We start from the raw sequence: 124,804 nt of genomic DNA on the forward strand, positions 1-124,804 counted from the left end.
TCCCTGCCCTGAATAATTTAGTTTCAATGCACTTTCCAGCCACATAGAGAAAACTATTTTTTAAAACTAAAGGTTTTTCCATTACCATGTAAAAGGTCATTTCTATTCCTTTTTGGGTTTAGCTATTTGACAGTGTCTGTTTAAGCCATAGAATTATAGAATCATAGGACTGGAAGGGACCTCGAGAGGTCACCTAATCCAGTCCCCTGCACTCATGGCAGGACTAAGTACTATCTAGACCATTCCTGACAGGTGTTTGTCTAACTGCTCTTAAAAATCTCCAGTGACGGAGATTCCACAACCGTCCTAGGCAATTTATTCCAGTGCTTAACCACCTGACAGTTAGGAAGTTTTTCCTAATGTCCGACCTAAACCACCCTTGCTGCAATTTAATCCCATTGCTTCTTATCCCAACCTCAGAAGTTAACGAGAACAATTCTTCTCCCTCCTCCTTGTATCAACCTTTTACGTACCTGAAAACTGTTATCATGTCCCCTCCCAGTCTTCTCTGCTCCAAACTAAACAAACCCAGTTTTTTCAATCTTCCCTCATAGGTCATGTTTTCTAGACCTTCAATCATTTTTGTTGCTTTTCTCTGGACTCTCTCCAACTCATCCACATCTTTCCTGAAATATGGCACCAAGAACTGGACACAATACTCCAGTTGAGGGCTAATCAGTACGGAATACAGTGCAAGAATTACTTTCTGCGTCTCACTTACAACACTCCTGCTAGTAAATCCCAGAACGATGTTTGCTTTTTTGGCAAGTGTTACACTGTTGACTCATCTTTACCCCCAGATCCCTTTCCGCAATACTCCTTCCTATGGAGTCATTTCCCATTTTGTATGGGTGCAGCTGATTGTTCCTTCCTGAGTGGAGTACTTTGCATTTGTCCTTATTGAATTTCATCGTATTTATTTCAGACCATTTCTCCAGATCATTTTGAATTTTAATATAGTATAAATATAATATAATTTCTCTGAAAACATCCACTCAGTGTGCAGCGGCAGTCCAAAAAGCAAACAGAATGTTAGGAATCATTAGGAAGGGATCGATAATAGGACAGAAAATATCATGTTGCCTCTATATAAATCCATGGGAGGCCCACATCTTGAACACTGTGTGCAGATGTGGTCGTCCCCATCTCAAAAAAGATCTATTGCAATTGGAAAAGGTTCAGAAAAGGCCAACAAAAATGATGAGGGGGATGGAACAGCTTCCGTATGAGGAGAGATGAATAAGACTGGGACTTTTCAGCTTGGAAAAGAGACGACTAACGGGGGACATGATAGAGGTCTATAAAATCATGACTGGGGTGGAGAAAGTAAATGTGGAAGTGTTGTTCACTCCTTCTCATAACACAAAAATTAGGGGTCACCAAATGAAAACCAATAGGCAGCAGGTTTAAAACAAATAAAAGGAAGTATTTCTTCACATAATGTACAGTCAACCTGTGGAACTCCTTGACAGAGGATGTTGTGAAGGACAAGACTATAACAGGGTTCAAAAAAATAACTAGATAAATTCATGGAGGACAGGTCCATCAATGGCCATTAGCCAGCATGGGCAGGGATGGTGTCCCTAGCCTCTCTTTGCTAGAAGCTGGGAATGGGTGACAGGGGATGGATCACTTGATGATTCCCTGTTCTGTTCATTCCCTCTGGGGCACCTGGCCTTGGCCACTGTCAGAAGACAAGACACTGGGCTAGATGGACCTTTGGTCTGACCCATGTTCTTATAATATTCAACACTGTGTTCTCCTTCTTCTGGGTCCTAAACACGGGATTAGGAATTCTCTGCAGATTGTGCGTGGCAAAAAGCTTTCCCCCGAACTCCAAACAGCTTCAGTAACTAGCATAAATAGCAAAGAGAATGCAGATTGTTACAGGGAAGGAGCGTGATCTAGTGGTTAGCTCAGCAGGCTGGGGTCAGGAGATCTGGGCCAACATTTTTTAAAAAGTCACTAGTGTTTCTGGGTGCCTCAGTTCTGGAGTCCTTAAAGAGGCCTGGTTTTCAGGCAACACTGAGCGCCTGGCCTCTCAACATCAGACCCCTCTGAGGCCTCTAACTTTGTGCAATTAAAAAAAAAAATCACCAAAAATCACTAGCCACTTTTTAAAACATCCTCCCTGGGCTCTGTTGCCTAGAGCTGTTGCTGACTTGCCATGTGACCTTGCGAATACACTTCCTCGCGGTGTGCCTCAGTTTCCCCATCTGTAAAACATCCCAATTAAATGGTGAGCATTCTGGTTACGCTTTGGCCTTCCCTGGATAATCTTCTGGCCTCTCTTCACTTATACACTTGGCTCCAAGCGGCTCGGTCTCTTTGATCTATATTTATTTTGTGGAGTTGCTCCTGGTAGAAAGGGCAGGCTCTGATAAGAGCAGCTTTCCTCTCTCCCATCTCTTCTAATGATTGATCGGCTGTCTCCATGCAATCCCCAGCTGTCAGTCAAGCTCTAATCCTCAGACCTGATGCATTCTCTTAGGTGACAAGAAACTGACACAGTTTTCATTGCACTTAATCAGCTCTTTAGATTTAATACCCCAACCCACAGCAGCCGCCGTAGCTGTTCGGCGCGCACTCGGTGGATGGCTGCCTGACCCACCGAGGTGGGAGCAGGGCTGGGAAATGAACAGCCTCAGCACCATTTCAAAGGCCAGTTTAACAGAGGTGGTGAAGCAGCCTCTCGCCTCAAGAAATCCTGGCCCAGGGCCTGATCCAAAGACCAATGCGGTCATTGCGCGTCTTCCCATTGACTGCAATGGTTTGGGCCCTTAATACTCAAGCTGCATTTCTCTCTTCCTCATCCACACGGAGAGTGAGCAGTTCAGGAATAGGGGGCGGAATTATGGGGTGAAAAGAGACGATGCTGGGCATTTGACCTCTCCCGCCCCGAATTCCCCAGCAGGCATCCCACAATGCACTGCAAACATTTCCCATAAGCCTGCGAGCAGTATGGGGGACATTGGCATATTGGCCCAGGGCATGCCATGCTTTCCTCAGTGCAGCTGGCAGGAGTACAGCAAGGTGCCCTGGTGTGAGCGACACAGCATGAAGGCTCTCCACCAAAACAGCGGCAGCAGGGTTGTCAGCCTGGTAATATTTAAAAATCAGACACTGCAGCAGGAGTGTCGGAACCTCTCCTGCCCCGCCTCTTCCCCCGAGGCCCCGCCCCTTCCCCCGAGGCCCCGCCCCCATCCATTACTCTTCCCTACTCCCCGCACCCTCCCCCCCTCGCTCGCTGCTTTCCCCCTCCCACCCCTCCACCCAGGTCAGGAGGGACTCACCTGCTTTGTGGGGACTGGGAGCTGCAGCCGCCCGATGCAGGTAGGAGGCAGCCCCGGCTGAGTAGGGGCTGGCGCAGGTGATGACCCAGCGCCTCCCTGCCTCCCCCGCCCACAGTAACCGGACTTTGGGTGTCCAGTCAGTAAAGCTGACTGGACACTGTCAGGTCCCCTTTTAGACCAGACTTTCTGGTTGAAAACCAGGCACCTGGCCACCCTAAGCAGCAATCGTTTCACTGACTCCTCCATACAGGGGGCCCAGCCTGGTCTCCACTTGCTCATGTTAAAAATCTCCCCAGAGTGGCTTGCTCTTGCAAGAGATCCATATCCGTCCTTGCTGTGAGCTGGTGCAATGCAGCTCAGAGCCTGGCCATGTGAGGTGCTGAGCATCTTCTAGTTCTCCCGGCGTCCTTGGAAAGTAAGGGCAGGATCAGACCCGTTGTTTGTTGGCAATCTTTGCCCTCCAGAGCCTGCTGAGTGTTTTACAGAGCCACTGGCATCTGACACTCTGCAGCTGGACAACAGATTGGACTGGCCTCGTAGCTCACTCCTGAGAAACAAGGGGAACTGCTGCGAGCAATCACGGTCCGTGGAATTACTGCTTGTAGTGCCTGGTTTCAGGCCCAGGCACCAGATCTCCAACAGCAACCCCCTGCCGGGGCAAAGATGTGCACCAGGCCTCTGCCAAAAACAGGTTAACAACGCAGACGCACTGCTCCTAGCTCACAGGTTGGAGCTTCCGGAGGCAATGGGCTTGTCTACACAGGAAAGTTTTATTAGTACCAATATAATTATACCAGGATAACGCCCCTTGTGGATACTCTTACTCCAGAATAGCAGGTGTAAATTCACACCATAAAATATACTGGAGGGACAAGCCCTTAACTCAGGGTTTGCAGTTAACTCTACAGCAGTCCCTTTTTCCCCCATCATTGCAGGGGATATTCACCCATCTGCAGAGGGGCCAGTTCAAGACTTATGTGCTACTTAAATTCCATAGGACGCAAGGGGTGCTAAGGTTTTGCTCTGGACTGGTGTGCAGGGGTGAATTTCACCCAGAAAAAAATACAACAATCTGCCCTTCTGTAGTGTCTTCCATCCAAGCAGAGATGTGCAACAACATGAAATCATAAGCAGTCGCAACACCCCTCATCATGAGGGATGTCGGTCTCATTATCCCCATTTTACAGCTGGAGAAACTGAGGCACAGAGAGGGGACGCAACTTCCCAGAGTCACCTAGCGAGTTAGAAACAGGACTCAGGCATCCCGACTCCTTGTGCTTTGGCGACAAGCCTGTCTTTCTCCTCTTCTGTTGGGCAGCATCCGTGTCGGTTTAAACATGACATTCCTGGCAGTTCTATTTTCAAACCAACGATGTGAAAATCAGCCCTGCCTTGAGTCTGCAGTTCGAGAGTCCCCTGCAATGGAGGATGAAATCCACACATGCAACACTATTGGATCCATGGGTCATGCAGTGGGTTGTTGGGGTTTTTTTGTTTTTTTGTTGTTGTTGTTTTTTTTTGGGGGGGGGGGGGGTTGCATTATTTGGCACACACGGCTGTTTCCCAGCACATGATCAGCCAGTAAGTCATTGCAGAAAGAAGATTTGAGAGTGGATAGGGGGAGTAGGCAGGCAAAGCTACAGGGAAGCTGGTTTAATAAAGCAGGTGTGTTTTGAAGCCACTTTTTAATAATACTGAGCACTGATGGAGCATTTTGCCCCTTCAGGCATGAGCTAATGCATCTCACAGCCCCCGCCAGGTGGGGAAGATCCCTCTGCATTATGCGGATGGGGAAACCAAGGCACAGAAAGTTGCCCAAGGCTGCACAGCAAGTGTATGGCACAGCTCGGATTATAAACCGCGAGCTCCTGGGGCTAAAGCCGCCGTGAACTAAACACAGTTGCCTCTCATCAGGGGCCAATCCTGTGAGGTGCTGAGCTCCCACAGCTGCCAGTGGCTTTGGAGCCTAGCAAAGGAGCTCAGCGGTTCATGCAACTTTAAGGCAGCAGCCTGGTAACCCCCAGCAATGAGAGCCAATTAACCCACTGTCATGGCTCCCTCTGAGGGCTGCATCTGGCCCAGCCATGATAAGGACCTGCCACCTCCCACTGCTGGGCATCCCTGCTTGCTCTGTCTCCTGTTGGCGATCCTGCTACAAACAGCCTAGGCACTTTGACAGCCGGCATGTGCCCCCAAAACAACTCATCAGCTAAGCAGCCGAGGCAGGTTAATTAATTAATTAGCTCAGCCCAAGATGCCTGAAGTAGCTCCAGGTCCGAGGACCCGCTGAGGCTGCTGCACTCCCGCCTGGCCTCTGTTCCCCTGGGATCCCCTGCACAATGTGCTCTGAGGCTTCACACCCTCAGCACCGTCTCCGCCGCATCCTGCTCCATCACTGCCCATTCGAAGGAGCCGGAAAGTAAGCCGACTCGATGCCGTGCCACTGGAGGGAAGTGGCATCGTATCGGGGAGAGACGAGACAGACAGACAGCAGCAGGGCTGGCTGCCAAGTGCCTCGCGGTGCGGATGGGACCCAGCGGTAGCCCCTAGTTTGCAAACTGCCCAATTATCTTTGGTTGGTTGCATACAGCAGCCTGGGCAGGGGGGGCATCTAAACACCAATCAAATCCTCATGGGATGTGAGCATCTGGCTACCTCTGACTCCACAGGGTTAATTGTACAGGGATCCCAGTGGGTCTGAGGACTCAGGGTGACCCCACCAGGGGCACAATGCACCCCTTGGCCTAAGTCCCTGTGCAGTGTCTACAGGCTCAGTGTCTACAGGGCCAAACAGGCAGGATTAAAGCAGGATCATTGGGATAAGGGTCCCAGGGCAGCTGAAGGGGTCTGGGTGGGATGGTGTGGAGGGGAGAGCAGTGCCAGACACAGTTGATTGCTGGAGAGCGGTGAGCTGCCTAGGAGGCAGCCCAAGGACTCAGCAGGAGGGAGAGAATGGTCCATCTGGGGCCTGCAAAGAGTCAGGCAAGTATCAGTCCGAGATGGGGACTGTCTTGCCTGAATCCTCCCCTCCCCCAGCTCCAAACGCTAACGGGTCCTTCTCCACTGGCGCAGGGGACACTTCCAGCTAGGATGGGACAGAGCCACACAACTCAGATCAGGGCTAGTTTCAAAGCCCCGCCCCCACATTGCATTTAGGGAGTTTCACTTCAGCTCTTTAGAGAGAGACACTCTCATCGTGCAATCCAGGTTTAGGTCCAGATTCCCCTCCCCCTATTGAAGCGGAGGCTGCTCAGGGAGGGGGGATCCAACAGGAATCCAGTTCTGGTGTCTGTGTGGGAAGGGAGAGGGTAGTCGTGTAGACAGGCCACTTCCTGCAGAACCCCTACCGTTATTCAACCCTCTCACCAAGCTCGGCATTCTGCAGGAAAGGCCCCTATATTCCTCGGCCAGCTGGGGCTGTTCAGTCCCATGCCAGAGACAACAAGCCCTGCCGGGATCGCCCTCCCCACAGCTGCAGAGGACACATGCCGTGGTTCCCTCTCCCCCATCCAACTTAAAAAAAACAAACAAACCCTGGTCTTTACATGGCAGTAGACCTGAGCTGTGGGCCCAATCCTCATCCTAGGTGCCATGGGAGTTGCAGGATTCAAGCGCCTGCTGAACAAAGAACACCAAGTTGGCAGCTCCTCCAGCCTCCCCGCTCCACCAGCTGGACTCGTTCCTTGCTTCAGAGACCAGGGGAATTAGGGAACAGGAGCAATTTTTCTCCCTCACCTTTCTTTGTACTTTTATGCTAATGGAGATAAGAAGAATTTACCTTCCCTTGCAGCAGAACAAAGGCCTCTATTGAGAGGAGATGACTGTGACCACTGCTGTTGGCCACACTGCCAAGTACAGAGGAGCCGGATAAAGAGCTTTCAACCGCTGGATCAGAAGAGCAGAGCATGTTGTAGAGAGAGCTCCAGCTCCAGGCACCCAGAAAGTCCCGCATTAGCATGAGAATGGCTTAGATTTTGCGTGTCGGGGGAACGTTTGCTCAGCGAAGCAGCAAGAGGCTCACCACCGCAGGCCTGATGCAAAGCCTGTTGAAACTGATGGCAAACCTCGGATCAACTTTGATGGGCTTTGGATTGGGTCCCACGGGCATTTCGGCAGCAGCTGGGAAATAAGGCAACACACGTGTGCATGGACGCACGAACACGCACGTGGGTGCCTGGATGCACACACATGCACCCTCTCGCGCGCACAGCTGGACGCATGTGTGCAAAACCACCCAGCCTCCTGGCTTACACTGCGAGCAAGACGGCTGATGGGAGACGGTTGGCCTTTGACCCCACATTCTGGTAGCACGAGCGCACACGCAATCCAACAGGGGGAAAGCATCTCCACAGGGAATCCAGCACGCTCCATCCCTGCGCGGCACGGAGAGAAGAAAGCTATGAACGTTCAATTGCCTGTAACGCTTAAGCATGCCCTACGTTCCTCCTAAATATAGCATCCCCGGCGCTGCATTTCACCAGCCAGAGAGAACTCCAAATCAAAAGAAGCTGGTAAGCGGGGCTGTGTTATAACCATGCCCCTGCCCCGGGGTTCCCACGGCTTCTCCCAAGAGCTGCTGTACACCCAACTGAGCAAGAGGGAGCCGGGAGAGAAGGGATGAGAAATAAACCCAGTGATAACAGCCACAAAGGATGAAAGCTAGTCCGCTGTGCCGCTGACAGGTGCAGTCAGAGCCAACAGGGAAGGGAGGGGAAAATAAAAGGCAGAGCGAGGTGAATGCAAGTGGAGCAATTTCACCTTCTGCTTTCCAAACTGCCAAGGAAAACATTGAAGCGCTGCCCAGCTGGAGAAATGCGGGTGGAGGGAAGGCTCCGTTGGTTTTCTTTGCACTTCCCCAGGTGCCGCTTGTCATCGGCACTTTGAGACGTTGGAACAGAAATAAAATTTTAAAAAGAGAGAAAAGAGACAAGAGCCTGAATGAGCCCAGCTGAAGAAATACAATCCCCAGCCTTCCCGGAAGCCCTTGGCCCGTATGAAGTACTTGTCATTAGTCACTTAGCAGTTGGCACCGGTTTGATCCTCCTCCCATTTACAAGCAGCCAGGCTCGCTGGATGGGAGTAGGCCTGACACACGCAACCTGAGTTCATTTATTCCTTCGGTGAGCTCGTTTTGGCCGGGGACTCTCCACTATTCTGGTGCCTGCCAGTGCCGCTGTAGCTAAGGGTCTGTCAGCATTTGAAATATTAACCTCCCCTTTCATGGATGTATGGGGGGGCGTTTTTAGAACTCCCTCCTCCCTTGCACCAGAAAGACGCAGCCTGAAAGTAACTAACGTCTTGGCTTTTTTAAACTAATCTCCACCATCAGTTTGTTTCCAGAAGCTAGGGACGCATAAAAAGAAAATGGCTTTCTCAGCCCCTCTCGAGTGCTTGGCTTTTACCTCTTCTCCAGCACTCCCGCAAGGAGTGGAGAAGTGTTTCTAACCACGAAAATGTTGCCACTGTGTTTCTTTCTGTTACATGAAAGGATGCTGTGTCACGTTCCTGGCTGAGGGTGGTTGTTGCAGCAAGGAGCAATCAGAACTCCTAGGTTCTAATTCCCAGCGATGCCACTGACTCGCCCTGTGACCTTGGGCAAGGCACTTCACCTCGCAGGTTTTGCTTCGTATTGCCTGTCAGCTCAGGGCAGATCTATCATTACTATTATGGGTATCACAGCAGCACCTGGAGGCCCCAGCTGAGATCAGGGCCCCATTGTGACAGGTTGTCACGGAGTGTGGGGGAGTCCAGGCCCTGCGCCCCTCTTTCTGGGATTCACTGAGACTCTCAGCCAGCCAGTAAAACAGAAGGTTTATTGGACAACAGGGACACAGTCTCAAACAGAGCTTGTGGGTACAACCAGGACCCCTCAGTCAAGTCCTTCTGGGGGAGCAGGGAGATTAGACCCCAGCCCTGGGGTTCCCTGCGTTCCACCACCCAGCACCAAACTGAAACCAAACCCCCCACCCCCCGCTTAGTAGGCTCCCTCCTGCAGCTCTGTTCACATCCCTGGGCAGAGGTGTTACCTCCCCCTCCCCCTCCCTCTTCTGGCTCAGGTGACAGGCTCTCAGGTCTCCCATTGAAACTCCCCTGCCACATTCCCAGGTCAGCACTCCCCCCTCCCTGCTGCGTCACACAGGTGCTAGACACACCCTTTATTATCTGTATTACCAAGGTGCCTAGGAGTCTCAGTCACGGACTGAGGTCTGGGACCCCTTTGGGCAGCGTGCTGCATACCCCCAGAACAGAGAGCTGACAGTTTAAACAGACAAAGCCTCATTCTCCTCATTGGACGGATGGAGTTAGTCCTGCAGGTTACATAGTTAAAGGTTCCACCCTTCCATCCTCCACCGTCCTCACCCTCCTATCACCAGTGCCAGCCCTCAAAGCAATCAACCTCTTGTTCCCAAAGTGGAGCTACCTCCCGGCAGCCCCATGCAGACTCTCTCTTCCATTGATGTTTGGGGCTTCGCTCTTGCGCCCCAGGATTTCCGACAGAATGAAAGAAGCTCTTTCAGATCTCCAAGGCCTGAATTCCTCTCAGATAAAGTTCCTTTAATGGCCCCCTTTTTAACATAGCCAGTGGCCACCTCTCTCACTTGCCAGATTCGCAGTACAGAGAGAGAGGGGCCTTGGATTCATCTCTGCCGTGGTGCCTTTAATTAAACTTCTGTGCCCCGAGCCTCTCTTGTCCCTTGCTTCCTGGGGTTTGCTGGAGGCATCAACCTGAATCCCCCAGGTCCTAGAGCCTTCTCCAGCTGCAGGAGGACACCCTCTCGCAACACTGCCCCAGAAACCACGCTCCACCCATCTCTTCGTCGCCCAGCTGCAGAGAACACGGAGAGGGGTGGTTGCTCTAACAGAGTCCAGGGTTGTCCTGCTGCAAGGATTTCAAGTCTCAGTCAGAGGAGCTCTTTAGACCTGAGCCAAATTACTCTGCTTCCCATGCCCCTCTGCTCATCCCCCACCGCACCTTGAAAACGTGGAGCGAAAACTTCCCCATCTCTGCGGACGCTGGGATTCCCCCCCGCCCCACTCTGTTTCTCTTGATCTATTTATTCTTCCCTTTTCATCATCCCAAGTGTTTAAAGCCCACAGCAACAAAGCAGTTAACATGGAAAAACCAGAGGACAGAATCAAACTATCATCATCATCTTCTTCTCTTTATCCCCCTGCCCACAACCAAAATCCTCCCAAGGAGTTCCAGAACATTTGTGTTTCCCAGGTTCCGAGGAACTTTAAGAGCCGGAACAGACTGATGGCCCATCTTCTCCTCCTATGCAGAGGATGGGGGTATAAACCCCATCCGTCAACTCTTTGTGCAAGCCACCTGGATGCTTCCTGCTTGGCACTCTGTGGATCTTACCCTGGAGGCAGCGAGGCCTAGATAGAGGATAGGGTACTTGAGCTGTAGTCCGTTTAGCTGGGTTTTGTTCCTGCCTCTGCCATTCAACTGCTGTGTTATCCTGGGCATGTCACTTCCCCTCTCTGTGTGGCTCTCTCTCCCCTCCACCCTTGTAAGCTTAGATTGTAATCTCTTTGGGCAAGTGTTGTCCTTCACTACTGTGTCTGTATAAATAGTAGCACAAAAGGGCCCTGCTCTCAGCGGAGGCCTCTAAGCGTCAACCGTGATACAAACAATGTTCTTCACAAAGCTCCTGAAAGCTTCAGCGACTGCACAAGGCAGCAGCTCCCCTTGATAGAAGCCACCTCCTGAAGAATCATAGAATATCAGGGTTGGAAGGGACCTCAGGAGGTCATCTAGTCCAACCCCCTGCTCAAAGCAGGACCAATTCCCAATCAAATCATCCCAGCCAGGGCTTTGTCAAGCCTGACCTTAAAAACTTCTAAGGAAGGAGATTCTACCACCTCCCTAGGTAAGAGCGGAGACACAATCGCTACAGAGCTCGGCGTTGGCCCCGGCGCGGAGTCGTGGACAAACACGCCAAGTTTGGTTGGCGAGGAGCCCTGGGGCCGGGTCGTCCCTGGGCCACCAGGATTCAGCGGAGGCAATAAGGGAAGACGTTCATAAGTCACCAGAGCATCGAGATTTTTCTCACAAGTGTCCATTGGTGCAAAGAGTCACCCCACTAAGTGCCCTGCCCACCGTTCTTCTGGAAGAGTTCCAGCCACTCAATGAGGAGAAGAAGCAGTATCACATGACTGAGGTGCCAGCCACACCCCGGCACAAGGCACCCCGGTGCCGAGCGCCTGTACAAAGCCTGGATACCACTTGCACCATCAGCACGGGCCTTTGTGGGAGCCAACAGGCAGCGAGAGCTCAGGGCTGGCTCCTTCACACAGTGCTGAATTCAATGAACGTCACCCCCCCAGGAATGGTGGTAGTGAGCCGCCTGCAGACAACCCCACGGTCTGAGAATTGCCCACCTAAACCATTCAGGGAATATGTATGAACACCGAGAGCATTAGAATGGGTTTGCAAATGATTCACTAGCCAGAAAAGAGGCTCTGATGAATCCCAGATGTTGCTCCATTCAGGAGCCAGATCCCATTGGATCCTCCCCTGTCCCCGCATCTCCCCAAACCTATGGGCCTCAGCTGATGGCTGGGTCTGGGAAGGCCAAATAAAGCAGTCTGGTCTACCTCCAGGATTTTCCCTCACTACCATGCAGCCTGGAGATGCTCTGAGAAAGCAGCTGGACTTTGCAGGTTCCAGGTGTCTAGGGGAGGATCTGATAAACCTCTGAGCTTCTGAGTGCTAAATAAACCCTTCTGCGGTTCCCACATCATTAGCGGAGCTGTGAAGAACTCCTCACGCGTCATACCCACGAGCACCCCTACATATCTATTTCCTCCTGGGTAACCCCCTTGGCACACAAGCTCCTCAAATTCAGGTTAGACATTCACTGTCCAGCTCAAACATTGGCTCTGAGCAAGAGCATGGCTCAGGTGGTGGACAAGTGCACGGCTCTAACCAATGATAACAGCAGCCACCGTCCCAGGGTAGGTTGTAAATTTTGTACAGCACCTGGCGCAATAAGGCCCCGATCCTGACTGGAATGCAGATAGTAGATGAAGATAATAATAATAATAATCTTTGACGGGGCAAGCAACTGAGCCTTTGGTAGATCCAGGCAACAGAGGGACAGGAGAGAGAGAAAGAGACAGAAGCAGAGAAAGACAATAGGGCTGGGGGAGGAGAGAGAGCGCACAAGCAGATATTAAACTGTCTCTTCCATGACTCCCTCCCTCCCCGGGGCTCCTCTCCATGGCTGTGTACGGACAGGCAGCCCACCCCCTCCATGCCGGTACCTATTTTAGGGAATGCCTTTCCAACCTTCCCTTCCCCCGTGAGATCCTCAAATTACAGCCTTGGGCTCTCTGGCACCTGCACGGAGCGCCCAGCCTGGCAGCGCCCAGCATGCGGATGCTCGCGCCGCCTGGCAATTAACTGCTGTTGCTAATGCAGCCTGACACAGTCGCAGCGCCAAGCCTAATTACAGCCGTGTTACACCATGGCAGGGTTAAATTAACCTCTTTGGGATTTTTTTCCTCACCGCCTCCGTTCTCTGAATTATGCAGAAGGGATACTTTCCCATCCTTTAGGTAACTGGTTATTACATGACATAGGCAGAGTGGCCCTGCATTTAGCACTCAGCACGGCGTTCGCTGCCATGTATATTTCATCAGCAATTTGCACATCAGAGATTTTAACTTGCAGCAGCCCGGCAAGGACTTTTCATCTGCAGCCTTCCTGCCTCTGAGCGATTGCCTCTCTCTTCCTCGAGAAACTCACCAGGTTTCCTCCTAGCCCCCCGGGCCGGTGGACCAGACCAGAGCCACATGCAGTGCCTTGCGTTTACATGGCACCTTTCCTCCAAGAGCATGGCAGTACCTCGTGCTTTCAAGATGGGCTCTTTGAACTTTATGGCTAGTCTCTAAACTCTCTGGGTTACAGGGTCAGGCATAGATCAAGCTGAGCAGCTACCTTAATCCTGCCCGTTCTACATGCAGGGAAACTGAGGCCCGGAAGGATTCGGTGACTTCCCCAAAGTCACACAGAGAGGCAGTGGCAGCCCTGGAGCCAGAACCCAGGTGTCCTGACTCTCGCTCCCCTTCTCCAACAAAAGCACCCTTGCTGTAGCGTGGGGCCCACCCCATCTACAAGCAGCTGGAGATGCACGTGGAAACGGTAGGGCTGCCTTGCAGAAGGCCTCCCACTGTGCTCTGACCCCAGGAGCTATGGATGGGCAGAGCCAGCTCAGGGGAACATGGGTGGCACTGCCCTGGCGGACGTTCCCATGCCAAGCTCTAACGAGAGCCCAGAGGAAGGAGGATGACGCAGGCACGGGAATAGGAGTCAGGAGACCTGGGCTCATTTCCCAGCCCTGACGCACTGCAGTAATAACTCCTCCCCAGCTCCCCTTCTCTCCCCCCATATTCCCAGCCCTCCCACAGAGACCCTGTGGCAAATGGAGAGTCTCACTCCAAGGGGACATCAGCACCACCTAGTAGAAAAGTCAAGTCACCAGCTGGCCTGCGCCTCACGGCTGGGTGCCGCATCACACGCTCTCCTCACCTAACAACCCCTGCCCACAGTCACTCCGCTCCAGCCGTGGTTTGCATCTTCTCACGACTCAGCCCTCCAGCCAGGTCCTTTGTAGTCACCCGCTCTCTGGGGTAACACAGAGTCCAACCCCAATTAGTCCAAAGCTCGTACATCAGGTCTTCACCCCGCACGGTCCTGACACCCGCATTTCAGGGCTTCCCAATGTCCCTATATTGGGGGCTTCACACCGCCTTCCCTGGTGGCTGGTAGGGGAACCTGGCCCTCCATCCTTTGGGTTCCAGCCCAGGGACCCTGGAGTGAGCAAGGTCTGGCTATTCAGACCCACCCCCCCAGGCTTCTTCCCACAGCCCCTTCCTGGGCCCTCTGTGCACCTGCATCCCTCTCCGGCTCCACAGCTCTCTAGATTCGGGGCTGGGGCCCACAGGATCCCCCCTGGAGTCCTCCAACTCCAGCTGAAGACACAAATTACACCGATGTCTTGTCTTCCTCAGGCTCAACCTTTCATCCCTTTCAGCTCTCTCCTCCTCTGTTCTTCAGCTGAACACCTCCGAGGTCCCTCTCCCTGGAAATCCTGGTCCTGCCCCAGTGCTGCTTACTCCACCCTGGTTGCTTCATATCACTCCTGACCGTTCACCCCAGAGCTCTCTCCTCAGGAGAGAATCCCACGTCCTACTACCCCCAGACCGCCTTTTCAACCCCATAGGTCTCACTACTGCCCAAAGAGGGACTGCAAAGCTCTTCCCCTCAGCCACACTGGGCCTGCTCTCTTTTAATCCCCAGCCAGCTCCTCCCGCAGCTGGGACGCATCTTTCATTGGGCCTGGCCTCTGGGTGCAACCAGGTGTCCTAATTGGGCTCTCCAGCTCCACCGAACTCATTCAGAACCAGAACTAATTCAAGACCAGTACGGGGAATGCACATCTCTTTTTCTCTCACCTACACGCACATCCCTGAAAAATACCCACCCCAAACTACATTTTGCTCCTTGATTTTCTTGCACTGACAACTGCCTTTCCACACGGCCTGGCGTTTTCTGCACCCACAGAGCTGCCCGCGTCCTTTATCGCAATATCAGGTTCTCATCCCCTGTCCCGATCTCTGGGTAATGCAGCTCCGAGGGCTCGTTTGGGTTTCGCTATCGGCCCGAGTTCAGCCGGCGTCAGCAGCGTGGCTCGTAGCCATCACATAGGCAGCTTTCCCCCATCAGCTCACATGCGAAGCCTGCATTGGAAATGTCACTCCTTCAACCTGTTTGATAGGCCTGGGATCAATGGGAGAGTGTCTGGAAACAAACAAAGAGATGAAGGGGGCGGGGGGGGGGGGAAACAGCTTCTGATCAAAGCGCAGTTACTGTACAGAGACACAACAAATAGAGTGATCATTTTTCCCCATTAGGAGAACAAGGAAAAGAGAAGGGGGGAAGCTCAGGGGGGAAGCCAGGAAGGAAAAGCAAAGGTGCTAGGGGAAGTCAATGTGCCAAAGCCCACATCGGCTGTCAAGTCTTCAGGTTTAGAAGGGAGGTGGACAGCTTGGACTCAGCTGTAGCAGCAGCATGTGACGGTTGCCACCAGGGGGTGGCAGGATCTGTTGGCAAATGACCGCAATCATTCATGCTCTAATCACGGGGAAATGCAGGAAGCACACATCAGAGGCAAAACAATATCATTTCCCATTAAAGAGAGAGAGCAGCAAGGCTGGGGGACTCCGGCAAGGGCTGCTGATGGATTGCGAAGGTGAGACAAAGTTCTAAGGTACACCTGGGGGCGAAGGGGGCCAGAAAAGACCTCCAAGGGGACTTTCCCTTTGGCTGCCTACATGCTGTACTTGAGATGAGAAGAAGCTCTCGAGCAGGAGCCCCTCAGTATTAGAGGTGGGCACTGCTAGCAGGACATTCTCCAGCTGCGGCTCCCACCCCCAAAGCTGGCACGACCGCTACTGATTTGTGTGGCCGCCTGAGATCACATGCCGTGCACAAGAGACAGTGCCTGCCCCAGAGAACTTCCATTCTAACAGACCGGGAAGGCTCCTCATCACCGCTACAGCCCAGATGTCTCCAGGTGGAATGGACTCTTGAGGCCAAATTCACTCACTTCTTAGAATTACGCCAAGGGCAAATTCGGCCCTCAGAACCGCCACGTGGGAAACTAAATGCACATGCCTATAAAACCCGCAAAATGGATCCGATTCACTCAGAATTGCCTAGTGGCAAATGCTCCCTCCTGGCACAGTGCAATGGATGAGAGCTCAGAATGCATCTGCTTGCTCTGGAGGACAGAATGTATCAACCTGTTGAGTTCTCACCATGGTGGTATCTGTACAAGGAAATGCAGCTCAGGAGCGAGGTTCTTGGAGCGTAAGAGCCTGACATGACTTTCCGGGATGCTCATTTCTGGTGCATTATGCAGAGGCTGGAGCTAACATTCCCACCGAAGGGGGTCCATTATAGATATTTTCTCTTTGTCCGCCTTCCTCCATTTTAATGACTTGACATTTCAAGCGTGACAAGACGCTAAAGCTTTTTAACAGGAAGTAATTCATAAATCCAAAGATTCCGGATAACAATTGCCTTTTTCGAAACCGGACGGGCTCATAAATATGCATTTTCCCCTTTGCTTTCTACAAATCTATTATTGTTTTTAACGACATTGGGAGACTGTGGTTTGCATTAGCAGAGCATGATGTACCATTAAAATGTAATTTATAACATATAGAGTGGAGTATAATAAAGTCTGGATCCAATGATAGATGGCAGAGAAGCATGTGTTTAAAGGGTATCTTGTTTACATTCTTGTAGGTCTGTACAGAAAGGCTAATGCAATTGTTTAAAAATAATTACTTCTGTGTTCTCAATTACCTTTTTGTTCTCACACTCTCCTCCACCTCCTCGGCTCAGTGCTGCCCCTGAGCCACTTTGGAAAATACCAAGAGGAATAACCTATTAAGCCTATTTCCTAATGTCTTTGTGGTGAAGACAGACCTGCAGTTCACATTACAGCAGATTTATAAGCCAATAGATGCTGTGACCTAATTAGCTAAGGGTGACCTCTACGCATGCACAAGGAATATCTGTGGTTCCTTTCATATGCAAAATCACAGGGAAAAGCACCATGGGTAAAGCTAAGCAACCTGAGTGCTGCCATAAGCATTAAGGCTGAGTTAGCAATACCAGAAGGTGGCAGCTATGAATTCCGCTCCTTTGGCCATATGGCAATTTGCATAACATTACCCATCATTCTCTACAGTGAGGTTTCAAGCTTGCCTCTTACAGTCGTCCTAATCTGCGAGATCTGGGACAGAAAGGCACATAGGCACCCTGGGTGAAGCTCCGGTATGGGCTGATGGATAGACTAGATTAGATAGAATTTGGCTGCTGGCTTCCACTCATTCCCTGTGATGTATCATTATTATTCTTTCAGGCCATTTCCCCCAAACAGTGTGCAGAAGAAGCTGGACACAGGGTCCAAGACAGGGAAGCCAATAAGATACCTGTAACTTGTGTTCCCCATGCTCCCATCACCTCTGTGCTCCATACTGGCTATTACCTACTTCCCGGGCCATCTGGCACCCATCCCCCACCCCCTCTATCCCATGTCTCTTCTTCTCTACACTCCATGTCCCCCCGCCTCCCATCCTCCCTGTTCCCATGTCATCCCCTGTGTACCTATGTGTCCATTTTCCATCTACTCTCCCTCATGTCCTCACATTTCCCATTTCCTGTCCCCACCCATCTCCCACCCCCTCCATCCACCATGTTACTCCATCTCCCATCCCCTCTGCCTCATCTCCCATAACCTCTGTCCCCATATCCCCCACCCTCTATACCCCATGTCCCATCCCCTCCCTCCCCATTTCCCAGTCCCTCACTATCTATAGCCCCTTGTCTACATCTCCTCTCCACTATACCCATGTCCCCCATCTCCCACCCCCTCTACCGTCATCTCCCACCTCCTCTATCCTCCATGTTCCATCATCTCCCACTCCCTCTATCCCTATCTCCCACCCCTTATCCTCCATGTCCCCCCATCTTCCACTCCCTCTATCCTCCATATCCCCCCATCTCCCACCCCCCTATTGTCCATGTCCCTCCATCTCCCACACACTCTACCCCATGCTCCCCCATCCCCTCTGCCTCCCATATCCCCATTTCCTACCCCCTCTACTCCCATGTCCTCCCATCTCCCACACCACCTATGCTGTGTCCCTCTATCTCCCACTCCTTGTCCCCGTCCCACATACGCTCTATGCCCATGTCCTCCTCCCGCACCCTCTCTACCCCATGTCCCCATCTCCCACCCGCTCCATTCGCTCCCCTCCCCCTTGGAAGCCTTCCTCGGGGAAGGGTAATTCCTTGTAGCTGCCTTGCTCCCAGACCTGCCAAGCACTATGAGAAGCGCACTCAGAGCACAGGCCGCAGCCGGGCGCTGGCGAGCGGCCCCTCCGTAATGGCGTCGCCTCGGCAGCCACCGTGCACAAGCAGCACGTGGCTTGTCGCATGAACTGCCGGGAGGCGAGGCCACCAACAAGCGGCAGCTGCAGGGCGGCGTGGCTCCTGCCAGGGATGCAGACTGTGTTCCTCAAGCTGTTTACATGCAGGAGAAATAATTTTCCGCCTATTTTCATTTCTGCCCTGGAGAGAGGCAGACAGGTGCCTCCCACACATGCCTGTAACAAGGAAAACCTCCCTGCAGGAGGAGGCTGCTGCTGAGTGAGGTGGGGGCGTGATTCCCTTCCCTCCGCCGGGAGTTCCTGAGGCACTGGGCACCCCCGGCCCCAAGCTATATCCATCCCCTGCGTAACCGCCACCGAGGACGTGTTACGGAGGACGTGAGCCCTGGTTCTTCAGCTCCAGCTTTTTAGCTTCATCATGGGGGCGTCAGCCAAGATGGCAACCATCTCACTCTGGGCACCTGCCTGCCTCTCCACTGAGTCGGCCGCTGTCGGCACCTTGGGTCTCGTCAGGAAGGTTTCTGACTACAGCACATGCTCAGATGGGCTCCTGGAGATGCCCAGCCCCGCGGTGTCGAGCACTCCTTGCCCCCATCGACCCTGGGGGGTGCCCAGGGCGCCCGGCAGCAGGCCAGAGGCACGCAGCACCTCGGGCAGACAAGCCAGGGTTGAAGTAACCATGGTAAATAGCGACATCATTTGCCCAGCCTGGAGCAGCTGCACCTCGAGCAGCAGTTTCACAACTTGAACCAGGGATTCCCCATCCTCTAACTCAGCACCCCCCCGCACACGCACATTTCTGAGGGAAAGGGGCATAGATCTGAATCTGCCCCTGTGGCTCTGGGTTAGACCCATAGCCAGAAGGGGACTGGTTTCCCACATCCTGTAATCTCCTTGGGGCAGGGACCCTCTCTGTGTACAGCACCTAACACAATGGGGTCTTGGTCTGCGTGACTGAGGCTCCTACGTGCTACCGCCAAACAAAGAAACAGTAACCCAGTTCCGGTGCCCTCCCAGAGGTGGCCGAGAGCTCCCGGTGAAGCCAGGTTCTCAGGGGTGTGCTCGTTTTGAACTGAAATCTCAACCTTGGGAGGAGTTGGGCACAGAGGGGCCCGGTTCCTGTTCCCCAGCGCTGAACCCCTGGTCCCAGTCCAAATGCCACCACCCAGCCCAGCTCGGCTAGTCTCCTGGGCCCCACTCGGGATGTTGGATGCAGAAGCTGTGGGAGCATTATAGGATAAGGCCCCTGTATCCCACTTTATTACCCACGCACCTGACCTTGGCACCTATGTAGAAGGAAGGCACTGGGATGGCTGTCAGGCCTGGAGGCCCTCTCCACGCCCCCATTTGCAGTTACTCTGAAGAAGAGCTGGCCCCTTCTACCCCTACCCCAATGCTCACCCTTGACGCAAGGGCCCCGCTGACCTAGCATGAGCAGGTCCAACGGTGGGTGCTGCAAAGAGGTCGCTGGGCAGTTCCCGAAGCGACCTCACGTCTTGCCCCCTGCCCTGCTGCAGGACCTCACCAAGCACGCAGCTGGCAAGCTGCAGCGGGCAAGGAGCCTGAGGGGCCAAGATACCTGAGCCTGGCAGCGGAGCTAGTGATCCTTCTCCACAGGCAATCAGCCACTTGCGTTTGCAGCCTGTTACGTTAATCGACATATCCTAAAGCACTTTACACACAGCCCTTAACTACCCCCGGCAGCAGGGGCTCTAACCCAGCACAGACACTGCCAGCTGCTCCCGCTGCTGCTGCAGCTTTCCACGCTCTGCGCCCAGAACCTACCAGAGGCAGGTCAAGCACAGGGGCCAGAGGAAGTGGGGAGGACACAGGACACCGCTGGGCTTTAGAGGAGGAAGGATGACCCAGTGGTTAGAAGCATAGAATCATAGACTCTAAGCTCAGAAGGGACCATTATGATCGTCTAGTCCGACCTCCTGCACGACGCAGGCCAAAGAATCTCACCCACCCACTCCTGTAACAAACCCCTGACCTTTGTCTGAGCTACTGAAGTCCTCAAATCGTGGTTTAAAGACTTCGAGGCGCAAAGAATCCTCCAGCAAGTGACCCGTGCCCCACGCTGCAGAGGAAGGCGAAAAACCCCCGCGGCCTCTGCCAATCTGCCCTGGAGGAAAATTCCTTCCCGACCCCAAATATGGCGATCAGCTACACCCTGAACATGTGGGCAAGACTCACGAGCCAGACACCTAGGAAAGAATTTTCTGTAGTAACTCAGACCCCACCCCATCTAACATCCCATCACAGGCCACTGGGCATATTTAAAGCTAATAGCCAAAGATCAATTAATTGCCAAAATTAGGCTAGCCCATCATACCATCCCCTCCATAAACTTATCAAACTTAGTCTTGAAGCCAGATATGTCTTTTGCCCCCACTGCTCCCCTTGGAAGGCTGTTCCAGAACTTCACTCCTCTGATGGTTAGGCTGGGTTCAATTCCTTGCTCCACCACAGATACCCCGTATAACCTTGGGCAACTCACTTAGTCGCTCTGAGCCTCAGGTCCCCATATGTGAAACGGGAGGGCATTGCCCTACCTCACAGGTGCCCAGAGACCATGGTAAGTGGTGGCCATATAAGCACCACAGATTGATAAGGGAGGTGGCCGGTGTACAAGGGAGGCTGGATGGGAGTTGGGCAGGACCCCGAAAGATGGATACGCCATGGTCCTTGAAAGAGGTGTAGGAGAATGCGAAGGGCCCAGAGGAGATGGGTAAACCAGGGTGCTTAGAGGCAGCGAGCCAGGCACAGGTGTTAGAGGAGATGAGCAGTGACAGGCTCTGACAAAGCAGCTGGGGACATGCCTCTGTTCTGGAGCAAGGCTGGGTCAACTACAATTTGACACTGAAACCGTTGGCTTCATGAGGTTTCCCCACAGCACCAAGAAAAGTCGGGGTCTTGGCCAACATTCATGTTGAATCTGGGGCTTGGCCAAGGAGGGAGAAACACCCCTTTCCCCGGATCGGAGCTGGAAATGGTCTCATGTGGGACCCAGTATTCGAAGCTGCGGGGGATCGGCACCTTTGCACTCAGGTGCTTAATTTCTGGCATTCAAATGTGAACATTTTGGCTTGTGTGACTTGACCAACACCACCAGTGGGAGACCTGGGATTAGCCCCTTGCTTAGTCCATTAGACCATGCTGCTCTAAGGCTACTGAGCCGCCCCCTCCTTGTGACCAGGGACCACACCGGCCACTCAGCAGAGAAGCCAGCTCAGTCATGGGCAACTGGCTGGTAAGGAGCTTGCTAAGACCCTAGTGCCATCCGTGGTATCCCAGGCAGCATGGCTTCCTACCACTGGGATTTGATCTGGGGGCCTTTCCAAAATTCCAGGATCCTACAGCTTGGGTTTTGCTTGGCCAGCCCTGGGAGACTGCGAGAGGCTCTGAATAACCTGTGGTTTTTAGTGCCTCGAGCCCTAGAACTTGGTTTGCAAGAGTTCCATTTTTCAAGGCTCTTTGCAAGCTGAAATTCTCCTTGATTTCTCTAGGTCTCACACATTAGAGGAGGCCACCGGCCACCAGCTTCGTGGATCGGCAAGGGCTGGCTCTCCTCCCACACTCCTCAAAGCTCTGTGCCACCCCGGCACCATCCCTAGATTCCTCCAGCAGCTGTGTCATGGGATTGAAAGCAGGGTGGACGAAGGATGCAAGGCTCCAGCAAGGCCTGCTGGATTTCAATATTCAGGGAGGGTTTTGTTCTCGTCTGATTTATTGTAATTCAAGCAGAGATGAACCAGTCAAGACTTCCAGTTTCCAGGTAGCAGAGGAGAGAACACATATATTTATAGGCGGTATAAAATCTGAGCTGTCACACGGCTGATAGCATCAAAACACCATGCTCTGAAAAACCAAGTAGCACAAGGCGCTGGGAGGACGGCGAGACAGTGACAGAACTTCCCTTCTAGGGACTCTTATGTGGCGGTGGGTGCAGAGCCGCATCTGAGCGGAAAAGGGTAATTGATGCTTCCCGAGTGATTTATTTGCAGCCAAGGAAATTCCCCTGAGACGTTATTAGCTCCCTGCTTCTAGTCAGCCAGGAACAACCCACTCGGTGGTGGTAGTTTTCACCCTTCCCTCTCTGTATTCTTCTATGCCTTGCATTACTCTTTGCGAAATATTCTTGGTATGGAACCATTCTCATGAGACATCAGGCTGAGCAGCGGGTAGAGCACATCCACTCTGTACTCTGGGCCAGGACTTTGGACCAGCCAAAGAAGTGATCTGCTTCAGAAAACCCATCCCAGATTTAACATGGAGCCCAGTGCCTGGAATTGGGGAGGTCAGGGAGCCTTGTGGAGCAACCCCTGCGGTGCAGAGCAATGATAAGGCTCAGAATTGTGTCCCTCACTGCTTTGATCTAAGGGGCTCTCTCGGGACTTGGGATAAGCGGAGCACGGCTCTCATTTGCCCTCGGGGATGCACCTTTCCCCCTGCAGTCAGGTGAGATGAAAAGGGTGCAGGATCCATGTGCCTCCGCGCTCAGATCCAGCACTGGCCAATGCAAAATACCTTCGTGGCCTGGGCTAAAAGTGAAACCTCACTGGGACTGGGGTGGGGTCGGGGAGTGCTTTGGAGGTCTACAGGGCAGGGCAGCTGACAGGTGTGCTTGGGACAATAAAGAGGAGGGGCCCCAGGAAACTGGAGATTGGCTCTGTGGGAAGGACCGTGGGAGGAACTGGGGTCCCCGGGCACTACCGTAATACATCTAACGATGATGATGATGGAGTCAGTTCCTCATGGAGCCTACCAGAGATCCCAAATGAATCAGGGAGACGTGTCCGCAGGAGGGAGGGCCTCAATCAGAGCTATCCATTGCAACAAGGCCTTGCTTGTTCAGTGCAGTACGAGCCCAGGCCCTGCTGGGTTCTAACTCCCTCTGCAACCTTGGGTGTGTCCCTTAACCTCTCTGAGCTTCCCTAACGCCATCTGCAAATGCGGGGGGGGGGGTGTGAGGGGGAAGAAGAGGACGTTCCCCCACAAGTGTTGATTCATTGACGCTCACAGCATTCCTTGAAGACTAAGATCGCTGGGTATTTATAATGATTCAGCGATTTGAACCCAAGACCCTCAAGAGTACAGTACAGATCTCTACCACGTGAGCTAAAGGAACAACTCCGTTAGCTGGTAGCAGTTGTAGTCTATTATCCTCCAGTGGACGTACCATTAGAGGGGGAGGAGATGCACACTCTTCCAATGCTTCAGCCAGTCATGCACATCTCTCTCACCAGAGCTTCTATTCAGTCTCTTCCCTTCTCCTGCAGGTTCCTCAATCCATCCTCTCCCTCCCCCTCCATGCCCTTTGGCCACTAACAGGATGCTTGCTTGGTCTCTCGGTCACCGGAGAAGCCTGCCATCACATCTCCACAGGACACGGACGGCATGCTGAGGAGAGCTGAGGCGCAGAGGTTTCACCGGGTAGCAGTGAGCACTGACACACTCTGATTGCAAATTAGACTCTGCCTAGCAATGCGTTGATACGCCGGCCGAGTTCCAGCGGCTACCGTGCCTGTCACATCAAGCATTGGTGCCTTCTGGATTTTAATTAACCAGGCTCTGTCTCAGCCCTGCTTCCTAGAAGGAGCCGAAAGGGTGCTCATCAGAAGACCTGAAAAGGAGGGTCGAGTCAAGGACAAAAGCTTTTCCTTTTAAATACAGCGTCAGAATGTAAAACAACAACGTGGTGCTACCCAGCTACCTCCCTGCATTACAATAAGAATGGATACTTGATACAGGGTTCATACTCTTTCACCAGCGCTTGCCCTGATGCTACACCCCAAGCCACCTCTTAAATTCAGTGTTAAAGGAAGGGGCCCGCAGTTTTGTTGAAGGCACTGAGTCCGCAGCGAAATGTCCACTTGCTCCCAAGAACAGGTCTTGTGTCAACCACAGGACGGATTTGTCGGGGGAGTCTTTACTTTGCTTGTTCTGGAACCCAGAGGTTCCGTCTACACTGCGTTTCCAGCCCCGCAGCAGCCAGTCTCAGAGCCCGGCTCTAGAATAGTCTCAGGCTCGCAGGGTTGGTGCTACGGCACTGAAAACAGCTGTGTAGACATTCAAGCTCCAAGCCGAAGCATGACTACACTGCAGTTTTTAGTCCGCGTCTGTAGACGCAGGCTCTGAGACTGGCTGCTGTGGGTTTTTAAAATGCAGTGTAGACACATACCCTCGGACTCAAGTCAGTAAGCGCTCAGGACCCTGCTGGGTGGGCCAGAGCCTCAGTCTGTGACTCAGGCCCCACCCCTGGCATTTTGCCATATGGATGCAGCACAAGCCGCTGACCTGAGTCAGAAAGGCTGCGTAGTGCAGTATGGACCCAGCAGCACGGCTGAGAGACCCCGGTCCAGCAATAGTAACCTAGGTTTACAGCACAGCGTGGAGGCTCAAGCGTGGGCTTCGAACCACCGAGGCCACATGCCTGGATCCCACAGACCTGGGTTTACAATGCAGTGTAGACATACTCTAAACCCACCCCTTGCCTTTCCTTTCTCACCCTCTCCCATTCATATCCCTCCCACAACGACATCATCATCCCACCGCCCAGCCAGACAAGGCAAACGGGCCTGATGCTAGTCCAGTTTGTCGCCATAACACCCATGGAGAATCGGGCTCACTCACTCACCAGCGCTGGGCAAAGCTTTCAACTAAAAAGTTGGGGCCATCTCTGTGCCTGTCACAAAGACGGGTGCCGTGCGAAATTTCCCTTGGTCACTCACTTGCTTTGGTTTTTAAACCCATGCGGTCATTTTCCAAAATGCATTCTGGTGGATGTCAAAGCTCCTGTTTCAATCGTGCATCGTTTCCACCGTCCCGTGTGCAAAAGCCGCTGGCCCATGGGAACAAGCTCTTTCAATAGCGATTTGCTTAGTAAGCAGAAGTCAACAGTACGGCCCCAATCCTGCTAGTGCATCCCACGCACACAGTGGGTGTTCCATACATGGGTGAGTGGCTGCAGGATTTGGGCTCTGTATGCACCATTAAAAGTTGTTTGGCCTCCCCTGTGCTTTCAGATTTCTTCTGCTTAATTAAGAGTTCATCTTGGCTTACCCAGGGGTGCCCGGGTGCTGGAGAGGGCAGGGAACTCCGAGGATCTCCCAGAGGGGGATGAGTCCCAGCACTGGAATTGAGGAAGTAAAACAGGTGAGGCTAGATCTCGTTCTCCACTCCGGCACCGTGCAGGGGTTGTTAAAACACGACAGTTGGCCCGGGGCAGAATTCCTCTTGCACAGGCCCCAACGTAGGGCCACTGTAAGCTCAAGCCCCAGGATAAGAGGTGTGCCAGACACAAGCCTACAGGGATTCTAGGCTCAGCCGCTGGGGAGGGTGCTCTGATGTAAGCTGAGGGCTGTTTCAGCCCAGAGCAGCCTGAGATCCAAGAGATGCAAGGGAGGAATGAAGATGCATTTTCTCCCCGTCCTGTGCAGTGCTTCCCAGCACAGAATGGGACGCTCAGACTCAGCGGAGAACTCCAGCATAATAATGTTTATCGACTAGTTATGTACATCCCACCCTGCCCTGAACAAACAGCAGTGGGTTTTTTTTTTACAAACACTTCAGATGTTTAACAGTTTTAACCAGCCTGTGCAGGCTAAAACTGGGGGAAACGCTCTGAAATTCTGGCTTATGAAGCACTCAGAAAAAGGGCTCCGTGGGGCTGATTCTGCTCCCAGTTACACCAGTGGGAATCAGGAGTAACGCCACTGCAGTCCATTCGGGTGGGGGGTGGGGAGTTGTTGATGTAAATCAGAGCCAGGCTCAGTATGTCCCTGAGCACACAGAAGGGCTGGCAAACATCTGGATGTGGAGACCAGGCTTCCTGCACGCTTTACATTTTAAAAATCTACCAGGCCTGATTCTGTTGTACTTTGGCCAGGGTATATCCAGAGCAGCAACACTGGATCCAGTGCAGTAACTGGGGCTTCAGACTCATGTCACTGAGAGCAGAATCTGGTCATTGTTTTCAATTTGTCTGCTTTCAAATGGTTCCTAAATAACACAGTTTATCTCTGGCTGAGTGAGTCTAGGAATTTTGCAATTACAGACATTCAGTCCCACATTTTGTTTGCATTTTTAAGGACTATGAATTTTTGTTAATGATGTTTCAGTCAGCGGCTGAGACGTGTTATTAAATCTCACTCCTCCGCAAAGGGGCTGGATTGATTCTCTGCCACCTGGGATCATTTTTAGGGACTGTTTATTCTTCTCGTGACTATTATTATTTGTTTGCATTGTGGTAGCTCCCAGGGGCGCCAGCCAAACGCTGCACAGATGCATAGGAAGACACAATCTCTGTCCCAAGCACCACATAGTCCAAGGGCAACCTAAAGAGGAGGCAGTGTGATCCAGTGGCTAGAGCGGTGAACTGGGAGTCAGAGGGCAGCCGGGTGCTAGTTATAGATTCATAGACTCCAAGGCCAGAAGGAACCACTGTGATCATCCAGTCTGGTCTCCTGTATAATGCAGGCCATACAGCTTCCTGAGCTGCTGTGTGACACTGAGTGAGTCATGCCCCCCAGTCTGTACCTTACTTGGCTGTTTCGACTGTAAGCGCTTTGGGGCAGGAGCTGTTTGTACAGTGCCTAGCACAGTGGGGCACAATCTTGGTTTGAGTGACTAGGTGCAGCTGTGATAACAATTCTGCCGCTCTCATTCACACCGAGGAGTGCTTTCCCCGAGGATCGACACTGGAATCAAACCAGGGCATCAGGGGTGCCTTGCCCTTGTTCGTGCACACACCAGTAAATTCCAGCTGCGCTTAGCACAGCTGTCAATGGCTCCCCGGGGCATAAGGAAATGAAGAATGAGGCCCTAAACTCATAACCAGCATTATGGGGCCAGATAGCTGGAATGATCTACTCAGGATATATCAAGCTGCAGCAGCAGCTGCGTGGAATAATAGGCCATGATCCTGGTGCGCCCCTCAGCGTGGCCACAGAGCCATTTCTGCACCCTCCCAAGAGTTTGATCTTCTAGCGCAACTCTCACCCAAGAAAGTTCTACGGCCTGGGATCTGATTAGCATTTTAAAGCAGACTGGTAGCAAGACAGCCCTTTGGTTGGAATTATCCATGCAGAACTCCCTCCTTCCTCATCTCTGCTCCCAGCCCAGGTCCCCGAGACCAGCAGGTAACAGCTTTAATCAGCTGAAGCAGCCAGCATTCCTGACAGCAGTGTCTCTGCAGTAAATCATATGCCCGTACAGGTCTCTAGGCAAAAAGGGGCCCGCTTGAATGGGGCAACCTCTGAAGTCCACTCCCTTTCTCAGCCTGATGCCGTGTGTACGTGGATGAAAAGCCAACGTTCCATGCCAGGTCAACAGTGAGATGGCACCAACTTGATTTCGCAGGTGCCCACAGGGTGCTGCTTGCCATACTGCACTGTCGCCAGGTGGCATTGCCTGCCAGGGCTGGCCTCACAGTTTGCAGTGACCAAGGCTCGGGGAGGTAGGGTTGGGCCTGAGCTCTCAAAAGGGAGTGCTTCTCTCCAGACCCAGTGTGGAGCTGGGAAGAGGGAGGGGTGTAAAGACCTGCTGCTAAAAGAGGAGAAGATAACTCACAAATTCCCTTCCCCCGCCGGTCTTTATGCTCAAGTGGGCCATCTGCTTAGCCCGTGAGTGGCTGAGCCGGTATGGGGCCTAGAAAGTCGGCATTGTCGATGATCAAGGCAGGGCCTCATGCTCGCGCTGCCTCGCGGACGGCACTCTGCATTCACCCACCAGCCCAGGAGCTGGGCTCCCCCAGCATTAACAAGAACAACCCGAGGGCTGCTGTAAATTACACCAGCTGGCAATGGCCCCAAGCGGCTGACAGATCAAGCAGGGACATGGGGGCACAGGGAAGCTGTGTGCGCGCCCCCTTCACCCCAGCCACAAGGGAAGTGGCGTAGGAGCTGCTACCTCAGCTCTGTGCCCTGACCGCATCTGCCGTGAAGAGGCAACCATCTTCTCCTGGCCGGGTGTGCTAGTTTGAGGGCCTCTTTGGGATGGCAGAAGGGTGCCTGGTGACCCAAGCAGAGAGGAGAACCCAGCTGCACATTGGGTTGGCAGGCGGGTAGAAACAAGGAGCGTGGGTGCCAAAGCGGAACCAAAAGGGCGGGCGCCACCCAAAAGAACGAACACAAAGGAGAGGGCCCACTTTAGCAGGCCTCTGAATTATGCATGGAGGCAGCTCTGAACTCACAGTTTGAAAGAACCAGGGTGAGCCTGAGAGTTCAGAGTCTCCTCTCCACAAGGGATTTTTCTCACTCTCTCTTTTCCCCAGCATCAGATGCTGGCCGAGACCTGCCCGCTGCAACCCGCCAGGCCTGGTATTCCATTAGCCAGGGCTCGTCTCTCGGCCCCTTTTTTCTGCTCTAATTACTTAAGCATGGCTCTCTTCCCCTGCAGGCCTCATTGATCAGCTTGTCAAAAGTTTGCTTGCCGCTGGCTCAGGAGTGATTTCTTTTTATTTTTTTGGCATCCAGGGTTGCGGGGTGGGTGGGGTGGGAGGCGGGGGAGAAAGAGCCAGGAACGTTGGGCTGCAGCACTGCAGTGAAATGGAAAAGAGAGAGAGGTGTAATTATTCCCTATAAACAATGCCAGGGTTCCCAGAGCTGGATGAATGATTAATCACAGCCAGGCCGGGTGGAGAAGCCGGAGCTAATGGACTGAGTTGTCTCCCTGCTTTCACTTAGGCTCAGCCCTGCAGGGAAATTGAGCCATGGGAAGACTTCATGGGCAAAGCCTGAAGCACCTGGGTGACTTGCAATTAGGGTGAAGTGTCCCGTCAGCAGCCACGCAGGGTGGACAGCACCCAGGTTCCAGTGCTACCCGTGTACGCTCTGTGGGTGAGCTAACGAGCCCCCCCTTGAACACGGAAACATGCCTGGCTCCCTTAAAGAGTCCCCTTCCCCCCGACCTAGCAGCTCTGTGGATGCATGAGCCGGCTCGTCATTCAGCAGAGCCCGTGTCAGGATCTCAGAGTGACACTGGAAGCAGCATTTAGGGGTCTGGGCTGGATGGGTATTTGGGGAGTAGGAGAGCCTGGGATGTGCTCGTCTTCCATAGGGTAGGGTAGGGGGAATGAAATTTGGCCCAGTTCTCCAGGCATGTGGATGCATTTCCTAAGCCAACTCCTCACCCCAAAGCGTAGGAGCAGTCCCACTGAGTCAGTGGAATCTCTTGGGCACAATACATCTTCAGGGCATATACAGGGCAGCGGCCTTCGTATGAAGCATCACAAAATGCATTACAAGGGAAGGGAGAAGGGTGAGCTAAGGAGACCTTGGCTTCATAGAGGGGGTACAGCAAATCTCCCTCTGAGAAATGCACATTAGGTGGTTCACAGAACAAGCGGAAAGGCCTGGTCCCTGCTGCGATGAGCTTCCCTCTACTCAGGGAAACATCAAAGAAAGAAAGAACAAAAGTCAAGTCTCCCGAAGGAAGAGCACAGTGTGCACGTCCCTTCTGCAACATGCTGCAGCAACTTCACCACGCCAAAGGGCAGCTGCTGCTGCACAGGCTGGCCTCCTAGAAATGTAAAGGAGAAAATAAAGTCACCACCGTAGCGTAGAGCGACACCTGCCATCAGTGCAAGCCCACATGTCTGCAGAGAGGCTGCAGTGAAGGGATGGTAGGAGGAGTTGCTGGTAGAGGAAAGGAAGGCAGAGGCTGTACAAGGCTACCTGGGGAATTCCTGAGGTCGCTAGCCCATGCTGCCGCGGCTTCACTGCTCCAGCGCCCAAGCCGCCTAGATCAAAGCTAGCTCAGGTCGGCCTACATGACTGCAGTGTAGACGCACCATTCGTCTCTTTGTGCGTCACTTCCCCCGCCTGTAACACGGGGTTAATGATCTTTCCTTTCCACCTTGTCTATTTGGATAGCGAGCTCTGCAAGGCAGGAACGACCTCTGACCATGGGCATGCACAGCGCCTGGCACAACGGGCCACAGGTCGCAGCCGGGGCCTTTAGTTGCTACAGTAATATAAATTAGGGCTGTCGATTAATCGCCATTAACTCACGCGATTAATTCAAAAAAATTAACTGTGGTTAAAAAACCTAATCGCGATTAATCGCGCTGGTAAACAACTGAACACCAACTGAAATGTATTAAATATTTATGGATGTTTTTCTACATTTTCAAATATCTTGATTTCTGTTACAACACAGAATACAAAGTGTATTCTCACTTTATATTATTTGTGATTACAAATATTTGCACTGTAAAAATGATAAAAGAAATAGTCGTTTTCAATTCACCTCATGCAAGTACTGCAGTGCAATCTCTATCGTGAAAGTGTAACTTACAAATGTCGATTTTTTTTTTGGTACATAACTGCACTCAGAAACAAAACAATGTCAAACTTTAGAGCCTACAAGTCCATTCAGTCCTACTTCTTGTTCAGCCAATTGCTCAGACAAACAAGTTTGTTTCCATTTACAGGAGATAATGCTGCCCTCTTATTTACAATGTCACCAGAAAGTGAGAACAGGCGTTCGCATGGGGCTTTTGTAGCCCGCATTGCAAAGTATTTACGTGCCAGATATGCAAAACATTCGTCTGCCCCTTCATGTTTCAGCCATCATTCCAGAGGACATGCTTCCATGCTGATGATGTTTGTTAACAAAATAGAAAAGGAGGACTTGTGGCACCTTAGAGACTAACAAATTTATTTGAGCATAAGCTTTCGTGAGCTACAGCTCACTTCATGCTCAAATAGGTTAGTCTCTAAGGTGCCACAAGTACTCCTTTTCTTTTTGCGAATACGAACTAACACGGCTGCTACTCTGAAACCTGTTAACAAAATAGTGTGTTAATGAAATTTGTGACTGAACTCCTTGGGGGAGAATTATATGTCCCCTGCTCTGTTTTACACGCATTCTGCCATATATTTCATGTTATTGCAGTCTCGGATGATGACCTAGCACATGTCGTTTGATTTACGAACACTGTCACTGCAGATTTGACAAAACACAAAGAAGGTACCAACGTGAGATTTCTAAAAATGGCTACAGCACTCGACCTAAGGTTTAAGAATCTGAAGTGCCATCCAAAATCTGAGAGGGACGAGGCGTGGAGCATGTTTTCAGAAGTCTTAAAAGAGCAACACTCCAATGTGGAAACTACAGAACCTGAACCACCAAAAAAAAAAAAAAAAAAAATCAAACTTCTACTGGTGGCATCTGACTCAGATGATGAAAATGAACATCGCTTGGTCCGTTCTGCTTTGGATCGTTATCGAGCAGAACCCATCAGCATGGTCGCACGTCCTCTGGAATGGTGGTTGAAGCATGAAGGGGCATATGAATCTTTAGCGCACCCGGCACGTAAATATCTTGCGACGCCGGTTACAACAGTATCATGCGAACGCCTGTTCTCACTTTCAGGTGACATTGTAGACAAGAAACGGGCACTATTATCTCCTGTAAATGTAACCAAACTCGTTTGTCTTAGCGATTGGCTGAAATAGGACTGAGTGGACTTGCAGGCTTTAAAGTTTTACATTGTTTTATTTTTGATTGCAGTTATTTTTTGTACATCATTTGACATTTGTAAGTTCAACTTTCATGATAACGAGATTGCGCTACAGTACTTGTATTAGGTGAATTGAAATACACCATTTCTTCTGTTTTTTTACAGTGCAAATATTTGTTTTAAAAAATAAATAGAAAGTGAGCACTGTACACTTTGTTGTAATTGAAATCAATACAGTTAAAAATGTAGAAAACATCCAAAAATATTTAAATAAATGGTATTCTCTTATTGTTTAACAGTGCGATTAATCGTGATTAATTTTTTGAATTGCACTATTAATCGTGATTAATTTTTTTAATCGTTTGACAGCCCTAATCTAAATAATAACAAGAAGTCAGTGTATTTATTTTAATACTCTCTTTCAAAGAACACTTGACCGACTGCCTTCTGCAGGGAAACGCCTCCTGTCCTGGGGATTTGCAGAGTTCTTGGCGGGGCAAAGCCAGAGCAGTGTTTAACGTTCCCCCTTCCATGCGATCCAGACATTTTAATTGAAATGAAACAGACAAAGCTCCCCTCGGCTCTCCACAGCAGGAGCACTGGCATAGACATGGCTATCTTTTCTTTTCTGTTTTGTTTTTTTTTTTACTTTAAAGCAGAGGTGAAAGTTTAAAAATCAATTTTGAGGTCCAGGCAAAGTAATTAAAGACGGGACACAATTCTGGGTAATTAAACTGTTTTAAATCATATCTATTGATCACGAGGTCATCAGAGCCCAGCGCTGAGTTAAGAACTTGCTCTCTCGACGGTCCGCTAATAAAGCTCGCTGGCATGGCAGGTAGAGGGCGAGCGATGCAGGTGGAGTCTCCTGCTGAAATGATGGGGAGGGTCAGACACCTTCCTTCTCCCTCTCTCTCCCCCCATTGCTAATTTCCTCTGGATATTTTTAACCTGTTTCTTTTTCTTTTTTTCCTCCTTAATATCAGGCACAAATCCCTACAGCTGAGGAGGCAGCATGGGCTCAACTCTTTAGGGCACTGACCTTCTTTCTGGTCTTTGTTTGTACAGCACCTAGCACCCTGGGGTCCTGATCCAAGAGTAGCAGATAGGGCAGGAGCATGGAAGTCAGCAGACCAGGGTTCTATTCTTGGCTCTACCATGAACTTGCTCTGTGGCCCCTGATAAATTGCTTCCCCCCGTTTCCTCTGTCCCTGAATTGGTGCAAACCTCTTGCGTAGACAAGGCCTAGGGTACAAGGGGAAAGGTGAAAAGCCACCTGCTCTTTGTTTTTCTATCCTAGAGGCTGTGTTGTCCAGTAGCTAGAGCACCAAGCTGGGAGATGGGACACCCAGGTTCCATTCCCAGCTCTGCTACAGATTCACTCGGTGACCTTAGAGAAGTCACTTAGGCCCAGATCCTCAATGTTTCAATGGGACTTAGGTGCCTAAATATCTTTGAGGATCTGGGATTTAGGGCCAAATTATCAGAGAGCAGCATCCCTTTTGAGGGCACAGCTTATGAGCACAACAATGGCAACTGCAGCTCCAGGCCTCGGTTTCCCCCTCCATTGCAAAATGCTGTGAGATCCTACTGGGATAATAAACCGCAGCTCTTATGATGATCATCCCCCGGGGCATATGTCCTCCCTCGGTGCTACTTATACCGTTGACATTTGCAAACCACACCGGACCGGCCTGCGAAGGAGGCACCACCTTATGAAACCCATCCGGCGTCTCTGCTATTTAGAACACGGTGCAACACAGAGCCCCATGCATGGAAATCTGAACACAGAGCAGCGCATAAAACCGACTCAGGAAAGCACCCACGCTTTCCAGGTCGCTGTTCAGACACAGGCGAGCATGCGCGATGGCTTTTAACTGACCCCTAACAAATGTGGGGAAGATGTTTTTCCATGCGGGGAACAAAACACTGTCCATTTCACTTCTCAAGTCCCTGGAGTCCCCAGGTTTCTCTTTCCTGCCGTAGCAGCAGCTGCCAGATCCCTGGCCTTTTAGACAGAACGCTTGAGATAATAAGCTGGGCAGCTGGAAGACAAGATGAGTCACTGGGGTTTTCAGGACTCCCACTCAGAGAAGCTTTGATATCTCCTATGAACACACCACCGGGGTCGAGTTGTTACCGGCTGAACTCGGCAGCCAGGAGTAACTGCTCTGTTCTACACATGATCCCAGCCACTCACTCCCTCGCTGCCGCCGCTCAAGGGTGCTCGGGTTCACTAGGCCAGGCTGGCTGGATCAGGCATTTTCCGATATCCTTCACAGCACGGGGGAAGCCAAAGGGGTATGATTCAGAAAGCGGGGTGCAATCAATTGATGAACTGTGATGAATGGGGTCCTATTGTCATGCAACAAAAGCCACAGCCACCCACTTCGCTGTGCTCCAAAGAACACATCCTCCTGCTCCTAAACCCACAGCCCCCAGTAGCTGAATTCAAGGAGAATCTTTTAACTCTTAGCAGGATAGGGCCTATGACACACACCAGAGCAGTTCTGATTCCATCCTTGAGAGGGCCGTGCTGTGCACCCCTGCCCTACTGTCTAGCATGTGCGATATTGTTAGAGAAGGGGACACAAGAACAAAGGGGCAGCCAGTGAAATGGAAAGATGGCAAAATTCAAAACCAAGTCCATACTATGTGTGGTGAGACTGTGGAACTCACTGCCACAGGAAGTCCTTGAGGCCAAGAATTTAGCAAGATTCAAGAAAAGATTGGCTGTTTCCATGGATAATATGGATCTCCAGAGTGATAATAGCCAACGCAAAGAAGAGTTTTGAAAGGGATGTTAAACCTTCTGCTTCAGATTTTAAATTGATCGCTTTCAGAGATCGGGGTGAGACCTCATGAGGGGGCAGATTATCCCACCTCTGGCTACTGTGGGTTCGTTACACCTTCCTCTGAGGTGTCTGGCATTGGTGCTGTCAGAGACAGGATGCTGGGCCGGGTGGCCCTTAGGTCGGATCCAGTCTGGCCACCCCGATGTTCCTCTGTGCCTGATTCACAGAGGAGGTGGATCTGTTAGGGTTTGTCTCCCCTGATTCTGGGAACGAGCCTCCCAGCCGGAGCAGACAGACCTGAGCGAGCGTGCCGACAGCAGTGTGGATGCTGCAGCTGACTGGCTTGAGTCTCAGCTGGAGCTGCAACCGCCTCATCAAAGCTATTTTTAGCACACTAGCTCGGTCCAAGCTAGTGCCGATCTGTCTAGCCGGGCTACACCCCACCGGCCATGTAGCCAAAGCTGGCGTCCCTGGCTCTTTGATGACTCTGGCTGGAAGCTCTAGAAGTCCCTGGCTTGATCCCTCGTACGCTGCAATATTAAGTGCCTTGCACAATGGGGGCCTGGGCCAAGACTGGGGCTCCTAGGGGCTACAAATAACGATATCTCGCGGGGGATCGCTGAGCCGTCAGCCAGCCCCTTGGGGAGGCGAGTGCTATCACTCCCCATTATTCGGGGGTAATTCAAGTCTTCAGTTAATTCCTGTCACTACACAGTCCCATGGAGGAGAGGCGGGAGGACTGGCTGCGCCAGAGGAAGCTGCCGGCTGGCTCTCGTTCACAGATTTGCCAGTGCCTGGCTTGGACGCTCCGCACGAAAGAAAGCTGGATGAAGCTGTGGTCAGAGCTGGTCGGGGCGCAGGGTGGGACCCAGCTGGAAGGAGCAGGGGGCTGGTGCGAGGCATCGCCTGGTTCTCAGTGAATCTCACCAGGGACAGAGAGGACGACCCCAGCCTCCCAGAGGCAGGTCAAGGGGCATGCGCAGAGCATGTGTGGGGGAAGCCAGGGCTGGAATAGGAGGTGCCGGTGGGTGAGCGTGGCTGGACAGAGCTGTATGTGGGGCACCCGGGGGGGCTGTGGATCACCTTGGCTGAGCACCGTGGAGGGCAGAACCTTGCTTGCACAGCCCCTTCCTAGCCAAGAACTGGACGGTTCCTCTGTAGAGCAGCCCCACTGTACGGATCCAGCGCAGATAGCTGGCAATTAAGGGCTGCTAATGCTGCAGCCCTGGAATCTGGCTGATAATAAGGGAACAACCGGAGAATGACAAGGCAGGGGAGTTTACCATCCTAAAGAGGCATTTCGGGAAGACCTAACAAGGCAATTATTGATGTCGTTAGCTATCAGCTATTACCAACCACCACCTTGCCCCCAACACAAAGGGAGGCTGTGGGCCATTATCTGAATGAATCACGGGGCTCTGAGGCAGAGGGGGAGGTCAGAGTAGACAACTGAGAGACAACTGAAAATACAGGGACTGGCTGCCTTAATAAAGGAGACACTGATTTGGAACAGAAGCTCATTTATCTCACTTTTAATAAAGTGGAAAGATCCAGTCGGGGTACAAAACTGCTCGTAAAGGGATCTTCACCAGCTGGGACTTTGGAACTCCGCCGCCCCCCATAACAAAACCAGTTGTCCACGGCCCTGAGGGGGTGCTGCTTTCACTGAGCGAGGGAGCCGGGACGGCACGGGGCCTTGTTTCCATTACACACCCCCAGTGCAGCTGGGGCTAGCGCCCGCTCTTGGGGCGCAGGGAGAACATGCTTGTTAACAGGGCTCTGAGCCCAGCCCCCAAATGGAAGCATGCCCTGCTTTGGTGAAGTTGGCGGCTGGCTCAGGGCCACCCCCAGCAGCCGGGTACAGACCGTGTCCCACATTCACCACGGCACCGTGCCCTGGCAGAGCACAGCTTGCCACAGTGCCGTGATAGGCAGCCCATTGCTGCTCCCCAGCAGGCCCTAGACTGAGGAAGGCACCTGTCCTCTTGAGGCTGCTTGCACGGGAGGGGGGTGGGGCTCTCTTGCACGCACACAGATTCTCGCACAAGTCCACAGGCTCTCAGGCGCGGTTCAGTAAGGCCCGAGCGGCGTGACAAGCTACACGAGCGTTCCCAGAGTGTAAAGAAGAGACTCACACGTGCACACGCGCTCTCCGTCCTTGGCTCCCCCTCTGCATGCCGACTGGCACCTCTTCGCTAAGCCCCCCAGAAGAGAGGAGCTGTGGCAATCTCTAGCGGGCCTCTAGCCTCACTCAAAGCATCTATTTACTCTCCCAGCTTCAATTCTCCCCGAGATTGATTTTGGGCAGAGCGAGGTCATTCGGGAGAAATAAGAGGAGCACGCTGACACAGCTGGGACACTGCAGCGACGAGCGCTCTTCATCCATCCACAGCTCTCCCCCCTGCCAACTCCAGAGAGGGCAAATCCCAGCAGAGGGACGCTCTCCGCCCCCGGCTCACCAATGCCCTTTAGCTTGGAGCCGAATAGAAAGCAACAGGCTTGTCACACAAACAGCTCTGGGCACTCGGGGAGCAGGAGGATGGAGGCCGGCTTGACGGAACCCTCCAGCCACCTACTTGGGAAAGGTTAAAAGCCCATCTCAGCAATGCAGATGGGGACAGGACAACCAGCCACAGGTAGCTGGGGTGTCAGAAAGGGCGAAGAACGAATTGGGGGGAGCATTTCTAAAGGGAGATCTTGGGCTGACGGTCGGGACGCTGTCTCCGAGGTTATAGCAGTTGTTTTAAAAAGCTCCCTACGAATGAACTCAGACAGACAGCAAGGCTCTGGACACCCGGTGTGACCTCCAGCAAGTCACTTCATTCCTCTCTGCCTCCATTGCACTAGCTGTGAAATGGGGATATTACTACCCAGCCCTGCATTTTACTCTCCCACTGACGCACATCTAAAGTAACTCCGTTGGCCACCCCCTGATCTCATGTCCACTGGCACAAATCTGAATTGGGCCCTTTGCTTTTGCATAGCACTTTGCACATCCAAAGCGCTGCCCCCTCGTAAGAACCGCCGCCCCACCCACCATCAGTCCATACATCATCCTCCCATTTGCCCTGCAGCATAGGCGGGGGAAACCGAGGCACAGAAGGGGGCCGTGACATTGCTCAGGGCCACACAACGAGTCACTGGCAGAGACCCCAGTTCTGATGACTCCAGTCTGGTGCTCTCTCTACTTGACCAGACTGCTCTGGCACAAAGAACTCTTGTGGAGTTCAGTCTCCAAAGCCATCAGTGTGGAAGGGGCTCAGACGCGACACGCGTGGGTGAGAACACAGGAAGAAGGGTGCTGTAGTGGGTAGGGGGCTATCCTGGGACTTGGCAAACCTACGGTTAAGTCTCTACCCTTCCACCAACTTCCCCTGCGACCTACAGCAAGTCCCTAAGGGTCTGTCTGCACTGGGATTGCAAAAGCTAACTTTCGTCTAGCAAGTGTGAGCCCCAACAGCAACCAGGTCGCAGCAACCAAGCCTTCTGCATGGCCAGCTGCCGAAGTACGTACCCAGGGCGCCAGGCAGGCTTGGACATGGTCTGCCGTGGCTTCGCTCTCTCGGTACCCAAGCCAGCGAGATGGAAGCTAGGTCCAGTATGTCTCCAGATGCTGCAATCACACCTCCAATTGCAGAGGAGACCTACCCCTCGCTTCTGTGGCCCGGAGCCTCAAAGGTATTTAGGCTCCTAACTCCCATTGATTTCAATGGGCGTTAGGAGCCCAAAGCGCTCTGGGGATCTGGGTGTCAGTTCCCCAGCTGGAAGATGGGGACAGCAGCATTCCCCTGCCTCGGAGTAAGTGGGGTGAGGATCAGTTTGTTAAAGAGTGTGATGCACCGAGATACTATGGTAACGGAGGCCCAACAAGTCCCTAAGACTGACAGACCCACCACTCAGCTGCCTTGTTTCTTTACCAGTTCAGATCCAAGGGAAGTTGCCGTCTCTGCCAGGAACAATGTCACCCTCTTGATACGCTCCTGTTGGTCACTTTACTGAGCCCCCTGGGGGTCGTGCCCTAGAGCTGGCGGGGAGGCAACATACACATGAGCTCCCCCTCCCTGCTCCGTCTGGGGCACCCGCATACCCATGGGACCTGTAGGGCCGGCCTGCCTGCATATTAAACACCTCCATCACCATCAGGCCTAGCACCATGAATATCTAATGAATCGCTAATGACAAGGTCGTTAAATCAAAGCCTTAGCTCATCTTTCTTCCCTTTTTTTATTTTTTTAAATTTTATTAGGTTGTTTACGTTGCTAAACGAGATTAATTCCCCATTCCAAGGCTGCAGAGAATGGGAAGGGAGAGAAATCAGGTAGCGAGGGGCCTTAAACTCAATTACCACCACAGCCGGGGTTCGGTTCAGGCCCCTGTGCGCAATGAGACCCCTGCCTCCTAATCCTGCTGAGCCGGGGCAGGAAGGTTAATGTCAGCTCCTGCTGATCTGGGGTGCATACTGCTTTTGGGGGGCCACCCCCAACACACAGACCGTCCCCATGACTGATGCTAAGAACCCAATTAACTGTACAGCAACGCCAGCCAGAATCGGACCCATCCATCACGTTCCAAAGACGCAGCATCGTAACTCATTAACCCAGCGGAGCAGAGCGGCGGGGCGCGCCTGTCCGGATCTATTAGACGGGAAGCTGGCTGGCCCATCTGGGAGGATGCCTGCAAGGGATGCACCTAGAATATGTTCCTTAGCCACACAGACGGGCCCCATCCTGGCCTTCGCCCATCGCCGGGTGCAGCAAATCTGCGGGGTACTCAAACCCAGGCGAGAGGCAGCGGGCTTGAGCCCTGGGCTACTGGGAGCTCCTTAGAGCAGAGCCATGAGACTGGGGAGCAAGTACAGAACCAAGCTTCACTGAACCACACAGCACCCCCTTAGCCCCCCAAGTCCCATCTCAGCATGGGCTGGGCCCAACCTCGACCCGGCTCCTCTCTAGCTGGTGGATCTCAAAGCAAGAGGGTGGTGGCGATATGACCCGCTGAGCTGCCGTGTGCGTAGCTATCAAAGGGGACCCTCCGCAGGCAGGCCGAATCAATCGGAGATCCATCGCCTCCCTACACAGGGGGAAGGGCCCAGTCAGCAGCACTGGAGAAAAACGTGCAGAAATCAGCATGGCTCAGAGGGTTCAGGCAGCGAGGGGAGCCCACCTGGTCTCAGAAGCTGAGCAGTGAGAGCTGGTGGAGATCTGTTAGACTCCCATGCACTGCTCAGTCTGTGGTAGCTAGGACCCCCGCTGTGCCTGCCCCATGCACACTGGGCACTAGCAGAGTATAGCCGGCTCTTACTGCATTCTTCACTCCTTTATGCATCCGATGAAGTGAGCTGTAGCTCACGAAAGCTTATGCTCAAATAAATTGGTTAGTCTCTAAGGTGCCACAAGTCCTCCTGTTCTCCACTCCTTTGTAGCTAGGACTTAAGCAAAACAAATTCCCTCCCAGCAGTGCCCAATCTATGCCAGCTCAAATTCCCGCAGAGTTCCCTCCCTCCCATAAGGGCCTGGGGTATGCCAGGATTCCCGCATTGCCTTGCCAAAGCAAGCTGGGACTCCGGAGAGAAGACCTCCCTAGGGCCCCATGCTCCAGGCGCTGTTCCTGGCCTTGCCTCTCAATGCCGAGACTCTAATGGGCTCCTAAAAGCTCTGATGAAGTGCCACTTTGGTGCCTTAATAACTTGGTGCTAATTTTAGTTCTCAGCGCCTGCCATAATGAACAGCTCATGGAGGTTCACAGTCATATGCTTTCATGTTGTTATGGAAGAAGGACCTAATTAAAAAGGGAAATGAGGATGACATCGTAAAATGTTCAATTAAGTTTATCGCCTTACAGTTAATATTAGAAAGGAACTTTGGGCTTTTCATATTTTATTCCAAAATTCTTGGCTTGCATTTAAAGAGCAGCGGTTAATTGCACCCTATTCCTGAGGAGAGGAGCAGGGAAAAAAGATATTTAGTTAAACATGCACCTTATTAATGTTCACGGCTGCTAGCCTGACTAACATGAAATTTCAGCGATGTTAGCACAGCATGCATCTTCTCCGCAAGTCCCTAATGGTACAAGCAAAGCAACCGTATTTGATGTCTTTCTAAGTATCATCTGCCTCTTCTCCCCGGCTCACACACAGCTGGCTTCTTCAGGTGAGGTGCTGACGCCAGGGCCTGGGGAAGCCACAGATCAATTAACCCTAAAATAAACATCTAGCGCGGCTAGACATCGGCCAGATGTTCCCCCGACAGCTGGCTCTGCAGCACTGTTAGATGGGCGCAACACTTGAAGGGTTAACAAAAATCTAGCCTCTGTTATTTTTCTGCTCATCGGGCTTTATGGTGAACTGCAGCAAAGAAACACAAAGACACAGCGATGTTTTGATCTAATTAACAGTAATTTATTTGCTGCTCATCAGCCGTTCGCAGTTGTCTGTTGGGGGACTTTGTTATTTTCTTATATGCTAAGGCATAAGCACGTGTGTCTGTGTTAGCTATGGTTCACGTTACAGTGGCTCTGTCTATCTACAATAGAGATAGTGCAGTTGTGGTTTACACACCTGTATGACTTGCATAGTTACAGATCACTTTTCTTCCAGTTGGTAAAATGTGCCCATGTAACGGATCCAGGTACCTATACAACAATTAACCTTCCAATCGAAGAATCAACAGCAAATTAACACAGTGCAATTAGCCATCTCTACATTTCAAAGAAACACTGTCACTAATTCCATTCGAACCGTCAGACATTCCTCCCATGCCTTCAAACCAGCTTCTCCTTGAATGCTCGGGGAGGGGGAATTATAATTTTATTAAGATGAAGTAAAAATAAAATAAAATAAAATAAATAATTTTATTAAGATGAAGTAAAAAGAAAACGGTACAGAGTTTAAGCATAGAAGTTTCTGGTTATCAGGGAATAAGGTACAGATTATCAAGGGGTGCGAAATTCGGTTTTGGAACGGGTGGCGTAAGGAATACATAATCTGCAATCTACCCGATTGGGGGTAAAAGTTTAACGGGTCAAAGTACAGACATTGTTTTACACACTCATGCTACCTTTCAGGCAAGGATTTCAGAGCCCTTGCAGGCAGTGATGTGAACTCTGTGTAGCGATGGCCCTGGGTGAACCCTCCCATTAGTCTGGGACCAGGGCAGGCGAGGCAGGGCTGTGGATTCTCTGCACGGGCCAGGTGTGATGCCCCCATGCCCAGTGCAGCACCACCTGCATTTCCAGGAGCTCAGAATCACGAACAGCCAGCAGGTTTAAAACAAACAAAAGGAGGTATTTCTTCACACAACACACAGTCAACCTGTGGAACTCCTTGCCAGAGGATGTTATGTAGGCCAAAAGTTTTGGGCTCAAAAAAGAATTAGAGAAGTTCATGGAGGATAGGTCTATTTGCCAGGATGGGCAGGGACACAACCCCATGCCCTGGGTGTTCCTAAACCTCCGACTGCAGAAGCTGGGGCTGAATGACGGGAGGGATCACACAATAATTGCCCTGTTCTGTTCATTCCCTCTGAAGCAGATGGCACCGGCCACTGTCAGAGACAGGATACTGGCCATTGGTCTGATCCAATGTGACCCTTCCAGCTGCTGAAGGAGATTCTGGCACCTACCTGGACACAGTCCCCACCACCCCACTGACAGGCAGGAGAATGGAGGCTCAGAGGGGCTCAGTGGCCTACCCAAAGTCACTCAGCAAGGCACTGAACAGAGCCCAGCAGACCCGCTGCAACCACTAGACCACACTCCCTTCCATGAGCTGTGAGTAGAAGCCAGGAGTCCTGATTCCCAGGCCCATGCTCTAACCACTAGACACACCGACTTCGGTGGTGTTGCGCACTCTAAAATTCCAGACCAGTTCTACTGCAGACCCCTTTATGCCAAATCTAAGCTCCTCCTGTGAGGAACTCCACAGCATCCATCCAGCTGTGGCATGCTCTCCCCTTAATTTCACTGCAAGATTCAGCTTCAAACCACCCATGCACCCAGAACAGGCGTTGGTTTACGTATTTCCCTGGGGGGGGGGCAGGGGGGAGCCTTCTCAGGCCTTTCCATTTAGGGACACAGGCCTGGAAGGGACTTTCTGGGACATAGTCCAGCCCCCTGCTATGCAATCATAAACTGATCAGCCCATGTCTTGTCTCCAGGGCATCCCCTCCTCACCTTCCCCCTCCCTCGCGGGTACTGCATTTTGAGGTGCGGGGGGAAGTCTCTCTCTGTTCATTGGCTGGGGTCTCCACCAGTGGTTGTGGGTGACAGGAAGAGGTTGGGGATTCTTCGTTCGCTGTGCCTGGTTATCGGTTGTGTTGAAAAATAAAAAAGAAATCCCCAAAGCAATTGTGCTTTTATTACTTGTAAAACGTGGGATATAAAATCTAAATACCTTGGGGGGGAAGAAAAGGCGACTTTACTGACGGGATAAAAATTTATGAGGATCCACCCTAACAAAACCTGATGTAAGTCGCCACCGCAAAGGCTGAGAGATTTGTGTGCCTCCCTCGGATGCTAATTATTACCAATATCTCCCCTCCATGCCCCTCCTGCCCCCCAAGCTGTCACTTTAGCCAAATTAACTGCGAAAAAAGGTTTTCAGACAAGCAGAAAAGGTCACAATGGAGCAACCTCCCCTCCAAGAGCCCATCAAAGGACAGGAGAGGAAGGATGATATGGGACTCGGGAGAGCTGGGTTTGATTTTTGGCTCTATCCCAGAATCCCTGGTAAGCCACTTCCTCCCTCAGTTTCCCATCTGTGAAACGGGAATGATATTCCTACTTCCTGCCACCCTTTGTCTGTCTTCTCTTGTTCACACTGCAAAGGTACTTCAGCACCTAACTCCCTTAGGACTATTGCCTGCTCTCTGGCAGTTCCTAGCACCATTGGGGCCCTGATCTCAGCTGGGGCCCTCCAGGTGCTACTGCTAGGGTTGCCAACCCTCCAGGATTGTCCCGGAATCTCCAGGAATTAAAGATTAATCTTTAATTAAAGATTATGTCGTGTGATGACACCTCCAGGACTACGTCCAATTACAAATGGCAACCCTAGCTACTGTAATAATAATAAATAGTGAAGGAGGTAGGCGCTCTGGGAGCTGAGTAGTGAGGGTCAGCCAGTTAGCAGAGTTGCACAAGCCTCTTGTGTTGAGGCCCAGAAGTGGGCTCTTCTTGGGGGTGGCCGGAATGATGCCGCACATCAGAGACTGAAGGTGCTGCATATAGGAACTGGGCAGCACCCCTTCGAATCGTTTTGGAGACTGCTAATGGGGCCTGCCTCTCTCCTATTGCAGAGGCCACCAGAATCCAACCCAGCAGCAATGTAAAACTGTGGCCATCCCATTGTTCCCCCAGCCTGTGTCTGTCTTGTCTATTTAGATCAGAAACCGTCCACTCTTCCGTACAGTGCCCAGTGCGATGGACCCCCGATCTTGACTAGCCATCAGGCCGTATCATCGTAAATATGATCCTTAATAAATAACAATGAATTGTAAGTTCTTTGCGTCAGGGATTGTCTTTTGTTCTGTGTTCGTACAGCCCCTGGCACAATGGGATCCGGATGCGTGACTGAGGGTCCTAGGAGTTACACGCATACACCAGGCAGAATGGCACCAGGTAGTAAGAATTGGGCAAGGATCCTGGAGTTAACACCCATCCACGGGTGGGACGTGAACAATCACAAGAGCTGTCAATCATTCCCGTGCCCCTGCCACACAGCACCCTGCTGAGTCACCCCCACCGCTCCCTGCAGCACGGCTCCTCCTAGCACCGTGCCAAGGAGATTTACCCCAGACCAAGTCACTGACTCTCCACCCCAGGTTTCCCTTAAAGGCCTCCCACCCCAGGTGCTGACACAGCCCACGTTTGCTCAGCATGGGTGACCTGAAGAGCAACTGAGGAGCTCCTTGCCCCTCTGGTCTCGGGAGAAGGTAAACAGGGCCTTGCGCAGGTGAGTTCTCAGTTCCCTGGATGGGCCCGGGGTCTGAGCCACAGCCCGACCCTTCATGTGGAGCACAGACCCCCCCATCACAGCCTGTCGAGGGCTCAGCGCTGATTCGGTTCCCTTGTAAGATCAAACTAGAAGCTGCAGCCCCTGATTACAGGGGCCACTAACAAGTTTTGTTGCCTAGGAAGTAATTAAGGTGTTATTGTTTGTACTCCACCTGATAGGGCACCGGAGAGGCAGCAATTACTCTGCGCGCGATTACAGTTCATTTGAAAACATGTAAATAAGCAGGAGGTGTTTAGAAATGTCAGCAAAAAACAGCACCCTGCATTAACACCCAGATTGGCAATTTCAAGTGGAAATAAAGGGTGTAATTGCATGTCCTTCGGCATCAATGCTTATTTCTTCTCTATCACCAGTACTAATTACATTTCATTTATTCCCTCTCACAAGCCAGCACGGCTCTGCACTAGAAACCTGAACTGCTCCTACCACGGCCTATGATGTTTCAGGTAACGCTGGAACAAGAGTGGCCCGTTCACTGGCCCCGGCTCACAAGGGAGGCCCCAATCCCCCTTCCCCCAGTGATTCCTAGGCATGTGTATTAGCCCCTGATTTGTGCGCACTCGGGTGGTCCTTCCTTAGCCCACGGCTCTCACAGGCAACGGCCATGACTGTTGCAGATTCCTCCCTGATGTAATGGAGTCACAGCTGGGGACTCAGGGGAGTCCCAGGAATCCAGGGGAGAGAGAAAAGTAACAACTGAGTTTAGATAAGGCCTGAACTCCACTGCACATGATGGCATGAACATTTTACAGAGCTCTCCCCACTAACCATTCCGCAGAGCTCTACCCACCACACCTTCCACAGGAGATCAAGAGCCCGTGTAGCGAGGAAGCCTTTCTCCTCTTGGGCACTAGTGCAAATCCAGCCCAGGGCGGGAGTGACGGAGGAGGCTGTTACCAGCCATTTGCTGAGCAGCACCTGGACGATGGATGGCCCTGCGCCCTCAGCGAACGGTGATGCCACTGTCAGCATTTTCCTCATTGTGGTAACAAGGAGTGTGGCTTTAAGGGCTGAGCTTCCCAGGCAGAGAGGCTGGGCAGGGCACTGGGAAGCTCTTGTTAGGCACAGCCAGCTGGACTCGGACACAGAATAAAGCAGAGCTCTAGCAAGCACCTTCAGCGCTGTGTGATCACTGAAGACCAGGTATATGTCATCCTTGTCTGAATTTCATCCCGTTTCCCCTCATTCTCCTTTACCGCCCTCAACACGTCCTCCCCCTTCCTTGGGGTGAAATCTAGGTCCCATGACAGCCAATGGCAAAACTCCCACTGACTTCAGTGGGGCCAGGGTTTCACCCTGAGCGTTTAAACCTTTCATGCAGTCACAGGCTGTGACCGCGTCCTGCCCTTTGCCCAGTTAGACGTACTGGGCCCGATCTTCCATCGCTCCACACCTTGCACGGTTTTTTACACTGGTGCAAAGTGGGTGTGAAATGTCACCAGATCATCATGGCCATGCAGTCCCCCCTCCCCTTGGACCGGTGTAAAAACAGCATGGTGAAGGGCAACAGAGAAAAGAGAATCGGGCCCGTTTTGTTCTTTGTTTCTTTCCCTTCAACCAACCCCGCCAGCTGTCTGACCACTTTTGTTTCCTTTCTGCTGCTTGTCAATATCTTGCTGATAATACGCTGTCCAGAACGGAACACGGTGCCCCAGGTGTGGTCGGACCTCACCCAACCGGGAAAGGACTGTCCGCTCGCTGTCCTGCAATGGGCGGCCTCGAGGGCCGAAGCCCAAAACTTGCGCTGGCCTTTTTAGCTCTCATCCCACATTACAAGCTCCTGTCTAATTCACTATCCATCCCCAGTGCGAGGTCTCTCAGCATGACGGCCCCCCGCAGTCCTCCCTCCCAGTGAAGATCCATAATTTCCCTGTGATTTTCGTTTTGGCCAGATGACATTTTTCCATATTTACAAAAAGAAAAGGAGTACTTGTGGCACCTTAGAGACTAACCAATTTATTTGAGCATGAGCTTTTGTGAGCTACAGCTCACTTCATCGGATGCATACTGTGGAAAGCGTAGAAGATCTTTTTATACACACAAAGCATTAAAAAATACCTCCCCCACCCCACTCTCCTGCTGGTAATAGCTTATCTAAAGTGATTACTCTCCTTACAATGTGTATGATAATCAAGTTGGGCCATTTCCAGCACAAATCCAGGTTTTCTCTCCCCCACCATCCCGCCCCCCCTCCCCCCACACACAAATACCTCCCCCACCCCACTCTCCTGTTGGTAATAGCTTATCTAAAGTGACCACTCTCCTTACAGTGTGTATGATAATCAAGGTGGGCCATTTCCAGCACAAATCCAAGGTTTAACAAGAAGGTTGGGGGCGGGGGAGGAAAAAACAAGGGGAAATAGGTTACCTTGCATATTGTTAACCTATCCAACTACACTCTTAGCCCAGCAGAAGCAGCTGTCCTATCTCGGGGCCTCTCCTTCTGCCCCTCCACCCCCACGAACATGATACAGTTCTGTGGTTACCTAGAATCCTATTTTCGACGTCTCCGACTCAAGGAATATTTCCAACATACCTCTGAACAACATACTAATCCACAGAGACCTCCCTACCAACACTACAAAAAGAAGGATTCTAGGTGGACTCCTCCTGAAGGTCGAGACAGCAGACTGGACTTCTACATAGAGTGCTTCCGCCGACGTGCACGGGCTGAAATTGTGGAAAAGCAGCATCACTTGCCCCATAACCTCAGCCGTGCGGAACACAATGCCATCCACAGCCTCAGAAACAACTCTGACATCATAATCAAAAAGGCTGACAAAGGAGGTGCTGTTGTCGTCATGAATAGGTCGGAATATGAACAAGAGGCTGCTCGGCAGCTCTCCAACACCACTTTCTACAAGCCATTACCCTCTGATCCCACTGAGAGTTACCAAAAGCAACTACAGCATTTGCTCAAGAAACTCCCTGAAAAAGCACAAGATCAAATCCGCACAGACACACCCCTGGAACCCCGACCTGGGGTATTCTATCTGCTACCCAAGATCCATAAACCTGGAAATCCTGGGCGTCCTATCATCTCAGGCATTGGCACCCTGACAGCAGGATTGTCTGGCTATGTAGACTCCCTCCTCAGGCCCTACGCTACCAGCACTCCCAGCTACCTTCGAGACACCACTAACTTCCTGAGGAAACTACAATCCATCGGTGATCTTCCTGATAACACCATCCTGGCCACTATGGATGTAGAAGCCCACTACACCAACGTTCAACACAAAGATGGACTACAAGCCGTCAAGAACACTATCCCCGATAATGTCACAGCTAACCTGGTGGCTGAACTTTGTGACTTTGTCCTTACCCATAACTATTTTACATTTGGGGACAATGTATACCTTCAGATCAGCGGCACTGCTATGGGTACCCGCATGGCCCCACAGTATGCCAACATTTTTATGGCTGATTTAGAACAACGCTTCCTCAGCTCTCGTCCCCTAACGCCCCTACTCTACTTGCGCTATATTGATGACATCTTCATCATCTGGACCCATGGAAAAGAAGCCCTTGAGGAATTCCACCATGATTTCAACAATTTCCATCCCACCATCAACCTCAGCCTGGTCCAGTCCACACAAGAGATCCACTTCCTGGACACTACAGTGCTAATAAACAATGGTCACATAAACACCACCCTATACCGGAAACCTACTGACCGCTATTCCTACCTACATGCCTCCAGCTTTCACCCTGACCACACCACACGATCCATCGTCTACAGCCAAGCTCTGCGATACAACCGCATTTGCTCCAACCCCTCAGACAGAGACAAACACCTACAAGATCTCTATCAAGCATTCTTACAACTACAATACCCACCTGCGGAAATGAAGAAACAGATTGATAGAGCCAGAAGAGTTCCCAGAAGTCACCTACTACAGGACAGGCCTAACAAAGAAAATAACAGAACGCCACTAGCCGTCACCTTCAGCCCCCAACTAAAACCCCTCCAACGCATTATTAAGGATCTACAACCTATCCTGAAGGACGACCCATCACTCTCACAAATCTTGGGAGACAGGCCAGTCCTTGCCTACAGACAGCCCCCCAACCTGAAGCAAATACTCACCAGCAACCACATACCACACAACAGAACCACTAACCCAGGAACCTATCCTTGCAACAAAGCCCGTTGCCAACTGTGCCCACATATCTATTCAGGGGACACCATCACAGGGCCTAATAACATCAGCCACACTATCAGAGGCTCGTTCACCTGCACATCCACCAATGTGATATATGCCATCATGTGCCAGCAATGCCCCTCTGCCATGTACATTGGTCAAACTGGACATTCTCTACGTAAAAGAATAAATGGACACAAATCAGATGTCAAGAATTATAACATTCATAAACCAGTCGGAGAACACTTCAATCTCTCTGGTCACGCGATTACAGACAAGAAAGTTGCGATATTACAACAAAAAAACTTCAAATCCAGACTCCAGCGAGAAACTGCTGAATTGGAATTCATTTGCAAATTGGATACAATTAACTTAGGCTTGAATAGAGACTGGGAGCGGCTAAGTCATTATGCAAGGTAACCTATTTCCCCTTGTTTTTTCCTACCCCACCCCCCCGACCTTCTTGTTAAACCCTGGATTTGTGCTGGAAATGGCCCAACTTGATTATCATACACATTGTAAGGAGAGTGATCACTTTAGATAAGCTATTACCAGCAGGAGAGTGGGGTGGGGGGAGGTATTTTTTCATGCTTTGTGTGTATAAAAAGATCTTCTACACTTTCCACAGTATGCATCCAATGAAGTGAGCTGTAGCTCCCGAAAGCTTATGCTCAAATAAATTGGTTAGTCTCTAAGGTGCCACAAGTCCTCCTTTTCTTTTTGCGAATACAGACTAACACGGCTGTTACTCTGAAACCTTTCCATATTTAGTTTCCCACTGGTATTTTCCGCCTGTCCCTCTATTTTTCGCTCACTTTTTCCCTGTCCTTTGCAAGTCCTCTGCATTAGAGTCAGAGGCGAACACCATGGACATGCTGCTCCCTCCCTTCCAGATAATTCATCAAAAGGCCAAATACAACCAAACTCTCCCGATCCCTGGGCCGCCCCACTCGCCACCTCCCCACAACCTGCTCGCCGTTTAGTGGTACCCTTTGTTTACAGTCTTGCCGCCAATTTATAATCCATACGACTCTTCGCCAAGGCCATCTGACTGCCATTTCCATCTAAGCGTTCATGAGGGACAGCAGCAAATGCCTGAGCAAAATCCAAATAGGTTCTATCTACCATCAGCCCTCCATCCACTCGGGCCCCAAACCTGCACTCACGTACTCACTTACGTAATTTTAAAGACACAGGAAATCTTGGTGCAGTCAACGGGACTGTTCACAAGTGTTAAAGCTATTTTCACACATCAACATTTGGGAGGGAAGAACCTCATTTTGCCGTCATCACCAGTATTCTCATAGCGCCTCGGAGCCCCCTTGTGCCAGGTGTGGTATAGACACATAGTGAGAGAAAGCCTCTGCTCCAAAGATTCTCATAATCTTAGTAAACAAGACAGATGATGGGGAAGTGATTTGCCCAAGGTATAACAGCAGATCAGCGAAGAGCCAGAAACTGAATCCCCATATCCTGGCTCCCAGTTTAGTACCCTGTCCCCTAGACCACGCTGCCTAACAAGCAGCCTGCTGTCATAAGGTTTATTCTCTCTTGCCCCGTGGTGATTCCGTTATCCTCCAGATGTTTGATGATATTTTTTCCCCTTTTAGTGAATGTTGCATTATTTTAGCAGAAGGTAGACTCACAGAACCATAATTATCAGGATCACACTGCCTACCCTTTTTGGAAAGCCAGTATTCCCTTTGCTTTCCTCCTTCCCTGGGGCTTCTCCCTGGCTGTCCACAGTTTTTCAGCAGAAGTGGGTTTAGCCCATGAAAGCTTATGCCCAAATGAATTTGTTAGTCTCTAAGGTGCCACAAGTACTCCTCCATCTTTAAATAGCAATCATACTTCCCTAGCCCCTAGCTAGGAGACTTGTGAGGTTTAACGGATCGCTATGGTAAGGCATTCTAAGCACTCGGCACAGCACTGCAATGAAAGGGGCTGCAGAAATACATGATGCTAATGCCCAGGATCACCAGGGAAGCGGGCAGCTCAGTTATGCCCCAATGCCCTCTTTGACATCGCATCTAACTGCTAGACCACACAGCTTCTCGTGGAGAGAGATGAAGGAAGTGGGGACCGTGAACCCAGAGAGGAATGGTTCAATGCACATCACACACACACCCCACATACAGCAAAGCAGAGAACAGGACGAGTGGTGGGGCACATTGTAGCGTGAGCGCCCACGAAATCCGTGCCAGGGATTTTTGAAGTTCCATTCTGGCTCTCCATTTGCCGAGCAGACATGGAGATCAGGATTTCAATGAATGTTTGATGTATCGTGTGTGAAATAAATACCCTTGATCCAGGAAAAGCTACAAAAGCAAATTACATCCATAAAATCGTATTAACAAAGCAAATAATCCGCCTTCTCCTCCACTCTGGAGGCTCCGCTCCATCCCTCTCATCATGTTTAAAGCATCCCCACTGCTTCCCTCTTCCCTCCCCATAGATCTCCCCAGCCTCACAGTCCCCAGCCTGCTGAGAACACCAGATTCCCAATGCATCTGCAGCTTCACATACTGTTCCCTTCTCCCTTGACTAGTCTGGTAGCATCTCCTGCCTCTGCTGGTTCCTGGATTTCGCACACATCTCTGCTCCACAGCTGTTCAACATCTGGAAATTCTCCTCTCAAACAACAGCCTGTAAAGTATGCCCCGCTCCCCATACACCCACCTGGCCTCGCTCCTGTTTTCAGAAAGGCGGGGGGGGGGGGGGTTGAGGTAAGATCTTTTATTGGAGGAGAGAAGCTTTCGAGCTTACACGTTGCTCTTCTTCAGGGCCCGGGTGAGCTCATAAGTTTCACCAACAGAATTCGCTCCAGTAAAAGCTATTGCCTCACCCATCTTGTCTCTCTACTATCCTGGGACCGACATGGCTACCACAACACTTAAAATCTGAGGGACGTTTCGAGAGCGCCTGACAGCTAAAGAACCCGAGGGCCCAGCATGCTTTGCAAGCTAATCGCATGCTCTGGGCTCTATCACATCCTTAAGGCATTGACTTGTGATGGCGTCAAGCCAACAGGAGACACCGCGACCCTTCCCACCCTCTTTAGGATGGATAGCACAACTCACAGCAACAGCCCGCCTCATGCAGTGCCCAGGCACAATCGAGACCTGTCTACGCAGGGCCTCAACGAGAGGCGAAATGAAACGCAGCCACCTCTGGGGCGAGACGCTACAGCAGCTCAGTGCAAAGTATACAAGAGTTTAGGACAGGAAGTAATGGATATCAATCGGCTGTAGAAATTGCAGAGAGGATTCGGAGACAGAATATAATCACCTTGGCCGGGGCAAATTAATGCCCCAACTCTTACACAAATTGCCAGGACAGCTTTCAGGGCCTGAAGTGATCGGGGTGCCAGTTTTACATCTCACCCGACAGACCGTGCTTTCCTTCAGCACAGCGCCCCCTAGCGCCACACTGGGGCATTGGAATCAAGACTGCCCCAGAGGGCAGAATGCCCCTTATGGAATCACTCACTCACACTCCCTGCATCATAGCGCCCTCTAGCATCGCCTTGCAGCATTGACTGCAAGGGCAGAGTGCCCCTCCTGAGTCACCCACATGGCTCTGGGGCAGCCCGGCACCCCCCGCGCCCCATACACCATGCTAGGGCATCAGTTCCCCACCAACTTCAAGAGGAAAGCATCATGAGTTAAAAAAAACCTCCAAGCCCAGGCTCTGGAAAGGAGCCCGGGCCAAGTATTTTTGACTGAAATCCCCCCTGGTGGTTTGCGTGCAGCTCCCCGCAGAGGCCCCTAGCAGGAGGCTGCCATGGGGGTTTCTGCACTCCAGCCCTGCACCAATGTGAGTGGGTGGCAAAGCCTGCCAGCCCACGGATGACTGGCTGCTCCTGATGTCTCTCCGCTTCCCAGCGGGGGAGGGAGAGGAGGGGGGTCGATCCTTCCTTTTTATCTTTCCCTCAGTTGAACTTTTCTTTCTTACAATCAGGGCTGATATTAATGATGCATAAAATTACCCCTGATTAAAGAACCTGCCGAGCCTCAGTGCAAGGGAGGTCAGTCTGCATTAGATCACGACAACAAGCAGCAGCATAAACTCTCTCGCTCACATTCTCCCCTTTAATTGGGGCCCCCCCCTTCCTGCCGCCCCGTCCCCTTCGTTAACGTTGCCTGGGTCCCGGCCCTGTCACAGAGGCCGCCGGTAAGGAGCGAGACTAATGAAGATGCTTCTAGGTTCAGCTGCAATTTTATTTAGGAAATGGCAGCTCCATTCTGCAAATCCACTGGCTTCATTTGGGGGGTTAATTAAAACGACAATGGACTCAGGAAGGGGATCGCGGGCCTCCGGAGAGGACCCTGGCATGTGGCACCTGCTCCCCGTCACTCGTCTCCTCTCTCATCCCCCAGCTTTCCTGGGTTGCTGGGACAGGGGGAGGCAGCAGAGAGGGGGAATCTCTGCTCGCAGCAGGAGACAGGGCGTGAATCGCAGTTGGTGTTGGCAAAGCTAAGGAAGGTCAGCCCTGCCGCGAGGCAGAGGAGGGAAGGCAGATTAGGGTGAGCAGCCCAGAGCTGGGCGTTGAGGCCCAAGGAGAGACATAAGAATGGCCACCCGGGGTCAGATCAATGGTCCATCTAGCCCAGTATCCTGTCTCTGAGAGTGGCCAGTCCCAGAGCTTCAGGGGGAGTGTGCAGAACAGGGCAGTTGTGGGAGTGAGCCACCCTCTCTTCAGCTTCTGGCAGTCCGAGGTTTAGGGTCGCCCGAACATCTTGGCTACTAGCCGTTGATGGATCTATCCTCCATGAACACATCTAGCTCTCTTTTGTACCCAGTTATACTTTTGGCCATCACAACACGCCCCCCCACCCCCAGCAATGCGTTCCGCAGGTTAATTGTGTGTTGTGTGAAAATGTTCTTCTTCTTGTTTGTGTTAAACCTGCTGCCTTTTAGTTCCACAGGGTGACCCTTTGTTTCTGCACCATGGAAAGTGGTAACTAACACCTCCCTATTCACTTTGTCCACGCCACCAGGGAGGTCATTACAGGGTCTGCAAACAGAAAGGGGTTTAGTTAGGTCCAGAATGATTCCCACGGGAAAGGAGAGGGAAATCTGAGGGAAGACACTGATATCCTGCAAAGGGGGGCATTGGGCCCGGTCAAACACAGATCTGAACAGCCCCAAACTCAGAGATGGACAGACAGAGCCTCAACCGCAATCTCCCCAACCCTGGCCCAAGCTTTGCTCCCACTCGCTTCCCTCACGGGGCAGGGAGAGACTTGAACAGAAAACTGCTCAGTACCCAACACTGCCCAGCTAGGCGGCTTGCCAGCAGCCTGAGGAACACCAGCTGGGCCCTTCCAAGGAGCCGTTCCTCTTTAGTACAGCTGAGCAGCCTGTGGAGACTACAGATCCCAGGGTGCAACTTGAGCCAAGCCGCCTCCTGCCCCAGTCAAGGAGGAGTGCAGTGCATGCTGGGAGTTGTAGTCTCTGTATTAAAGACAGGGCAACCATGGGCTGGATTGTAGCGCTCTTTAGGAAGGTGGCGTAGTCCATTGGCAAGGGCACCAGGCTGGGCATCTTGAAACCTGCGTCCTAGTCTCTGTTCTGCCACAGGCCCGCCGCACGACTACGGGCAAGTCCATCTCTGCTTCTTCCATCGCTACGTTCTCTGCACATGCAGCACCTAGCACCATGTGGCCCTGATCTCATTTGTGCCCTCCGGGCATTAATGTAACACAAACAACGACGACACAGGCTTTCTCCCGCCCAGGCTTTGCTCTCACGCTCCCTGTGGTCTTAAAGATAAAGTTCAACCAATCACTGGAGAAGCTGTCACAAGTTCTGATCTGTCCACCCTCATCAGCCATAGTCTCATCCCACCACTGGGGGCACATCCCATTCTGCCTCTTCCTCTTATTCCTAAGCTTATGGGAACAAACGTAGCAGGGCAGCAGAGCGAGGCATGAAGGGGGTATCTCTCCCCCACAGCAGGGTACAGTGGAACGAGCCATGTCGAACCATTGCTGTCCCTTTAAGAAAACAGTATGTCTGGGGCGAGGGGGTTGTAAGATTTTAAGTTAATGATGTGGAATTGCAGCAAAAAACCCAATCAAAGCCCCTGTGATCTCCATGGCAGCATCAAAGGAGTCATTATTATCATAAGAATACCACAAGGATTGAAAAGAGTTTTGTCTGCTCCCTGAAAAACTGCCTGTCCTTTGTTGGGACGACAACTACTGGCCCAGGCTGGACAATGGAATATTTTGCTTCAATTGAGCTTGTCTGGCCTCGGTCACTGCAGTATCTGAGTGCCTCACAATCTGTACCGTATTTACCCTCACAGTGCCCCCGTGAGACAGGGCAGAGCTATGATCCCCATTGTACAGATGGGGAACCGAGGCACAGAGAGGCTAAGGGATTTGCTCAAGGCCACACAGGAAGCCTGTGGCAGAGCGGGGACTTGAACCCCAAGTGCCAGACTAGTGGCTGTGCTTGCTCCCTAAGCTTGCACAGACTGTTGAGCGTGACCTTGTGCCACCAGGGTTAATGACCCAAGAGCTCTTTCCCATCTCTCACTCCACAATTCAGTGACAGTCCTGTGCCAGGCCCTAGGTAGGTGGCTTTGCATATCACTGCTCCTGGCCTGTAGCACAGCCTGGGCAAAGGTTGTCCCATGCTCCCAGGCATGCCTGCCTTCCAACTGCATTGCAGGGGACATTTTAATCCTTCTTCAGAGCCGAGGTGGCGAAAGAACACATTTGCATCATGGAGTCTTCAAATATTTTCTTTACTCGCAGACGCTCCTGCTTCTGCGGGGGATGGATCCTGCCTTGCATCAGCCCTGAAATGTTAAGCTGCCAGCCCTTGTTACGAAAGAGGCACGGGGCCATGAATAGAGGTAACGTCTGCGGACCGCTGAGATGGGCCTCTTCCCAAATCCCAGCTGACCGGAAATGTTTACTTTTGAAAGTCCATCCATAATTCAACGGCTTCATTAATTCGCTCGCCGAGATCCTGAGCCACTGACTTTCCACAAGGCTGGGCTCTCGCTAATCACCTTCTGTCTCGCTCCCTTTGTGAAAGAGCTGGGGATTTAAAGGGCACCTCCGTCAAGCTCTCGGGCTGCGGAAGACTGGGAGGGTGAGTCAAATGTGCTAACCTCCACCCCACACACGCGTCCTCTTAAAAAACCCCACTGCAAATCGGCAGCAGCCGAAGGGATTGAGTCGGAGGGGAGACCTCTGAGTGGACTAGAAGATTTGACCCAAATCCACTGGTGTCAGTGGAAAGACTCCCATTCATTTCAGTGGGCTTTAGCTCAAGCCTGGCAAAGGAGACAAACCGCTCCTTCTTTGCACAGAAGGAACACACTGTCGTCTGGAGTTCGGCGGCACTGCCAGGAGCTCAGATGGGTGCAGGGTGGGTGGATGGACAGCCTGATCCCTCACCCATGGCATGCGACGGCCTCTGATCAGATCTCTCAGTCCTGCTACCATTTAGCATTTCCGCATCATCACAGATGCACGTGGCCCTTTGCGGACTCCTCGCCATCTGATTTAATCCTGTCACCTGTGGCAACATGTCCCATGAGACTGATCTAGCATGGGACGGGGAGTCAGGACTCCGGGGTTCTCTTCGCCGCTCAGCCACCAACTCGCTGTGTGATAAGTCGCATCTCTTCTCTGTCCCTCAGTTTCCTCCATCGGGAAAACAGGACCAGTGACACTGACCTGCCTCGCAGGGGCACCATGCGGCTGATGGAATGTCTGGAAGGCAACATTGTCCAGTGGGGAAAGCACCAGCCTGGGGCTCAAAAGACCGGGGGTTTATGCTTGGCTCATTACTGGAACTCGGGTAAACCCTGTCCTCTCTCTGTGCCTCCACTCCCCTGTCTGTAAACTGGGGATAACGGCAGTAAGCTCTTCGGGATCGATGGATGAAGAACTGCTGAGCAGGAGCTGGAGATTATGATTCACAATGCTTAGCACAGGGATTCAGGCAGTGACGCTCACAGGGGCTTTTCCCTTGTTACTCGGGTTAAATTTGGGCATTTGATTGATTTTCCATTTTCCGTCCCACGGAGCTGTGAACAGGACCACTCCGGCTCCTGCAGCCTACTGCAAAGTCATCCAGGGACATAGTGACTGGGCGCCAGGGGGCAAGCACCCACGTTTGTACGCTCTGACCTGGGCAGCACTTTTGTGCAGAGTCCTTATTTAAATTTTTCATTCAAATCTCTTTTCTCTGGCCTCGAACAGAAGGCTGCCCGATCAGTTCTGGTTTTCCCCCTCTCCTCCCCATTCTCTGATCGCAGCCCTGTTCATTGGAGGTGAATAGCTCTGCTCAGAGAGCGGCAAGAGAGATTTGTTGAAAGGATCACCTGTCGAGACACCTCAGGAGCGAGGGCAGAGCTGGCTCTCGCTGCCCTGGTCTCTGTGAAGTGAGACAGGGAGAGGAGGATCCTGCCACAGAGTGAAAGTGACAAAACCCTTATTTCACGTAAATTACTCCAGGGCTCTCTGCATTGCTTTTAAATAGCCATTTCTTTGTCCCCTGGGCTTAGACTGACAGAGCGAGATTAGCTCTGCAGAAGAGATGCGAGGGAATTAGCAACTCCGCAGAGGGAAGGATCCACTGCTCTAACACAGGCCGTTCCCAGTGGAACGGACACCCGGCTGCCGGTCCAGGCGGGGAAGGATTTGCTCCTCTGGGAGACCGTCCGCAAATGTGGCCAGAACATTAAAGCTGCTAGATGGAATCCACCAACCTCTTTAGCACGGAGACCTGCACCCCGCCCCCGGGACCACCCAGCGATGGACACCAGGACCGCCCAGCGACGGACACCGGGACGGCCCAGCGACGGCCCAGCGACAGACACCGGGACGGCCCAGCGACGGCCCAGCGACAGACACCGGGACGGCCCAGCGACGGACACCCAGCTGCCGGGACGGCCCAGTGACAGACACCGGGACGGCCCAGCAACGGATACCGGGACGGCCCAGCAACGGCCCAGCGACGGACACCCAGCCGCCGGGACCGCCCAGCGACGGACACCCAGCTGCAGGTTCATTGATGAGCAGGGTTATCCATGAACAGTGATTTTTCTCCACCATCGTCCCTAGAATAAGTCACTTGAAGGATCATTACAGGAGAGTTGACTGGAATCCGTGTTTTCCCCATGGGGGTCGATACCTTGAATCCAGTGCAGCTGAACAGGGGACTCCATGTTGAAATAGACCTGTGGGGTATCTGGTACAACAAAGTCTACTGTAGTGTCAGAGGGGCAGGGGACTCTGTCAGGCTTGGAAGAGGGCAAAGAATATCCTGAACTGGAGTTCGGTGCCCAGCTGAAATGGACTCTGGGTGCAGCCTCTGGGAGGAGAATAACTGCAGCTGGATTTCCTGCGTGCAGACGGACCAGAGCGTCAGTCTGGGTACCTGATGGCGGTATGAGAAAAACAAGGGACTGCCAAATTGCAACAAAGCAACTAGCCATCTTGGCTGCTACCTTGTCTCCAGCGGTGGCCAATACCATTTGCTTCAGAGGAAGGCATGATCTCTCTCAGACACCCCAACCCACCTCATTGTGCAATATTATCTATCCCATGAGGAAAGTCACCTCCAGAATATGGCGTTGGGGACCGCTGGGGTTGAGCTGGGGCATGGAACAGCTGCTACTGCTCCCATGATTAATCCAAGTGTTTGTGGTTCTGGCTTTCTATTTAGAGCCCTGGAAGGAGAGCGTGAAATGAAGGGGTTTCCCAGGGTGCTTGGGGTTATGGGGAACAGGGCAGGAGGCACCGGCCCTTAAGATTTTATTGCAATACCCAAGAAAAGCTGCTTGCACAGCTTTTGTGTGGAGCAACATCCCCATCTGGTGGGTGCTTCGCTTACTCGCACGCATGTCCTTTGGGGAGACACCGCGCAGCAGGTGGCCCGCCCAGCCCAGGGACGGGTACGCACAAGGACTAACAGAGGGTGCTTCTCACGGGACAGGGCAGGGCTTGCACCTGAGCCTCGGGCTTTAAACCGCTGCAAAATGGGATCTGGCCTCTAAGCAGAGGCAGGCGAGGGAGCTGACCCCATGGCATCCCCAATTCCCACTGACAGGCCCCAGAGCTCTTCTCTGGCTCTCCATGGGTTTTGTAGGAAGAGCACACGGACAGCAGGAGACAAAGCACCCGAAGAGACACGGAACTTGCCGTGGAGTCAGCCATCCATGCCACCATGCCCAGGCCACGGCAGAGCCAGGCAGCACAGGTGATCAGCGGCTCTAGGAGCTACAGGGTATGTCTGCGTCCAGCAGCCTCAGTAGCGAATCCCCTTTACAATCATGATAACCAAGGACCCAGAGTAAGCGGATGGATAGATGAGAGTCTCGTCTCCGCTCTTTCACCAAGGCTGCGCCAGGGCCAATTTTCTCCCTAGTGCTACTCCAGTGGAGTCACACAGAGGATGGATTTGGCCCGGAGTGGCCGGCAGCACCAGCCACTGCCACAGGAAGCACTGCCCTGTGTCTCTGGCCTGCAGCAAAAGGGCCTGATCCTGAGAGTGGCAGCGCTCCAACGATTCCCGTGGACGTCAACGGGCCCGATTCTGAGATCCCTTTTCCGTTTTTACGTGGACGTCAGCGGGAGCTTTGCCTACATAAGACTGACAAGGGTTAGCTCAGTGGAGCATGGGCTGGAGGGCGAGGGGGAGAGAAGGCCAGGCCTGCACCTCCGCCCTCAACTTGCACTACAGCTGGGCCTCTCTCTCGTGATCTTGCACGTTGCATCTACCCCTCTTCCTCTGTATCGACACCCGAATTTGCAGGAGGACTTTGGGCACCGGGGCTATTCCAAAGGTCGAAGCACTTCAGTGGCTACTCACACGAGCAGCACTGGCTGCATGCTGGGCGTTGAGGGAGCCAGGGTACGAGGTGAGGTGCTGCTGTCGGGTTGCCCGGCCGCGTCCCCGCTGGCTCTGGAACAGCTTCCATTCCTCCAGCGTGTTGGCATGCCAAGCCTCTCTCCACGCTTTGCAGGGATTCAGTCATACGCTCTGGCCTGCCGGCGCCGGTGCCACCCCAGAATACAAAGGTGGGGGACGCAGGAGGCCTCAGTGGTGGGCGACAGAGCGACGCCGTCCCTATCTGCGGGCACAGCTCCTGGCAGGAGAACCCACGCGCACAGAGCTCTCTGCCCAGGTGCACTCCTGGGGGGCGCTGCGGAGAAGCGCTGCGATCACAGCTCAGATTGCTGGACTATGAATCGCTGAGTGCCGAGGCGCTAGGTGCTGCAGAAACGCAGCCTCTACTCTGAAGTGCTTACAGTCTGCACAGGCCAGACAGACAGAGGATTATTATCCTGGGTTTACAGATGAGGAGCGGAGACAGAGAGATCACACAATTTACCAGGGAGTCTGTGGCAGAGCAAGGGATAGAATCCAGATCTCTCAAGGCCCAGCGCATTAGCCACAAGGCCACCTTTCCTTTCATCCCTCTCTCTACTGCTCTTCATCACAAAGCCCTTCGCAAACTGTACAGACTGGAGAAGTTTTGCAGGCTGAAATGCAGCCACCTCTGGGGAGCGGCGGGGCAGCTGTTTACCACCACGCAGCAGCGACAGGCAGCAGTTTAGACCAGGGGGTGAAGAAGAATTTCGTGTCCAGCTCAAATTGCAGAGGTGAATTTTAAACAGGGAGAATTGAGGCAGGCCACCAGGCCTTGCAAAAGTTGCTCTGGGTTATTAATGACCACAAGGGGTCAGGAAACCTCAGTGCCCTTCAACACCACGGTAAACGCAACCCTTATCAGATGGGAGCATGTCACCAGAGCCATGGCTTTCCCCACCATGGTTTGCCCTTGGAGCATCTTCCACCCAAAGACAGATCAGGCCCAACCCGGCTGAGCATGAGAGAGTTGCTGATAGATTACAGGTTCTGGAAGAAGCTGCTTTTGAAATCTGACACCCTCCTATGAGTGCCCATATCCCCAGAGAGAGATGCGCTCCAAGCAAGCCCACGAGCCATCAGCATTTGGTCTGGAAGAAGTTAAGCAAGATCAGATTTTCTAGCTCCCCTCAGTACGTTAGCTTCACTTCCAATTTCTCATTTGATTTTACTGAGGCTTTTCTGGCCCTGGCAAACCTGGTATCTGGTTTGCCCATTTGCTGCTTTGCTCACTAAGTAGCTTTCCCGACTCCCTCATCCCCTCGCCGGGAAAAGCAGGTGGTCCCCAGAATCTTGACTTCCAAACCAAATACGAAGTCACCAGACCCTGGCCCCATTCCAGGGGGCGAGGAAAACAGCTCAGCACAGGGAAGCTCTGCAGCGAAGTGGAGCGCCGTTCTTTAAGCGACAGACAACACAAGTCTGTTGCCTCGGATGCCTGACTCAGCACTCCTGAGGCGGGTAATCTGCAAGCGCAGCGAGGGATAGAACAGCTGGTTTGTGTGGGCCCCGGAGCTGGGAGGAGCTGTGGGTCCGGAAGGAGGCTGAGGGACATACATGGGTCACTTGGTCTTTCCCAGTCATGAGGGTGAAGGCCTGGTTAATGGGTAACAAAGAACCCTAGATGTTTGGGGCCTCCCAGAAAATAATCAGGGGGATGACTCTCCCTCCTACCCTGGACCAAAACCCGGGAACGGCGCCTGCTCCCTGGCACAGGCAATGGACCCACTCATTGCCTCGTGGTCCGACCTGAGCCCCGTTGACACAGAAACCGCAGCTCCCCACTTGCTCCATTTTCAGCTGCTCTCCGCCACACCCCAGCTCCTCCCTGCTGGGTGGGGGGAATGCCGAGAAGCCATGCAAGCCACAGCCCCCCTCCGTCCCTCAAACTAATCTATGAACCTACAGAGAGCAGGACACACACAAGCTTTGGGGAGTGGAGCAGCCTGGGAAGGGATCCAACACCCACCCCCGAGCAAGGTCGAGTCATGCCCTGTTACCCCAGTGCCCCTCCCCGTCTTGCTTCGCCATCCCAGGAGACGAAGGGCCAAGCCGAAGGCGACCCAAACGCAGATGGCAGCGGGGATGCCTCCCAAAGGGGACGCAGGATGTGCCCCAGCCATCAGGGGAGCCTGGCAGGTTACAGCGTCCTTCTGCACAGCCAGCCGCTGCCCGCCCTCCCGGCTATAAATCCCCTGAGCTCTCTAACAAATAACAGGCCTTTAAGCCTCTGTCAAGGAAATTCATTGAGGAAACGGCCGAGATTTCAGGCTCCATTAACTTCATATTTACAACGCTCTTTTATAGGATCCGGGGCCCGGCTTTGCCTCCTGTCAGTCTGTCATATTACCCGCTGATGAAGAGCCCTCTCCCTCCTGTGCCAGCCCTGAAGGCTGCCAAGCAAAGGGCCGCCAAGCCGCTCTGGTGTTTCTTCGCAGGCCTCAGACCATCTGTCTGAGCCGCTCGGTGGCCCCAGGGTGGGGAGCTGGAGCTGCTGCAGAGAGCATGGAAATTCCCCATTCCCGCGTTCTCGCCCATTAATAAATATGAGCATCGGCCCCGAGACGAGGGAGAGAGCAGAGCAAATGCCTGCATTCCCGTCAGCAGAGCCATGCCTGCAAGCCTTATTCACGGCCGCAGGGCCGGACGGAGGCAGGGGGACATAGGGAGAAGGGAAGGGGCTGTGCTAAGCTGCTCAGGGGCCCTTCATCAGAGGGGGCACCAGATGTCCCTCTGTGGGTGGGGAGCTGCCATCCTAAAAAACGGAGCCCTGCAGAGCCACGTGCCACCTTGCCAGCAGCATCCCCGAAACGCCACGTATTGCAGCTTGACAGCCTCCCGCTCCAGCTGCCGGTCTGCGCTCAGGCCTGGAAGAGCAAGACCACGGGGCAGGCTGGAGGGGAACTGGAAGAGCAGCATGTCGGATCCCCGCAAGACTGGAATAGTGGGCGGGCTGCAGGTCAGGATTGGGGCATCAGCAGAGCTGTGAGTCAGATCCCAATATTGGAATGCGGGGGCAGGGGCTGCGGGTCGAGATTACGGGGCAGTGGCAGAACTGTGTATCGGGAGGCCAGAGCTGGAGCAACATAGTGGGCCGTGGGTCTGGACTGAGGGGCATTGGCAGAGCTAGGGCCAGGAGCGGGGGAGAGGGGGATGCTTTAGATCAAGATGGAAGTGCATTGTCAAAGCAGTTTGTATGGGGGGAGGGTCTCCTCTCATGTGCACCCCTCTGCATTACACTCAGCTGTAGCTCGTGTCAGTGCTCCCGCCCCATCACAAGCATGACCCTCTCCCGGTTCCCAGAGACTCCCGCTGCACCAGGCAGCGATGAGTCAATCAGATGGCCGACTGCTGCCCACAAGTGCCCACAGCCCCCGCTGGAGCATCGTGGCAGGGGCTGTTTCACTGCTCGGCAAGCCCATGCGCCCTCCTCGCCAGCCCGTAATCATGCAGGAGCAGCACAGAGCTGTCTCATTTACACCCTGAAGACCTTGTCAGAGAGCCGCCCTGACAGGGCTGTCGCTTCGTTCGGAGCACACCTGAGACATTCGCTTTGCCTTGCACAGCGCAGACACTTGCCGTCTGCAAACAAGGAGCTCCCCAGATTCCGTGCAGGCCAGGAACTGAAGCCGAGTGGCGGCAGATTTAGCAAAGCAAGGCCGGTTCGGCACGGATCCCTCTCCCCCAACCGCGGCCCTTCGCCACCAGGGCCTACACTAGCGCAGTTGGCGAGGCGAGGCTCTCTGGCTATACCCAGTGCTGCTGCTGCTGCCCTTTCGATGCCTTGGAGCTGCCCTCGCAAGTCTGAGGCTTTCACAGCCCATGACACATAACAAAACGCCTCCAAAGTTTGCCAGAGAAAGGCGGGGAGCGGTTGTGTAAGCGTTTATATATTAATCCCCCGGTGCAAGGCTGCAAGAGTAATTCAAGCCAATGGCACGGAACTGACAGACCGGCTCTGGCTCGGGGAGAAGGAATCGGGGCTGTGCTCGCTACAGAAAGGAGACATGGCTGCCTAGCTGTTAGAGCAGGAGGTCGCGGGGAAGGGGTATTCCTGACTCTGCTGCAACCCGTCACGTCATCGCCCTGTTCCTCACCTATCTGTTAAGGGGCTGTGATTGGAGGTACCGTGGGAAGAGTCATTGTCACATTGCAACACACCAGCATCCATCCAGCCGGTATCCTCTGATACCGCATCCAGCACCAGCTGCTAGGGAGGCCTTCCCAACCATGCGCTGGTGCCCAGCTGAGCAGTGACTAGCCAAGGTAGCCAGCTCCCAAGGCGGGGAGATCCCCTGCTAACGCTTCGGTGCAGATGTCAGGGTCGGCTCACCACAGACACACCGGACAGCTCAGCCCTGCCGGTGCGCAGGCAGGCGTGGGGCCAACCCAAAAGAGGGTTCCGCGCCCAGGAGGTCACTGCAAGGAGCGCTCGGCCGTCTGCCCCATCTCGACGCCCTGGATCCTGAGAGCAGAAGGCCCTCACCAGCCCCAAATCCAGAGAGTGCTTGGGGCAGGGCTTCCTCCTGCTCCATGCTGCCCTCCCTCCAGACCCCAAGGCCAGCTGGATCCAAAGTCCCAGGCTGTTTCAACCCACAGAGCCCCTGCTATGTAGGCATACAGGGAAATCCTGCCAAGCTTGTGCCAATCCCCCTCGCCCCTGCTGCTTTCTCCCTCCCCCTCCCCTTGTTGCTGCCCAAAAGGCCACTCCCGAAAGGTGCTGGGAAGCAAGGGGGGGTGGGGGGAGAAAATGTTCTCCTGCCTTCTCTGCCCCTGGGCAGCTGCACTCAGCAATTCCATTGACTCCTGAACGAATCCATTACAATGCTGAGTCTGGCGCTCACGGCTCCCTCGGGAGGCCGAGAAGCAGCGAAAAAAGCATTCGTTCTTGTCCAGCCATCATCCCCAGGCCCGCTCCACTCCCGTCATGTTCTCCACCGCCTTCGGGGCTACCCAAGGTGACTGCAGATCCCGTCCCCCGCCGCTCCATCCTGCCAGGGAAGACGGTTTTTGGGCCTCGGTGAACAGGTGACAGTCCGGTTCCACCGAGAAGCCACTGACCAGCTGGGCCTGGCCCGCGATGCTTCAGCCCATCCATCCGCTCTGCCGTGGCACGGCAGGAATGCAGGGAATGCAGCAGAGCCGGGTGCGCCGACGCCCAGGCCAGCACCAGCCACAGCTGCCAAAGGCAGTAGAGCTGATTGCTGAAGCCCCGCTCAGGCTAACAAGAGAACGCAGCAAGGGAGGGGTGGCTCAGAGTGGGTGATCGGCCTTAGGAGAAGAGTGAATCCCGGCTGCGGAGAGCCCCAGAGCAGGTGCAGGCCCCAGGAATTTATTCTTGGGTTCACAATGCTGGATTCAGAGCCAGGGCCAAGATGCAAACTACAGAGCTCCGTCTGGGCCCAGATCCCAGCCTCCCCAGAGCTGGGTCGGAACCGGGCTTGGGGGCTCTCTTGGATTGTAACCACATCCTGGTTTTTTCAAGGCAAAATAAGAAACCCCGATCCTCCAGGTAAAGCAGAAAATAGGCAACTTGGCCAAATAGATTGGGCTGGGAACCAGGAGAGCTGGTTCTACCCCCGAGCTTGCGTGAGTCACCTTCCCTCACCACCCTGCCTGTGCCTTCATACCACTAAGCCCAGGGCTGACCCTCACCACTTCTCTCTGCAGCACCTGGCACAACGGGGCCCAGTTGTGGTTGGGGCCACAGGTGCTACGGTCATCCAAAAACTTAGCAACAGCATCAGCAAGAGGGTCGCGATGAAGGTCACATCAGAGTCAAGAAAATCTGTACAGAAGACGTTTTGCATTCTTTGCGCAGGGAGGTTAAGTCAGGTGCCTGCAGCCTGCCCTCACACACCAAGTCAGTGGCAAAGCCAGACTGGCATCCACGTCTCCTCTCTAGCAGCACCTATGCTGGCCGTGTCACCAGTGTATATTAGCACCATATCAGTTCCACCAAGCATACACATTAAGGGAGGTGCTGAGTGCCCCCAATTCCCACTGACCCACTGGACTTCCGGGTGCTCACCTCTGAGAACCAGGTCCAAATCTCCCTACTGTTAGCCCCACCCGCCGTAACCACTGTACTCTGTGGCGGACTGGGAGAGTCAAATTCAAATCCTCTGCTCCACAGAACTAAATAAATGTATCAGAGACAAGAAAGGTGTTGCAGGGTCCCCTCTGGATGTTGGTATCAGGCCATCAGATACCATCAGGGGGAGGGCTAGCTCAGTGGTTTGAGCATTGGCCTGCTAAACCCAGGGTTGTGAGTTCCCCCCTTGAGGCGGCCATTTAGGGATCTGGGGCAAAAATTGGGGATTGGTCATGCTTTGAGCAGGGGGTTGGACTAGATGACCTCCTGAGGTCCCTTCCAACCCTGATATTCTGTGATTCTGTGGTATAAAACTATCTAGACTGACACACAGATGGACGGGTACGTACACTGAAGACAGACAGAGAGGAGTTGTATGTATGTGGAGATGGATGGATGGATAATTCATCCAACCAAATTGGGAATATCTATATTGGTTAATAACTTATATTTCCTTCCCCACTCCCCTTTCCTGAGCCCCCTCCTCTGAAGGTCTCCACTGCCTGTCCAAGGATTTAACATAATCCAGAGAGAAAAATGAAAGTCCCGGCCCTGCAGAATGGAATATGCTGTCTCGTGTAGAACTAATAGTTATTATCTACATTAAGCACCCTGGCTGTCAGGTCAGAATTAATTTCTGAGCATCGAGAGATGAAAGTTCCCCATTTTTCAGGGAAATCTACACTACGCAAGCTGGCTGAAGAAAAATAACTTAAATGTGATTAAAAATGATCTCCATTTTATTAAAAATAATTCTAATTTATCTCTCCCTCCGGCTTCCTGTTCCATTGGAATAAATCCTGGTAACGGGAGAAGAGACAACTGGTGGGTATCAGAGTGTGTCCGACTTCTGCCAATATAGTCCATCATGTTAATACCTGGATTATGCCAGTTCATGGCCAAGAGGAAGCTGGGGCACCCTTAGAGCAATGCTGAAATTACACCAGATTAGAGAGAGAATAAGGATAGAAGTGTCTTGGATCCCTCGAGAACCTTCCATTCTAGGCTTTGACAACATGCACTCATTCTCCAGGCACCCAGTGAGGCAGCAAGGCACTGCCACCCCTCGGCTGAGCGGCTGCAGGTGTTGGGGCTCTACAGGTCGGCTGCCTGTTAGTGGAGAATTCAGTGACGCAGTCTGAGTATTCGCTCTGTGTAACTCGTTTATTGCCACACCGTACAGCAGTCCTTGGACAGAGGTGGACACAAACAACATGCAAGCAACTTCCTCTTTCAGGAATCCCAGAATACCATCAAAATATCAGTGTAAACATTTCCACTCAGACTTGAACCTGGGCTCAGAGACCCAGTGTGGAGTGGGGCTCTCGGGCTGGATCCCAAGCTCTGAGACCCCTGCCCCTCACCGGGCCTCTGAGCCCGAGTGTGAATGTCTAGACTGCTCCCTTTAGCCCTGTAGTGTGAGCCCGAGTCAGGTGACCCGAGCTCTGAGACTCGTTGCTGCAGGGTGTTTTTTGCAGCATTGACGTACCGTAACAGACATCTTGGAACCAGGGTGAGTGGCATAAAGAACAGTAAACTCTCCTAAACCAGTCTCCTCCTGGCCCTCAACACTCCAGGAAAGCACATGGGATACGGCCCGAGATCAGCACTGCTGGACTGGGATGTCAGCATGTTGGCTTCAGGGGGAAAAGTAGAAAACTTCAGTGAAACTCCAATAGCTTATCTAAGGCTGACTTTGGACTTCCATGACTAGCACAGCTAGACCAAGCCATGTTTGGGCCTTGGTGAACCTGAGAGAGATCCTCTGTGTGTGTGTGATACCACAGAAGCTGTGATCTTCCCCTAAATCTGGCTCTGCTGCTGACTCACTGCAAGACCTTGGGCAAGTCCCTTCCCCTCCATGTGCCTTAGGTTCCCCATCTTTTTTAAAGGGCACGATCCCTAAACCCCTTGGCCATGTGCGCAGAGGTCCTTGCACAAATTGGGCTCTGTATAAATTCAAATGATTAAGGATTGTTCTGAGAACCTTCCAACCAATGCAGGGGAGTCAGAGAGCCCATTTAGACAGAGCACCACGAAACCCTTGTGTTTATGGCCTGGGGCCGGGAGACCCATCACAGCATTATGCACATCAAAAGAGGAGAGAGAACATTAAATCCTTGGGTGCGGACAGCGGGCTAACCTCGTTACGTGGGGGCAGAACCACTGAAAATCAATGGAGTGACACCAGCAATCAATCTGGCCCAGCGACTTTAAAGATCTAAAGACCAATCCAAGATTTTCCTCTCTCTTCCCCCCCACCTTCATTTTTTCTTCTTTTTTTTTTTAGGTTAATGCAGCAAGACAAAAATCCATTTCTCTCTCTCTCTCTCGGCTTTATTTATTTATTTAACACGCAGAAAAACCCACCGCCGGAGGGAATACAGCTTCTAACGAACCAGCTGCCACCAGCTCCCCAATTTAAAAGCATGTCACGTCCTCTGCTCGGTGACGGTGCACAGCCACACATACCCCGCGCCGTCCACCCCCCAAACCAAACAGAGAGCAGGCTGCCAGCTGGGGGAAGTCCCAGGGCAAGGGACCATGCGTAGAGAGGGATGGAGAGCTTTGTTATGTATCCACAGGCACAGTCCAGAGCTAGGGAGGTGGTGGAATCTCCTTCCTTTGAAGTTTTTAAGGTCAGGCTTGACAAAGCCCTGGCTGGGATGATTTAGTTGGGGACTGGTCCTGCTTCGAGCAGGGGTTGGACTAGACCTCCTGAGGTCCCTTCCAACCCTGATATTCTATGAAATTCTAGTAGACCCTGAGTTGAGCGACTCAGCAGGGTCCTTCTAGGGGGACTTCGTGGCTAAGGGAGAGTACGGTCCCCTGGTGCCATTTCCAATTCACTGAGCCATCGACAGAGGGCAGGGGGCTCAGCCAGACATCACTGCAAAGCCAGGGGCACTAGATCTCCTGCAGCTACACCAGATCCTCCAGTCCATCCACATCCCGGTGGGACCGATCCCACAACATGCTGAGCCCCCGTGATCCCCCTGAGGATGCTCAGCACCCAGCTAGTGACGGAGCGGGAAAGGATGCGAGGACGGGAAGGAGAAGCAGCGGGCGAGAGAGTTGATCTGGAGCAGTTTGAACTCTGCCTGCCTGCCTGCCTCCCCCGCTCTTCATTCGGTCATCTCAGGACTTTTCGGAACGCTGCTGGCAGGCCAGATGAGAAGCGATGGTGGTGATGGGCCCTCTGGGGAGGACCCTTCCCCCGGCGCCTGCCCTGCTCCCGTGGATCCCATCTGCAGGCGCCCACAATTGATAGTGTTTATAAACTAAACTGGCAATGAAGAAGCAAGCTTGTCTCCCCCAATTAGCGATGCAGGGCTGAGATTCCACGGGCGCAAACTCCAGGGGACAGTCGGATCAATACTGACATGCAGGAGTCTCCGGGCATCCTCCACTTTCTCTCCTTCCTTAACCCCTCTGTGCTCAGCCCGCCCATGGGCAGGGAGCAGAGCGTGGGGCGCTCCATCCAGGCCTGGCCAGGGGGCTGCAGCTGGGGCCCAGAGCAAGCGTGTCAGGGACACACAGGAGATGGTTTCCATTGCACTGCACCCAGAACTTTCCTTCCTTCCTGGGGACCTGGCTTTTCATCCCAGGGAGCTCAGACGCCTCAAGGGCTTGGGGAATGGGAGCTGCAGCCTTTTGGGCCCAGGTTGCTGCCTCTGCTCCAGCCCAAGATGGTAGCGGCTGAACTCAAAGGCTACCAGTGAGCGTCAAGGTGGCTTGGCGAGTTTCAGCCTAGTTCCCCTGCCTGGCACGAGCTGCCACCGCCACTGGCAGTCTCAGCAGCGGTGATCAGGCTCAAATGGGCCACGGAGACTGAACACCCCTAGAAGGGAGTCCAAGGGGGGTGAGACATGTGGGCATGGTGCCGAGAGGAAACCTGTCCAGCTTCTATGCTTCTTCGGGGGGAGAAATGGAGGCCCCTCGGCACCAAAGCTGCACTGCACCCCCCCCTCCCCGGAGCACAGCCGACATTGCCAGAGAGCGAGGACTCTTCTGGTTCTCAGCCTGGCTCCTATGGGGTGTCCGTCCTGCTCCCCAAACCTGCTTGGCTGGCAGCCTCTGGAGAGACCCTGAACTAAACCAATCAGGGTGATTCTCTGGGATCTACCTAGGCAGCCACATGGCCCTCATCACCCCAGTATCTGAGCATCTCCCCAAAGGGGTTTTTCCTTGATTTTTCACATGAACTGAGTTACAGGGTACATGGTGTGACTTGCCCAAGGGCCCAGAGCAGTCCGTAGCTGGGCACTGAACTCAGATCTCCCAAGTCTCAGTGCAGCACCCTTCCCACTAGGCCATGCTGCTGGCCAGCTACAAAGCTTCTTACAGTGCTTCTTCGCACAAAATGCCTTTGCTCCTTAGATTTCAAGTGACCTGGGGTCCTGCTGCATAAGAAGGGAATTGCTTTGGGACAGTTGGATTCTCAGCCTGCCAGTCAAGGCAACAGAAGAACAAAGGGGGGGGAGCATGGTTCTCATACCGAAATTCCCACCTTCCACCTAGCATTCACCATACAGAAAATCCTTCAGAACAAGAATGATAAAATTTTATCCTTCTCTGGCATCCTGTGGATCTCGGAGCACTTCATGAGCCCCCGGAGCCTCTTGCGAGGCTGGTCAGTACCATTGTCCTCATTTTACACATGGGGAAATTGAGGCACGGAGAGGGGAAGTAACTTGCCCAGAGTCACACAGTCAGTCAGTAGCAGAGCCGGGCATAGAGACCAGGAATCTTGACTCTCAATCCATTCTCGGGCCTTAAAGGTGACTCACAAAGGGGAGGGGAAAAAAAAAAAAGGAGAATTTCTTTCCTTTTTTCTGGGGCCTGACAGGGGATTTTTGTTTGTTTTTCAACCCAAAGACGGCGGACAGGTTGTTTTTTTTTCAAACTGGACATTCAAGTCTCATCTACCAGGACTTTCCAGGAAGACTATGAAAGCCTGGAGAACTAATGGTTTATGACATCACAAGAACCAGGCAAGTCCACCAGGTTTCATTCAGACACTTTAAAAGCTCCTCCTGTTTGGTGGGGAGAGGTTGGTGGCAGGTGTTTTTTGTTCTGGGCTTTTAACACATCTCACTCATATGCCTGTCAACCACCTGGGGAAAAGGGTCTGTGTTAAAACCAAAACCAAAACCAACCAAAAAACCACAACACCCCACCGCCAACACACCGCCACCAAAAATGAGGTGTTCTCCAACTGCCCCGGGAAACTCCCTCGAATGCTTTCAACCCCTCTTTAAAAGATGGAGGCTGCTGGGAGCGCGTGTCATGGCAGCAATTCTCTCTGTGCCGCCTCACAGCCAGGGAGCGCGCGCCCACGGAGTTAAATTTTGCCTGAGAACAGAATTCAGTGCAGTCCCACAGCAGCAGGAGATATTAGAGAGGAGACATGCCCCCCGCTCCTCTGCAGCTCAGCGCCGATCTCCCAGGTAAGGCAGCCAGTGATTTGCTTTCCTTCCTAAGGTAGGTATTTCGCAGGTGAGGCCGCAGGGTCCTGGAGTGATATTTAAGAGCGCGATGGTGCAGTTTTCCTCCCCACCAGCAGGCCGGTGGAAAAGGTCATTCCCTCGGATAGCTTTGCAGTTTCTTGACTGAGGCGTGAAACAGCAAAATAATTGAATGGCCCTAACAGAATGAATCACGACAGAGGAGGGAGGCAGCAGGAGACCTCCCAGCGTTCCAGGAGGCAGAGCGTCTTGCACATCAGCTGGCGTCTCTCGCCCTAGCGAGGAGCATGGGCCAGATTCTGCTCACCCTGGCCCCAGTCAAGAGTACTTCCCCTGGATCATTTGGGGTTTAATTACAGCAGCACCTAGAGGCCACAGCTGGGTCGGGGCCCCGTTGTGCTGGGCACTATACATACACACAGAGACAGCCCCTGCCCGAAGGGACCACAATCTAAACCAGTGGTTCTCAACCCGCGGGCTGGTTGCAGTCCATTCAGCACACAGCTGCAGCCTGTGTGATATCCTCAGGGCCATACACGTAGTATATATATTGTGTGGATGCAGCCCACATAACACAGAGCTGCCTATGCACCCCACCATGGTCAATAGGTTGAGAGCCACTGATCTAAACAGACAGGACACAAGGTCGGAAGGGAAACAGTGAGGAAGTGACACAGCAGATTAGCAATACAGCAGAGTTTCTCCTAGCCCCCAAGCCAGTGTCTCGGCCACCAGATCGCATGGCTTCTCAATTTGCACGGCTGTAACTGAGCTCTGACGCCATCTCGGAGCGAACATAGAGAAGAGGCGCCCGAGGCGCCGTAGAAGAGCACAGGAGGGAGCTAGCCGCAAGTGCCCGAGGAACTGCCAAGGGGACTGAGACCTCTGACACCACCCTGAGCTTTACATGCCAGAACCTCTGAGCTGATCCTGTGCCAAGGAGATTAAGCCAGGAAAGCTGGGCTTGGAGCACTCGGGTAAGCCAGGGACTTCGGAGTCGACTTCCACTCGATCACCAGCTGGAGAGAGCGCTCCCTTCTGCGTATCCCGCACAGACACTGCTTTTCCCACTCAGCTCCTTCGAGGAGTCCCACCGAGCCCAGGACCCCTGGGGATTTATTACAGGCACACCAAGGCAGTTTGCAGCTGAGGGCTGTTCCCAGGGGTCAATGTCCACATCGCGAAAAGGCCGTTGTCATGTCCCTTGACCCCACGTTGGCTGCTCCCGTGGAGACACTAAGGTCTAAATATGTCCTGGAGGCTGAAGCCCCTTCGCTCTCCAGCCAGGTTCGAGGCACATTGGCAGGGCAGTAAGGTGGGGAAACTGCCCAGTTTCCCGAGCCTACTCCCAGCATGCATTTGGGGGGGAGCAAGTACACAATAGCGCTTAGAGCAGGAGGCAGGGTGCCAGGACTCCTGGGTTCCATGCCCACTGCTGACTCGCTGCACAACCTTGGGCAGGTCGCCTCCCCGTTCTTTGCCTCAGTTTCCCCATCCGCAAAGCGGGGATAAAATCCTGACCTGCCTCACAGAGAATCTCTCCCCGGATTCTTGTATTGTAAACATGCCTGGAGAGCTCTGCTACCGAGGAAGGGCAAAATATAATGTAATCATTGGTGATTCACGCTCCCTCTGCTCTGGGGGATTTGAGATGTTATATGCAGCACATCTGCGCTGACAGCCTGGTGATTTTTTTCCCAAAATATATATATGCGTGTGTCTCTCCACATACACACACCCACCCACCCCTCCTAATTGTTTCTCTTCATCTTTTTATGGCTGTTAATTGCTCACTCCTCCATTTGCTGTGTTACACCGACTGTTGCTCTTAATTTGCTTCGACTGCTGCAGGTGCTGGATGTATTATTAACTTTTAACGTGGCGTGCTAGAGATCCATGCATTTGTTTTCCTTGTTACTGATGGATATTTAATTGGCGAGCTGTTGCTGCAGTGGCCGTGCCATCCAGCAGGAGTCCACTGCACACACGATTTTGCATTCCTCTGCTGGCGCGCTGGCTGCCAGATATTTTAAACAAACACACACGATTGCATCAATACGTCCCAGAGATTCAGTTTATAAACACACAGCCACGCAGCACACCCATGGAGGGGCTGCCTCGCCAGTCGCCGGGTGAACAACAGAGATCACCACGGTGCTCAAAGCACCAGGCATGAATTAGTGAAGTCGCACAATCCTTTAAACAGACAGGAGAATCGAGGCACAGGGGTGAAGTGATTTAACCAAGATCACTCAGTGGCAAAGGCTGGGAATGGAACCCAGGAGTCCTAGCTCCTAATTACCTGCTCTCACCACTAAAAAACATTCTCTTTCAAAGCCAGGAATAGAACCCACGCGTTCTGACTCTCAGCCCCCTGTTCGCGCCACAGGATACCCAGCTGAAGGCTGGGAAAAACTGCAGTGTCTGTGGATAAAAATGGCAGTTATCTTAACCCTTTGCATGCTGCACCCGAGTCCTCCCTTTGGGGCTACGAAGTGGCAACCTGACAGCTGGCTCCTGTTTCTCAGCTCATCCTCACCCACACACTTAAGAAAGGGGAACTGAGCTCAAAGCAAGCTCAAGCTGTCCCTGATGCTGGGCCCTCGTTAGCTATGAAATGGTGACGGTTTATTTCTTGTGCACTGTACCTTTAAATTTCCAAGAACTCCGGCAGTCTGCAGAGACAGCTGCCCTTTTGGTCTCACAGCGACTGCAGCCTGTTACAGAGGAGCAGCACACGCTGTGCTCTCTCCTGGTGTCAGGACCAGGGCTTGGGTGGTCAGACCTAGTGGTCAGAGCAGGAGTTGGCCACGGGTCACAACCGGAGACAGGAGTTAAGCCAAGGGTCACAGCCAGACTTGGGATCAGAAACCAGAGCCAGCGATCAGGAGCAAGCCAGAGAAACGGAACCAGGGACAAGTCAGAAAAGCAGAGCTCGGAGTCAGGAGAGAAGGCATGGTCCAATGTTACAGCCAGCCAGAAATGCACCCAGTGGCATGGAGAACTTCCGCCCCTGGCTTAAATAGTGCGGCCGGACCAATCGATGGGGCTGGATGCTCCTCCAGTCAGGACTCCTCGGGTGGGACTAGGGTTCCCTTAGCCACTCCACCCACCAGTTACAAACAGGCTGCCGGATGGCGGCCAGGATGCGAAGGCCACCTGCAGAGCCGAGTTCAAGACCTGTGGATCCTCAAACCTGGAGACTTGACTTCTGTTCTTTCTTGTTGTTGATTTCCCTTAACCTAAAATACAAGGCTGGGGGTTTCAAAGGTGCCTAAGGGAGTTAGGAGCCAACTTCCAACTGAATTGGAGGCTCCTGTGCAAATCCAAGGGCCAGCCATTGAAAGGTGTGTGTGTGTGTGGTGAAAACCAGCAGGCACCTGCCCATTTAACATCAGCTGATTCGCCCAGCGCCCTGCCCTCGGGAGCTTTGCAGAGTGAAACCAGGTCATTTGTTTTCATTAGTTTAACATAATTGGCTGCGCTCTTCGAGGGGGAGGGGCAGGGGCGAGCGGATGTGTTGGGCTCAATATGCCACTTGCTCATCTCGATGCCATTGATCAGGCCCAGGATGTTGCTGGCGCTCACTGCACAGCTCAGAGGAGGGCGTTAGCCGGGGAGGAACTTGCAGGGGTCGGAGACGGCGTGAGCAGCCGTGCTCAGCAGCGAGCGCCTCCTTCTCAGGCACACTGCCCAAAGGCAATGCCAGCCTACGCCTGCGTTCATCCACAGCCCAGGGTCTGCCACTGCCGAGCGAACTAAGCCCCAGGCCACGCCTTCGGATCCCCATTTTACAGGTCACAGACAGGGGAAGTGACACAGGCCACGCAGAGAGTCAGTTGCAGAGCTCGGAAGGGAGCCCAAGAGTCCTGGCATTTAACCACGAGGCCACGCTTGTTCATCCTTCCTATGCAAAACCATGCATGGGAAATTGCCTCTGTCCGTGGACGGGTTGAAAAATTTCAACCAGCTCTGCTGAGACACCCCCCACAATTCATTTCACAGCTGGTGAAGGGAAAGCACTGCTGAGAGGAAGGACGGCCCAGTGGTTAAACGACTTGGGAGACCTGGGCTCAAGTCCCTGCTTTGCCACAGAAGAACCTTTTGTTTCTTGTACTGGGGTATTGGTTTTCATAACCATCTGTCCCCATAACGAGGGGCACTGGCGGTGATACTGGGAAACCGGAGTGCCTAGGGGAATTGCTTGTGTGACTTGTGGTTAGCCAGTGGGGTAAAACCAAAGTCCTCTCTGTCTGGCTGGTTTGGTTTGCCTTAGAGGCGGAAAAACCCCAGCCTTGCGCTGTGACTGCCCTGTTTTAAGCAATCTGTACTCAACTCCCACCTTGCTTTCCCTTTTCTCCATGCCAGGCATCCCCCAGCCGCCCTCGAGTCTCCCTTCTGCCCAGCGACGAGGCCTGTGGACGCCCCTCTTAGCCATGGGAGCCGAATCCCCGGCAGCAGGAATCTGACTGCTTGCTTACAAAGAATGCATAGACAGCAGCGTGCGCAGGTAAACAACTCGGCGGCACCCGACCAAAAATATAGACAAATCAATGAACAGCAATCCCCACGCAGCGGAGGGGAGGAGAAGGCTGTTAAGTGCGTCCAGCAGAGGAATTGCTGGCTCCGGCAGCGACAGGGCCAAGCCCGGTGCGAGGCAAGGAGGATCCATCACCGGGCTTCGCTTTAATAAAGCAGCTGTCTCGTAGATCTTGGGAGCAGTCGATAGGCCTGTTATTCACCATTTGTTTCCTAGGTGCTGCCAGCCTTCAAATACTCCCCAAGACGGGAGCGAAAGGTGCGGCCAGGAGGGAAAGCATGGATCTCTGGGCAGGGAGGGTGCAAAGGGGGACGGGCTCACATGCCTGGGCAGGGACAGGGCAACTGGGGATGGGCTCACGCGCCCATCTGCATTCCTGCATCTCCGGCAACTGCCTCAGCCCCCGCCCCCGAGACTGCCTCTGGTCACCCCTCTCCAGTGTTACTCCATTGCTTGGCCCATGACAACCCCGCCATGGTCGGGCTCTGGTAACACTTCACGACCACACACACACAAATGGTTGGGCCTAGTTGAGGGGCCGGGGGCTCAGAGCCAACAAGGATGGCCCAGGGGACCTCTGAAATCTCAGGGCTTCTCACCGACTGAGAAGCCCAGCCTTGGCTGTAGCCAGAGGGCTCTGCCATGCCCTGGCATTCTGGCCATCGATTTCTTTACTCCCCCCCAGCCCACACTTGGCATCATGTGGCAAACAAAAGGCTCCCACCCACCATTCCAGGAATCTGGGGTGGTGGGTGGACACTCATCCCTTCTTGGCCTGTTTTCCACTGAATGTACAGTGTCTAGGGCCCATGCATCAGAGACTGTGGGGGCATGAGCCCACCATTTGCACACTCACCACCATGCACATGCTGAGAAAGGGGAAAGGAGTGAATGGCATTGAAGCCAAAGGCGAAAATCCCCAGCAGTCATTCGGGGGGACACATGCCGGGATCGCTCTCCCAGTCCCTGTCTCTGCCCTTTTCCGTGCCGTGATGCGGAGACTAACCCCTGTCACTCTGCTGCTTTCATGTGCTCTGCCTCCCCTCCAGAAGAATATTCATTTGTTTGTCAGCACAGCAATGGAGGCTCCGGGGCCCCTCTGATGGGCACCCACTCCATTAACTATTCATGGCATACGCCAGGCTAAAGACTAATTATTTGGCAGATCGCAAGCTCCTTAAGAGCAGATTTCAAGCATTCCTCAGGTGAATATGACTTGACAGCAAATGGTCAGGCCGCCTCTTCCCTCACCCTCCTCTGGCCTGGTCTATGGAGAAGGGGAACCAGGGCAGATACAGACGTGACCAGGGACGCTGGGGAAAGGGAGACAGGAAACAGCACCTTTCCCAGCGCAGAGGTGGGTCATGGACAGACAGAGGTTCCCCCCAGGGGGGTGTGGCAGGCCCCGGGTACCCTCATTCACTGTCAGATTGTCTTAGTCCCTGCTGCCAATATGCAGGGGCTGTCCCAGGGCCCCTCCTCCAGCCCCATCAGTCAGCTGCAAAAGGGGAGCATGCCCACCTTCCCTCCGCGTCCCGAGAGCCAGGGAATCAGCCCCCAAGGATCCCACTCCAAGGGAATGCATTGGAAATGGAGCTGGATCATTCCATCATCAGTTGGGCATGGCAGGGCCCCGGCTGAAGCCAACGGGAGTTTGGTCGCTGGGAGCAGGATCCGGCTTGCACACGTGGCCGGATCACACGCTTCAGAGCATCAGCCAAACCTCTGCAGTGGGCCAGAAGGACTCTCCCGCCTGTCCCTCATCGCCATGCCATCTGGCTTTGCACAGGTGGCTACAGGCACCGCTGGCGGGGAGGGCTGAACCCGCCTCTGATGTGTCAGATGCCAGCACTGCTGGGGCAGGCATTCCCCCACACACACACACACATCCCCCAGAGCCAACGAGCTGCACCTGCCAAGTCCTGGATTCTCCAGCCCTGCTCTGCAGTGCACAGGGCCTAAAGCTGTAATAGCTGCCAGTCCCCCTGGCTGCCACTCCCTGCCCCGCTCCATCTGCCCTGCCCGGATGGCTTGGAGACCTCAGAGCAGCAGTGCAGACCGAGCGGGCTAGGAGCATGGCAGAGGAGCTGGCCTCATCATACCGGCGCGTGTTACACATATAAAAACCTCAGCCCTACCTGCACCAGAAATCAGGAAATTGCTACGCTCCATTGTGAGAGACATTAAAATAATGATGACATTCTCCTGGCACCAAATTCAGCTGCCTTTTGCAGGGGAGCAGGAAGGGAGTGTGGTCTATGGGGTACAGCGGGGGATCAGGATACCTGGGTCCTCTCCCCAGTTCTGCTACCACCTAGCTGTGTGAGCTTGGGTGAGCCCCTCTGACTCTCTTGCATGTCAATTGTACTTAGCCAACCTCACAGGGGTGTTTGAGAGGCTTCATTAATGCCGGCAAAGTGTTTGGAGAGCCTCTGCTGACAGGCTGAGTAGAAGCGCAAACAAAGAATTATTGTTAAAACAATGGAAGCCTCTTCAAATCAGCCCCGGGGAGAGCAGTAGCGCTGTTCAGAGAACAGCTTGGCTGCGGCCTGGCCGCAGGGCTCTTCCTTCTAAAAGGTGACTTCAGTACCTCCAAGGAGAGGAGCCACGAATATGGGTGACAGACGACATCACAGCTGGCGTTAGCAGCGTGGCTGGTGTGGCTGACACCGCTGCCCTCTCCTGGTTGGGTTCAGAACTACTCCACCTGTGGGTCACAGGACCGATACTATTGTAGACATCTAACTGAGATTCCTTTAGCTCGAGGGACCTGGCCTATCTGGAGCTACCCCCTTTCTATCTCTGCTGGGAAGTCCGGTGTACAGTACAGTAACCGGCACAGTCAGGAATTTGTTACCATATCCTGGGTATTTCCATAGCTGCTGTGGCCACATTTCCACAGTACCTCTCACCCAAAAGGTAGGCCGATGCCCCAGGTGGGGAAACTGAGGCACAGAGCGATGGAGTTATTTGGCTAAAGTCAGACAACAGGTCAACGGAAGAGAGAACGCAGCAGTCCTGACTCCCAGTCCCCTGCTTTAAACCACCAGACCACGCTTTGTCAGTTTGGAGGACTGCGGTAGCATGCACCCTCATGTTGCATGGCACCTTACCTCCCACCCCTCCAGCATCAGAAGGTCCAGATGGAGCACCCAAAATGCAGTAACAAGGCAGCCCGAGAGAGTGTGATGTTTTATATGCACACACGAAACCAGTGGTTCAATAATGACCCGACCCTAATACATCTGCTACCTTTGTCTTAAACACAACTCAAGGTCCTTGGAATTCTATTAACAAGAGTAGCCAAGATCATTAAATATCAGTTAGCGGCATGCTAGGGGTGATAAAACAGTCTGCTAGCTACATTTTCCCCTCGTTCGGCTTTGCTTCCAGCCCCTTCTGGGAAGCCTGTTTCACGAGGGGTTTCTTAGGGCTGAATGAAGCAGATTGGAAAAGCAAAACAGCAACCCACAGCATTTGTCACGCCACAATTTGTGCTGAGGTTTTGAAAAGCACCAGACTGCATTACCTCAATTCCCTCCCCCACCTTGTAAATCCTCTTCAGCTACACCTTGGAGCCCACTCACAAATAGCCACGTGCACGTACACCAACACGTGTCATTGCGTACATGGGTGTGCATGTGGCTCATCACACCGGGGTGCCCGCCATGTGCTCACGTGACAGGATGCATGTGTGCGCGCGTGCACATGTCTTGGTGTCACGCTGCGTTCACATGCGCTCACCACGTGTTGTGTGTCCCTGGGAACACGGGTCTACGCTTTTGTGATGGAGCGCCTATGTCAGCAAGCACACGTCTGGGGTGTGTACACGTGTGTCCTGCACGACGGTCTGCACCCGAGCGTGCGCGCCCGTGTGCGCCTTTGGGATGGTACGCCGGTGCCAACACGCACTTGCGTGCACGCCTCTAGACACACTTGCTGTGACTGCAGCGGATAAAGATCTCCTAGCAGGTACACGAGGCCTAACGAAGAGCCCAGAGGGGCACCGGCCCCAGCCTCTCTGTTGCAGCTCAAACTCAGTACTTTAGGAGTTGGCTGAACCCCTCCGGTTTGGCCATTGCTCCATCTGGCGATACGTTAATTACACCAACGTAATTAAGAGAAGAGCCCTCTCCTTACAACCCAGCCGTTACCTGGAGCTGGGCCGGTGAGACCGCTCCCTGAGGCTAAAGCAAAGCGAACCACCAGGCCTCAGTGGGAGCCAAGTGGGGCAAGGCCAGGCAGGCCCCCGGGCGGTGAACCCTGGTGCAGGAGCCAGCCCCATGGCAGCAGTGAGGACCAGCCGCGCAGGCCACCCCACTCCCCACTCTGGTTTGGATCCGCAGCCTTGGCCATCACCAACCCGAGTGGGGCGACCAGTACCATTGCTCCTCGCTGCTGCCGTTGAGCAGGTCCTGCTCCCGTACCCGACGCAGACCAGCTGGAGCTCAGCTTGCCACCCCTCCCACCACCACCACCTGGGCCCTTGACACATGCCCAGGTTGCCTGTGCCTTAATCCAGCCCTGGCAATGGCACTTACCGTGCGTGAGGCCGGGGGTGCTGCTGGAATCGATGGGAGTCTTCCCACCACCTTCACTTTTCAAACCAGGGCAAGAACAGCCCAGCCCCCACAAGCCACAGGGGGCGTGGAATGAGCCACAGTCTTGATTCTGTCTCCAGAGAAAGCTTCCCAGAGAGCAGATTCATTTGGGCCAGCAAATACCACGCAAGCCCAGAAGGAAGCGCTACGGCCAGGGCGACATCTCCTAGGGAGGGGCCCGAGGCTGGGCTGCAGCTTTGCCCGAGACCGTCGAGGAGAGTTTATACCATGCACTTTAGGGAGTGCAGGTCACGCAGGGTGGGTGCTAGGCGTCCCTTGCCGCGGGCACCACGCCTTGGATTTAACTCTCCCCAAGGCCTGCAGTCTAGTTTTCTTTGACCTCCAGAGATCATCCACCAGGCAACCGAGCTTTCCGGGTCCCTCCGGGCGTCGTGGGAGCTCTGCTCCCCCAGGACCGTCACCGAGTCACAATGCCTGAACCGCGGCAGCTGCTCTCTGCTCCCACCGTTGCGTGCTTGCAGTCCAAAATGTCAGCTGTCCCTCAACCAGCTTCCGTGCCTCCCCCATCCACAGCTCCCCTCTGACACCATCACCATTTTCCCTTTCAACTTGTTTTCCCAAAATAAGGATTTTGAAAGCAGAACCCACTCTCCTCCCCCAACACTGGCAGAGGACTCCATAGCAGCTGGCTGGAGAACCCGGCGCAGGCAAGCACCCAGAGACAGAACTCAGCCCAAGTTCTGTGCCGCCCCCGTGAAAGTCATTGATTGCAGTGCCGGGGCTAGCTTTATGATGCGGGGGGCTGCAGCATGGTTATTCTCGGGGGAGGGGGGTGCTCCTCCTTCTCGCCCCCATCAATATTCGCAGACCGAAAGCCCCATATTACATATAGGACGGTCTGTGCCATAAATGGCTGTGACCCCAGCAACTAGAATCTCCGCTCAGCTTCATGGGTCACAAAAGCCAGCTCGTTGCCTATCGCAGACTCGGAGCCCTGCCCGTTCCCTGGCCAGTGCCTCTCTCACCTGCTCCAGAGTCCAGACAGCACCTGCCTTTGCCCCTGCGGACATCCTACAGAGCTGCCTGTCCACCCCTGCGCAGAATGAGAGCCTTGCTGATTCGTGTCTGGCCTCCCCTAGACACAGGTCTCGCTTTGGCTCACCTGCCCTGGGCTCCACTTCCCTGGTTCTGCAGTGTTCCTACCCCATCGTGGTGCTGGCTTCCCAGAAGCCTTTGCAGAGAGAGAGAGATGTGCTCCCCACACCGGTTAATATCCCACTCAGCAGGGCTGAGGGCACCCTCCTACCAGGTGTTGTCAGCAGGGAAAAGGGCCAGCTTCGATTTTCTAGGAGTTCCATCTGAAAACTGAAACCACACCAGCTTGACTCCCACCCAGAACCCCAGGAAACTATATATGCCCCCTTGATGGCATTGAGACCAGGGGTTTTAAACAACAACAGCTTATGTGGGGAGGAGGGGAAGGAATGGGGGGAAAACAGAATAAACTTTGGAAAGCCAGCAATTAACACATCATCAATATCTATCCGGTAAGACTCCCTTAATATTCCCAACCACAGTCCTCCTCTTGCTGTCTCCAGTCACTAATACAGTCTAACTGCTTCCCTCCCCGCCGGCTTCCCCGCTCACGGTTTGTTGTCCTGGATTGGTGGAAACTAGAATTCTGAAGATCCATCGCCAGCCACGGCAGGGCTCTGCTACCTAACCCACTTGAAGCGATTTTAATTGCTGGATAAGGAGACCTGCGTCCTTGGCGGCTGCTGCTCTCTGAATCTTCAGCCTTAGCAAGCTCCGCACCATCACTTGACTCAGCACCACCTGCTCCCTCAAAGATTCCTGCACCAAAAAGATTTTTTGGAGATGAACCACTAATATACACAACCCTAACCACAGTCATTACCACCAGAAAAGCACAATGGGCAAAAAATAGAAATTCGTTGTTTTTTCTGTCTTCAGTCCTGTGCCCAGGCTCGCTTATCCAACTGTGTCTAACTATGGTCTTTCTCACGGTGACCCCCCTTCACCCCAGGCATATTTGATGCATTTCTCTTGTCCTTTTACTTCTCAACTGGGATAATCATGTTTTATTGCCCTCAAAACTCAAAACCTAACTGTATTTTAAACAAAATGCCCCAAATTGTCAGATAAGTGAAATGCAAACGAGGCCTGGCCCCGTCCGTCATTTCCCCTTGCTTGCCAACAGATGGCAACACAGAGCTCTCCCCTCTCCATCTGGAGTTCTCAAGCAGCTCTCGGCCACTATTCTCCTTGTTCACCAACAGGCGTCCCTCGTGAGCGCCCTGCTCTTTAGGGCTTCAGGCCATGAGTCTGACACATTCTCTCTCCCAGTCCCGTCTCCACCCTGCACAGCTTGTTGCAAACACCTCAGTTCATTGCCACCCATTCCAGTTTTTCTGGCAGTAGCTGACAGCGGCTGCGCCATCCCGCAGAGAGATCGCTCCTCGCAAGGAAGGGGCACTTCATCTGCGGCTGCTTAATTGCCCTTAAAAATAAGCTTCCTGCTCTCAGCTCGGGAAATCGATGCAATTTAATATGAAGCTTCAAGGCCTTAAGTGCCGAGTCCAAGGAATCTGCCTTAGAAACCAGAGGGCAAACCCGTCCGAGAAGAGCTAAACAAAAGGAGGAGGGCCAGTTTTCAAGGCGCCCGGGTGGGATCTGCAGCCCTGCGATTCCCAGCTCAGTAGCCCCTGCAGACGCCTCACCAAGATCTCCCATTTCCTGATCCCGCAGAAGGTGCAGAACTGCCTTGTCTGGTCAATTTCTATCTATCCCAGGTATTTAGCTGGTCCTAGGGTTGCCACCCATCTGGTTTTCACCCAGACAGTCCAGATTTCGGCTTGTGTGTCCAGGTGCCATTTGTCAAGCCCTGATGTCCAGTTTTTTTGACCAGGGAAGAGGCTGAGCAGGGGCGGAGCCTTGGGGGGGAAGAGGTGGAGCAGGGGGTGGGGCATGGGGGAAGAGGCGGAGCAGGGGGTGGGGCATGGGGGTTCCAGTTCCCAGCCATTAGGAAGGTGGCAACCCTATTGGTACCTCACAATTTTTAGTGTATTTATCCTCACCACACCCCTGTGAGGTAGCCCAGGGCTGTTATCTTCATGGTACAGAGCAGGAACTGAGGCACAGAAACCCAGCTCTCCATACGTATGGAGGCATCTAACCCCCATTAAAACCAGTGGGAGTTAGGCGCCTAACCCAGAGAGATTAAGGATTTCAGTGGAGGCGAGGAGCCTGAATACCTCTGAAGATCTGGGTCTAAGTGATTTGCCCACGGTCACAGAGGCAGTCTGTGAGAGAGGAAGGAATTGAACCCTGGGCTCCTGAGTTAGAAGCAGCCACCCTAGCCCTGAACCATCCTTCCTCTCCAATGCTGCAGTTCCATCCTTTGGCACATGTGCTGTCAGTGTCAAGCATTCGGCTCCCCCAGGGCAAAGGGAGGGGGAAGTTCTCGGATGTTGTATCAAAGAGCTGAGCACAACAGTGGCAGTTACTGTGGAGAGGCTGGTAGACAGAGGGCCTTTCCAGCTCCCTGCTGCTGATGACCGATCAGACCCAGAGCCTGGCGATCTTCAGGACACAGCCCCATGGGGTCTGCTCACTCCTGGTTCTAACCTAGGTTTATTCAGTAGATGCAATCAAGCCCAGGGAGAGGGCTGGCTAAGCAACCCAGAGAGAAGGGTGACTCCCTGTAGAGGGCTAAGACACAGCAGTCTTGGCTGCAGGCCCTGGAATTAACTTTGAACTAGATGATACTTTGCATTACTCTCCTCTCTTGCATTGTGCCACTTTCCAGGGGTCCTTCCTCCGGCCACACTGCCCTGAGAAGGGCACAGTGTAAGGGCCTGAGGATCTGAAGGAGCTTACCCTTTTCCGTCACTCACCGGCTTGGGCCAGTTCTGTGACGGATGGAGGGACCAGCCCAGCTGCCAGACTGCTTCTGCATGAGACAATTCCCTGAAAGCCTTTGCTGAATGGAGGAGCCTCAGAGATGCCGAGCGCCTACAGAGGCCTAGGTGACAGCTGCTTTGCACCCTCCTCTCCTTGTCTCCATCAGTCAAAGCCTGAAAACTTAATTCTAAGGCATCATTGTGCAGCCAATTGGCCAAACAAAGCATTGGTTATAAGGCCAACAGCAGGCCACCTCTCAGCATGCTGTCCTCCTCTCCCGCTAATTGCTTCATTAGCAGTATTTGTGAGGTAACTGCAGTTTAATTATCTGCAAAATAAACATATTTGGAAAGTACCATCCAGCAGGAGCAGCATGGGCTTGGAAATGATAAACCTGCAGCCGGCACGCTCCCCCCTCCCGTTACCGCCGGCCTCCCCCCCGCTGGAGTTAGTCTCATCACAGCCTTCTGCAAGGCCATTGCTTGGGCCTCTTTTACCACCACGTCCCTTTGTCTCTCCCTGCTTTCGCTTCCCATTTTCTCAGTCTTTCCTCTAGCTCCCTTTTTCTGCTTAACCACTCACGCACCCCTCCAGCCCTCACAGCGCTCATCCAGGAGCAAGCAACGCCCTCGGAAAACAATAGCCTGCCGGCAGATCCAAAGTCGGTAGGAAGACAGACTTGGCTCATGGCAGTGACCAGCAAAAGGATCCATTTGATACTGCAGTGAGTGGCATTGTCGGCAACGGACGTGGGCTCTCCCTAGCCCACAAAGGGCTTCTCAAAAATCAAGGGGGGGACGCGTGGGGGGCCTCTGTCTTTACAATGTACAAAGAAGGCCTCAATGTTCTGGTTTTAAAAAAAAAAAAAAAAAAGAGAGAGAGAGAAAGAGCTTGAGGGGACAAAGGGTCCCACTTGGTTCTGTACCAGAGTCCAAGCAGTTAGCGTCACGGGTAGTTTTCCAGAAAGACCTCGGGGAGGCCCCTGGGATGCGCTCGATGAATAGGAGGTACAGTGGTGTTGGATCTTTAGCAAACACTTCCTTTCTCCAAAGTGTTTGTTGGGTACTGGAATTAAATTACACCTCCTCCAAAAGTGACACTTGTTTAAAAACAGGTGCTAGAAATCTCTTCCGCTCTCAAGCGCCGGGCGCGTCTCTGGTGATGTCAGCACTTCACCAGTTCTCTGGTGATGATGGAATCTTCCAGGGGAGACCAGACTTGAACGTCTTATGTGAAAAGCAAGCAGAAAAAGGAAAAAAAGGGGGGGGGAGTGGAAATCCAACTTTTCAGGCCTACCGTATTCACCATGAAAAGAGAGACCAAAAAACAGGCAGAAGGTGTGTGTGTGGGGGGGGGGGGTTACTGTATTTCCTCTTTATAGGTCACCTTTAAACCCTTTGGAGGGGAGTCCAGAATTCTCAGCACACCACTGACCCCAGCAGGAACTGCAGTTCATACCCTGAGCCATTCCCGCCCCCAGCCGCCTTTTGAGATTGCAGCGCTCGGCTAGTAATTCGGCAGCGTCCCTGCTCCCTCTCCGCTCTCCCAGCCCCGAGCCAGGGATGCCATCGCTGTGCTTAGCTTCCAACAGCAAAGAGGCTCCTTGCATAAGCGCACAGTAATGCTCCCATCTGGTGGACACAAGAAGGCCGGCCCCTGGCTAACACAGAGAGGGAGGACGCGAAATACAGATCCCCTCTCAACCCCTCGCATCTGCCTCATCCTGTTAATGCAGCCCTGTCCCCTGCCTCTTCCTCAGCATGCCGAGGGCAGGGAAGATTTTCACAGCAGCTGTGCAAGGGTGCTTTAACGAGGGTCCCCGAGGCCACCAAACTGGCAGGGTAGAGAGAGCCCACTGGTGCCACAGGAGCAGGGGGCCAGCCGGGGTCCTCACAGCAGGCCAAGGTTAATGTCCAGCATGGGCAAGGGGCAGTTCTTGTGGGGACAAGCAGGAGGGGTTATCGTCAGGCCTTTTCATTAACATCCCACTGCTAGAGCTTGCTCTCTGTGTGTGCCTGCTGGCGAGGGACCTGGGTGCGAGGATGGGGGGTTTAAGATACGTGTACGAAGGCAGAAGCAGATCTGCAGTGAAGGGCAGGGGCAATGTTGTTCTAATAAAGCTCCTCGTTCAGTGTTAGAAGAAATCCACTCTTTGTGGGCTGGGGAAATGGGCGGAGGATTACTAGCCACACCTCTGCACAGGAATGCCATTTCAGATGCTAACCCCCTATGTGTTTAACCCCTTCCAGTAATGCCAAACACCAAGTGTCCAGAAATAATGAATCAGGCCTCAAAAACCATGTTTAAAATAAAAAGTTTGGGGTTCCTATTCTTTGCCTTCTGGTTTCTGAGTCTTTCGGGTGTGCTCAGATCGCAGTTTCAAGCATTTCTCTGCCACCAGGAAGGCTAGCAACTTACTTTTTTTATTTTGTAAATTAAAGCCAAGATTCCCTTGTAGTCACCTGACTCCAGGAGCTGGGGCTTTAAGGGGGACAAATATCGCAAAAGTCACTTTCACATTAACAGAATTGGCAGTAGATTCTCAGCTCTTTGGGGCAGCAACTGTCTTTTGTTTTGTTTGTACAGCACCTGGCACAATGGAGGCCTGGTCTGTGAATAGGGCTCCTAGGTGCTGGCGCAATATACCACCACACTGCCCAGGCTGGCAAAATGGGCAAGGCTCCCCTGCCCCCCAGAACCACAGTCTCAAGTCTGCCCTCCCCCAGACACCGATACAAACTAGCTCCTGCATATTCCCATGTGGCAGGTGGGAGAAACTGAGGCAGAGAGGGACATTAAGTGACTCCCCCAAGGTCCTACAGTGAGTCAGTGTCAGAGCTGGGATCTGTACCCAGCATTCTGGCTCCTAGACCTGTGCTCAGACTACACCATGATCTCGCTCACACACCTACCTCGACACCAGCTGGATCCTGCATTTCTGTTCTCCATGGCAGCTGGCTCCTCTTCCTGCCCTTTAGAACAAAACCCACCCAGCTCTCAGCTCCGCTCCCCTGCCTGCAGGGAGGCTGAGCGCTTTCATACCTTCATATATTGCACGCTCAGACAGGACCACTGTGGTCATCTCGTGTGACCCCTGTATAGCCCAGGCCACAGAACTGCCCCAAAATAACCCCTAGGGCAGATCATTTAAAAAAACATCCCATCTGGGTTTTAAAATGGTCAGTGATGGAGAATCCACCACCACCCTGGGTAAATAGTTCCGTTGGCAGATTACTCTCACTGTTAAAAATTGATGCCTTTTTCAAGAGGCTCATTAGATATTGCACGGGTCCAAGCCATTACACGAATGCAATAAACAATCCACCCCAATGCCTCATTCTTTGCCTGGGGAATTACGGCCCGGGCCGTCTCTCCCGAATACCGACCCTGGGCAGGGCATTTCGGACCCGCCTGTAGGAAAGCGGGGGTTATAAACAGCCAGAACTCTGACCTTGCAGGGCCCTGAATTTATAAGCTGTGCAGAGACAACCCCCACCTGCTTTTCAGCCCTGCATTTTTAAGAGAGGCAGCAAACACCTAAGGGTACATGTGAGAGGCAGAAATCCCCAGAGTGAGGGAAAGTGCAGCAGAGAGACACTTGAAGGAAATGACAAGAGGTTGCTGCTGTCTAGAAAATGGGGTGTTTAAAATCATTTTAGCAATCTAGCAAAAGCCCCATTCACCACCCAGTCAGCCAGCCCCGAAAGCAGAGAAGGAGAGAGGTTGCACTGATTACTTTGCATCTTTAAAAAGCTCCATTAGGAGTCTCAAAACTAATGGGGAAGCATCTTAAAAAAAAAAAAAAAAAATCACATGGTAAAGAGGAAAGTCAGGTCAGTCTCTCCGGGAGGGGGGTGGTGCTGGCTCATTGCTCGAGGGGGCGACAAGTAAGGGTTCTCCTTACCAATCGGCACATCCCTTTGCTACCCCGAAGTCTGGGCCTTCTCCAGCTCCTCTTGGAGCCACTGACAAGAGTGCCCCAGCTGTGCTCAGTTCAACCCCGGGCGGCTGAGCGAGGACCGGCATGGGTGAGCATCCCAACTGCAAACCATCCCAGGTAAGAGAGGGGCAGAGGAAGCAAGGTCTAGTGGTGAAAGCACAAGATGGTGAGCTCTTTGGTGCAGGCACCGTTTGCTACGCTGTGTCTGTACAGCGCCTAGCACACCAGGACCCAGATCTTGGCTGGCCCTTAGGCACTGCCCTAATAAACGGGACGAACAACAACAAGGCAGAGTTTGGAAACCTGCGTCCTAGCCCCAGCTCTGCCCTGGACTCCCTGAGCAAGTCACTTTCCCCATCTATTGGGAGGCCTCCAGCCCCACTCCACACAGCCATCCAGAGCTGGGGGGTGCACAGAGAGCAGGATTGGGACCCTCATTTGTTAAAAGGGGTCTAGCCCTTGAAGTTCTCCTCCAAGAGTTATAGGAGGTGCAGAGGGGTTTATAGAGGGTGGGGGCTGATGAGCTTCCGGGAGACTACTACATTGTTTACAGCTCTGTTGTACCCCGGGGTATCCCACAGCTATGGTGCAGGCCCGAGAAAACCTCCCTGCTCTCGGTGGCTGGCATGACAGTGTCGCAAAAAGGGCCGGAGGTCACACGCTGACCCCTTCACAACAACTACCCTGGAAACACCTGACTAATCAAGCAGAGACGACAGCACTGAGCGACCGCAGGATGCCAAGGTCCCGCGCCTACCCCCAGCCTGCCTGGGAACAGGGACCTGGCACAGCAGGTGTGACAGAAACACCCCGACTAAAGCAAAACAACTGAGTTCAGAGAATAGTTCTCCCGCCCCTTGCTCCTTCTCCTCAACCTCCCACTCCATCTTCAAAGGAGATCTCTGGGAGGATTGATTTGCACTGCAAGAGGGTGGGCTGGTTTCACACCTGTTTGGCTCCCCGACCTTGGCTGGAGAGGATCCTTCTCCTCGCCAGCCCCTTCAACAAAGTGCAGACTCTTTACCTTTTATGAGTGCAATCAGTAATGTGTGTCTGGCTTCCCGAGAGCTCCCTTAACAGCTTAAGAGGGCTGTAATCATGGCTTCACTCAAGGAACCTTTCTCCAGCTACAGAGGAGCCCATCAATTATTGCCTTATCGCTTAATTTACCCTCCTTGGCAAAGACGCTTGAAAAAGGGGGTCATGTCAGAGAAGCTGCAATTCTACCTGGGTGAATCCTCCATACAGGAGCTCAGGGTCAGCCCCCTGGTATCACAGTCAGTTACCAGCGCTTGCTAATATATATGGGGCTGTTTTCGCTTACCCCAACCAACAAAAAAAACCAAAAAAAACTTGCCTTCAGAGGCAAAAAACCTGCAGCTTTGTTACAAAAAGAAGGTCAGTTTGGGTAAAATCAAAACAAAACGCAACAGCAACCGAACCTCCACACTCAGCTCTGGGGGTTTTCTGGTCCCTCTACCATAACGCACAGCCCCCCACCGAACGCTAACATCTCCTGGGGGCGCAGGTAGGAGTGTTCCCCGGGCTCAGCCGCTGCCGGGCACTCCACTGCTGAGAGCCGAACTGCTCTTTGCACTACTAGAGAGCCTGGAAAGTCCGGCCAGGATCAGGGCCCCATCGTGCCAGGCACTGCACAGACACATGCTGAGAGACGGGCCCTGCCTCAAGTTGCTCACAGTCCGATTAGAAGCGACAGACAAAGGCTGTTTCTTCACTGCAAGAATAGAATAGGTGTGTTAGCTAATTTCATGAGAAATCTTGCTGCAAAAGCCCAGTGGAGGAAGGCACTGTTCTTTTTACCCTGATAGAGCCATTCTAGGTAAACCCCAGGTGTGTGGAGGGGTGTAATATAAACCTCAACTAGCCACTGGGTGGAAAGTACCTGTGCCTTGTCCTCACCGGGCAGATACCTAGAGATAGCTACTGTACAAACGACCTATTTTTGCAGCGAAGACAAAGCCAAAGGGTGGGCGGGGAAACTGAGGCACAAAGGGGGACGGGACTTGCCCAAGACAGACTGGGCTTGAATTGCACCTTGCTTATGCCGTCTTTACAGCAGCATAGCTGTACTGATGTCAATGGACCCGTCACATGAGAATCAGGCCCCGCAGTGCTTTGATTCCCAGGAATCAATCTCCTTACCTTCCCCTCCCCATCCTGGAAACCCCGTTTAAGGAGCTTAGCTGCTGAGAATTTGGTCTGAGCTTCATTTCACGTCCAACCGGCTCATCACCTGCCTCCCCGTTGAGTTTTCTGACCACACTGTCCCATTGCTAATTGATTTGCTCAGGTGTGGTGACAGCTGCCGCAGTTCAGGCTGCTTTAATCAATTACCCACCCAATAAAATCTTGTCAGTTTCATTACTGCCTCCCCTGTGATGCAGAGGAGCTCTCCGAAAGCCTGCAGCCCTGGCGTGCTGTAAATCAGGCTAAGGGGCTCCCCCTTTAAGAGGCACTTTATCGGGCTATAACCAGGCCTGAGAGGAGTGACTGCACTGTGCTTTTGTCCTTTTAATCAGGCAGTTTACCCTGATGTTTCCCTGGGATCTGTATCCGTTTCACTGGAATTCTTTGTAAAGTATTTCGCGATGAGGTTAAGACAGAGGGGCTTGTTGGGGGCTATTATGCATTAGCAATGCCCCTTTGGAGGGCTAGGTTCAGATCTTAGGTCGCCCGTGCAATGAGTTCAAAGGGCTCAGCCTAGTCCCTAGAGGATAATGCAAAATCTCACCTCACAATGGCATAGGGGCGAGCCCGGGTTTGACTCCAGGTCTCATGTTCTCGGTCCCCAGGCAGGCTAGGAGAGCCGTCCGTGCATGTAGACAAGACCAACCTGCTAAAGAGGAACTACAGAGAGCACTAATAATGAAAGGAAGCCGAGAGCCACTGTCAGATCCTGATCTGAATTGCACTGGTGTAAACCTGGAGTCACTTCACTGACTGGTGGAATGATTCCAGACTTACACCATCATAACACAGATGGGAAGCTGGCCCCCTGCTGTGAAAATTACCTGTGTCTGCCACTCGTACATCCTCCGGATTCTGTTGCCCCCTTGTCCAGCCAGTCACACCAATAGTGTGCTCCAAGTCACACTGCTAGAAACCTGCACTATTGAATGGTTAGCTCTTCCACGCTGTGGCATGTCTCATGCTCAAAGCTGGGCAGAGATGAGGGAAAGGAGGGGAGGCCCGATTTGAGCGAGATCCAAAGCAAGGGGAGGTCCAGCCCCCAGCTTTCCTGACCATAAATCTCACACCTCAGTCTCTGCGCCCTGATCAGAAAATGACAGCCCCTCCCAGACAACAGGGGCAGCACAACGAAAGGCTCCTCAACCTGCTCTTAACCGCACAACCCTGCGTGGGACAGGGGGGAGCATCTCCCAACGCCCACGCCAATGGCCTGGCTACCTATTCCGCACCCCACACGCTGGGGGGAAGCGGCTTACGCCAAACTGCGTATTTCCACCTATCTCAAGGGGGTCATCATCGGCTCACCCTTGGTCCCTCCACCGAAGTACGGAGGGAATGTCATGTGTTTGGTCCCCATCCCCCCTCTGTCCCTGAGAGGTCTGTGCATTATGGGAACAGCCACAGGGAGGAGGGCAGATCTGGCCCCCTTTGCTTCGCTGCAAGGCTCTCTCGGTTGCTGCTTGCTGGCCGCTCCCCTCTGGAGCTGGCAGCATCCAGGAAGTCTCAAGCTGAGCCTCAGGAAGGAGGCAGAGGACTGTACCTGCTCTGTTAGTTTCTCAGAAGGGGCTTTTGCAAAGGCAAATCGTAAACGCAGGCCTCTTGGTGCAGCGTGATTACAGGGCTCCCCAGGCCCGGGGAGTTAGCCATCTAAATACCTTTGAGATTCCTGGCCCTCATGTCCTCAGAGCCATGTCCTTTCATTTGCTCGGGTTCCTTCCTAGCCCATCAGCTGAAATAAGTGGCTGATCTTTTCACTCTAGTCTGGGGACCCGCATGGGAGGGACACAAGATGATTCTGGAGCCAGGGCTCTGAGCTGAGACTGAGCTGAGCTGAGACCTGGAATAAATTCCCAGCTCTCATTTCCCTGTTCCCACAGGTTCCGATCTGTAAAATGAAGCTAAGAAGAGCTCCTTGGCCTGTCTCAGAGTAACAGCCGTGTTAGTCTGTATTCGTAAAAAGAAAAGGAGTACTTGTGGCACCTTAGAGACTAACCAGTTTATTTGAGCATGAGCTTTCGTGAGCTACAGCTCACTTCATCGGATGCATAGCATATCGTGGAAACTGTTTCCACGATATGCTATGCATCCGATGAAGTGAGCTGTAGCTCACGAAAGCTCATGCTCAAATAAACTGGTAAGTCTCTAAGGTGCCACAAGTACTCCTTTTCTTTTGGCCTGTCTCGTCTCTTGAGTCTGTAGGCGCTTTGGGGCAGGAACTGTCTTACTCAGCATCTGTACAGGACCCTGTCTCATTTGAGGCTTCTCGGTTCTACCGTGCAATCACAACAGCATTAGGCTACCTGTAGCCCTGTCCGAGTGCCACTGCTTTGGGCTGCCCACCCCTCTCCTATTACAGCAGGGCCAAGGCTCCTTTTCCATTGTATCCCATTCAGAACATTAACCTTCCGTGCTATCAACCAAACAGGGCGGCCAGCTGCAGCCAGCGACTGAATTACCCTGCGGAAACCTGCCAGCAAGAGTCTAAACCGATCCGAAGAAAGGCTGGAGGTTGTGCAAGTTTTAAAAGACATGATTTGGTGCTGGACACCTTGATCTGATTAAGCGGCGACTGAACGGAGCAGCCAGCTCTGTATCTGTCCCAGTAGGTGTTGATACCACACTCATCACCAAGGTATTTGAGCACCCAACCTCACTGAGACAGTTATTTTCTGCCTACTCCTCTCAGAGCCGCTGGCCCATCGTAGGTATTTCTCATGGTCCCTATTACTCTGGTATCTGAGCACCTCACAATCTTGTATGCATTTATCTTCACGACACTCCAGGGGGGCCGGTAGAGCTATTATTCCCATTGCACAGATGGAGACCTGAGGCACAGAAATTAAATGACTTGCCCAAGGTCCCACAGAAAGTCTGTGGCAGAGCAGAGACCGGAACAGGGATCAGCAAGTTCCCCGGCTAGCACCCCGAATTGGTGGTTAAACCCCAAGACAAGGGAGGGGTCATCATGAGATGTGGTTTCTATTCCCAACTCAGCCCCTGAGCTTAGACAAGTCATCTCACCTCTCTCTGCCTGTTTCCCCATTCATAAAATAGGGATGATGACACTGACCGACCTCCAGTTGTGCGCGGACTTCATTCATGTTTCTAAAGCACTTTGGCAGGGTGAAAAGTATTGTCACACCATCCCTGCCCATTAGCCTGTCTGTCTCCCAAACACCTGCACCTGGAAGTGTTACTCTGTTTTGAATGTGGTTTTCCTTCCATTCTCTTTGACTTACTGGTTTTGTTTCCCATCCCCACCCAAAAGCAGCAGTCCGGAATCGGAAGTCACGGCTGTTGCAGCCCTCGCTTTACTCTGTAATTATATATCCCAATCTGTTGCTATGCAGTAAAAATGATTTCCGGCCATCTGTCCAGGTCCAGTTCCCCGTGGTAACCGGGAAGGAAGGAGATCTCCTGTGTGCGCCAGGGCCGAAGCATGAAATCCATCCCTGCCCAGCTTCCCTCAGTAGATGCTCGCTGTGAATCCACTCCTGCCTCCGGTACAGTGACACCAATGCTGAGAGAGGCTCAGTGAACACAACTGAGACGATGGATCCTTAGGCAAGTTACTTCAGGGAGCTTCCCGGCATCGAGTTGGGCGTTCCCGAGGGATCTCCTGGTTCAGTCAATTACCAGGAGCTGAGACGGAATTAATCTGTGACTGTCTGAATCGCAAGGCAGATGTTGTAATGGTCCCTGGAGCAGGGATGGAACCAGAGACCTTTGGCACCAAAAGCCTAGGCCTTGACCACTTGAATTAACAGAGTCAGCCTTATTCACTACGTCGGTATTAAGGTTTATAACCTTTTTGTAGGGCAGCCACTAGAGAGCAAGATAGTCACACCAAAGACCTCGCTCCCAAGGACCTCAAAGCAATTTGCAAATATTAACGGAGTCTCCCAGCACCCCCTGTGCACTGGGGAACTATACCAGATTCCCCTTCTACGGAGGGTGAATCTCAGGCAGGGAGAGGGGAAATGACGCACCCAACACGCTGCAAAGCCGGGAGTAAAAGCCAGCCCTCCTAACCTCTAGGCGGGTGCTCTAATCCAGGAGTTCTCAACCTCTCTCTTTCTGAGCCCCCCCTCACCAAACTACAAAAACTCCACAGCCCAGCTATGCCACAACTGGTTTTCCGTATATAAAAGCCAGTCCAGCGTTACGGGGTAGCAAGCTGGGGAATTGCCAGGGGCCCCATGCCACAAAGATAAATTGTTCAGGCGTCAGTTTCAGCCCTGGGTGGTGGGGCTTGGGGCCCCGGGCTGTAGTCCTGCGCGGTGGGGCTTTGGCTTTCCGCCCTGGGCCCTAGCGAGTATAACACCGGCCATGCTTGGCAGACCCCCTGAAAGCTGCTCATGGTCCCCCAGAGGGCACCGGCACCCTGCTTGAGAACCACTGCTCTACTCACCTTCCTTTCAGGTATGCCATTCTCTCCAGTAGGGGGTGCTGCTTATCCCCGAAGCTGGTGCTCTGCCCCCCTCTAGTGGTGGCAGGGCCAAGTATAGAGATTGACGAGTCTGCTACAGCCTAGCCTGGCCTAGCCTAGCTCTCACTGAGGCTCCTCCTTTGAGATCAGACATCCCAGGTTGCATCTGTGGCTGACAACCCACTTGTGGGTGCAGCGTTACCAGCAGTGCCTCACCAAGAGGATGTGGTTCTGTATCCACGTGTAGCTGGTGCTTTACACCTGAGGTTGTCACCCCTATAAATAAGAGATAAATTATATATGGGAAAGAGAGAGACAAGGTGGGAGAGAGACAATCTTTTACTGGACCAACTTCTGGGGGGGGGGGCGGGGGGAAGGGACGCTGGTTTGGAGCTTTGCAGCGCTCTTCTTCAGGGCTGGAGAAGGAAGCTACCGGTCATGTCTGAGCTAAATAGAAGGTCGGACATGAGGCGTTCACACATGTTGTAGACGTCCATGTTCCCTGCTCCCAGCAAAGATTTCCTGGCAACCTAAATCGTCTGAGCAAGCCGTTGGAGTCGGGGTTTTGAAATCGGAGCGTGAGGGACTGGAGGTGTGGGGAGGAAAGGAGGCCGAGATTACACCAAGACCATGGGGTTGGAAGACAGGGAGGAGAGCGGAGCTAGCAGTGGAAATAGGGACGGGTTCTTATTCATTGCATAGGAAACCTGTCGTTTAAAAGGGGAAAGTAACGGTATTACGGCAGCTTAACCCACCGGCACACAGGCCGCTGTATGTGCACCAGGATGCCCTCATGCAATTCTGAGTTGGCAGCGGCTGGTTGATGGGGAGAAGCCCCATGCAGCCTCTCTGCACAGCCCTGGTAAGAGAGTGCCACCTCCAGGTGAAACGGCTGATGGAAGAATGCAATTACCCAAGCTGTGATTTAACAAGGACACTGGGCCTAACATCACTTACTGCACCAGGAAATCTTTAATGGCCATGAGTAGCTAAGATCTCGGTTATGTGTGTAATCCCAGACAGCACCCCGCAGCACAGCGCCCCCTAGTACCATGCTGGGGCATTGGGGTCAGCGCTGACCCAGAGCGGAGAGCACCCGTTACTGAATCACCCGTGCTGGTCCCCTACCGCACAGAACAGCACCCTGAGGTGCTGTGCTGGGGTCAGCAGGGATTCCACTGGATCTCTACTGAGATAGTAGGATCAGTGATTAGGGGAGGGGGATAGGGTGACCAGACAGCAACTGTGAAAAAACGGGACAGGGGTGGGGGGTAATAGGCGCCTATATAAGAAAAAGTCCCAAAAAACTGGACTGTCCCTATATCTGGTCACTCTAGAGGGGGATGAAACTGAAAGAATGGGGTCCGTGCTTGTGGAGATGAAGCGTGAGTGGTGTGGCAGATCGTGCTGGAGAGATGGGGAGAGTGCAGCTCTTTAGAGGGGGAGGGCACTGGTGGGGCACCTGTTCCATAGAGAATCTGGTTATGGGGCAAAGGGGTTGGGGATAAATTGGCAGCGTGGAGCATTGCTGAGAGCAGCAGGGATGGCTGCTGAGAGTGGTTTGTGCACTGGCAGAATGGCAGAGCTGCCCACTGATACCAGAGGCGTCTGGGAAGCAGGCTAGGGCTGGAACACTTGTCCGTCCTATGGAAGTTGGCCGGAGCTCAGCCCTGCACGGCCCCCTCGTCCTCCCCTCTTTTATTAGTTTAAACACACAGATGCATGAAAAATAAATGTTGCTAGAGAAAGGCAGCGATGGAGGGCTGGAAAGCAATTAGCATCCAAAGAGGCATAATTAGTGCTCCGAATGCAAGCGGCAGAGAAGAAATAAAGTAGCATTCGGATGCAATCAGGGTCGTGCCTGAATTACAAACCGTTAGCTGAATTGCTAATTAAACGCAGTGTGTGAATCACGTCTTATTAAGGGCCCAGTGCAGGCTGGGAGAGCAGCAGCCATGGCAGGGTGAAGGGTGCGAGGGATTGGGGTATAACGGCTGGGGATTGCCAGGGCTGATATTTACAATGGTCTAGCTAGCCGCCTGGCCCCACAATGCTTGGTGCTTCGCCCAGCCAAATGACACAGTAACTTCAGTCAGGCTACCGTCTCCGTCACTGCCAGAGTGCCTTCTGGATGCAATGGGTGGCAGCGCTCTACGGGAACGGGCACACGTGCAGAGCTTAAAAACACCTGCTGGGCCACGTCTGTGTGCTCCCTCCCAGCTCTGCTCCAGCTCCCGTATCCGGCAGCTCTTGCTAGCCCTCCTCTCTGCCTGTCCTGGCCAGATCTGAAAATCCCTGATTTGGGGACAAAGAGGAGGGAGCAGGGCTTCCAAATCTACACGTGGTTGAATGTTGTGATTCACCTCTATCTCTCTGTCTCCATCTGTGAAGTTCTGGGATGCAATCCAGACCAGTGAAGGCTTGTGTCACAGTAGGTCCCTCACCATGCTTTGCTATTGTAGCTCCCAAGCTGGGCCACTCACAAACAGCCTGCCAGCATGCAGGTCACCCCCTGAGTGTCCGTGTATAGCTGCAGACCTGGTCCAGCAGCCGCACCCACAGCAGCTGGTCAGCAACATGCCAGTCACACTCTGGCTCCCACCAGCCTCGGTACCACTTGCAGGGTGACCCCAATACACTCCCAGTCCTGAATTTTCCCAAAAACGCGTGTTCTGCACCGTCTGGCCCCATCCAGGACAGTTCAGATATTAAAGGTCCGTTGCCCCTGTAAAGGGTCTGTATTCAACAGTTTGCTACTTTAACTGGAGTTATCAAGCAGTTCAGTTTAAACACAGCACTGGATTAATTTAGATTAAAAATAAAACCAGCGCATTTAACGACAAAGGGAGAGATTTGAAGTGAGTAAAGGTATAAGGCATTAAAGTCAGAAATGGTTACAAGAGAAGGAAAGAGAAAAAGCTTCCTAGTAGCTCAGTCTGAACAAGCTAGATCTGGTTCAAGGTAAAATCCTCACCCCATGTTCCCAGCAATGGGGCTGACCCAATTCTCAGGTCAGGATCTCTCCCCAGCATAAGTGCAGACTCCGGGGGTGCTCTGGGGCTGGAGCACTCACAGGGGGAAAAAAAGGTGGGTGCTTAGCAAAAGTGGGCCCTGCCAATCAGCTCCTTCCCCTCCCCCCCCAGCACCTCCCGCCTGCCACAATCAGCTGTTCAGCGGCATGCAGGAGGCACTGGAAAAGAGGAGCAGGGGCAGGAAGAAGCGAGGGAGGGGGCAGGAAGGCATGAGGTGGGGGTTCGAGCTCCTCTCAGGAACTGGGGAAGTCAGCGCCTCTGCCCCCCAGAGTCAAAAGGCTGGTTCCTTTGTCTTCTGAGATGAGAGAGCAATAACCAGAGGTGTTTTTACCCCTCACTTTTACAACCCAGTCACCCTCTAAAATGCACATTCCTGAGAGTTACCCCGAGGTCAAGTTCATTCCAGCCGTGAGGAGGGAGGAGACACAGAGTTTTGTGGTGAAAGGTGCCATGTTGTTTGTTAAAACGCAGATCACTCTGTTCCTGCCCCCCTGCGCTGCCAAAGAACAACCACTTGTCAGGCGATGGTCCATCACCTTTGATGACACCTGGCCAGAGGAAGCAGCTTCCCCTTTGTCTTTGAGAAATCGGTTTACCCCCTTCCCAGACGGTGAACACTGTGTAGTCATCATTTCAGCTTCTGTTCATAATTTAATACCCATTTCGCACAAGAAAATTGGTGATCAATGCGGTGTTCGTTTTTAAATGATACCTCACAAGGCATATTTTGCACAGAGCTTATTACAATAACATGCAGGGTGTCAATACAGGGGCGCTTTTGGTCACACTGTCTGTCTGCTTAGCCTGTGCTCTTCACTCTGGTATTTGAGCACAGCCTAGGTATCACCCAAACTGATTCTTTACACAGCACCTCTGCATCCAACTGGTGTCTTCCCTCCCTCTCATCTCCCCTCACTGCATCATTCACCTCATCTCCCTGCCCACAATAGTTTCCCTTCTCCTAGGAGGGCCCTTAATCTCTCACACTCCCTCTTGCTGCAGGGATCTTCGCGACTAGATATGGGCCTGAACAGAGTCCCTGGCTCCAAACCTGGGCCCTGGGTCCAGATTTGCCTCTGAGTGGTCAGCTCTACGTTCTCTCCATGAGGGGATGAATGCAAATACCTCCCAGACACTGGGTGCCTTCTGATTAGAAAGGTCCATGTGTCCAGGAATGCTCGGATCATGGGGGATAGTTTGGCCCTTTGGAAAGAGGGAGAGCTTGGAGGTGGAATTCTCTCCCCTCCTTCCACTTTTCTCCATCCCGTAATATTTCTTTCCCACTCTTGCTGGCCCCATCTCTCATTACACATCTCAAATCCCTTGTTCCTCCCCAAGCTCCAGTCTCCCATCGTCTCGGGCTCTCGTTACCCAGAACAATTAGCATTCTCCTGGGATAACAATTAGACACAGCAGCCTGTGAAACATCCAGTTAAGCAAAAGGTACTTACTACACAGACAAGGGCAATTAACAGCAAACGTCCAGTTCCAAGGGTCTCATTAGCAGCCTTAAACATGCCCATCATTATTAACCATCCAACATGAAGGTTTAAAGCCTGTGCAAAATGAGACATTTTGCTGGCCATATGTCGCTGGGTGGAGCCTGCCGTGCAGCCAGGGCTAGACTCCGGCCTTCATAGCACTGCTCCCAGTTCATCTCATAACTTCAGAAAGCAAATCTCCTTCATCCCTGGCCTTGTTCAGCCCGAGTGGCTCGTCCAGACTTGGGGCCCGGTGGGCGTTCCAGCTGGAGGTGGAACTTGGTGATGGGTGGGGATTTCTTGGATGCAGGTGTGTTCATTTACAAAGAATGTACCACGTCCTGGGTCTCTGAGCGCAGAAGGAATCAGAGAGAAGGAAACAGCTTCATGTGGTCACAGCAACCTTCACCTCTGCCCCATCACCTCTTCCCAGGTTTCTTCCGGAGCCACCGATGAAGTGAGCTGTAGTTCAGGAAAGCTGATGCTCAGATAAATTGGTTAGTCTCTAAGGTGCCACAAGTCCTCCTGTTCTTTTTACAGGTATATAGTGTGCAGCTTCACAGGCAGAGCCCTACGGATTGTGTGGTGCAGGAAAGGAGGTAGACGACTAGTTGACAGTGTGGAAGTTGAATAGACCAACTTTAGGTATTGAGTGAGTGTAATAATGTCACCCCCTAGTGACGGGAACTAGAATAAGGAGCTCACTGTGAGAGCTAATCGAGGAGATTTCTCCTTGGGCTCAAGTGGCAAAGGCCCGTGCAGGAGCCGGGTTCCAGTCCCAGCTCTGTGGTTGGTTTCTCTGCTACCCGTGTCCGCTCTCTGCGGCTCCTGGATTCTTTCCACCCTGCACTGCAGAGGGGAGAAAGATCAGAGCCATGAGATGCAGCTTCCTGTAAACAAACAAAGGGAGCGAGTGCCTGCCGCCATTATCCCCACGCAGAGAAGGTGCTTTGCTGCCATGCGCTGGGATAATTAGCAGCCCGCTTGCCAAGTCACACTTCAATACATGCCACAGCTTTTCATCAGGAGTCGGCAAGCACAATCCGCTGACAATTAATTAGCTATAATTAGCAGGATTCACCTCGTTCTGACAAACTGGGCAAATATTTTCCCAGGGAGCTCTGCACGGCGTCCTCCCCTGGCGCACAGCCGGGCCACCCCGTCCCGCTCTCAGCTAAAGGAGAGACCAAAACGCTAATCGATGACCCCATTTCTCCTCCCCGCCAGATGCCTTCTTGGCCTCTTTGCAGCCCTGCCTCTCAGCCAGGCATGTCCCCGCTCACAGGCAGGTGGGGAGGCAGTTTATCCCTTGCAGTTTCCAAAGTTGGCACCAGGGGAGAGGGTTCCCCAGCGAGATCTATGCTAGTGCCAAACAGGCAGGGTCCCAGCCTCCCGCCTGGGACTGACTCAGGATAAAGCCCTGAGAGAAGGAGCATAAGAACTGAATGATGTAAAAGACATACTCCAGACACTAGCTTTCTTTCTATGGGGCTGGTCCAGGTGTATGCGGGGACAAGGATAGGTGCATTGCTAGGGGGCTAGGGGGAGGTGCATACATCTGGAAGTGGAGGCGGGTGTGTGTAGGGACTAGAGTGGGTGTATTTCTATAGGACAGGTGTATGTAGGTGGGGGCTGGTGCACAGGTGTTGGGGACAAGTATGTTTGGCTGAGGGTGGGGGCATTTCTCTAGGACCGGGGAAGGTATGTGGGGCTGGTTCATGTATATGGGGGTTGGGAGCAAGTGTATAGGCCTGACAGTGCGGGCATTTCTACATGGCTAGGGCATGTATAATGACGTTGGGATAGGTGTCCATAGGGGTGAGTTGGGTGCATTGTTATATGGACAGGGCAGGTGAATGCAGGGGAATCTTTCTGTCGCCGTCCTACAGGGCCCCAGCAAACTTCACTACTGATTGTTTCTCCCGCGTTTAGCTCAAATTTGGATTTGGAAAGCAGGGAAAAAAACCACAAGAAAGGGGCTGCTTCTCCTTTGAAGGCAGCTTCTGCCACAGCCGCTTTGTCTGGCTCAGGCAGGGAAGCGAGTCTCCGGCCACAGGCCCAGGCTTCTTTCATGGCGCACGCACAAAAGCACGCTATGTCGCCACTCCCTGATTAATCAGATTAGCACAGCAGGAAAGTCAGCGCCCACAGGCGCACGCTCAGCGGCTGAGACACCACCTGCAGAATCCACAGGGGGCTGGATTCATTATTCAGATTTTAACAAATTCAGACACGTCTCTCTAAAGGTCTAACAAGTGGTTTCTTTCCCACCGGGGACATTCTCCCCCACACGCTCTCTCCTTGGATTCGTTTTTCATTTTCATCATCTCACCTTCTTTTATAAACCCTGGTGGCATTTTATAAGAAGAGGGTTTTGACCCTGTCTCCCTGACTGGGATCCTTCCCACTGACTGCCCCATGTCTCTTCCGCTCCTGGCCTCATGGCCAACACTCCCTACTCAGGAGAAGATCCCAGAATCAACCCTCTCCCAGGGCTTCCTTCTTGGCCATACCAGTCTCTCTACTGCTGACCGCAGAATCAGCTTCATCGTTAATTAGGCCTGGCCCACCCTCCAATTAGGTTAACTGGCCTCCTGGGCCCAAATTAGCTCTTTCACCACCTGTGTGGGAGTAGACCCCTCGTTGCAGTCCCTGTGTATCACGTCTCTCCTGAGATTCCCAAAGGTAGGTACATGTTCTCATCCTAGCTTGCTGGGTGACCTCAGACAAGTCACTTCACTTGCTGTGCCTCAGTTTCTCCATCTGTACAGTGGGGATAACGATACTGACCTTTTCATAAATGCACATTGCGTTCTATTGATGAAAAATGCCCTAGAAGAGCAACGTATTAGTTTACAGATGGGGAAACTGAGACACGTTGCCCAAGGGATGCAACGCTGTGTCCCTAGCCTCTGTTTGCCAGAAGCTGGGAATGGGCGACAGGAGATGGGTCACTTGATGAGTCCCTGTTCTGTTCATTCCCTCTGGGGCACCTGGCATTGGCCACTGTCAGAAGACAGGACACTGGGCTAGATGGACCTTTGGTCTGACCCAGTACGAGCGGTCTTATGGAAGGCCACCCAGGGAATCAGTGGCAGTCAGGGATGGACTGGAACATTGGGCAGGCTCTGCAGGAAAGATTGGCAGACTTCAGCCCAGTTCCTAGTGACCGAGAAATCCCGCGACAACCAGCACTGACTGGCGTCTAGGATTGACTAGGTCATTGACAAGCAAGCCCAGGGCTGGTCCCTCCAGGGTCAGACGTGAGGCACATGGGTGAGAACCAGCGCATGGAGAAGCTAGCGCCAACCCTTCCCACGCTGCACCGGGTCTGTGCATAGACGCCATCAGTCTGCAGAGTTTCCACCAGCAACGTCATTCGCACCCACAAGCAGTTAGGGAGGAGGGAAGAGCCGAGGACCCGAGTCTGAGCCTCTCCCGCACAGCTCCAGCTTCCATGGAACCAGACTTTCAGGAGAGCTCAGCCCCCAGCCTGCTGAGATCCGAGTGAAAAGCCGCAGGTTTATTTCAAGGCCTCAGTGTGAACTGAGCCCTTCTGAAAAGCTAGCCCGGATCCTGGGGGCTGAGCACTTGGGAAGCCGGCCCTGAACACTTTGGAAAATCTGGCTTCATGGACAGGGCTGCAGCTCCGCCGGGCAGTGGAAAGTTCTACAGCGAGAGGACCCGGCCATGAAGGCTGACTCAGAGCGGAGCCTAGTCCGGGCCCTGCCTTAGTCCCAGAATCTCGCACGCACTCGCTGAAGATCATCAGCATTACCCCGAGAAAGGGCAGGCAGCCTTTGCTGGAGGCCAGCAGCGGGGAGAGGCCTTGCGAGCACTGAGGAGGTTCAAAGGGAGATCTTCATCAATTTTCATAAGTCTCAACCAAGACATCTGAGTCAGTCTTACGTGGGGAAGAGGCCTTCCCAACGACATCAAAAGCCCTGTTTGAACGGCACAGGGGGGCAGGGGCAGGAAGAGGAGGGAGGATGAGAGGAGATGGAAGAAAGCGAGAGATGAAGAGGCAGAGCGACGGGTATTTTGAAACTAGATTTACCACAGTTTTACAAGCATCTGGGGCAAGAGTGAGCAGCCTGAGATACAGAGGATGAGAAGGAGCTCGGAGCAGACTGATTCTCACTCTCTCTGGCCATCAAAGGAGCCTTTCAGAATCAAACGCCGGTGCCTAACACTCAGCTCCGCGTTTGATCCTGCCCTTTGGCTGCACTCCTCTCCAGTGCTGGGGTGTGGAGTTCATGCCACAAGGGACTTGGAACTCGCTCACACAAGACGAGGGTGCGTGGCAGGCACCTAGCTTGCAGCCGGCAGGTTGGCGAAGTTGCAGGCTCTTTCCTCTTGGGTCACCCTGCTGGAATGCCCTCCCCTCTAGAGATCAGAGGCAGGCCAAGGACAGACCTGCAGATCCAGAGATTGCCCAGAAATCTGGCAGCTCCCCCACTGCGGCAGTCACCTCTCCCTGCAACTCCCATCCTGACTCTGGGCCTTACCCAGCCACTGACCAAGAGGCCGGGGAGAATTTACCAGGGAATCCCATTTCCCATCACCAGGGCAGAGGAGAGAGAACCAGGGTCGATTGCGGGTTGGCACCAAACTCCAATATGGCATTTCCCTGGTGCCAGCTGCAGGTTCGTGTCATGCGGCATTACTGGAAGGAACCAGGTCTTCACTGCACCTGTATAGGGCCATAGACATCTGTGGCACCCAATCAACAATAAGGATAATTCCCTTGCCCAGCTGTTCATCACCACTACCTGCTGCAGTGCCAGCCAGACAGCACCACAATCTGCCATGTGCAGACTGGAGGCAGGTCAGCTGTCGGGCGCCGTGGGTAATTCCCGGGAAACTGAAGCATTTAAAGGGTCCTTGGCATGCTTGTTTTTATGCACAAGTTAACTGAAAAGGCCCTGAGCTGCCACCTGTGGGAATGTCACTTGCCCACGTGCTGGCACCCATGGCCAGCAAGGAAAGCCCAGGAGCCTATCTGGGTGCCAAGAAACAATGTGGACCCGATTGTTTATGCTACAGTCAGATGAGGAGAAGGCTCCCTGGGGCTGGGGAGACTCACCAAAAGCTCTTTAGCAAACTAAGTAATCCTGGGATGGGTCCTCCCCTGGATCAGTAATTGGTTACTAGATAAGGAACAAAGGGTGGGACTACACAGTTAGTTTTCAGAATGGAGAGAGGTAAATACCAGGGACCCCCAAGGACCTGATCTGGGACCTGTGCTGTGCAACTGATGATCTAGAAAAGAGGGCGAACGGTGAGATGGCAAAATGTGCAGATGATATTGAGTTACTCGAGATAGTTACGTCCAAAGATGACTCGGAAGAGTTCCAAAGGGATCTCACGAAACTAGGTGACTGGGCAACAAAATGGCAGATGAAATTCATTGTGGATAAGTACAAAGCAATGCACATTGGAAAAAATAATAATCCCAACTATACATACAAAATGATGGGGTCTAAATTAGCCGTTACCACTCAAGAAAGAGATCTCGGAGTCATTGTGGATAGCTCTCTGAAAAGAATCCACTCAGTGTGTAGCGGCAGTCCAAAAAGTGAAGAGTGTTAGGATCCATTAGGACAGGGATAGATAATAAGACAGAAGAGATCATACTGCCTCTGTATAAATCCATGGGACACTCGCATCTTGAATACTGCGTGCCGATCTGGTTGCCCCGTCTCAAAAAGGATGTATTAGAATTTGAAAAGGTGCAGAAAATGTCAATGAAAATGATGAGGGGGATGGAACAGCTTCCATACAAGGAGATATTAACCAGATTGGGACTGTTCCATTTAGAAAAGAGATGAGTAAGGTGGGGGGCGGGGGGGACTTGATAGAGGTCTATAAAATTATGAATGATGTGGAGACAGTGAATAGAAAAGTGTTATTTACCCTTTCGCATAACATAAGAACTTGGGGTCCCCCAATGAAATTAATAGGCAGCGGGTTTAATACAAAAGGAAATACTGCTTCACACAATGCACAGCCAACCTGTGGAACTCATTGCCAGGGGATGTTGTGAAGGCCAAAAGTATAATTGGATTAAAAAAAGAATGAGATAAGTTGATGGAGGATAGGTCCATCGATGGCTATTAGACAAAATCAGGGACGCAACTGCATACTCCAGGTGTCTCTAAACCTCTGACTGCCAGAAGCCGGGACTGGATGACAGGGGACGGATCACACAAAATTGCCCTGTCTCGTTCATTCCCTGTGAAGAATCTGGCAGAGGCCACTGGCAGAAGACAGGATACTGGGCTAGATGGACCATAGATCTGACCTAGTTAGGGCTGTTCTTATCTATGTGCCGGGGTCAGATGGAGGGGGGTCTGGGGGCCGGGCAGGTAATAGGGTCTGTACTGGTGTAGATGGCTCCCTCCATCTGCTCTTTACCATGGAATCAGGAGAAGGGAACTGGCTTGCTATGCTTTGCCCAAGCAGATTTGCCCTCGCTGTCTGGGGGCCCAGGATGTGCCCCAGCCCAGCGCTGCCCAGTTCCACGCTACACAGCCCAGTCTGTCCCTGGGCGCAGCGGGCCCTAGCTCTTCATTGCTCAGAGACAACACTCTCCCAGCCCTCCTGCATCACACGGCACCCCTCCCTTCCCATCCCCGACTACCCCAGGGCAGGGCGAGAACGGGGCCCCCAGGAAGGTGACAGCCACCACCACTGCATCCTACACAAGCAGTTGCCGCCCCGCCCATGGGGGCATCCTGAGAGCTGCAGAGCTCTTCCCCGCCGGTTCGGAGTGCGGTCTAACGGGCACACCGGCAGATCCAGCCGTTTCCGATGCAAAAAGGCCACACGCACACAGAGGCGAATGCGTCCAGCCCAGGCTGCCGAACGTGTAGCGAGCGAAGGAACGTTTCTCACCCGTCGGCTACGAGCCAGCCCCTCCGGAGATGAAAACACTTTGCCTTTTATGGAGGATTGGTCTAGTTTTATTTTAAAAAAAAAAAAAAAAAAAAAAAACACCAAGGAAGATTTCATACTCGAATAAACCTCTTGCTCACACTGGATTAATTCGCTGAGCCCGGAACTCTCAATTGCTTTGGAACCCGATAATGGGAGAGAGCAAGTTCCGAGATAAAGCCATGCACAGCCATGGAGAAGCACTCTCCCTTGACTCGGGCGCTAATTTGAATAATACAGACTCTGCTAAGGCAGGCCGGATTTCAGAGAGCAGATAAGGATGAATTATTTGCGGGACAGAGCTTGCTTCGTGTTAATCTGGCTCCAGTTTTGTAGGGAAAAGTGCTGAGCTCAAATCTCCTCTTATCTCTGAAAGGGCCTGTAACAAACAAGAAATTCATTGCAATAAACATTGCCCCCACTGCATGCGCCCTGGTTTGTTATCATCGGGTTGCTTACGAGACCTGGGCTGTGCAGCCCAGTTTGTTATTTTATCGTAAGGTCTCTAGGGAGTGCTGGGCTTTGCAAACAGGTGATTTATTGTAGGGTTGCTTATGAGTGGTGGGCTGCAGACCCTGCAGTTTCTGCTGATTCATGGACTGCACACACTTTGTTATTGTAGGGTTGCTTGTGTTGGGATGCACGTGGCTGCTTTACAATTCCCATTGATTGCCTGGCTGCACACGCTGGTTTGTTATTATAGGGTCACTCAAGGCAGTCTTGAGCGTTTGTTGTTTATTTTATAAATGAAAAATCACTACTGAGGATTTAGGGGGAGGAAAGATATTTTTTCAGATGTGGCTTTTGCAGAGATAAGGACACAGGTGGTAACATTCCCGGCCGGCCCAGTCCAATGGTCTCCTTTTCAGGTATTGAACACAAAGGTGCTGGAACTAGAGGTCCTGGGGGGGCTGCTGCACTCCCTGGCTTGAAGCGGTTTCCATCGTATCCAGGGTTTACAGTTTGGTTCGATGGCTCTCAGCACCCACCACTGTGCAGCCCCCCTGACTGAACGTAAACTGACTTACACACAAAAAAAAACAATGTTAAAAGAATATTAAAGGTGCAAAGTCAAGCAGCCAGAAGGCAGGAAGTGCTGGAATTAAGATTGCCGGTGCCATAGGCACCGACTCGGGGGGTGCTCTGGGGCTGGAGCACCCATGGGAAAAAAATTAGGGAATGCTCAGTGCCCACCGGCAGCCCTGCGGATCAGCTCCTCCCCCGCCCCCCAGCACCTCCTGCCCACTGGCGGCTCCACCAATCAGCACCTCCCCCTCCCTCCCAGTGCCTCCCACCCGCAGCGATCAGCTGTTCAGCGGCCTGCAGGAGGCGCTGGGGGAAGGGGAGGAGCGAGGGCAGGGCACACTCAGGGGAGGGGGTGGGAAGCGGCAGGGTGGGGCCTTGGGGGGGGGAAAGAGGTGGAGTGGGGGCGGGGCCTGGGGCACAGCGGGGGGTCAAGCACCCCTGGGGGAAAGTGGGCTGTTGGCACATATGGCCTGTGCCACCTTAACTTGGCCTCTCTGTGCGTACGCATGAGGAGACAGTCTTTCATCCCATCCCCATCTCTCCCTCAGCGTTCGTATCCCCGTCCTATCTTCATCTGATCTCATTCGTTCCCTGCCTCCGTTGGCTCCCAGCACTCTCCCCAACCCATTCCCCCCGTGGCTACCAATCCCAGTCTCCTGCACCCCCGGTTCCTCCTTTGATCTCAGCCTCCTCCTCCCCCACTTCGGACCTTCCCCCACAATGTCTATTTCACCTCCCCCCATCCCAGTCTCCTTGCCAAGCCAGTCCCCGTCTCCCCCCAGAGGTTCCTTGTCACCACCTACTCCTCTCCTGGGATCGCAGGATCCAAGCAGCCACTTGCTATCTAGCGGGTGCCATCCACTTCCTTTAGCCATTGTGAGCACTTTGAGCGGCTCAGAGCCGGCTGGCTCCGACCATCCATCTGGCTCAGGCAGAGGGCCTTGCTCGCTGCTTGTCACGTGGCTCATTCATTGCAGAAGACCAGAAGAGGACATTCCCTGCCAGGCGCAGTCAGGCCCGGGGCTAATTAGCGGACGAGAGCAAAAGGTCAAACTCAAAGGGAGAATCTCTCTTAATTCTGGGGATGTTATTTGTGGAAGTGGGACTGCCGGGTCCAAGAACACGGTCTCTTTCCATGTCAGCCTCTGCTTTCTCGCCCCTCACCCCGGTCTTTTGCTCTCGCTCACCCGTCTGCCTGGCAGAATAATCAGCCTGACTGGTTAGCTCTGGGAAGAGTGGGCCGAGCCAATTATAAAAGACCAAATTAAAAAAATAAATTAATTGTAGGAGGCTTGTCAGGGGAAGGCAAAAAAACAAACAACCCAATTCTTCACTTAATGGCCAAGGAGCCAAGTCTCCATCAATCGCAAAACTGCCTTTGAAAACTCCAGCTCTCACGCTTCCTCGGCGAGTTACAGCGGTGCCACGACATCACCCCCAAAGCGACATTTTTAACCTTCTCTTGCGCCCCTTTTCTACCAAAGATGAGGCTCTTCAGATCTATCTGGCCAATTATAGAGGGAAAAAAGAGCCTCCGAAATTCAGCTGTGAATTGCAAGGCAACAGCAAGCCACCCTCGTTAGAGTGCGTGGCTCTGCGCTTCTGGTTCGGCCCCTGCGGAAAGAGAGAGGCTGTACTTTGCATTTACCGCTCCCCCTTCTACAGGTCCCGAAGCGCCGCACGAAGCTGGGAATGAGTGAAACTCTCCCTTGTTGTTCTGCTGTTGTGTCCCTGCTCACTTTCCCCAGCTGACCAGGCTTGCTGCTTGGATGCGGATTGGAACAGCATTACCCAACATGCCCTGCATCCCGGTGCTGGATTGTTCTCCACCTGTCACCCAACGCCAGTTCTCATCACTTGGGTTTGCCAGCGGCTGCCCCCGGAGGAGGATCTGCCGTTCCCGTGAGCTGGTCCCGAGACGCCGTGATGGGTTGGCTCTCCAGCTGCCTGCCTGCCCCCAGGCAGCCTCAAAGAGCCGGAGGAAAGCCCAAAGGGAAGCTGTGCTCACCCAGCTGCCGCAGGCCGTGCCCAGCGCTCCCGGAGGAAGGCAGAGCTGCGCTCGCAGCATGGCTAGCTGTTTGTGCGACCGACACAACGGGCCTTTCCGGGCGACCCAGCCGCTGCTGTATCTGCTCCGACACTGCTCTGCTCCTGGGCAAAGCTGTTCGCAGCCCAGTCCCCCACTGCCAACACGATCTCCCCTGTCCCCACATGTCTTCCCTCTCGCCGCTCTGCCCAGCTCGCTCTACAATCCCCCCACACACTCCTCCCTGCACACTCCGCTGTATCCTGCCCCCGGGACCACCTCTCTCCCTCGGAGCCCCCCCACTCGCTCTCTCAACTCTGCCATGTCAGAGCGCTGTCCTGCATGCTCCCTTTTCGGCCTGGGTCCCTCCCGCCACCCATTCTGGCCTCCGCTCAGCCCCCACCTTGCCCCCCAGTCTTCTCACTTTGGCGATCAGTCCACCCTGCCACTCTGAAAGCATCTCAAAACTCACCGCTTTGCAGGGAGCTGTCAGCCAGCTCCCACCCACCTCCAGCAGCCCTCACTGCCTGTTCCCAACCCTTCCCGCCACAGCTTGTCTCCTGCCCCCCAGAGAGCCCTTGCCTTGCACGAAACCTCCGGCGCACACTGTGACAGCTGACATGTCTCCCCAGGAGGGGACGGTCCCTGGGGAATCCCACCGTTCACTTGGAGTGAATTCTAAGCATGGCCCCTCCACTAAGCCGCACGCACCAGAGCCGAGAATCACCCAGATACTCAATCAAAGCACTGTAGCCGTCTCGCGAGGTCAGCCATGGGCAGGTTACAGTGAATCATAGAATATCAGAGTTGGAAGGGACCTCAGGAGGTCATCTAGTCCAGCCCCCTGCTGCTCAAAGCAGGACTAATCCCCAATATTTGCCCTGATCTCTAAATGACCCCCTCAAGGATTGAGCTCATGACCCTGGGTTTAGCAGGCCAATGCTCAAACCACTGAGCTATGCCTCCCCCCGTAGTGCTGGCCTCGCAAGCTACCTCACTTCACCTGCGATCACGCAGGAGCTATCCTGCTGTAAAAAACCCCCTGTGGGTCAGTGAAGACAAAGCCAGAATCTATCACAGAGAGATGCTGGGACCCGATCCTCTGTTGGTGTAAACTAGTGTATCTCCACCGACTTCCACAGCGCTTCGCTGATTTACACCAGCTGGCCCCAGAGAGAGAAACAGCGACGTCCCTTTTGACCCCCTCCAATTCTGAGCACAGCTAACTGCAGGAGCACAGTTTTTCACCGGGGTGAGCACCGTTTGGACGCTGCACACTCAGCTGGTGGAGGCCCTGCAGCAATGCAAAGAGAGACTCAGCTGAGGCCAGGCTGAAAAAAAAAAAAAAAAACAATCAAGCATTGAGGTTTTGTCCACACTGCAGCTCTGACCAGGGGAGCAACACATTTAACCAGGATGGGGAATATTCCCCCCGGTGTAACTTGATTACAGCCAAGTGAGTCACAGCAGGGATGTGTAGGGTTTCTCTGCCTGATGTGGCCAGGAGTCTGCTCCGAGGTGCTGGAACTAGGGGTGCTGTCGCACCCCCTGGCTTGAAGTGGTTTCCGTCATATAGAGGGTTTACAGTTTGGTTCAGTGGCTCTCAGCACCCGCACTGTACAAATGGTTCCAGCACCCCCGACTCTGAACCGTGGTCTAAGACTGTGCTACAGACAGGGAAAGGAGGGGAGGATAGGTTGAATTCAGCTGTGCTGGGAGCAGGCAGATAACAGAAAGCCTGATTCGGAGTGGGAGATGTGGATGCTCAGCCCGGGTCCAGATCAGGCCCAGAATTTGCAAAGCTTTGCAGGGTTGGGGTTGGATTTTTTTTTACTTGTGGGGGAAGAACTGGGAACCGGCAGGTTTTCCCCAAGCTCAGCTGGCAAATGATTCATCCATTTAACAGACCAGCCCGACTGCTCGTCACACAGAAAGCCTGTAGGAAGGGAGCCAGCTACAGCTGCGCCCAAGCCCAAAGGAGGCAGCTTGAAGCCCTGGACTGAAGTCCGCTCTTTTTTGCGGCTCCTCGTTCTAGGGAGGAGGGTTGAGCTGGCTGCCAGGCTGGGACTCAGCAGACCTGGGCTCAGTTCCTAGCTTTGCCACAGACTCCGTGGGCAGCTCGATCTCCTGCACACGGAAATACTCTGACCCCTGTTCTAAAGGCTGCGAAACTAAGAGACTTGGCCAAGGTCACACAAGGAACCTGGAGCAGAGGAAGGACCTGAACCCAGGTCTGTCAAAGGCCAGGCTAGCTCACTAACCACTAGGCCATGCTTCCTGAGCCTAACTCAGATCTCACTGGCACAGAACAGATATTAGTGAGAGGAGGAGCCTTCTCCCTCTCACTACATCAAACTGTCGGCTTCCTTAGCAGCCATAAGAAGAGTTCTGTGGAGCTCGAAAGCTCGTCTCTCTCACCAACTGAAGCTGGTCCAGTAAAAGACGGTATCTCCCCCACCTTGTCTTACTAATAGCCCTGGGACCAAAAGGGCTACAACAACACTGCGTACGGCTTCCTCTGTGATTGTTAGTTCCTCATTCAGTGTTTAAGAAGCAGTTGTTTGATTCTCTCTCCTTCGGAAGGCGTTGTAGCCATCAGCATCTCTTTCATATTACACCAGGTTGCCCCATGAAGAACTCCCCCACTGCCTTGTTTTGCTTTCGGAGCCAGTTAGACTGCTGATTATGCTCTCCCTTCATCTCCAGCCAGATCCTTCCCATCCCTCTGGGACGGGTTTGCTTTCCCTTTGCCTTGTTCAAGGCCCAGCTCTGATTTTTGTGTGTGTATGTGTGATTTAGAAAGGCTGAGAGATTGGTTTGGTTTTGGGTTTGTTTTTTCCCTTGCTCCCGCGGCACCTGCTGGCCCCTGACACGCTACAGAGAACAAAAGGCACTTTTCTAGTGTTTTCCTGCTTTGATAGCCACCTTTTACCCAAATCAGTCCAGGCAAGGGCTGTAATTATCTGCCTGCCTCCGAGAGCTCCCTTGGCTGCTTGCAATGCTCAGACACCTGCTTTATTTCCATCAACTTGTCACTTTGAAAAGCAAAAAGGGAATGGCTCTCCCCCTTATTCCCCCCCACCCTCCATTATTGAGGAGCTGGAGAACAATCTATACTATTCTTTCCACTCCTCTAAACAAATTCATCAAGGCAGCCTCCATACCCTCTTTGTTCCTCCTGCACTCCAAATTGCTACAGAAGTCCCTGGCTAACCCACTTCATTTGTAATCTTCTGCCGGGATCACACAGCACTCAGGTCTGCTTCTTAAAAGAGGATGCTGTAGGGGTGGAAGGTGCATGCAGTCTCATTATTTATAAGCACAGTAGGCCTCCAAGCACCTGCGGTGGCTGCGGGGGTCCTTAATTCCACGGAGGCTCCATTTAAAGCTTCTTCGAATCATAAGGTCAGCTAGTCTACATCTTTCGTAGATGGAAGGCCACAAGGGACCATCCTGATCATCTAGGGCTCCACTCTAATCTGGGCCAGAGAATCTCTCCATTAAGCCCATAACCACTGTCTGAGCTACAGCATGTCTTTTAAAAACAACGGCTTCAATACCACCTCCCATTTGTGCTGAGCCCATGGGGGAAAGAGGGGAGTCAACTCGTGAAACGGGAAGGGGAGGGAGGAAAATGGACACAATCATCCACTAGATCTTTTCTTTCTCTTTAAGAGGAAGGATGGTTTTGCCAGGTCAAGCACTGAACCAGGACACAGAGAGCCAGCTTTAGTGCCAGGATCTCCCTGCACGATCGGGGCCAAGTCATTCAATTTCTCCAGGCTTCACAGCGCCGTCTCTAAAATGGGATTAATACTCCTGCCTGTGTGTGTCTGCTCTACTTACATTGCAAGCTGTTTGGGGCAGAGACTTACTCACGATACATTTGTGCAGGATGGAGCACCAGGGGTGTGTAATGCAATTCCTGTGAGGCTTGCACCACCATTTCTGCTCATCCCTTTACATACCCGTAGAGCTTTTCATCCAGAAGGATGCAAAGCTTTTCCCTCAAGCTGATAGACACTGCAATCACTTGAGACACCACTGAAATGCAGCCTCCAGGGTGGAGAAGTGTGGCCGTTTAAAACTCAGGGCTAAGGTTGAGGACAGACAGGATGCAGCTGAAACAGCAAGGCAGGTCCCGACTCCTGGGAGGATCTGTGCATGCTCGACTCCCCCGGACATCCATGGGGATGGAGGTCATTCCCCTCTTATATGATCATGTCACTAGGACAATGGGCCTTAAGGGATCACAGGGCTGAGATAGTGCGAAAGGGAGGAAGCGTGATATCTGAAAGATCAGCGCACCCACCACCCCTGTACAGGGCCCTCTCCAGCCCAGTGGAAGCACGGAAAATCCCCTCCACCCTGGACAGAAATCACACGCAGCCTGCCCCCCCAGGAGCTCTGAAGTTTCTTCTCACTGACAGCTCAATTATCAGCATTCAATTCCTGTTTGCCCGCAGTCCTGTAATCAACGTCTGCATGTGTGTATTCTGGCAAAATTAATCATAATTGCTGAAAGCAAGACACATTGCACTTGTAACTTTGGTCCTTTAATTAGGATTCTGTAATTGGATACAGCACTCCCTGTAAATCCAATTACTCAGGATTAGAACAGCAGCAGGACAGCAGCTGTCTGGGAATGGGAAGGGGGAGCGGGGCAGGATGCACGGAGGAGGTTCTCAAGGCCAGCAGACAAGTTTGGGTGGCAACACTTGGGATGCAGGTGGGAAATCCAGGCCCCCGCACACCACATGTAGGCCTGACTCCCCCATTTCCTCTCTTGGGTGAGGCTCAGTTGCCTCTGTGCAATGGGGACAGGGGGAGGGCTTCCGTTGTGGTCTCACTGGGGGGATTTTGGAGGAATAAACACACCCGCAAATAGGAAAAACCTCAGGCTAGAACATCGTCTGGGGCTGGGCTCCTCCTTACCAACTAGGCCTAGAATTCATCCTGGGAAGAACGCTACTGAAGAGAATGATGTTACACCGGGTCTGAACTTGGCCCAGGTCATCACACAACTGACAAGCCAGCAGGTTCAGCAGGGAGGCCAAAGCATTAAAGAATATGAACCCCCTCCCCGCACTGCTCTCAGAGGTCAGCTGGCGCCTCTGCCCCTCAGAACAACCCTGGGACATGGGGGAGAAGCGTTATCCCCTATGAAACGGGGATAACCGGAGGCACAAAGAGGTGAAGTAACTTGTCCGTGGCACACCACATATCACTGGCAGAGCTGAGAATTGAACCCAAGAATCCTGTCATCTAACCTGTAGGCAACCTCGCACCCAGCCTTAGAATGGGGTTTGCAAATGCACCAGCTTTTGTAGGGGTGTATCACTAAGTCGATTTGTTACCAATCTAGTTCTACCATGGGATGGAGAATAAGTTGTACTGGTGTAACAGTTATAACAGTGTGTACACCTTTGCACTGGTATAACTGCCACTACACTAGGGGTTGTACTGCTTTACTTTACCACTGTAAGAGGTTTCAGAGTAGCAGCCATGTTAGTCTGTATCCGCAAAAAGAACAGGAGGACTTGTTACAGTGTGTATGGTAACACCCATTGTTTCATGTTCTCTGTGTATATAAAATCTTCCTACTGTATTTTCCACTGCATGCATCTGATGAAGTGAGCTGCAGCTCACAAAAGCTTGTGCTCAGATAAATTTGTTAGTCTCTAAGGTGCCACAAGTCCTCCTGTTTACCACTGTAGTTACAGCTACACAACTTTTGCGTGTTTAGCCCAGGCCTCGACTAAGGGCTTCTCTACACCAGGAGTTATTCCTGATTAACTTCCTGTTTTGATGTGCTTATCCAGAACAACAGTGCCTTGTTCCAAATGAACTTAATCCACTGTGGAAATGGATTAAGAGCCTCCACACAGGGAGTTAATCAAGTGCAGCTATTCCACTTTAAAGTCACACCCTCCTTTAATCTGAATTACATTCCTTGTGTGGACAAACCCACATACATCACTGGGATCTGTGCTCCAAATTCCAATCCCAGCCTGGGCTGCTCATGCTGGGTTTGCCTGTCATTGCCTTTCATTTGATATAGCAAATTCACACTTGAAGCCTCAAAGTAGCCTCCCCAGAGTGCTGTGTAATCCAGGCTCCGAGGGGTTTCCCCGAGCCCCTCTCCGCCCATCTCAAGCCAGCCGGAGGGCCGCGTAGCCCAGCATCAGTGCTCCCTGAGGTCTATAAAAACTGAATTACCAAAAAAAACGCTCACTTTTTAAAAGAAACCCACCACGAACAATCTTCTTTAATAACCGAAGATAAAAAGAGTAATTGTTTTAAATGAGCGTTCGGTAATTTGGACTACGCTTGATTGTGTTTGGTACTATAAAGTCCTCTTGCCGAAAGCTCTTGGCAGCCTTATACAAAAGGCTTGTGTGTTGTTAGTCTTTTTTTTTTATTATTATTTAAAGTTATGCTGGGAAATATGGAACAATTCCAGCCTTAATTTATAGGATCCTGAGGGTTCATTTTTCTCTCTCTAAATTACTTCAGGCTACTCTGAAGGGGCGGGGGGGGGGGGGGGGGGGGGAGATTTACGCATGCTAATGCCACCTTATGTTAAACTCAGCCTTTCCGTTCCTCAGGGGTTTGAGGCTGTAGACCAGGGGCCCAATCCTTGGTCCTGGACCAGGGGCCCAATGGGAGCTTTCCAAGCATTTTGTCCTGCCTGGCTGAGATTCCCTGGCACTGGAGCTTATCAGAGGGCAGCATATGGCCACTCATGGTGGCTTTACCCTGTACTGGGGGAACATCCCCAGCTCCCTTGCTGGCTGGGTTCACCTCCTATAGGATGAAGCAGACCCCCACCGTATTTTGGACCTGGGCAATGCATTGTCTAGCCATTTGGTATCAGAATAGCCCAGAGATTGCTCTAATCTAGACTCTGAGCCAAAGCCCTCTGAGGTCAATGAGGGTCCTTCCATTACGTACAAAGGGCTTTGGATCTGGCTTCATCAATACATCTTCATGCACAAAAATCATCAGCACCAAGACTGCAGAAAAAGATTCCATCCCCCAAGCTCCCCCTCCTATTCTTAAAGATATTTAATTAGGGGAATCTCTCCTTTCATCCCAAAGTCAGAGAGGAATCTACTTCTCCTGCCACTGATATGCAGCCGCCTCTGGAGTGGAACACTGCTGCTGTTTAACAGTGCAGAGCAACAGCATGTGACGATCCAGGACAGGCGGAGAAAGAGAAACGCACATTCCACAGAAAGCGCAGGAGAAATTTAGCTCCACAGCGTATAACAATTACTCACGCTGAGATTTGGCCAGGACAACCCCACCTTCGTGAGACGCACCAAGGGATCTTTAACAGACACGAGGGCTCAGGAGCTCAGTTTTGGATCTCCACTGAAAGGCAGCGCCTCCAGCAAGCGCAACACCTCCGAGCACCGTGGTAAAAGGTTGACCCAGTGCCGACTCACAGGGCAGAGTGCCACATACTGGATCACCGACACCGCTTCCCTTCCTGTCAGGAGGAGCGGGGGTCTCCCATCCAAGCACTGAGCAGACCTGAGCTTGGTTTAGACATGAGATCTGATGAAGTCAAGTCCCTAGTGGGATGAGGCTGTGGGCCGGGAGGTGGGGGAGAGGTAACAAAGGGGCCATTGGGCTGTGGTGAGGTATGTGGGAAGGTTACGGATCTGCTCGGAGAAGGTGAGCAGTGCGGGATGCAGTTCTGTGACTGGAGAGTTAGCACCCACACTGAAACCGGAGTGAAACCTGCACCCGATGTCACTGCAGCATTAGGCCCGTTTCACAGGGGGGCCAGCCCCCGGGGCTGGGAGAAGCAATTCTAAAGAAGGCTCCAGTTCCTCACCGACCTTTCATAGACAGTTCATCATTATGACCTATTCCACCCAGGTCCCTGGCTCATTCTTGGCTGTGCTCCACTGCCAGGAATGACTCTGACATTTACACTTTAAAGAGAGAGCGAAAAAGAACCTTCTGCTCATTCAAGATTCGCTTTTGCATTTTCATGAGACGTGAATTCCCTTTGCCGTTTTAGACCTGCCTCCCGGTGTTTATACCCCAGAGGGGGAAACTGAGGCACCCAGCCGGGAGGTGATTTGCCCAAGGTCACACAATGAACCAGTGGCAGAGATGAGAACAGAGCTAGGTCCCCTGACTCCCTGGGCTGGGAAAATATAAACAGCACTAGAAAAATAACTGACCGGGAACAATCCTGAACTGGGTGAGGGGAGGGCTAGATGGGACCTAATGGGCCAGATCCCATGCTGGTGGAAAGCAGTGTTGCTTCTTTAAAGCCAGGGGCACTAGGCCAATTTACACCTCCTGTTTTTCTAGCGATTCCGTGACTCAGACAACATGAGTGCAGTGATCCCTTCTGGATCCCTTGGAATCTACGGCCCAAAGTGCAAAAAATTTACCCCTTCATCTTCTTGCCGTGGTGTTTCCAAGCCAGAATGCTCAGAAGAACAGCCGACAGGCCCCAGCCAAGCAGCTAGGAGACACCCACAAGGACAGGATGGAAAGATAGACATCCCATCGGGATCAAGAGCCCTGTGGAGGAACTGCCCCACCCCTCCAAACCACCAAGTGATAAGGGGATGCCTTACGCACACGCTCACAGCAGAAGAGGGGATGCAGGAAAGACCCCTACTGGAGGATCTGTTGGCCATGGGGCTCCTCACCATGTACCCCAATTCCAGTAATCTGCTTGTGGAGTGCAGAGGGGCGAGCACAGGCAGTTGCCCCACATGAAGCCATCAAACCAGAGCTTATTAATTATGTGTGTTACAGAAACACCCAGAGGCCTCAGCCGAGATCAGGGCCCCCTTGCGCCAGGCGCTGTACAGATACCTAGCGGGAGACCATGAAGTGCTGCTGTGTTAATAGATCAGGCAGACAGAGGGTAGGATGGGAAGCAGAGGGCCAGGGAGGAGGAGTGATTTGCCCAAGGTCACGGCAGGTCAGTGGTAGAGCCAGGAATGGAAGTTAGTCCAGTGCAGCGCACTAGCCTCTAGACCATACTGCTTGTCGAGTGGTGCTGACCCCTCAGGTGCAACCCCTGCCCTGGCTTTAGCCCCGCATTGCTTCCCACTAGCAATGGGCACCTCCGCAGAGCTCACTTGCAGAGAGACTGCCTGCCTTTTCCGCCACTTCAGCCCGGCTCTGCACTCAGACCAAGAGAAAGAAGGTCCATTTAAGCCTAAACCCTGATTTTGAGAGATGAGCCCCATTCAATGATCCAGAGAAAGCAAAACCCACGAGACACCTGCCGATGTGCCCCAGGGACGGAATTCCTTCCAGGCTCGAAATTCACATACAGCTCACCATGGGTTGAGCATCTAATGCCATCCAGGCTGCCATCTGACCTGCGGCGGGGTTGGCTTGCTCAAACTGGGTCCCATGCGGCACCCCATCAGCTATCCCAGCAGAGCGGGACTGGGAGGGGGCCCATAGGCTAAGACAAGACCTGGGAGAGCTAATAGGGGCTCTCAGCAGCCTGGCTGGGGGTAGTCACGGCCCACCAGGTGCCCGGGCAGGATGATTTAACGCCTGCTCACGCACCTCCCCAGCGCTCCTGTCAGATGCTACGCTAATAGGCTGCACGTGCTATCGATTTAATGGCACCTATTAGCTCCAGGAATTGATCTGATGTTTCCATTAGGCTAAACAAATTTTTAACGTTCGGGTTCGTTCCAGATTAGCTCACTGGAGGCGCGGGTAGTCAGCGAGCACGGCCCTTGGCAGAGGGCGATTTATCAGCACCTGCAAGCGGGCCCCGTTCCCAGAGAGAAAGTAGCGCTGCGTAGACAGGCCACACACCCAGAAGTTCTGGGGCTGGCTAGTGCGCACCCTCGTGGCGGGGCAGGGCACGGCCCCTCGGCATCCGTCCCTTCTTGGGATTCAGCCGTCAGCCCGGAGGCTTAGAGCCTTCCCGCTTCTGGGGTGACAAAAAGTCAAAACGAAAACCGAGCGTCTTAGTGACCCTGTACCAGCCTTCAGCCCTCACCCCTGAGGCTGACACCAGCCCTTCTCCCCTCCAGCCCCCAGCCCAGGCCCTTGTGATAAGCAGCTAGGTTCTGTTTCGTACAATCCCTTGCTGATTCCTACCTGGCCCCGCAGCAGGTGTCTGTCACGGAGCTGCGCTCGCCCATCCTCCCTGGAGCTTCAGCTTTTCCCAGGTTGTTGCTACCTTTGTCCTTTCGCCGGCTACCCACTCCTTCCAGGGCCTACGCTGGCCTGGCCTCTACTCAAACCCTACTGCTGCTGTCCTCCCCTAGGGCCCCTGCAGTCCTTCCTTGATAGGAACCACCCCGCCGGGTTCCCCCCAGCTGGGTCTAATCCTTAATCACCAGTCTCCCCTCCAGGTGCCGCAGAATGGGCTGATTGGGCTCGCTGGCTCCCCTTTAACCCCGTCACTGCCAGGGTGGGGTTTATACACCCCATGAGCCTGCGAGGGGAAGGAATTTGCTCCTCTAAGGGATCCCGGCATCTCAGTCACGACCCCGGCATTTCTTTCTCCCCAGGGAGAGAGTCGATGGGCTCGGCAGCGAAAAGCCTGCAATGCACCCAGCCTCACTCTGCACACGGGTGTGGAACTGCGCCCCTGAGCCCAGTGCAAAATGCCTGCCTGTGCCAGATCCCAGTGCGGCAGGGCCTGCTGTTCCTCCCCACTCCCCCTGCACGCCCTGCAGCACCCCACTCCGGCCCCTCTGCGGCCGGGCCTCCTCCATATTGCTCCTGCCCTGCGTGCAGGGTGGAACTACCCCTTTGCACCACGCCTGCTCTCTTTTGGAAGTGGAGCACAGCCCTTAAGCTGGCCCATGGCTCAGGGGGGTATTCCCCCCATAGAGAGCACCCCTAGATAAGATCTCCTGACATAACACTTCATTTCTGAGCACTGCCTCCAGCCCAGCTCCTCTGACTCTTTAGGGGTAATTTAAGTTGATGACCTGGAGCTGCCTCTTCTGTTACAGATTGCGAGGAGCTCCGATACTATGGTGACGGGGGCTATAGAAGTACCCAATATAGATAATGCAATGAATTATATCTCACCTTGAACTTCTGCCACAAACGGTGCTATACATGTGAACAGGAGTATCACTGCAATGAACCAGTTCGTGTGTGTGTGTGCATACGGGCGTCCCACTGCTCTCAGCAGGATGGACTCGGGACTCCTCAGCTGTGTGTCCTAAGCCCAGTACTGCTAACAGCCGATGGAGAGTCTCAAGTGGCAGCTTGCCTGTGTTCTGAGCATAGCAGGATCTGAGTGCTATGCCACGCAGCACGGGTAACAAAAGGAGCTTCTTACGTGGCAATGGATTTGTTACAACATTAAAGAAAACTCCTTCAGTTAAACATCTTCAGTATTATGCGGTTTCCTAACGACTGCCTCCCGCTCCCACCCTGAATCTAAATGTCGGGCCTAATCTAAGCTAGCAGTGTCCATTTAACAAGTGGATTCATGGCACTTGCGGAAACAACTCCATTCATCTACTTTGTAATAGGCTCCATTTTCCCCACTTAGACCCACGGCTCATTAAAACTCCTCTGTGCAATAGGGTGTTATTTCATGAATTTCATTTCCAGAAGACTGCTTCTGATCTCTTTCAATGTGGCTGGCACCATTTGCCTGACAAAAATTCTCTCTCCCTTCCTCCCCCTTCCCTCCCCCCCATCCCCTGCAAGATCGTTAACAGTCTATTAATTTCACAGCCACCTCATTGCAATCCATGCTCTCCCCTTCCTGCACCTTCCTGTAATTTTCATGCTCAGGTTAAAAATATCTTAGCTTTTTGCCTGGGGAAAAAGCTAAAGAGACTGGTCCAGTGACAACAGCTGCTCTGACACCTGTTCTTCGTAGCACGGTCCTCTTGTGAGCCCACATGTGCAGTGAGCTCTCCCTTCTCAGCTCCACTTCTATGTGTCGGGGAACTGAAACATTTTAATCAAGAGGTGTCCTGCAGGCCGCCCGTGGCGTTTTCCCACATGACCTGCAGTCACCCCAATCTTTGACACATAGGGTGGTCTGCGGAGCATCCACGTCCCAGCAGGCATTGCTGCGTGTTGATCCGAGCCAAACCCTGTTTGGATTGACCCGGAGCAGTGGCAGCTGAGGTCAGTATTATCTTTGGGGTGCTCCTTTCTATAAATGGCCTGAAAAGGGAAAGCAGATGTGTCCCTTTTTGCTTCTTTAAGGCAGCTAAAAAAACCCTATCAGGAATGTCATCTTGTCTCTCTGGTTTCTGCAGGAGAACTCCTTGGATGACTCAGAGAGGAAGACAGACCCTCAACTGAAGGGGCGGGGGTGCTATATCTTTGACTAGGACAATCTTCTTCCCAAGGCTGGTTTTAAAGAGATGTTAATGAGAACAAGACCTTTCAATCAGCCAGCCCTAGCCGCCTGTCCCTTCCCGGCCCATCAGCTTTCACTGGTAAAGCTCCCCCGTTTCTCAGCTGGTCCCTAGAGGCTTGCAGGCTCCACAAGCCCTAATGTATAAAAAGAGACAGGAAGACAATTATTTTCAGGTCTCTTTGTGCAGCACAAAAGGGCAGACACTGAATTATTATCCTGCCCAGGTCTCCTCTAGACAGGAGAACTGCTGAGCTCTGCTCTATCTGAGGCAGATTTGTGACATTCCCTCAGCCTGGTGGCAAATTGCTGATGTGGCCCCAGGACTGAGACAAAGTTTGGGTGCCCTGTTTTACTCCCATTATCCTCAGGATCCAGACAAGTTAGAGAGGCAGCATGGTGTAGTGGGGCACTGGCCTCGGAGACTGGGATTCTAATCCTGGCTCTGCCACTGTGACCTTGGGTTCCTCCGTGCCTTAGGGGGATAACAGTCCTTCCTCCCAGCTGCTGTCTGTTTACAGCGTAAGCTCTTTGGGTCAAGGCCCTTTGGGAAAGATGTGGACAAACTGGAGAAAGCCCAGAGGAGAGCAACAAAAATGATGAAAGGTCTAGAAAGCATGACCTATGGGGGAAGAATGAAAAATATGGGTTTAGTCTGGAGAAGAGAAGACTATGGGGGGGGGGGATGATAACAGTCATAAAATGTTGTTATAGAGAGGAAGATGATAAATTGTTCTTCTTATCCACCGAGAGCAGGACAAGAAGTGAGGGGCTTAAACTGCCGCAAGGGAGATTTAAGTTAGACATTAGGAAAAACTTCCTAAGCGTAACGGTAGTTAAGCACTGGAATAAACTACCTAGAGAGGTTGTGGAATCTTCGTCATTGTTGGTTTTTAACAACAGACTGGACAACCACCTGTCAGGGATGATCTAGGCAATACTTAATTCTGCCCCATTGCAGGGGGCTGGACTTCAGGACTTCTCGAGGTCCCTTCCAGCCCTGCAGTTCTATAATTCTATGGTGCTCTCAGCTGGTGCTACTGTAATAGATAGAGGTACAGACTCTTTTCTGCCCCGGATGTGAAATTGTGGTCGCAGTAATAGATTGCCTTTCCTTGCAGTGCTGAGCTAAGTTTGGTGGGTTTAGTTTGCTAACGGGCTCATGCTAATTATGAGCAGGGGGTTTCTAATGGGCCATTGCTGTTTTGATCTCTTCTTCTGTTCTCTTTGGAACAACAAGTAGCTCTCCCTCCCTCTGAACTCTGCGGCCAGTAGATAGGAGAATTAGCATGTGCTCTATTGACATACAACCTGCTCCACTCTCTAATTATCCCCGGGATCCCCGGCCAGCCATTGATTGGAGTTCAATAACCCTCCACTGCTCAGCAGCTGTTCAAGCTGGTAATTACAGCTTACATCTACTCCTGAGCTCTGTTGCCAGGAGCCAAGGATCTTCCCGGGGCACTGACCTCTTTCGGTGCCGGGGTGGCACCTGACTGTCTAGCTCAGAGGGCCATGCAACTCAAGATGTCACCTTGGAGTAACCTTCCCACCGTTGAATCTGCATTTCTATGAGCACCTTCCCTCCAAGCACTTTCCAGCCGGGCGCGTATATGCTGACCTCAGCTGCACCAGTTGTGAGCGCCATCGATTTCCGTACAAGCGGCTCGAGTGTCAGTGAGATCGGAGCCTGACCCCCCTTATCTGTCTCTGTGAGAGTCACCATGGCAAAGAGCCTATTGATTTATCTGTTTGGTTTTTTTTAATGTTTACTTTGCGGGCGATAACCAGCAACTGGCACGTAGGCACCCAGCGGAGTGGAAGCATCCAGATAGCAAAGCTGTGTAAAATGAACTCCGCAGGGAGGCCGCCTTCGCTAGAGTGCGCTGAATCAGAGCAGGTGTGGTTTCGGATGGAGTGAACTGTGGTGAGCTCGGACGCAGCCCTCGGGCTAGATGTTTTCGGGAGGGGATGTGCTAATGGTTTACAGCAAAGGCCTAGGAGGAGGCAGGTCTCCTGGGTTCCATTTCTGGCTCTTGTGCTGACTCACCGGGGGCAAGTGATTTCACCTCTCTGTGAACAAGAAGGGCACAATCCCTACCGCCTTTGAGGAATGTAGTGAGGCGTAAAGAAGGACTCTCTTTGAGAGCCTGTCACGGAAATGGCGGAGCATGGGATGGGGATTAGTACTGTAATGAACCAGCTAGCGCGTCTGCACACCTCTGCCCTCTGCTGGATGGAATCACAGCTCCGCAGCTGTGTGTCAGAGGCCCCGTACGGCGTCTGCTCCTTTACCCAAATGCTAGGGACCTGTGCTCTTGGAAAAGGAGGCTCTGAAATCTACCACCATGGTCACAGTGAATGCCCAAACAGCTGTGTCGTGCAGCCCCACGACATGTGGAAAGGCTTGGGTGGGAGGCCTGGTTGCATTATCATTGTGAGGCAGAGAGGCAGGGATCTTTCTTCACCATCCGCAGGAGAACAAGCTGCCAGCAAAGGGAATGGGGGGCAGGGCTTTGGGTTCCTGCATGGAAGCCCTTCCTGAGGCTCTGGCTTTGTCCTTTGTCCTGAACTAACAGAACCCTGAGCAGAACCGTACTCAACCTGAGCTCCCTCGTGACCTGGTTGTTCCTAGGTGCTCTCCCTGCAGGACTTCCTGCCCCTTCCTCTGGCTCTCTCCTGCCTCAGAGAGACTCTCTGCCTTTGGTACTCCTCAACTGGCGCTCATGAGACTGACCTGGCCTGGCTGGCAGTGAGAGTCAGCAGAATAGCTCTGCTCTGCCCATTGCTAGCGTGTCCAACACTAACGCACCCCATCCTGGCACTGACAAGCATCATGTTTCATAACGTCCTGCCCGCAGCAGAACCTGCCTTCCCTTTGCCGGGTTGCCAGCCCTCTCTAACCCCTGAGCAACTGCTAACACTTGATCAGCCAGCAGTGCAGGGGCATGAGGAGATGGCCTGAGACTGTGGTTTATACAGGTCTCCGGAGAGGAGATCTCAAGCAGAAAGGAGTTTATTTTCCATCAGTAAAGTTGACCTAGTGGGGCTGGCTTCTGAAAGCAAAGACAAAGCAGAGGGACAGGCAGGGAATGAGCAATCAGTGGGGACAAAGAGAATCCATGGCTCTAATCCACACGCAGAGATTAGGGTCACTCAGCGGGAGAGCCGAGGTTTAAATGAACAGCGCTGGGAAGATTG

At 52.8% G+C, this 124,804-nt stretch overlaps 2 long non-coding RNA genes across 2 annotated transcripts; one reads left to right on the forward strand and one right to left on the reverse strand.

The window, feature by feature from the left end:
* The first annotated feature begins 55,681 nt into the window (after nucleotides 1-55,681).
* On the forward strand, nucleotides 55,682-75,818 carry LOC122463342. The gene is made up of 3 exons (XR_006286606.1): nucleotides 55,682-55,793; nucleotides 56,347-56,507; nucleotides 75,516-75,818. It is a non-coding gene; the product is annotated as an uncharacterized LOC122463342 (long non-coding RNA).
* LOC122463341 lies at nucleotides 66,409-119,483 on the reverse strand. The gene is made up of 3 exons (XR_006286605.1): nucleotides 119,362-119,483; nucleotides 81,897-82,103; nucleotides 66,409-66,867 (listed from the first exon to the last, which is right to left on the reverse strand). It is a non-coding gene; the product is annotated as an uncharacterized LOC122463341 (long non-coding RNA).
* Between the last annotated feature and the right edge of the window lie 5,321 nt (nucleotides 119,484-124,804).

The sequence above is a fragment of the Chelonia mydas genome, chromosome 19 (genome assembly GCF_015237465.2).
Source record: "Chelonia mydas isolate rCheMyd1 chromosome 19, rCheMyd1.pri.v2, whole genome shotgun sequence".
NCBI classification, from domain to species: Eukaryota; Metazoa; Chordata; order Testudines; family Cheloniidae; genus Chelonia; species Chelonia mydas.